Raw genomic sequence first — 127,063 nt, 5'->3', positions numbered from 1 at the left:
AATAGTTCAAAATAGAGTTTCAAATAATTAATTTGGGCAAATTACCTCAATAGAATGAACAGTTGTTAGATTTTAATGCGTCAGTAGATTAATTTGTCTCCGGAGCTCGTGGGGTGCTGTGGCGGGGTCACACCACTAGGGGGCGTGAGGCGCAGTCTGCAGACACCTGCTGCCAAACTGAAGATCAATACAATCAGGAGGAAAGAAGAAATGTCGGAGGAGGAGGGGGAAGAGGGGGAGGAGGAGGGAGGAGGAGGAGGAGGAGGGGGAGGAGGAGCGGGAGGAGGAGCGGGAGGAGCAGGAGGAGGAGGAGGAGGAGGAGGAGAGAGGAGGAAGAAAAGGGGGAGGAGGAGGAGGAGGAGGAGGAAGAGGAGGGGGAGGAAGAGGAGGAGGAGAAGGAGGGGGAGGAGGAAGAGGAGGAGGAGCAGGAGGAGGAGGAGGAGGGGGAGGAGGGGGAGAAGGAGGAGGAAGGGAGGAGGAGGAGGAGGAGGAGGAGGGGGAGAAGGAGGAGGGGAGGAGGAAGAGGAGGAAGAAAAGGGGAGGAGGAGGAAGAGGGAGGAGGTGGAGGAGGAGGAGGAGGGGGAGAAGGAGGAGGAGGAGGAGGAGGAAGAGGAGGAGGAGGAGGGGGAGAAGGTGGAGGGGGAGGAGGAAGAGGAGGAAAAAAAGGAGGAGGAGGAGGAAGAGGAGGAGGAGGAGGAGGAGGAGGAGCAGACAGGTAAAACAGGAGCCTCATTAAACATACATCATGCTGAGTAAAGTCTTTAACCTTCAAGTCGCCCATTAACTGCAGTTACGTTACATTTCCGGGCTGAAGTGGAGGAACAAGAGAGAGCCTGCATGACGGCCCTCCACCTTCCTCCACCCCTCCACCTTCCTCCACCCCCCAATACCTGCATGCATTATTCACTGCAGCACTTAGGGCTGACAGGAAGCGGCTCTGAACACCATCAGGTCAGTCTGAAGACCAAGACGACGGGACAGTGGGAGGAAGGAGGAGTTGGAGCTCAGGTTGAGGCCAGAGAGCAGCTCTCCTCCTGCTCCTTCCCCCAGCCTGTACTGGGACCGAGAAAGAGGAAGTGGAGTTTCAACCGCGATATTTAAGAACTGATCGTTGAGCTGAAATAGTCTGGTTAGAGAGAAAGTAGGAATTCAACTTGTTTATTGAAAAAGTTAAAATGTGCTTAAACATCAGTTTTGGTGTTTGTGGCGTAATAAAGATGCACAATCAAGGACTTTTATAGTCACTTTTTAGCCCAAAGTGCATGTTTATTGACCGCCAGAATAAAAGAAAGTGTCTAAATAATGACCTATGTTTTCAACTATAAAGAGTTAAACTCATGAACATCAGTCGCTACAATCCCTCTTGCTTGTAATGTTTGGTCATTTCTTTGAAATACTTCGTAAAATAAAAGTCTTTCACCACAACAGGAGGTCGAGGAATCCTGGAGGAACTGGTTATTAAAGAAGGAATTTCTGTTCCTCTCTGTTTGCTGAGTGCTTCAATAGTTTCACTTTCTCTTTTTACAGAAACACTCAATATTCACACAAACAAACCAATGAAACCAAACATGTCAACATGTTGGACAGACGGCAGTCATACCGACGCCACGCGTTCACTTCCTGTTTAAGGCTCTTGTGTTTCCTCCTTCGCATGCTGGCTGAGTGCCGCCGTCCTGCGTGTGCGTCATGTGCCGCGCTGGCGTGTTGCAGCTCTTCGGGGAGCCGCCGTGCACGGTGGCGCCACGCACGCCACCGCCGTGCACTCCACCGCCTTGCACGCCACCGCCGTGCACTCCACCGCCGTGCACTCCACCGCCTTGCACGCCACCACCGTGCACGCCACCGCCTTGCACGCCACCCCCTTGCACGCCACTGCCTTGCACGCCACCACTGTGCACGCCGCCGCCGTGCACAGAGAACAGCAGCTGTACTGGCATGTGCTGACCTGCACCCAGTATTCCTTCACACACGCACACACACACACACACACACACACACACACACACACACACACACACACACACACACACACACACACACACACACCGCCGTGCATGCCGCGCCATGCACGCCACCGCCTTGCACGCCGCACCGTGCACAGAGAATAGCAGCTATACTGGCGTGTGCTGACCTGCACCCAGTATTCCTTCACACACACACACACACACACACACACACACACACACACACACACACACACACACACACACACACACACACACACACACACACACACGCACGCACACACACACCCTTGTTTGAAGGGTAAAGATATTGGCGGAGCATCGTGGTGACGTGCCACGGAGCCGCTTGCTTTGTGGCGGCGGCCTCTGGAGTGGTGGGCGTGTCCCCGGGAGCCTCGGCGTATCCGAGCGAACATGCTAGCGGGAGGCGTGTCTGTATCCGCGGCGGTGTTGTGTGAAGGCGGCGCTGCAGACTGGAGGCCTGGGGGGGGGGGGGGTCAGGAGCTTGACTGAGCGCCAGGCCTCTTTGCGGCTGGGCTGGTCCCAGCTGGACGTGATGGCTTAGCGGGGGGGGGGGGGGGCGGACAAACAATGAGGTAAATAAGAGGGGGAGTGTGTAGCGGGGCACCCGGCCCGGCCGCTTCCTGTCTCCGCTGCCGCACGCCACCGCCCGCCTGGAAAAAACAACAAAAAAGCACCTTCCCCTCTTTGTTGCGCCTGGTTGGCCGTGCCAATACGTCCATCAGCCTCCACCCCCCCCCCCCACCCGGAGGCCCCACCCTCTTCCTGGACCCCCGGTCTTCGTCTTTCAGATCCACACACCTGCAGGCTCTCAGAACCAGGGCGGCGGGATGTGAGTGGGGTTGATTGAACTGGAGGCTGAATGTGCAGAGGGACAACATGATAAAAGACGAACACGCTTCTCAGCCTTCTCAGTGACTTGCGTCGGCCTCTCCGACACCATTTTGAAAACCTTGAACACTAAACCAGAGTCACGCTACCATATCAGCCAGGCTCAAGGTCAGTACTCCACCACGAGACTGATTTGACTTTGTACCATTTGCTCCTGTATCATAGTTTTCAGCCTGGAGACCAGATCCTTTTTGAAAACCAGTTGGTTGAACGTATTTTTGAGTTTTTGGAAAAATCACAACCTTTGTCTCTGTCGGTCATGAAGGCTGCAGACTGTGGGGGATTCATTGTGCTCCAACCCCAGAGGTGTTACAGGAGGATGGATTGATGATGATGATGATGATGGTGATGATGTCAGGGGAGACATTATTGGGTTGTAAAAAGGAAAAAAGGGTTTTTTTTGTTCTGTTTTTATTCTTCAGGACTTTTCTCATGTTTATGTTTTGGTGAAGTTGAGCTTCTTCCTGTCACTGATGTGCACCGCGGCAGCTCGTCATGTGTTTCAGTTTGGCGTCCTCATAATTCCATCACGAACTTAAAGATGAAGTACAAATAATCCAATCTCCTGTCCTGGGATGTGAAGAGTGGACATGAAAGAGAAGCGGTGCGTTTGGTGGAGGTCAAAGTTCATGATGTTTTGCTTAAAGTGGTCATATTCTGCTAAATCCACTTCCTCAAGGTTCTCCAGCAGTTCTACTCGTCTCCACACCTGGACCGACGCCCCAGAAGAAGAAAGTGTGTCCTCTCTCTCTCCTGGCTTGTTCCAGGTTTTAAAAAGTGTGTTTCTCCAAGCAGCCAATCAGAAATCAAACCCTATATAGTGTCATCAGGGGGTTCAGCTAATCACAATCAAGGTAGGCTCCTCCCCCTTTGACTCCTCCCACAATCAGGCAGCTCTGCTCTGGCACATGGCACCACGAGAGGAAGTACTTCCTCCTCTTCCCATAGATGGTCATGTGTGGGCGGAGCCAGTCCAGCTCGCACAGACACAGCAGATTCTGAATGCAGCTCCTAGGATCCAATATTCTAATGGAGGAGAATCAAGGAGGAGCTGGAAACTTTGAATACGAGGTTTCTGGAGCGACCAGGAGGAGGAGGAGGAGGAGGTGAAGATGCAGGAGGAGGTGAAGAAGGAGGAGAGGAGGAGTTTAAAAGAGACCGTCTCTGGTGATGATCCAGCGAGGAACAGCCCACAGAGACAGACCGTTTAAAAGCCAACCAAACAACACGCAGCTTCAGCGAAGTGCAGGCTGACTCAGTGCTGCTCCTCGCCGGCTGGATTAGCGACCAGCGTTTCCTCCAAACGGAGGAAAACGCTCCGGCTCCCGACTGCGACGGGCTGAAGGCGCAGGCAGGTGCACATCTGAAGCCGCATTCACTCTCCTCGCATTTCACCATTGTTGCCTGGTGGAAACTTGACTTTTAAGACAAAGAGGAACAAAAGAAGGTGCGGAGGCCTTCAGTCTGGAGAACAAACAGAGGCCAGGATTACATGTTAGAGTGGGGGGAAAAAAACAAAACGAAACGTGTTGGTTTGGATCCAGATTCACATTCCAGCATCTTTTATTCCTTTTTTTTTTTTTTTTTTTTTTTTTGCAATCAACAGGTCTGAAATGTGTGCAGGGATTTTGAATTCTTGATGCAACAGTAGCAGTGGAGGCAGACAATGCAGGCAACTTGATGCATGTGGCGCGGCAGCAATGCACCGTTAAAGTGTGTGTGTGTGTGTGCAGTCGGGCATGGAGAATGAAAGAAAAGGGTTTGAAGAGGAGAGAGAAAGGAGAGCGGGGGCCTAGACGGAGGGCAACAGACAACCAGTGGGGGGTGGGGGGGGGGGGGACACGGGTGAGGGAGTAGGGTGACTTGCAAGAGGTGACATCATCCTGCATTTGAATAATCCTGCAGGCCGAGACGTGATTGGCTAATCTTAGAGAAAGCAGAGTTCCTCTGCTATTCGCTATTCAGGCCTTTCAATTTCAGCATGGCGCTGTCTCCTGGCAGTGCTGCCTTCAAGGACACACCGTAACCTTGCGTTTCACCCCAAAGAGGCGTGATCGGAGGCTTTTTTTCTCCTCCAAACGATTTGAATGTAAGTTTTCTTATAACCACAGTATACTGATAACTGCCCCAGCACACATTAAAATCACCAAACCAGCACCATCTGTTGTTCAATCCCACCTAATGGGAATAAACTGGTCCCAGCGGAGGCTGAGCTCCTTGCGTGGCCACATTCACCAGTCCTGTGTGAGTTGGTGAAAGTGAAGCACTTTGGGGGCTGATTAAGCCTCTATTATGAGACAAATCCTTTTACCATTTACATGGTTCGTGTTTTGGCACATCCATGACGGACCAGCGTGGCAGAGCAGGTGAAACAACAGTGGGAAGACGTCTCTGTTGATACAGTGGACCTGTCAGGCAGGTATGACTAATGCTGATATTTAATAAGCAGCTATTAAGGTGCGTCACTGCCTCCAGGCGTGACTGGGATTGATCTTGCCGATGAGCAATCAACCCAATACTCTCTGACTCTCTTCATCACACTGAACTGCAGAACCTAGTCAGATGTTATAACCCATCCCTGCACAAATGGCTCTGTGACACATTAAGAGCAGAAATAAAAGTGTATCATATCATCTGAGTCTGCAGGCAACAAAAATGAAACCAAAATAAACAGAACTGACTGGACGAACATTACTTTGCATTAAAAAGGAGCAAAAAAAGACACAAAACAACCGAAATGAACCACAAACTGCAGCAGAAATCTAGATACAATGCAAACCCCCCCCCCCCCCAAAAAAAATATTGAATTGCAAAAGCTGCAAAAACAACCAAGACAATACCGATTAAATCCAGGATAAGACAAACATAATGGCCACCAAGTGACATCAAACGGTACAAATGTGCAGCCGGAGACACAGAACAAAGAAGTAACAAAGAAAAATATCAAAAAAAAGTAAAACTAATAATTGAAATGTTCTAAGTATGGTACTAGCTTTGCCTGTTCCAAAGGGGGCTATACTCTGCACCACAATGAAGACAAGATTTTAAGTATACATTTAAAGGATATTATGGCATTAATTTATACTAGTCCAGCCCGCTAGAACTAAACTGAATGAGACCATTGCAGGTCAGCCAAATAATGGAAAGAAATTTACAAATTCTATGAAGAAAATGGTAATTATAGCAATAGCGAAGCATTTTATTACATTTTATCTTGTGAAAATCTTTTTTTGGTAAATAAAAAAAACCAACTTAAATTTCCAGCAGCCCATGAAGGCAGCAGTAGCCCTCTCCTCCGCCTGTCCATCCATCCGTTCACCGGCGCGCGCGTGTGTGTGTGTGTGTGTGTGTGTGTGCGTTGAAGCGTCATCCTTTCTTCCTCCCAGTGAACGCGCATCACTCGCGTAAAAGCAGCGCTTTCAGCACGCTCAACTTTCTTCTCCGCTCGGCTCCACTCGGCTCGGTTCGGCTCCACTGGGCTCCACTCGGCTCGGTTCGGCTCCACTGGGCTCCGCTCGGCTCCTCTCGACTCGGCTCGGCTCAGTTCGGTTCGGCTCGATTCCGGCGGAGCGGCGACACTGGGCGAGGCGGGAGAATCTTCGAGCTCGCGCTGCTCCGACTGGTAAGATTCTTTTAGCTTTAGCATGCTAACCTCCCATATTAACTGTTCAGAGCTAATTAGCGTGCCTTTATTCGGCTGACCTGTTTACTCTCACTTGCCTCTGTCACTCCGGGTTTCCGTGTTTTACCCCGGGAGGAGCGAGTCGACATTAAAAAAAAAGGTGTAAAATCCGGTGTTTTCCGCCCGGCGGTGTCGCTCCCCGCCCGGGGGAGAGATGATGGGGCGGTGGCGGCAGGCTGCGTGTGGGAGCTGGAGGTCCTCACCAAACCAGACCCACGCTCACTATCCAGCCATCCTCACTGAAACCGCTCCATATTTCTCTTATCTGTTGATTTTAATCTGCTTTTCCACCTGAAACTTTCCTTTCCTCCTCCTCCTCCTCCTCCTCTCTTCCTCTCCATCCTCCATCCCCGATGCAGCCCATTGTTCTGGTCGGAGCCTAAAGTACTGCTCAGAAACCTGTCAGGGGTTGTTTTGCTGATAAATCAGCAAATGTGTGTCTCAGTTTGCATCTGAGCAGGGCAACTTTGGGGTTTATTGGCAGAGCGATCGGGGAAGCTGGATGGAGTGGAGCTGGGAGTTGCACACAGTCTGAAGCGGCCATGTAATCAGAGGTGATTAATGTCACCCCCCCCCCCCCCCCCCCACCCCTTCCTCCTCCTCCTCCTCCTCCTCCTCCAAAAGTGATCAGCTATTGTGGTGGTGGAAGAGGCTGGGGGGACCGTCGCTGCTCCTCTGGCTGGCTCGTTTTATATATATATATATATGAGTGCAGCAAGACGGATCACACTCCCCTCCTGCAGAACAATGGGGACGAGAGAACCCGGCCGGGTTCCCAGAGCCTGGCCGAGAGCATTTAATAAACTGCAAAACATGCACGCAATGGAAGCCTTTCTCCTCAGCCCACCACACGGTTCTCTCCCCTGGAGGTGGCGCGGGCGGCCACATAAATTGTCTTGAGCTTTGTGACCACAGTGGCCGAGGGTCCGGTCAGTAATGTGCGCCGATCAACCGTGATGCATCGATGTCATCCCGACTCAATAGGCGTCCCCCCGGGCAACTAAACATGAGCACTTTTAAGGCTCGGCCACGCCGGGTGCTTGGAGGCTCTCCAGGGCTCTTAAGTCAGAGGTGGGCTAAAGCCATCAGCCGCCCCCCCCCCCCCCCCCCTCCCCTCCCCTACCGCCTCCGGTGCCTGGATGAGAGAATGGCTGACTCACAGTTTCTGGTGGATGAGGCAGGGAAATGGAGGACAAACAGGCGGCCTAATGCAATCATGTGAAATTAAATTCAGCAGCCATTAAAAGCCACACTCGGTTTTTGCCAAGTTATTTAAGATGGTCTTCGGTCTTACGATCACGAGCCGGAGGAGGATGGATTACTCATTGAGGTTTTAAGTGTGTGGAGAGGATTTGTCATCTTGTATTAAATGGTCATTACAACAATGAAAGAAAGAAGAAAAAAAAAAAACAACCCCAGAGTAATTTTCTTGACATTAGGACATGGACTGTCTAATGGATGTTTTCCTTAGTGCTCTGCTCGTGTTTTTACTACAATATATCATTGAGTGTGGTGTCAGTGTGTTGAGCTGGAATGGAGGGTGTGGATGTCTACGGTGGCAGACGCCCTGAGAGCTGAGTCGCTGTCGCCACTGTCTGCAGAGGCTGCATGCCGTCATGAGTGGAGCTGCTCCTCTGCTTCAAATTACTGCATTTGTCAATTCATCAGTTGAGGGCAACTGATCCCATTTGAGGTTAATAATCCATCTGTAATTTTAACAATTCTGCATTGAAAGGGATATTGTTGTTATATATTGATTGTCAGCAAGGATTTACTTTTGTTAAAATATCCTATTTTTGAATAAAATATCCGCAAGTATGTGTTTTCTTGGTTCAGCAATTGTTTTTCATGCAAAAACAACATTTACTCATTTAGAAATGGCAAATATGTACAATTTTCTTTCCTTTTCAACTCGATATATTGCAAATTTGTCATCATTGTGGTATCAATATTGCGTCTCTCAAAATACTGAATTGCACTGAATTATCTTTTCGTGGATTCGTGTTCTGCAAGTCATCATATTTGGCCAGTCAGACGGAGCCCCGAGGCTCTTTATGTGCTCCAAGTAATCAGACAAATGGCTTCACTGCCATCATCGCAGTTCGAGCCTTTAAATCATCGGGATGTAACAGAGAAACGGCACTGAATTGATGAAATGCACATCATTGATTACTTTGCATCAGTGCTGCTCTTTACAGGCATTGACTGTTAAATGTAGAATAAATGACTCGAATGGATTAACTCTGAAGGCAACAAACAAGCTTCCCCATGAAAACTCCAGGAGGAGATGAACTCATCTCAAATGATGCTCCAGCCCACAAAAAATGTCATTTTCTTTCCTGCTTTTTTTCTCTTTGGACAAATGTATTGTCACATAAAGGATCTCAATCTGGGTCAAACACATTGTAAGCGACTCTGAAATATTTTCATTGGCATCTCTCTGTTGAGATTTGATTTTTTGGGGCTAATTTACATTTCAGTGTCTCATGTTGCCCCGAGCTGGCCTCTCGACCCCGGGCCCCGGTGCTGAGAGGGGAGATGATTGTTGCATTAATAGACCCATGTGTCAGCTCGCCCCTCGCCCCAGGACTGGTGTTGCTGGGTTTGAGACTCATAATGAACCCCCTCCCCTTCTCGCCGAACCTCTCAATAGTGACAAGGGCAAGCCTGTGCCTCTGGTCATTCAGCCTCTTTCAGCCTGAACCCGTGGCCTCTGCTCTTCTCGGCGTCATGAAAAATTACCACTACCCTCTGGAGATCTTTTTTTAATCCGTGGCAACAAGGGCACAATAGTTTCTTGTTTGGAGATTATCAGTGCGCCAGCAGAAACGGGAGGTTAGACTGAATTTCCCTCTGTATTCTGGCCGATAGGGGCTGGAGGAAGCCGCCGCAGGGACGACGCTGAATTTGCGCAGCAAAGATAACGCAGAGATAAGCTTTGCTGTAGTAGTCTTGACAGCAGCGTCCATCGGCGGTGTCGCATTTGCTAGGGCATGCAGTTGGCAACTGGCAGGCTGATTCTGAGGCTGTATTTACTAGCAGCTGCAGTAATTTGCTCTGTTCGGCCGGCCTGAATTCCTCTGGTGGGAGGATGGATATTAGACATAGTTCCCGGCTCTGTTGCTAGGCTTCAGGACCAGATTTTTCATGGCACAGTGTGTTGGTGGTGCCTTGCATTGCCGTGCAATTGTATTCTAGATATGGTAAATATTTTGTTGGGCAGTTATAGGCTCCACCGATTTGAGTAGAAAAGCCATCTCTACTTCTGCATATTACATGTTTGTACCCTCGCTGATTAGCTCAAGATGATATCATAGGCTACCCAACCAGGCCAGGGTGTTGCCATGAGTGGAATGATAGTCCTTTGTGCCACACACTTGTGCTGACATATCAATTTCCCATTTGCTTTGCCTGTTTCCATTTCCATTTGTTTACTCCTGTAATGGCCGGGGACGTTACGTGACTCGTGGGCTAAACGCTTAACGTCTGGCCTCCCGACCGGTCTGCACCAGAAAGTAGCGCAATAATGATACGTGATCAGGCTCGATGTGTGTCTTCATGGTCACTGTGGGTGTGCTAAAGAGATGTCTCTGGGGTTTTGTGGGCAGATGTTGTGGCGTTTTAAAAGCCAGATGTGTGGTTCTTAGAACGCAGCCGTTGTGTAGGTGCCAATCTGGGGAACCTGCAGGAGGTTGGATTCCATCTGCAGCGAGCCTCGATCCCGTCCCGGCAGGAGGACCTAATCCTCTTACGGACACTGCACTTGTACGCCGTGTGCGTGAGTCCGTGCAGAATCTGTAAAGAGCGCCGGAGCCTCTCGGTCATGTTTCGGCCATCCCCGTCCAGATGCCTCGGTTCTGCTCACGTCCTGCGTCCCCGTGTCTCTGTGCTCTCTATCTGGTGTCATTGATCCGGGCCGCCAGCTGGTCCGAGGCCGGCCTGATCTCATTTATCTCCAGAGGGCAGCTTGCTGCTGAGCAGACGGCCCGTTATGGGGACGGTCCAGCAGCTCTTCAAGTTACAAATTGGTACTTAGCTTCTTCTGTTGGGTTGTGCGTTACCTTGACGTTCCTTGTGTTTGTTCCCCGAAGCACCTTTTTTTTGTGTGTTTTTTTTTCCACTGTCATCTCTTAAAACCAGTGTCATGTCTGTCTCTTATCTCCCGGGGGAGGAGGCTAACAGCGTCAGAGGAACGTGCCTCCCTAATGCACTTCCTGTGGCTGTCTCTGTTTCTTTTTGTGCTTCGACCATCTGTGGAGCCGCTCGCCGCCCGCCCGCCCGCCTCACCACTTTCTCCCGTGCGATCAATATCCTCACAGTGGAGCTCTGTGCCACCCTGCTGGTCGGCCCTGCAGGCGGTGGAGCTCAGCCAGGCTGTAGTAGCTTGGCTCCGGCGGGGCCTCGTTTGGAGTCGGGGCTCTGCCTCTCCCCTTATTGTTTTGGGGGGGCTGATAGCCCCTTTAGCCCCGTCTCCCCACAGCATTGTCTAGTTTTCTGGGACATACTGAGGCCTCTGTTTCTGCTATATATATATACCTCCCTTGTTCGTTCTCATCTTTCTTCTTTGCCTCTCTGTCTCGCTATCTTTTTCCCTGTGCGCCGTTTGAGGACAGTCGAGGCCGACTGTACAAGATTAGCGTCTCTCTTTGTCCAGGGTTAACAAGCTCTGTCATGTGTTAATCTGGCCGTCCCCAGGGGGCCGAGATTCTTCGGGCCCGGCACAACCATGGGAAGGACGGGCCATGAGTGTTTGCATGTGTGCCGTTTGGAGGAAGGGGAGGAGAAACCAGCATATTTATACAATGTATGGCCTCCAGCATGAACCTGTGACGTACGCTGGTGCTCTCTCCCGTCTGTCACAAGTCCTATAAATCCCTTTTTGTGGATTTATGTAATGCACAAGAAACCTAATGGCCAAGACTGTTTTGCTTGTTTTAAATCTCCTTATGAATAATTGTTGCGTTTATTGCATTCATCTCTGGAGGCCATAGTAACGCGGGAGTTGTGAGGCTCTAAAGACTTCCCAGGATTAGTGCTAGCCTTTCTGATCACATGTTTGTGTGATCCAGGTGACTGTCACACAATCTGCTGCTTTCTATCTCCAGCTCGCCAGCAGCCAAGTGAACCAGGAGACAGAAAAACACTTGTTCTTCCTCCTCACTGGGGGTTTTGTTCTATCTCACTTTGACATATACGAGCATCACAGCAGTTCTAGAAACTGGTTGGTGGGAACGACTCTACAAGCGTTGACTTGACGGATAAAGAGAAGGCAGGTGTCTACTTGAGTAGAGACGCCATCTTTGAGAGGTAGGTCTCAACTGACGACATCAGCAGCCGCATCACAGCCAGATACCATGACGAATTGTCACTGCAGTGTTTACCCCATCTTGAGCTGTATGTTCTAGTTATTTACCGTCTTATTATATATGAATCAGTCGATGTATAGCAGGTGAGTCAAACACATTTTAGTTCAGGTCATGATGCTGTCCGGTGCAAAAAAACAGTGAAATGACCCAGTAACTTCGCCCAGAGCTGTTGCATTATGGGTGTTTCTATATCCTGACAGCATGGGTCTGAGGTTAGTTTAATAGCAATATGGTGGTTGGCTCTCATGCTGGTATCTCAGGTCAAGTCTCAGTGTTATGGCCACTCGTCTTAAGAATTGTGTTTAAAAATCAGTGTTTTCTTTGAAACGGTTACCATGTGTTTGGTTTGGTGGTCTGGACTGACACCTCTTATGGGCCTTATGTTTCAAGGTTCAAGGTTCAAGGTGTTTTATTTGTCATTTCAACAGTAAAAGCCAGGTTTCACAGTGTAATGAAATTCTTACTTTGCCGTCTACCCTGGTGCCGACATACATAAATAAATAAGTATATACACAAGAAAATAGAATAAAAATCAAATAAAAAATCTAATAAAATAACAGAGCAGTGCAAAATATTAGTTAGAAAGTGAGATGTGCATTATGTGCAATTGTACAGATTAAATGTAAACATGTTCAGAAGCTGTTCAGAAGTTTGACAACCCTTGTTGCCTCCATGTAAAGAAACGTTAAATAAAACTTCTCAAAAGTTGCTCACATTATAAATGACACTTGTTTTGTGGCTCAGTCCCCCCTCGTGGGGGCTTCCCCTGTTGCCCCCCTGTTGCCCCCCACAGTGTGTCAGGAATGCCCCAGAGAGCAGTTTGTTTGTGTGCAGGACGGAGGTAGGGTCTTGACCCCGGGTCAGGGGGCGCCATGTACCCTGGGCCCTTATCCAATCACACACGTCCATCATCTTTCGTCAATTCAGGCCATTTTAATCAGCTCCAGTCACGACTGATTCCCATGGTCTTATCCTCATTATCTGTGTCACGTCTTCATTTCAGAACCTGGATGAGTAAAACCTTCCTGGGTTCAATCTGAGATGCTGTTATTTTAAATGTCTGTATTTATTAAGGCCATCAGCATCCACTTAACCGTGGGGCGATTTCATTAATGACATGGTTTGTCAACAAGTGATCAACTGGGTGTAGTTTCTACATTATCCACTCTGATACATCAGCCTCTAACGTGTTCCATAAATCGTATTAACGGGTCAGTTTCATTGTGCAAATGTTTTTTTTTTTTACGTCACAATATTCCCTGACTGCCAAATTGACCAGTCAAACTGTTTGGAATTCAAATATCACAGAGATCATTTCAGTTGGAATGATCTGCTGTAAACGAAGCATTCAGCTGCAGCAGACTGACACAGACCATGCCACCATTTACAAAAACAAAAAATACTATATAGGCACTTATTTGCTGTTTTGGAAGTATTTTCTCATTGACCTACAGCTTTCGGGGGCAACTATCTTTGGATTACTTGTTTTAAACGACTATATAATTGCTAAAATAAACAAATGTCCTTATATTGTTGAAAGAGACTTTGAAAAACTTGAAATCTAAACGACAGCAAAAATGGTCTTGTCGGTTTCAAAGGTTTCAGAAGCTTTTATTATTCATAAGCACAGAGTCATGATCACTTGTTGGTCATTAATCTACTGTTCATCTTTCTTTTAAAAGTCCGGTGTGATGAATGAATATAAATAAATAATACATTTATCCAGCATTTTGTTCCCCTCCCATTTTGTCCTCGAACGTCTCTGCACTTCATGCCACAAATATCCATTTCAAGGATGAACAAGTGGAGCCCGTGGGTGTGAGCAGCCCTGAATGTGGCGTGGGGTTGACAGAGGCCGCCGTTGTACTTTAGCGTAGGTTGAATGGACAATCTGAGGCCCCACGCCAGCGTGTGGCGTCCTGAATCTGACATTCACCCCCCATGTCGAGAAGACGGCTGATAAACGCACATCACAACATGCTCACATTCCACTTTATTTGCTTCTGGTCACAAGTAAAGCAGCGTTGAGTCTCCAGACCACTGACATGGGCCTGCTTACCCATGAGCAACGCCGCGGTGGATTACTGAAGCAGCTGTGCAGTCGCACAGCCACAGAATGTGATACACAGGAGAGAAAAGCTAAAAGGTTACATTGACCCCCCCCCCACAGATCTGATGGACATTTTTTTAGCAGTTGGACTTTTGTTTACATGGAAATGATTGCCAGTGAAAACGCAAAACTTTTGTTGTGTTCTGGTTTCCTGCCCGGAACCACTGAAAATGCAACTTTTATAGAACAACTCCCAAGCTGGAACTTCTTGGAAATGCTTGGGCTCTGTTGCCGTGGAGACGGCAGAAACCCTACTTCCGCCAACGCACAGCTGTGGTAAATCGTTCTTCTGCACATGCTCAGTCGATGGATGACAAGAACAACCTTTCTTCCAGAGCGTCATAACTCCCAGTCAAAATTCCCCCGGGGACCTGGTACTTTTATTTTGACAGTCACCGTAATAACAATCCAACTTGGTACTTTTATTTTGACAGTCACCGTAATAACAATCCAACTTGGTGGTTTTATTTTGACAGTCACTGTAATAACAGTCCAACTTGGTGGTTTTATTTTGACAGTCACCATAATAACAATCCAACTTGGTAGTTTTATTTTGACAGTCACCATAATAACAATCCAACCTGGTGGTTTTATTTTGACAGTCACCATAATAACAATCCAACTTGGTGGTTTTAGTTTGACAGTCACCGTAATAACAATCCAACTTGGTGGTTTTATTTTGACAGTCACCATAATAACAATCCAACCTGGTGGTTTTATTTTGACAGTCACCATAATAACAATCCAACCTGGTACTTTTATTTTGACAGTCACCATAATAACAATCCAACCTGGTGGTTTTATTTTGACAGTCACCATAATAACAATCCAACCTGGTGGTTTTATTTTGACAGTCACCATAATAACAATCCAACCTGGTACTTTTATTTTGACAGTCACCATAATAACAATCCAACCTGGTGGTTTTATTTTGACAGTCACCATAATAACAATCCAACCTGGTGGTTTTATTTTGACAGTCACCATAATAACAATCCAACCTGGTGGTTTTATTTTGACAGTCACCATAATAACAATCCAACCTGGTGGTTTTATTTTGACAGTCACCATAATAACAATCCAACCTGGTGGTCTGTCCACTAGAATGTCTGTGTTCTTGTTAATGTTCAGAGCTCATTGTTCTCTGCTGCCTGTCTGTGTGGTTTCATTACAAAAACCACCAACAGCACCTACTAGTGGCCCAACATACCTCGTTTTCAGATCGTTGCCGTGCAAACCAAAAACTTTTCTGAAAGCCAGTAACGGTGCGCTTGCGACGGAGGAAGAATCTCCGTTATGGGCCGTCAGCAGGCGGAGGAAGAGGACGGTTCATCGGCTGGGTCAGAGGCCAGAACACCGCAGGTCTGTGTGTTTGTTGTTTGGCTTCATGTGGAGATAAAAGCATGTCAATTACAGGGTCAGAGGCCGCCGCCCGCTCGTTAAAAGGGCCTTTAGGGGCCCCGGGCCGAACCACCGACATCCTGTCCTCTCACTGCAGCGAGCGTCTATCCTCTTATCGGGGGCATTAGCGATATCTCGAGTAATTCTATCAAGCTCCTTCCAGTTCGTGTCGGCGTCAGACCACATCGGGCCCCACGAGCTCACTTTTCATGTTGCATCTTTTCTAGTGTCTCTCGCTCCCCGCCCCCACCAACACCACCGCCGCTTCCTTCCCCCACAATCCCTGCCTTTGACGACTATTTAGAGTAGGCCCCCGGGATAGAAGAAGGCTCCCTGAATGCCTGTGTGAAAGCAGAGTTGTCTTCCCACCACGGCGACTCAGACACGCTCTCCGACGGTTGGCGGCCTCCGATGAGGGCGCGAGCAGGGGGCACTTTGATTCGGGCCTTTGTCTGGAGGAAGACGGCAGAGTTTCTCCTTTCCGACCGACGGCCGTCGCAATGAGAAGTGAAACCCGGAGGAGGTCTGACATCAACTCAACATTTTGGCTGGATAACGCTCGCTCCGTTTTAATCTGCATAATGAATCACCGCTTCCCCCGTGGAATGGAAAATACATTCTCTTTTTACCCACAAGCTGTTTTCAGCCGTGCGCCTCCCGCTGTATTTAAAACAAGCGTGGCGGGTACACGTTTACCCCGCGTACGTACAGTACACGCAAAGAAAGGAGGTCAAAGTACCAGTTTTCTGTTAAAATATGCTGATGACCTGATTATTCAAGAACAGCATGTTTGTGTCTAGACAGTCAGAAAAAGCTCAGATCCCTCAGCAGAGCTGGATGCCTTCCAGTTATTGACAGTATCGGCCGATACAGGGTACTGTGGCTGGAATACACACACACACACACACCCACACACACGTTTGATGTGTGGGTATTAAGAAGCGATGACGCCCCAGGAGGATGACCTCACCTTGACGAGCAGGCTCACCCATCATGAGCTTACTGCTTGAGGCCTATTAAGCGTAACAACAACAACAACAACACAGGATTTGCCTGAAAGCCAACTATAAATTGTGACTGGCCAAGATGTACGAACACAAGAGAATAAGAGTTATTCATAACCAGTTCTATAGTTAAAAAACAACTCAGTGAATGCAGTTGGTTGTAGCCTGAGCCTGAACCCTGGTGATGAATGGTTCTTGTCTGGTAACCCTGGAGGGTGAGAATGGGGTGACAATAGACTGGGTCCCGGTCCTGTACGTTAAAGCACCGCCTTTGTTTTTGCGTGGCCCAGTCTGGTGTGGGTCCCCTTTGTTCTCAGACGCAGTGCAGCTCATCACCCAGGCTTGCAGAAAATTTGGAGTGGGACGCTGCTTGGCGAGCGCATGACACCGTGAAGCCGATAAACACAAAGCTAACTACAGAGGGAGGAAATTCCCATGTTTACAGCAACAGCCGTGGAGATTTACATCTACTTTTGGTTTGGATTTGTGTTTTTGCAGGATATCGAGGTTTTAGCTTTCATCTTAGTTTGATATGACAATATTGAGTCCCATTTGAAGGCTCATTTCTTCTGTGTTCACAACACGTATTTACACTTTGGGACGACGGTGCGAGCTCCGGCCCACGCCCAGCAGCCTCTCCCGTGACGCCGCTCACTTGTTTGTCTTTGTAACAGAGGAAAAAGCCGTGGTTTCTGATCCAATACGGGCTGGGACTTTTGCTTGATGCTGTTTCACAGTGGATGTTTTAATTTATTGTGGTTTTAATCGTGGCTGGCAGGTAAACATGCCAGAAAACTCCTAACGTCCAGTAACTTGTTGCAACAACCACACGTCTTGCAATTTAATTCAAAAGCCAAAAGTTTAGGTAAAATTTCAGTCTTGAAACGATTTGTTTCGATGTGCCAAATCACCATAATCTGTGTAGACCTACAATCATAGTTTGCTATATAATTATTCATGGCTACCCGTCATTTTTTGAGATTGTGAGATGTGTAATTGTGAAGCGTTTCTCCGGGGGAAAAAGCTAAAATGATGCGTTTTCTCTTGATACGTCGTGGTATAATGGGGCCTCAATTTTTTGGTTGACAAAGTAGTTACTCTGGTACTTTTCCTCTGCACACATGTGTGGCGCTCAGGCCACGGGAGGTCAGCCCAGCTGATGATGTGCAGCTGCTCTTTCTGGGGTAATTCGACCAGGAAGTGTCTTCACATTAAAACCATTTTATGCCTCAAACATTTCACACAGTGCTTTGTGCCTAAACCCCCCCCCAAAAAAAGAAAAGAAACGAAAAGCCAATATGTTTAGTAATGGACCTAATGTGGCTAACAAAGCCATCTGTCTTGAATGAAAAGACAATATATCCCAGGTCAGTGAGTACAGTTTCTCCCTTATGGCTTGAAAATGCCAGTTTGTGTGTTTGTGTGCGAGGATTTCCCACAAGCAGCCTCGGTGTTGAGAAAGTTTCAACAATGGACGACTCCTGCGGGCAAAATGACCAAAGCACAGTTAATTCTCCTCACTCGTTTCACATATCTTCACTCGAAATGGGAGGCACTGGGAGTCAAAGTTGAATAGAAATGTCTGGAGCTGAAGAACACAGTGGCACGATGCGGCGTAACGTTTGCTGATGTAATCTGACCGTAAACCTCTTAATGCAAAACCACCTTCAGCAGCTACAGTAAATCACCAGTGAACCAGAAAACATGTAAGCCCTGGTTGTTTCAGTGAAGCCGCTCAGAGAAAACCAGAGTGCTACCAGCTGTAATACTCCCAAATGTCTGTTATTGTATGAATTGTGACGGGTGGGTGTGAAAGGTTTTTGTTTTTATAGTCAGAAAAATCATTACAAAGATAAATGGAATAAAAAAACTTTTATTGCAAATGGACATCAGCCACAAGATGTTTGGAACAATAGTCAGACATGTAGAATTCTCCTGATGGCTCATTTGGCTTTAATCTAACTAAGCCTAGTAAAAACTAATGACATTAGTGGCTGTGAGATGTTTTAGTTGGGAGAGCTGCGAGAATTATACATAAGATTTTAGTGTGAAACCACTGGAGCACATTCCTCCACCCATCTTCTGTGCTTCCTCCACCCTCTGCAGCAGATCCTGACTGCAGATGCAGGGTACGGCACGTACACAACAAACAAAGTACTTTAGCATTACTTTACCACTCGAACCAAGAGGCATGATGGGAGTGATTCTTCTATAGTGTTAACCGCCAGTTGAACTGTCAGTGTTGCATAAGTGGAAGTGTATTGAAGTCGGCCAGTTGCCTCTGTCCTCTTGTTTATGGAGAGTCTAAATGAAAACGAAGAGGCGGTTCGGAGCCTGTTTATGCTCAGCACTGACGGATGGCCCTGGTGACGCAGAGCTGGCTGCAGGAGCCACCGAGCCACAGAGGAGTGCGATCTCACAGCTGTCTGGAGGCCTGCAGGAGAAAGAAATGTTCCTCCTGCCACCGACGTGCAATCCGGATTTATCACACACACACACACACACACACACACCCCAGCGCTGGAAGGTGCAGCCCGGCCAGGAAGCTCCGGTTCTCTGGAGCCAAACATAAACTGAACACCAGTGAAATGGGATTGGTCCACTTAGTTGTCGACAGGGTCAACACATAATCTGAATGGAGCTATATGTCCTTGTTCTATGTAAGGTCGAATGGACCAACCGTTGTGGTTAAACTCCTGCACACAAGCTCATACTATTGACATTTTATCAGGTTCTTCACAAAGCCGGCGGTGATCATCGGGGCTGATGATTCAGTCCAAATGCCATGGCCCAGTTCCAGTCGTGAGTCACCTGACATTTTCAGTAGGGGGAAATGAATGAGGTGCCTAAAATATCTCCTACCAAATTACAAGTCTGCTATGGCAAAAGCACTGCATTTACGTGAGCAAGCATTCGAAGTAACTTAACTTGACTGACTTTTGTGTGTTTGCACAGTCTACAGTGCAGCAGTTCTCTCAAAAACACTTGTTAAACATAGGCTTGCTCTTGTTTTTACCTCATTTCCACTGTTTATGTCGCTGTTCCAAATTGGGCGACTGGTGCCAACATTTCAGCCACGACCCAAAAGTGTTGAGTTTGTTTTTCTGCGTTTGGAGGCTGGAGTTTCATGACCGTCATTCTGTAATTGCATTTGAATGTTTTCCAAACTCCTTGAATGCTTCATATGTGGGCAATTAAAGGATACTGCTGCGAAACAATAACCTAGAATAAAGACATCCGATAATATCAGGTTATTCTGTTGATTTAGGGCAGAAGTAGAGAGAATCTCATCTGTATGCTGTTGAGTTCTCCCGTCATTTTCATGAGCCTCAATAAAACTTTAGGATTCTGCTTGATAGTCAAGAATTGGCTTTTACCAGAAAGTAGTCATTTGAAGAGTGTTGGATGACGAGGCGAAGGATTTCCTGCTGTGGTTGGTGCCACCTTCATATGTCCTTCAGCAGCACAGACATGTAAGAGAAATCAGTTGTGAGTTGATGGTATGTGGGAGCATAAAAGAGGTGGAAGATGCAGAACGTGGCCAGACGAGGCGTCACGGCAGTGGTCAAGGCAGGTTTGCGCTCTGTACTGGATTCAGTAGTCTTGTGGTTGGTCCCTCCAGTAAGCTGGAATCTGTTGAAGCCTTTTCAATGGCTCGTTTGTGAAGATTGTCTGTCATTCAGATCACGGTAGAGGTTCAGTTGCCTTTGTGCTACAACTGGATCATCTGGACCAGGGGTCAGCAACCTGTAACGCTCAAAGAGCCATTTGGTCCCGTCTCCCACTGAACACAACACCCAGAGAGACACACATTTTATTTTGACAGTCCCCCAGGAAGACCATGCCAGGAGGACACGACACACAAAACCTTCTTCACTGCTGGTTGACAACTTACAACTAATAAACTCAACTACATGAACTAAGCAACAAAAACACAATTATTAGCAACACTACAAACCTAACATAACCCCCAATTATTACATTTAAAACATGACAAACAGAAACTCCCATAATGCATTGCAGCTCTCAGCTCCTTTATTGCGACACATTATTAAAATGGAAGATAAATGTGGGAGATGTGGATTGTTAGAACCATGAGTGTGATGGTGTGTCTTTAATGTCCTGTAGTTGTTGTGTAATTCACTAGAATGTTCCGTCACTCTCAACAAGTCTGGAATGAACCTCCTGGAACTGTCGGGTTTTACTGTGAAAGGTACAGGAAGCTCCCAGCTTCAGACACCAGTTGAGCCGCTGTCATGACCTGCAGCCGCAATTCTACCTTCTTCATCCTTTATTGTTGTAATGACGTCACATCGCTGCTCGTTCACCACCCTACATTTTACCACTCTTTGTAGGGACTGCGCTCTGGGTGGCTTTGCCTCCTTACGTCCCTCTCAGGGTGGCCTTGCCTCCTTACTTCCCTCCAGGATGAACTGCAGTGGGACGGAGGCTCAAGGAGCCGCAGTGGAGGGACCAAAGAGCCGCGCTGCTGGTTTTGGGCTGCTGCTCTACCTCTGTGTATCTATTCCTCTGTTGTTTGGGATACATGGCTCCCTTTTTTCTCTCCTTCTCTTTCCCCCTCTGGTCCTACTCAGCTGCTCAGGCCATCTGTGCAAAGGCAAACAGAGAACAGAGGGATGGAGGAAGAGCGGCAGAGCCGGGGGGGGGGAGGAGGAAGGAAATCCAAGAGGGGAAAATGGTGAGGAGAGAGAAAGAAGGGCCTTTTGACACGTTGGATTTGGTTTTGGGGTGGAAGATGACCAGAGAGGGGAAGAAAGATGAAGACGTGTATGCCGGAATTGTTTCCAGGAAGTACAAAGATCATGTCTGTCCTGGTCTCGGAATAGGAGTGTGTGTGTGTGTGTGTGTGTGTGTGTGTGTGTGTGTGTGTGTGTGTGTGTGTGTGTGTGTGTGTGTGTGTGTGTGTGTGTGTGTGTGTGTGTGTGTGCGTGTGCGTGTGTAACAAGTTTAGGTCAGTGGAAACTGGGATGACTAGTGATGTCTGGATTTTAAAGTCCAACCAGCAGACGTGGGCCAATGATGAGCTCATTTTGCGTCTTGGTTTCCTCCCGTCTCTTCCCTCACCCTCGCCGTTCCCATGCTCCTCAGGCCAAGCCTCTTCCTCTGGGCCGGCCTCACTGTTTGTCCCTCCACTTAACGTCCTGCCCAGCCGGCCCCTCGCTCTGTTGGTAAACTCCAACAGGACAGTTTCCTGCTTCTTCCAGGCTCGTCAGTGGGAAATGATCCCATGAACTGCCGCTGCATTATTATGTGCTCGTAGCAGTAAGTGAAGAGACGTCCTTGCACTCGCTGTGTGAACATTAGTTCATCCGTATGTGAGACCCTGTTTACACCACATGCTTTTGCGTTTTCATTTCAGAAAAAAAGTTTGGCGCTCACACAGCAACGGGGTGTTTACACAAAGTTTCACTTGAAATCGTTGTCGTGTAAACAAACACTTGAACGGGTTCATGACGTCATTAGAGGTAAAAACAATAACATCGCAGAGAGGTGAGAGTTTAGGAAGTGCAGAGGAAGAAAGATTCACCATTGTACAAATGACTGAAGGGAAATAGAACTTCAAAACAAAACAACCGGGTGAAAGGGTGAAACTGAATTTTATTGTCTATAGCAGGTTATGTTTGAAAGATTCATAAAAGCAGGCAGAACGTCTGTACACATGAGACTAAAGACTAATATTGAGTAGCAGTCGTCCCCGGGCCGTCAGGCAGCACCAGGCTGGGTTGTGACGTGGGAATCGAGGCGTTCCTCTGGGATTTCTGAAAAACTAACGTCTAGGAACTGTGTGTTTTTAAATGCCGTCGTCGTCCACAGATGCCTAAATGAAGACCAGATTGAACAAAGTGCAGGCTAATGTCCCAATTAGCTCCATATTTAAAATGAGCACTCGAAATACTGAACTCCACCTTTGTACTCCTGGGGATGAAATGATTTAAATGATTAGTGCGCAGATAAGAACTATTTTCTCTCTGGCTTGTCGGGCTTATTGCCTGACCCAGTTAGCTCATACGTTCAAAGTCTTTTTAGGCTTGATGGACTTTTCTCATTCGCTCCATGTAGGAGGTGTGTACATTAGTGTGTGCGAAACGTTTCGCACTCCCTTAAGTGTGCTATCCCATAAAACTAGTCTTCCACACTAACGACTCTGATGCTATTTTGTACCAAGGAGGGGAAAAAAAGCCACAGCAGCAACGCTGGCCAAGTGTGTCACTGAGCTTTTTAGTTCCACAGAGGGGGCCGTTTGCTACTGCAATGCACTTGGCACTGAAATGAACGAAGGCTGTTCGTAGAATGTGTTGTTTCTGGTGTACGGCGTTTATCTAGACATTTTCTGAGCAATGTGTTTAAAACTCACCAGCACTGTTTCGTCCTAAACAATCTGAAATGCAATATTTCTATTTCTCCACACGTTTGCCTCATCCTTGTGTGCTTGAATGTTCAATCTTTGTATTTGCACTTACTGAAGCTCTGAAAAGTAGAGGCGAACGCTTTATCTGTCTACCAACATTCCTGGACCTTTATCTGCTGCTGGTCTCAACTAAAACCTGCCTTTCATGTCTGGTCTTGCTGTTGGACTGACTGTTTTGCTGTCTGTTGTCTCTCCCTCCAGACGAACCCTTGCCATCTCCAGAGAGCCTGTAGGGAAGCATCCATCCTGTGAGCTCCCCGTCAGTCAGCCCTGCCCCGCAGCGACGGACCTCTACCATTCGAGTGGAGATGAAGCCGGATGGGGTTGCCACGGCAGCGCTGGAGCCAATGGAAGCGTTGGAGTCGGAGCCTGTAAATGAGGCGGCGCCGGCCGCGGCACCGGAGCCCAACCAGGCGGCCAGTCCGGCAGAGGAGGAGGTGCCACAGAAGCCCGCGGGGGGGACGGGTCAGGAGGAGCCCGAGAAGGCCAAGGAGACCCCGGCCGCCAAGGCCGGCAACAAAACCTCGGGAGACCCCAAAGCCAAGACTGCCAACAAGCCCACGGCCAAGACAAAAGCCGGCACCGCCAACCCTGCCAGGACCACGCCAGGCTCAAAGACCAACACGCCTCAGAGCCGCCTCTCGAACGGCGTCTCCAAACCCCAGACCAACGGCGTGGCGAAGAAGTCCACGACTCCTGCGGACAAAAAGAGCACCACGACCTCGGCTCTGTCCAAAAAGCCCACGGGGACGGCCGGGGCCGCCGCCGCCGCCGCCAGGAGCACCGCGGCGAAAGTGGGTGAGAAGAAAGCCACGGGGACGGCGGCCACCGGGGCGAAGCCGACGGCCGGAACAGCGGCGGCCAAAAAGACGACGTCCACGACTGCTAATGCTGTCAAATCCAGCGCCACAGCAGCTGCTGCTAAAAAGCCCCCAGGTCGGTGAAACCAGAGCAGAATTCAGTGGACCTGGGAGGGCTCAGAGCAATGTTTACTCTAATGTGATGACATGCAGATTGCTGCTCAGAGAATGGATTTAACACGCGTATTAGACATGCCAGAGTGGCCGCTGTTAAACTATGAATGCATTTGCCCCAGATCCTTGTGACACACTCTGTGCAGGACACGTTTTCCTGACCTATATTTAACAAATACACTGCTATATATATAGATATATATATATATATGTCTTGTGCTGCAGCTGATTGCAGTGTCCTTAGTGTTATTTGCTTCTCATTTCTTCATGTTTCTCTCCCCCAGCACCCAAGACTACGTCTGGAACTTCCACCAAGCCCGGCTCCGTGGCCTCGCCGAAGCCTGATAAGACTCCTGTTTCCAAGGCGACCAGGTGAGCGCGACAGGCAGCGAAGCCGTCTCTGTGTGTTTGTCGATCGGCCAGACCGCCGTCTAGAATTGCTCCTCTCCTCTCCTCGCACATCCTCCAGGCAAACGTGTCGTTAAGTGGGCTCCTTTGACAAAGAAAGTCTCAATAATTTGCCACCAGTCTTGCTTCAGAACAGCTGCAGAAGCGGAATAAACGACTGAATACATCCGAATTGCAGGGTATAACTTCTGTACTGAGAAGCTCCAGGGAGCCGAGTCGGAGGTACAGAAGCTTCCACTTGGCCACAGGTTCAAAGAAGACGCTGTTTAAGAAGGAACACCCCGGAGGAGAAGAGGGACAATGATCCCCCACATAGAGGCGGCGCATAAGTAGGCCAGCAAGCAGCCAGTGTCAGAACAAGCCCGGGAGCAAGGCCTCGCGGGGCTTCATCACAGCAAGCGTTACCCAGCATTATTAATAAAACAAGTTTTGGGAGGGTTCGGAGAGCAGGGGGAGGCGCAGCCGACAGGAATCGGCAGAAAACAAGGGGAGGCTCTGTGTCCCTGCTCCTCTACATTGAGGATTTGTTTGCATTTCTGCATCGGCTGCTGTCGCTGTGGGATCAGATCAACATGTGTTCCTCACCTGAGTCACGCTGTGGCCTGCCGTCTGATCCTGAGGTGAGCTGGCGACGCGCCAGGACGGGAGGCTGAAGGAGGCCTTTGTCCGAGGCAGAGGAGCCTCTGGGAGATTTACTGCTGATCCATCTGGCTCTGCATGATGTGTGTTTGTTTGTTTGTTTAGTTTAGTTTAAAAAATGGCCTCCTTCCTTGCTGTTATGTCACCACGTAGTACGTCCGGCAGCACACACACACACACCGTCGAATTTGAATCAGCAAGTCAAGCAGGTTGGAACATTTGTGGCAAACTTGTTCAGAGAAAAGCAAAGAAAGAAAACAGTCACTCGCTGGGAGTCATTAGAGCTTTCTGCTGTAAGATTCACCTGTGATCCCTGAACAGAGCGAGAAGCAGAAAGGTGAAGCTCTGGACTGGGTGCTCCTCACCCTTCGGTCAGGTCAGATGGACGGAGCCATCGAAATATCAAGAGATGGTGGACAATTTTGGCTTTTTAGTCTCGACAAAAGTAGCCATCTCTACATTTTATAAGTACTGTACAAACATGACAGGTCACCAGTATAGAATTGACCTCGTCAGAAATGGAAACGTAGTTTGTCCAAAAAGCATAACTGAGCGAGCAAAGCCAAAATAGAAGCAAACCAAGGAGAATATTAGGTTTTCCAGTGAAAATGCAAAACATTGGAAGCATGTGGGTGTCGGTGTACACCACATCGGTACTCTGAGCCGCTGGAAACACAACTGTTGTCGTCTTTATTTCTTGTCTTAGTGCCGAAAAAAACAAAAAAAAACTGTAGGTAATTGGTCACAAACTCATGTACCGGTCACATTTCTGTTTTAATCCTTGATAAACTATCTTTTTAAAGGTTTGCAATGAGGAACAGAGAACAAGGTCACACTTGAGGCAGAGCGAGCAGAAAACGATCCTAATTTATCAGTTAAAGCTGAGACGTGTGCTCACATATGCCTCCTCCAACACAAACTTAGTGGCCAGCTGCTTCACTCCACCTGCCAGGAAAGGTGCTGGGCCCTCCCCTCCTCCTCCCCTCCTCCCCTCCCCCCTCCCCCTGCGCTCCATGTGCCGCGGGAGCAGTTGGATTGAGGAGATTATGCTCAGATTACAGCTTTATACAATTGGTCGGTGTGCAAACATCTGATTAAAAAGAATTATTGAAGGACACGTAGGTAATGACCAGGAGCCTTACTGTGAACTGTCCTGTTGTTTTTTTTACCGTCAAAAAGTGCAGCAGGGAGATTTTTTTAGCATTTGTTTGTTTATGTTTGTTTCCTTAGAAATGTAGAATTCAGTTCAGGGTCACGTTGGAGTTTGGCGATAATGTCATCCTTGTGCTGTAAATCTGTCGGTTAGTTCAGTGTTTTTCAACCACTGGTGTTTCCTCCAGATGTCGTCAGGTGAGCCGTGGGAAATGATCCAATTTCACATTTTTTCTAAAAAAAACATTTGCTCTCACAGTGTGTTGCAGAGTAATCATGTATAAATACTCTTCACCACTAGAGGGCAGCACAGAACTTTGCCGGTGAAATGTAAAGTGACAGACGTCAGTGTGGTTCATCTCCACCTCCTGCTACCATCTTGTATCAAAGTACTGTGTCAGTGACAGTGATGGAGAAGTTTTAGAAAAGGAAGAATGTGAACCAGGATCTCAGCTCTTCATCCATCAGGTCCAGGTTTCACACTGAGGGAGTCACTATTAAAAAAACACATTGGAAATACTTTTTTTCTGTATTTATTTGATTCCTGTTGATAAAACTTTGATGAGAAAGACTTTATATTGTTAATAGAGGCTGCAGAGTTTCACATTTTAACATTTTCGGGTGGTGGTGGTGGTGGTGGTGGTGGTGGTGGTGGTGGTGGTGGTGGTGGTGGTGGTGGTGGTGTGCCTCCAGAGTTTTTCAAACAAAAAAGTGTCTCTCGGCTCAAAAAGGTTGAAAAACACTGGGTTAGAGAGTCGCATCTGATTTGACATTTCGTCCGTAGGCTTTGGAGCGGCGTCTTCAAAGAGAAGGTAATGAGCTTGGCAACAGGTCGAATAGAACGTTTTCAGTGTGAATGTCACTTTAATGGACTTGATTTTCTATTCCATCGTTTCTCTCTGCTTTGTGAGGAGGCCACCTTTCTGCCCGCTCGCCTCTGCGCTCCGGCAGATTGTGTTTCAAAGTCTTTCTCCATTTTCTCTGTATTCCCTGCGTCTCAGGCGGCGCACACTCCCACAGGCCACACTCTCTTCCCACTGTCCAGACGAATGGGAGGTCTGTCGGTCGTCCTCCCTGCCTGATGTGCGCTGAATGCAGCCTCCACGCCGCTCGGCTGGACGGTTTTGTGTTGTGAGTTTTTGTGTTACTTTGGAGTCTGACGTGCGGCTCGGGGAAGGATTGTGCTGCAGTAGACCTACATATGAGCGAGAGAGGGAGGGAGAGAGAGAGAGAGAGAGAGAGAGAGAGAGAGCTGGTGATTGTCTCCTCTGACATCTCCTTGTACTCTTTGTAGCTGCACTTTGTTCAGTGTGTGTGTGTGTGTGTGTGTTCACGTCAGCGTTTGTCTGTGTGATCTGCTTTGACGGGCCCATAAATTTCAGCTTTAATTAGATTTTGCCCTTTTCCCTACCTCGCCCCGGTGCTTAATTCACGCTCGCTATCAGCGGAGTGGTGGAGGGCTGTGGGGCACTGGGTTCATCCAGTGTGACTCGGAGGCCCCGGCTGATTTAATTCCACCCTGTGTAGGTTCCAGTTATCAGACGAATACAAGTGCAGACTAAATGCAGGCTCACTCAGTGACATCAATCTAATTTCAGCCCACTCACAAATGTTTGTTTCTCCTCTTCAGCCAGGGGTTTGCAGGGAAATCGAATTAGGTTTCATAGCGGTGGCTGCAAGTGGCTCCTTGTTGGAAATCATCCTTTGTCTCCTCTCCTTTATTTTCCCTCCCAGTGGTTCCAGTGAGGGTGAGAGAGCGTCTTTGATGGAGATGAAGCTCTTTGTTTTCTCGCCCTGCACTTTACTTGAAAGAGCAGCGGGTCAGTGAGGGTGTCCAGTTGAAAGTGACGTGTTGCTCACGCTCCACAAGTTCCGGGTTTGTGGCGTCGGACGACGGAAATCAGTATTTTTTTGATGTGTCGGCGTGTGAAATGTCACTCCTGGCCCGGCGGCGGCACTCGTGTGGACCCTGACCCTGAGCGTGAGGGAACCAGGCTCAAATGCCAGTTGTGGAAAAACCAAAGTGCCAAAGCCACCATGTCAGTTGAGTTCCAGTCACACGTTTCTCTACACAGTGACAAGACGATACGGCTGCTCAATTAATGGACTTTTAAAGGTGATTAGGATTTTGGAATCTAACGGCGTTAAACGATGTCGAGCCGATGGACGGCAGACGGAGACTTTATTCTTCATTAACCCACACTTCTCAGTGACTCTTCTTTTCTCTCTCTCTCTCTCTCCTGCATGAGAGCGCAGCGCCACACGCTGGTGCACCAGAATACTACCGAGCGGAAACCCCGCCTCTCTACAAAATAAAGTTCCCCACTGTGGTGATCAGTTAAGGTCATAATTCGCCCAGTTATGGGGAACTTTATTTTGTAGAGAGGAAGTAGTTTTGTTGTCCCAGCGTGTGTGAAGCTTCCACAGAGGGACGAGAGGAAAAAAGCATTTGTGAGAAGTGTGTTGGAATGAAGGAGAAAGTTTCAGACTGCCGTTCATCTGCTCCACACCTCCAACAGCTTGTTTTGGAACAATTTATCAAAGTGTTTCTGTTGGAGTTTATCTACCTCTTATTGTATTTTATTTATTTCTTGTTGTCAAAACATTGAGTGCAGAACAACAGTTTATTTTTTACTACTACATTATAAGCTATTTTTATATATTTAACAGTTGTTTTTTTTAAAAACATGTTCAATAAATGCTGTTCCAAATTCAAAGACATAATCATGTAAATACCCGTGATTTCAATATTGCCCAAAATAATCCTGATTATTTTCCATAATCGAGCAGCCCTACAAGACAATTAAGTAATGTTTGTCTCTAAACAAGATATTGGTCTGAACAGTTTGCCATGTTGATTCTTCGTATTCTGCATATAAATGACATGTTATAGCACAGTATAGTACAATGTGCTGAAACTAGCTCAGCAGCAATTAAATACAATCATAAAATAACCTGAACTCCGGCAGGCTGATTGGTAAAGTGCTATCAGTGGATGTTATTAGTCCCTGTCTGCCTGTGGGAAGTTACACAAGCTTGTACCTGTTGGTCTGAGCCAAAATCCCAAACATCTGACCCACACGGTATTATATAGAATATTTATTGTACATATACAACATAGAGAAGCGCTGACTTTTCTTTGTTTTTTAACTTTGTTAAAGTTAAGTATAAAAAATTATTGCAAATGGTGATAAACAGAAATACAGAGGGGCGTCTCCAGTATGCCTGTTTTTCTTTCTCAGTCCTTCAGTCCATTTAGTTCTCGGTGTCACGTTCCTTGTAGGCGTTCCATTTCTTCCAGTCTTTCTCAAACGTTTGGCCCTTGAGTTTTAAGTAACAAGTCATCTTTTTGTCATCAGTAAAGTTTGAGACAGATATCTGTCTTCTTCCTGCACGGTTTCGTCTCGCTTTCCCAGATTTTCACTGACTTTTTGAACGTGAAATCGCCTTGAAATCATGGACTGATTAAGGAATTTCAACTCCCAAAGTCTATAATTATCTGATATTTAAAAAAAAAATGGAGGAACGTCAAAGCAGGGACTTGCCTGTTAAAGTCGTCTTTCAGTGTGAGTGAAACGTCAGCAGGTGTCTGCAGTGGAGTATAAAAGAGTCTGTACTTGCTGTCTTTATATATCTGCAGCATGCATCTTTTACAGGTGTGTTGTTTCGTCCTTCACAGTGTTTCGTCCTTCACAGTGTTTCGTCCTTCACAGTGAGCACACAAACACCTGCAGCCTGCCATGGGAAATACCCAACCCTCAAATCCTCCCTCGCTGCCCTGCATGTTCGTACTTCATGTCCCAGCTTGTGTGCATCAATATTAAGTGGCTCCTGGTTCTCCTTGCGCAGCCGCAGATGAGGATTTCCCCGTCTCCGAATGCATTGAAGCCTTCAAACTGCCCAGCACGACGGCTGACCGTACAGGCGCCATCACATGTGGAGGAACGGCGTGCAATTGCGATTCAGAGCACGCCTTCGTTTCGCCGGTGTGAGGGGGGGGGGGGGGAGGGGAGGGAGACGTGCACGTGGTCGGCGCACACGTGACGTGCGGCTGCAGCAAAGTGAAGTAAGACAAAAAAAAAAAAAAAAAAAAAAAAATGGTGGCAGTGGAGTATGGAGGCTGCATGCTTGAATAAGTGATGGCGTCCCCGCTGGGCTGCCAGAGACGTAGAGAAGAGGCCGAGCTCGGCATGCAGAGGGAGGCGGGGAAAGAGGGCACGTCTCAAACAAAGGCAAAACGCCGGCCTCCGGTGTTAGAGGACAGACAAAGGACGTCCGCTCCTCCGTGTGCGACCCGGGAAAAGGAAGTGATGTGGTTCCTGGGCGGCCAGCAGCCTCTTCTACCGCCGAGCTGTTCCCACATTAGTCACGCTCCTCTCCTCACCCGCGGTCCCCGGGGGGGTGATGCACTTTTATGGGGAGTGGATTGAACGCAGCCCTCCTCGTGATCTAACAAATTAGCGCCGGTGTAAGGTCCCCACGTGGCCGCGGCGCCGCTCAGGGCCTCCGCCCAGACACCGTCCAGCCAGGCGTCCGGCGGCGAGCAGACGACCTGCTGCTCTGGGTGTGGCCACTGACTCTCCCTCCACCGCCGGTCTGTTACTGTGCAGCTGCACAGGCAATTACTAAATGGATTTAGTGAATAATCTGGAGGGAGGAGAGGAAGGGGGGGGTTAGAGGAGGCGTGTCTCTCAACATGAGGCAATTACTGATATTTGAAACACAGAATTTCTGCTTCCTCACTGAGCTTCACCAGAATCAACAGGTTTATTAGTTGGTCTACGATGCATTTTTTATAGATTTTAAACGGTGGAGGACCAGAAGGATGTACTGCAGTGTTTCTCTGAGGAATTAACCATCATAGTTTACCCATAAAAATACAGGTGGAACATTTCATTTAGTCCACTTCTGCAGAAATCTGTGACTAAATTCAACTAAAATAAAAGTAACCATGCTTTATTCATCCCTTTTGGGGAAATTCCTTTTTTTTCTGCTCTGTTACTCGGTTGTGGAGGTGAGGCCACATGGAGTGCTCCATGGAGCTGATGGGGGTCAAAGGTCACACTCAGGGACTTACAGTGGTGACTGCCTGCTGTGGGATTTGAACCTGCAAACTCCCATTCCCAAGTCCACCACGATGAGCGTAAAGGTCCTAAACTAGGACTTCTCTGTTTTTTAGTTCACAATTCAGTTGTTCTTTCAACAGTTCATGTCAAACTGTACAATTACAAAGCTCTTGTTGTCGTTTCAGCTGGATTTTCTCCACGTTACTGAACAGGGTCTGTATTTAAAATGAGCATTTAACAGCAGCTAAAGCCCCCCCCCCCCCCCAGCGAGTCCCACCTGTCTGGCTATAAATACCTGAGTGAAGATGGAGCAGCGGAGCTTCGATCAGGCTCACTTACCAGGGCGACGGCTCTGCCTCCGTCGTTCTGCTGCTTAATTAACACGCCGTCGTCTTCAATTCACTGCTGGTCTTCAGAGGGGGGAAGATCCTCTGCAGCTGGGTCGCTCGCCGTTTGCTGCAGGGAATCCGTCTGTCCGCTTGCTCTCTCTGCTCCTGCTCACTCATTTCACCCTTTTTTTTTTTTTTTTTCCCCTCTTCTCCCCGTCTCATTATTTAAATCAGAGTCTTGTTCCAGACGAACAAAGCAGCAGCAGCAGCAGCAGCAGCAGCAGCAGGCGGCCATGTTTCTGGCCTCGAGGGAAAGCAGGAGCTGCAGTCGGACCTTTTAGCTGCACCACGTTTCTGTTCATGTTCTGGAGCCACAAGGTGCAGCTTTCTCTGCACTGCGTCCAGTTCAATGCCTGTAAGGCGACGCTAACTCCTGCAGGCTTGTCAGTCGTTGAGCTCGAGCTGAGCCTGATTACAAAATAAAATACGAACGTATTGAGTTGGTGGGAATGCAGTCTATCAAGGTCCACCCTCAGAGCATCACGTCAGAACATCAGGCTCCGTCTACGTAACGTGTTTCTCATGAAAACACAAAACTTTACATGTGTTTTGTAAGTCCGTTTACTACAAACACCACGTTTTCAACGTTTCTGCCGTTTCCGTGGAAACGGACGTCGTTTTCAAAATGTTGAACCCCCCCCCCCCCCCCGAAAAAAAAGCTACAATTTCTGCGTTTTCACTTGAAATATCGAGCAAACGGCACTTCAGTGGGTTGAACCAGTTTGTGTTTCACTGACTTGCAGCTCCTGTGAGAAAATGACTCTCATCTTCCAAATGCAAACCAGAAAGAAAAAACTGGCGTTAATTAATGATCGCTGTGATCCCGGCGGTGAAATGGAGAAAAATAGACAAAGAGTTACTGTAAAACTTTAAATAGAAAGAGGAGGCAACATATTCAGCATCTCCAAAAGCCTGATTATATAAGTGAACGTTGTGAAAAATAATTGCAATGAGGAAATAGATGCTGAGGTATACAGTTACACTTCAAATATTGGAAACTAGTACATTTAGTGAGTGACTCTCTGCTTTCATCATTTCTTAGGCACATTTAATAAACGTCTCATGTCATCCTGCGGTGTGCTCCTTTCTGTAATATTCATACAGAATGATTTTCCCCCCAGTGTTTTCCATCTTCTCTTACAAAAATGGGTCACGGCTGAGAGTTTGGTGTATTATTAAAGTTAAGTCCCACTGTCTTTCAATAGAAAGCAGATGTGTCCAATAATAGAAGCTCCTGCTTCGGGTCCAAAGCAAAGTAAACACAATATTTCCTCTGAAGCAGACAAAGAACATCACTTGTCACGAGGCTCTGGGACGTCGTCCGGCTTGGTTTTGTGAGCCTTCCTGGATTATCTGTGCTCCTTTCATCAGAGGGATTATTGAGAACCTTCTCCTCCAATATCCCATTAGCATACTTCATCACTAATGCCGCTCTCTGTCAGCGTTATCTTGTACTTCAGACTTACTCCACTGCGTTGTTTCACCGCCGTCTTTTCATTTCCTGCTTAATATCTCAACATTTTACCCACTCGGGGAATACATTAAGGTCTAATGGAAGCAAGTGGTTTATCGTGGACAAATAATTCGACTCCCCCATCAAGTCTCACTCCTCCAAATACGACATAATGTAGAATGACAGTGGTGCTTCCAGTAACAGTGTGTGGCCGGTCTTTTGTAGAAATCCTGTCAGTATATTCAGTTTACCAGACAATTACTCCTGAAACTGATGGCAATCTTAATATAAAGTTCATTTCAATTATACTTTCTGATGCAAAATGCAGTGAAATGTCCAGAAAGCTACTATAACTGTTGCATTCTGGGTGTTTTTACCCGCTGACAGTGTTGCTTTGAGGCTGATTTGCAACCCTTCATCTCAGCTCGGCTCTTGTATTTAACCAAAAATCTGTTTTTTCCTTTGAATTATTCACCATTTTCTTGGTGGTTTGGTCGGATTGGAGCGTCTTGTTTGACACGCGTAGTTTCTTTTAGCTCAAACTGTTGATTTCTGTGTGATTTTGGGCCGTTTGATGCTTTTCGACAGGTTTGGTTTCGTAGAAAAAGGCCTGTTTTAGTTCATTCACACTGTCAAGCCTTCACGTCTTTCAGTGTCCAAGCTCTTTAATTCTCTCCACCTCTTCATCAGTTTCTTTTGTCCCAGCGATAAATCCTCAGAGGGATTTTCTTTGCCACTTTCCCCATCAGCACTTCTCACCCGCTCTGATTTCCCGGTAAACACGGCCGCCGCCAGGCACTCTTAAATCAACGCGTCACCGACGACTCCGTCAGCAGTTTTGTGTTGCCAGAGGGGTTGTTGTTTTTTTTTTTCTCCTTAAAGCAATCCGGACGTGATCCAACAGTGTGATTCTCACTGACACACCTTTCGCTTTGTGAAGCAGCCGCGCCCCCTGCAGCGAGGCCGCCTCTAATCTCATTCCACCTTAACAAGCCTCCTTCCGATGCTCCTGCCAGGCCGTGAGCGGCACGCACACCTTCACCGCTCTGCTCCCCGGCTCTTCTCTTCTCAGTATTAAACTTTAACTTGGCCGTCTTCACAGTTCTTTATTTAGAAGCGGGCAGTGAGTGCAGCCGCTGTCGGGACCGCTGCATGTAGGCTGCTCCACTCAGGCTGACGCAGCCCGGCCCCTGGAGGGGGTTTCCTCCCGGGTGTGGAGCGAGAGAGACGGGACTCCGGGGAGCAGGCCGGGTCGGGACGCCTCTCCGGGGTCCGTCGTGACTCACTTCCTGCCCCCCCCCCCCCCCCCCCCCGGGGGACTTTGTGGGGAGTTTGTCAGACGAGTCGTCTCAGCCCAGACCTCTCGTCAGTGTTTGGACCAGAGGTGTCAAACACGTTTCACATTCAGCCCAGTTTCACCCCGAGTGGGCCGGGCCGGTGAAATAGTGCTGCCATTACCTTTAAATTCTAGTTTTTCTTTGTCGTGGCACAGATGATGAAAATGTATATATTTTTACAAAACCAAACAATCGCAACTGATAATGACGACGGTCTCAACAAAAGAAACCTTCTGGTGCAAAATACAGTGAGATGTCCGGAAAACGTGTAGAGCTGTTGCATTCTGGGTGTTTTTTTTTTACAAACCCACCCTGACAGCTGGGGCGTTGAGGCTGGTCTGGGAGCAGTGAGGTGCCGGGCCTCCATCTCAGCTCGGCCCTCACCGTCGTGTCGCGTCCAAAACTCTGAGGAAATTTGTTGGAACGTCTTTGAAATTCTTACAAGTTGCTTGGTTTGTGTGGTTTTGGTCCGCAGGCTTTATGTTTGCCGCCGCGAGATTAGACTTTATCATCAGCAGCTCGGCTTCACACTGAAATATCAAATCTACATTCACTACTACTGTTATGCCTTTCTCTTTGTCCACGTTGGGAATTTTTCTTTTAATTAGAATTTTAATAAATTGAAACCCAGGTCTTTTACAACTTTTTGAAAACTTCATGTTTTACATAATAAATGCCATGATGTCTTGGGGAAAAAAATGTATGAAACACCATCAATATTTATTTCCAGGGTGTTTCATATCAGATTCTACGTGACATCGGGAACAGATTCATTTGAAAATCCATTACAGACGGTGAGTTTAGTTTATTTCACTCTTAAAGTCTGACAGCCGATCGCTCTTCATTCCGAGCACGTCAGTTTGATGCGTGTTGTCTGGGGTGTTGGTGCTTTTAATCACTGTGCCAGGGAGATAAACATTGCATTATTATCCCCCGATGCAGTAATAATAATCAATTAAGTCTGGTCTATTTCTCTTCTGGGTGTTAAACAGACGGTGTGAGCTGAGCTGGCCTGGTCCTCAGGAAGACCTTACAACATGAACTTCATTTATATCTTCCTCTAAAACCAGTAAACTCTTCATCATACACCCTGCAAGAAACACACAGGTCCAGCCCAGGTCATCAAATTAGACTGTATGTGTATTTAAATCATTTCTTTTTTTCTGTTGTCATTCTTAGACCCTCTGTTATTTGTTGGTTCTGATGGTATGATCCACGTTCTTGCAGGTCTTGGTGTATACATATTGTATGTTCTCAGGGTTTTAGCATCAAAAGTTCATGCTGCCCCTTCAGAAGTCCACGTTTGAAAAAAGCCGAAAAAAAAAAAAAAAAAGCAAGTGTGGCACTCAGCAGTTTTATCATCAGGTGTAATGAAGGTTGTCAGTTTGCCCTCTCAGATTCAGAATGACTTTATTAATCCCTTGGGACGACTCCCTCAGGGAAATTCAAGTTCCAGCAGCTTTAACAGGGCAGGAGCAGCACAGAGGGAGCAAAAGAATAAAGAACGAACAAAATAGGATAAGGCTAAAAAAATAAAATACATAAGTATGTACAATATTATATAGACTCTTAAGATAAGATAAGATAAGATAAGCCTTTATTGATCACCAAGGAGAAATGTACTTGTTACTTTCTGCTCTTAAGGACTCATGAGTAGGAAAGACAAGAAATGTGCAAACAGTTAGGTAAGAATAGAGGAATCTTATATACAATGACTATCAAGAACTCTAAGGACCAAAAATATTTACAGTAGAAAGTAATAGTAAGTATATATATAAAAAAAAAAAAAAATAGGACTAAAATAAAAATAAGATAAAAATCACAGACTATAATAAAGTATAATAAGTTCTAAGGGGAGCAAAATATACAGTAAGATGAAATACAAGGAAAATAAACTATGATGGGGGGTAAAGTGTAGAATAAAGTACAATAAACATACTATAGTAAAAAATAATACCAGTGTTGGCAGAGCAGGTTCAGTCCTAACAAGTGGTCAATTAAGTGGCGTAGATGAAGTGACGTAGATAAAGTGACGTAGATGCAGGGGTTATTGCACATAGTTTAGTTGCAGGTTATTGCAGGTTACTTTACAGTCTTGTCCAGTCTAACAGCAGTGAGGATGAAGGACTTGCTCCGTCCTGCACTGAGAGCTCCTCAGCTCCTCTACAGTCCCGTGCAGTGGGTGGGTGGTGTTGTCCATGATGGAGGAGCCTTAACTACCACCCTCCTGTCGCTTCCAGAGTCCAGGGGGCAGCCCAGGACGGAGCTGGCCCTCCTGACCAGCTTCACCAAGCTTTACTAAATAGAAATAACAAAGAATAAAACTCCAAATAAAATCTAAAGTATAAAGTGACAGGTGACGTTAAAAACGCACTGTGGTTACAGACAGGGTTATGGTCTTCTGTCCTCTGACCCCCCTCCCCCCCCCCCCCCCGTTGGACCGGACCTCTCTCTGTGAACTTCTTCATTCTTTGGCTTCTGAGCTGCTGCCACAGATATTCAGGTCACAGTCTCCGCCGCCCTTGAACAATGTCTGAGTTGAGTCTTGTTTGTTTGCGCTGCCTCTTGGCGCCCTCTGGCCGCGGCGGTGACTCATGGTGGCACGTCACCGTCCTGTCACGACCACTCCGAGCCCCTCGCAGCCCCGGGGTGCGACCGGCTCGGGCACTCAAATGCTCCAGTCAGCTCCGATTAATTGTGGCTCCTTATGTTCTCTTAAGTTGTGGAATCAGTGTGGATGAAGCTCACGGGACCGTGAGGTTTCGCCCTCCAGCTCAGGGTCGTCTGACCTCCTCCGTGGTTTTTTTTTTTTTTTGATCTCCCGCAGGCCTTCCACCGGCACCACGGCGTCGACTCGCCCCGCCACGGCTTCCACTCGCCCCGCCAGCGCCAGCACTGCCAAGAGCTCCACCGCCGCAGCCAAACCTGCCGCCCCCAAAACCCCCTCCGCTGCCAAGGCTGCTGCCGCCAAACCCGCCGCCACCACCCCCTCTGCTGGTAGAGCGCCGCCATCGCAAGCACCCAGGAACGCCACGCCTGTGAAGAAAGGTGAGCGAGTTCAAACGGGTGTGAGGTCTGTGTAACGTGATAAAAACAGAACAAATAGAGAAATGGGACGAGTGCAGCTCTGCAGAATCCTGGGAAAGAAACAAAATGAAGCCTCTTGAGCCTTTGTCGCTTGAAGGTCAACTCCCACTGGTGTAATCTCAGGGCCATCGCCGATTCTTGTTGAAACAGCGACTTTGTTGTTAAGCGCCGGTTCCTTCCACATTACATCACTTCCACAATTACAACCATTGCAGGATGCCAGGTTCTCCTCGGCTCCACTCAGTTCACCCTGGTTCAGAGGCACTCGCTTCGAAATGCAGCAGCAGGGAATTTGAGGAAAGAAATCATCAGACTCACTTAAACATCAACACTATTTGTGGATTCCTCTGCTTTTCATAGGGGGACTTTTCTATTGTCGGGCCTAAAGCAGTGAAACAGTTTGTCGGTCAGACCCGTTCCATGTGAAAAGTAATCATTTTTGCAATTATGATTTGGAAAGGTTTCAGGTTTAAACATTTTGAAAATGATGTCCGTCTACACCAGTGATTCCCAACCGGGGGTACACGGACCCCTAGGGGTACGCGAGGGTATTGCAGGGGGTACGCAGAAAGATTATAAATTAGCCTACAGTATCCACACACACACACAAAAAAATTATACTATATTATATTGTATTATATCATGAATTTTAGTAAGGCCATACGTTTATTTTCCATGAGTAGCAGTTCGTCCACAGTGATTGTAACACTACAATGCACATAATATGAAAAGACTATAAAGTGGCGCGCTTTAAAAAAAAAAAAAAAAAAAGGTTCACATTCTTGCTGCGGGCGCGCACGATTCGCGAAGCTAGCTAACTCTAGCTGCATACCGACTGTAAACATGGATGCATGGCTAGGCAGGAGTAAACGTCCAGCTACCGCTACTGCTACCGTCGCCTCGGACGCAGGCACAGGGGAGCCCAGTGAAAAAAGGAATTATGAAAGACTTATGAAAGACAAGCAAGCGCAAGTGTCTCATTAAAAGGTATGTTTTTACACTCACAATCATTGTTTTATTTAAATGAGCAGTTGGATAGATAGAAAGACAAAGGGTTAAATATAAGTACACATTAAGGCGAATAATCACACACGAGAGAGGGGGTACTTTTCACATGGAAACCAGCTCAAGGGGTACACTGGTCAAAAAAGGTTGGGAACCACTGGTCTACACAGAGACATCAGAAACACTGAAAACGATGTATCTGGCCTCCAGGCCACGAGTTGGCGCTGTTGTTAGTTTTAGTACTGAAAGCACACACACACCAAACTGGATTGTTGTTACAGTGACTATCAAAATAAAATCACCAAGTTGGATTGTTATTGTGGTGACTGTCAAAATAAAGGTACCAAGTCCAGGAGAATATAGGACTGGGAGTCATGACACCAGGGAGGAACCTTTGTTCTGATTGGCTCTACTGAGCATGTGCAGAACTATAGTACTATGGACTTGAAGCACCACAGCCGTAGGAGTGTTTCAGAAAAGTTGCATTTTTCTCCATTTCCATGGAGCCGGAGTTGAAGTGGTTTCAAAAACGTATTTTCGGTGGCTCTGAGCACCGTTAATGTGTGAATAGACCCAGAAACACAAAGAAAGCTTTCCGTTGTTTGGTTAAAACGTTGTCGTGTAACTGGGTCCTGAGTGTTTAGGTGAAGCTGTGCAGTTTTCCAAGATAAGCCACTGAGAGATTTACTGTGTTTGTCGGTACACGACGCTTTACTGTTTAATTCTTTTGTATATGGTCACTTTGTCTGAGCCGATCTTTTCCTTTGTTTTCCTAGATGTTACCAAACCGGCTGCCAGAAAGCCTGCAGACTCCCCCCTCTCCCGACCTTCCTCCACAACAAAGGGGGCAAAGCCTGAGACCCCCAAGTCGGCCTCAAAAGCAGAAGTCTCTGCCAAAAAGCCTCCCAGTAAGCCTGCAGACACGAAAACAGCCAACCGCTCCAAACCACAGGAGAGTAAGGCCCCGGCCTCCAAGACCCCCGTCTCCAAAGCAAAGGCCTCCAGCCCCAAGAAGACTGTGGGAAGCAGCACCCCGACTCCCGTCAAACGGGGGCCAAAAGGTGCAGCGCCCGAGGAGGTAGCTGCCGTAGTGGCTACCGCCGCTGCTATCGCTAGCGCGGCCGCCGTCGTTGCCGGAGCAGGAGAACCAGAACTTCCTGCAGAAGGAGCTGTGAGGACCTCTGCTCCCTCCGTGGAAGCAGCACCAGAACCCGTCCTTCCTCCTGTCCAGCCGACTCCAGAACCCCCAAGAGAACCAACTCCAGAACCCCCAAGAGAACCAACTCCAGTACCCCCGCGAGAGCCGACTCCAGAACCCCCGCGAGAGCCGACTCCAGAACCCCCGCGAGAGCCGACTCCAGAACCTATGAGGGTACCAACACCAGAACCCCCACGAGTACCGACTCCAGAACCTATGAGGGTACCAACACCAGAACCCCCACGAGTACCGACTCCAGAACCTATGAGGGTACCAACACCAGAACCCCCACGAGAACCGACCCCGGAACCCCCACGAGAACCGACACCGGAACCTATGAGAGTACCAACACCAGAACTCCCACGAGAACTGACACCGGAACCCCCACGGGAACCGACTCCAGAACCTATGAGAGTACCGACTCCAGAACCCGTTAGAGAAATGTCTCCAGATCCTGGTGTAGAGGTTCTGTCTGAAGCATCAGCGGAGTCAGACCAAGAACCTGAAGCGGTTCCTCAACCACCGTCTCTGGTTCAGATGTCGGCCCACATGGATCCATTCAGATTCGAGACATCGGTTCCTTCCCTGGGAACCACGGTGATGTCCCCTCCGTGTTCTCCTCCTGGCCTGGCTTCACCCGTCAGAGAGCCGGAGAGCGCCCCCTGTCTGCTGGACATGCAGGCCCAGTCCAACCTCTGGGACAGGAACCAGGCCGTGGATCCTTCTAATCCAGTCGACACCCTTCAGTACCAGGAAGAACAGGAAAGGGACATTTACCAACATTTTGGGGGAGTGGAGAGGAGGGGGGAGGAGGAGGAGGAGGAGGAGGAGGAGGAGGAGAACCTGTTAATGCCTACCTGCACAGTTCCAGTGGCCTTTGATATTATGGCGCAACCCAACTTTGTGGGTACCTCGGCCCTGGAGGACTTCAGCCCCAGAGGAATGATTTCCCCTCGTGATCAGGAGGAGGCGGTGGAAAAGGCCGATCAGGAGATCAATGAAGATGATGAGGAGGAGGACGACGAAGATGAGGAGCAGAGGAGACTGGGTCATCAGCCTTCGTCCCTGATCACTGACATGAGCACGTCTCAGCCCTCTGAGGAGTTCCAGGTCCGGTCCTCGGCGGGGTGGCACGGAGACGACTTCCTGTCGGGCATGGACTCCGAGGACGTGAGCAGCTGCACCAGCAGCCGCCAGCAGGGGGTGTCCGACCTCAGCAGCGCCCAGCACACCGCCATCTTGGAGGGCACGCAGAGCTCCGACGCCCTGGTGGACACCAGCCTGCGCGGCTCCGAGGGAGACGGGAACTTCATGGGCTCTCCCAACGTGGAGACGCTCGCCAACGAGGAGGAGGACGACGAGGACGACGAGCGCGTGGATGACATGGACTTGAGTTCGGAGAGAGTGGAGGAGCCTCACAAGGCGTACCAGGGGCACGAGGACGAGGACGAGGACGTAGAGATGCGGAGTGAAGGCGTGACGGAGAGCTGCGGGAACGCGGATGAAGACGACTTCAACGAGGGGGAGCGTTTAGACAACCTCAACCGCGCCGCCCCCCCCGCTGCCGCCGTCTCCTGGGGCCAGGCCAACCCCTTCGCTGACACCTGGGCTCAACCGGCCCCGCGGCTCTCCGGATCCTCCCCCAGTCCCGTGTCCGACCACGGCGCCGCCGAATCAGAGACGCCCACTCAGTGTCTGGCTCAGGCGTATTTGGACAGTGGCGCCCCGTCCTTCGCCCCGTCCTTCGCCCTGCCGTCCGAGCAGCACCTGCAGGACCGCCGGTCGCCTCAGGAGGAGGTGAAGGAGGAGGGTCGCGGCGCGGCGCCGGCCGCCCACAGCAGCAGCGAGACGAGCACGCCGGAGGACCTCCGAGACTACGACAGCAGCTCGGGCGTGGAGTCGCGCTCCGACAAGCAGCAGACGCCGGTGCCGGCTTCAGTCCAGCCCGACCTGGAGCAGGACCTCGGGATCCACCTGGAGAAAGGTGACGGAGAAGAGGAGGAGGCGGAGACCCTCCCCGCCGACGAGGTCCCGGGAACGGGACCCCCGACCGCGCCGGCGTCCGCCCCGTCGTCCCCCTCCACCTCCGGAGACGAGGCCAGCGACACCGAGGGCGAGATGCAGATCAACGACCCCGACGCCCCCATGACGATGATGATGATGATGGACGAGAGCGCCGGCTTCGACAGCCCCCCGCCCACCCGCGACCTGCCGGCTCTGGAGGAGGACGAGGAGGCCGGCGACGCCCCGACCGGCGAGGAGGACGGAGGCGGGGCCACGCCCCAGTCTGCCAACTCGGTGGCGTCCTACGGCTTCGACTGCACCACGTCCAACTCCAACGCCCACTCCATGGCGGAGAGCTGCGGGAAGAGTCCCGGGATCTTCTCCCTGGAGAACGAGGAGCAGCTCCCGGAGGAGGCCAAGGACCCCTCCCTGATCAAGGAGCTGACGCTGCCGTCGGCCGCCGCCACCACCGCCGCCGCCCACGCAGACGACCTGCTGGGCAGACCGGTGGACCTGATGCCCCTGGGACTCCCGGGGGACCGCCACGCCGGCCAGGGCGACCAGCTCTACATGCTGGGGGGGAAGATGGCGGCGGAGCAGCTGGAGGAGGCGGAGCCGGAGGGGCAGCAGCGCGGAGACGACAGCCAGCCGCCATACTACTCCACCATATGTGATAAGACTGATAGTTTTCTGGCAGGTAACGTATAAAGTCTCTCGTCTCCCCCCCCCGAATGCACCTTTTCCCCCGCACCCCTCCCCCTCTACCTGTTGTTTGTTTTCTCTCCGGTTGGGTTAGACGGCTTAGAAGGAAAAAAAGAAAAAAAGGAGAGTGAGATTGTAGGAAAAAGATTAAAAAAAAAAAAAAAAAAATGACTGTAGCAATTTTTAAATGAAGCCTCTCTCTTTCATACTGTTCTGATGGTTGTGAGTGTTTGGCTTCAACTCCTTTATGTACAATAGCTACTACCATTTTCTAGTAGAATGTTCTTTTTAAGTAACACTGCATATTCTGTAGCCCCTGACGGGGTATTGACTGATTGGTCCAATGTGACTGAGCCTTTAAAGCCGAAAAAGACAAAAAAAAGCAAAACAACCCACACAGATGGAATGAAATGGACTCATTGTGTATTTATCCCACTGTTTGTACCGAACAAAATGTCAATGATCTCTTTTTGGTTTTTTTTTTCTTTTTGTATTTGCTTATTTGGATTGTTTTTGTTTGTTTCTGTTAAAACATGGTGGTCCCCCCCCCCCCCCCCCCCCCCCCCCTCCACGCTCAGCAGCACCATAGCAGTAGTCACATGCTCCTCTTCACAGTCCGTCTTCTTCTTTTAAGACTTGTAGCTTCAGCGGTAAAGGCTAGGTATTAACACGGGTGGCGGTGGGCGTGGCAGTCTTAGATTGCAGCTGGTGACGTTCTTTAAATGTGTGCTTCAAGAGGTTTCTGCGCTGTGTGCATAGGTTGTGAAGGTATATAAACGTGCAGTCACGTACAGTATGTGTTTCCAGGCGTTTGGTTTAAACAGTGGCGAAGCTTTCAAAGCCTCAGTTCGCTGATCCTTTGTGTTCCAGGAGACTATGATTTAGGGGTCCTGTTCAAGTACCCCGATACGACTTTAAAAAAAAAAAAAAAAGTGTCATCGATGCGTCCCGACTATTATTTGTGATGAGACTCTGCATAATCCTCCATCGCTGTCACAGTTTGAAACCTTTTCATAGTGGTTTACTCTTTCAACGGTATATTGCATGTTTAACTAACAAAGACTGTACTACCTGACATTTGAAGCCGTTCTACACTAGACATGTTCGTCAATGAATGGTTGGCACTAGGTTATCTTTCAAAGTTCCATTAAAACATCATTGCAAGGCATTTTGTTCCTGTTTCTTATTTCCCCTGCGGGTCCAGCATGAGCCGACCGTCCCTCTGTCCCCGTCGCTGTGTGTCTCCGTCTGTCGCTGTCTGTCCCCCGGCGCTTCCCTCCGCCGTGGGAACGGCTGGCAAACAGGAAGTGACGCGACGTGTGTCGTTCCATTTCTCAAATGGAATTTTGGTGTGAGAAAGGTTTCCCATACCCAGCATGCTCTCTGCCCGGCCGTCGGTCGGGAGCTTGACAAGTATTTCACCGCGAGGTCTCCACACTCAGACGTTCTCCGCGGTGCTGTAGCGTCGCACCCCAACGTGAACGTTCACACAAAGACAAAAAAGCTCACAAAAGTCCACGTCGGTCACCAGGTTGTCCTTCGTCTTGAAGGGTTTCACGGTCAAGCTCTCCAGACGTTCTCAGATCAGTCGTCCTGAGCCACGGCGGTCAAACACCTTCAGTCTGATCTCCTCTCGGTGAATTCAAACCACCAGAACCTCCATAAAACATGTCCATGTCTTCACAAAACCAAATGTCTGACGTTCCCTGTCCTCGCGTTCTAACGGAGACAGGGGGAGAACGTCTGCTTCCCGAACCGGCCGTGTGAGCTTCCCCCCCCCCCGTCATACCCGGTTCTCCTCTGCTCCGCCTCTTCTCTTCCTGCTTGCTGAAACCCCAGAAGAAATCAGACTCTCCCTCCACTCCTCCATACCTGCAGCGTCTTCCTGAGCCGCGTCCTCACAGTGAAGCCAACATGTCCACCGCGGCCATGTCTTGGCTTCATTTCATGAGTGTTCCACCTCGTTTACGTGTCCAAGTGAAAACGCAGACGGTCCGTTGTGTTTCTGGGAGACACTGAAAACGCTGCGGCCACGCATGCCAACCACGGCCGCAGTAAACCGTTCTTCTGCACGCGCTCAGTAGCTGGACAATAACAATAACGGTCACCATAACGACAATCCAACATGGCCGTCTTGTTCCACTGCAAAAACCAACAGCGGCACCCCCTAGGGGTCCGACGTGCTCACTACGCCGTTTTCAGTGTTTCTGCAGTCTCCATGTAAAAACGCACATCGTTTTCAAGATGTTAGACTTTCCCGAAAAGGGAAAAGTAAAAGCGTTTGTCACTTGCAAGGTCTTGCAGACGAGGCGTGGAAGTGAAATGCCTCCGTCTTTATGTCCACCGTGTCTCTTCGTGACGAGTCCGTGCAGAACCTCCAGGTCTGGTCCGTCTACCGATGTCAAGTGTTGCTCGTTTTATGATTTTATGTCATAAAGTGTCTCGTTCTTTTTGTCCGATCTGTCTTTGTCTCTGACTTCCTGCTGTCCTGCGCCGAGCGCTGTCCTCTGTCCTGCATGGTCAACGTCCTTTCCAGGGGAATAAAGCAGGAGACAATAGATGTTTTTTTTTTTTTAAAAACCAATTCAACTTCTGAGAGAAAACGTGTGGCACCTGACGGTGTGTCTCTGTGTGCCGGCCGTACATCCTGTGTCCCGGGTGTCCCGGGTGTCCCTTTCATTTGGAAGCCCCGTCTCTCTTTGGTTCCACCTTTGCGTTGTGGTCCTCCTCCCCTCCCGTCGTACCACCTGCTGTGTTTGATGCATGCGTCTCTAACGGAGGCACCAAGTGATGTTGACTGTCTCACAGGAGACACCAAGACTCCAGATGAGGGTCGCGGGTGGCAAACCCGCTCACGGCAAGACAACCAGAACCAGAACCAGAACCAGAACCTCCCAGCCAGCGCCGCCCCCATAGCCAACGGCCACTACCTGGCGCTGGTCCCGGGCAACAGGAGGCCCATCGACCCCAGCCTGGCGGCGCACTTCGCCCACATGGCGGCGCCTCCTCCTCCTCCTCCTCCTCCTCCTCCTCCTCTGGGGGCGGAGCCCGGCGGCGAGCAGCTGAGGAGGCTGGAGCAGCACCAGGAGAAGCTGCGGGAGTTGGAGCAGGAGCGTCAGAAGAGGCAGTGGCTGGAGGAGGAGCGTCTGCGGCTGGAGCAGCAGAAGCAGCTGGAGCAGCAGCGGCGGGAGCTCCTCCAGTTGCAGCTGCAGCAGCAGCAGCAGGAGCACCGCCGCCGCCGCCAGGTGCTGCAGTGGCAGCTGGAGCTGGAGCAGCAGTACCGCATGCAGCAGCAGCAGCAGCAGCGCCGCAGCCCCACCGGGGTGCTGCTGTCCCCGTCCTCCGGGCTCTGCACCATCTACGAGGCCATGGAGACCAGCGACGAGGAGGACGACTGCAGGGCCCCGCGCAACCGCAACGGCCCGGCCAGGAGGACGCCGTCCCCCCGGGACCCCCAGAGGCCGCCGCTGCGCCCGCCGCCCCCCCGGGACCTGGACTGGAACCGGAGGGTGGACATGGTGCAGCAGCTCATCAACCAGACCCTGATGCTGTCCGGAGACGGCGGCGGCTGCGGCCCCCTGCTGCTCCTCCCGGTGGGGGCGGGGGGAACCCTGAGCCCGCTGGAGAGCAGCATGTGGCCCGGCCTGCTGCCGCACTTCAGCCCCCCCGCCGCCGCCGCCACCGTCACCTCCGTCAGCAGCTACTCCCCCGACAGCCGGGGCAGCTCTCCGTCCGGGGACTGGACCGTGGTGGAGGTGGAGACTCAGCACTGAGCCCCGGAAGAGCGTCTCCATGACGACTCCAGCAATACAGTTACTGGATTTAGTTACTTATTTTGTTTCTGGAAGGCGGCACTTCTCCAGCTCACCAGTCCTTGAATTCTTATTTATTTTTTATTTATTTATTTATTTTTTATAAATAATCTGTAAGGCTGCAGTTTTCTAGCTCACCATTCCTTGAATTCTTATTTTTTATTTATTTATTTATTAATTATAAATAATCTGTAAGGCTGCACTTTTCCAGCTCACGTTCCTTGAATTCTTATTTATTTATTCATTTATTTATTTTTATAAATAGTCTGTAAGGCTGCAGTTTTCCAACTGACCGTTCCATGAAATACTAATTGATTTATTTATCTCATTAATTAATTAATTAATTAATTTATCATCTGTAAGGCTGGGCTTTTCTATCTGACAATTCCTTGAATCCTTATTTAAGTTTTTTTAATATATATTTGTATTTATTTATTCAATATAAACAAAGCATATAAAGATGTCATATAGAATCACACCTGTTTCAATTGATAGTCAACTTAATAGAAATATTACCTGCACTTCTACACATAAGTTCTACGTAAAGATAAATCTGACGTCATTTCTATATTGATTTGAATACACGCCACACGTACACTTTGTTTATCCCAGAGGGAAACTCTTTCTTTGAATGGAAACAAGAGGCTTTATTAATCCCGTAAACGTTTGAATTAATAGTTAATGACTATAATTGTGTACTTTTGATATATTTAGTGAATTACCTTGTTTAACATCAGTCATTAGTATGTAGTTTCAATCCTTTACTGTCGTTTCACAGCCAGTCTTTACATTTACAAGGTGAATTTTCACTCTTTTCATGTGTCTGTTTTTCCATATTTGCATTATTGGAGTGAAAACTACTTCTTGTCCTTTTCTCCTCTGTCACTTCTCCAGTGTGACACAATGTGAGGAATTATGTTCCTTCCAGTAGAAGTAGAGTCAGTTTCTCTTCTTCCTCTTCCTCCTCTTCTTCTTCTTCTTCCTCCTCTGATGGAGCTTCAGCTGCTTTTACTGTTTAGTTCCTCCAGGTAAGTGTTGCTGTGAGGTCACTGGCCCGTCAGGGATGGAGGGAGGATGGAGGGAGGATGGATAGAGGGAGAAGAAGGCCTCCTTGTTCAGTGTGGGTGGGGGGGGGAGGGGGGGGGGGGGGTTGTTGTTGTCGTCGGGGTCACATTCCTAAGCTGTAGCCTCATTTCCCGGGAGTCTCATGAAGTCATGATGAGACAAAGACCCCCCAGGAAGAGGAGGGATGGAGCTCTCTCTCTCGCTCTCTCTTTCTCTGTCTCATTTCTTCAGAGATTTATTCAGACAGTGAGGATGTTTGTCTCTCGCCTCGCCTTTAAATTCACCTCCATTAATGTTGATTTCCTTTAGTGTCTGAAGACCAAAATCACCTGTTTGTCTTTGTTGCTGCTTGTGAGCAGAATGTTCACCAGACCACAGCGCCCCCTGCTGGCTGCACGAGGGAGGCACTGCAGAAACCACGTGTTCCCTTTATTATGTCCCGAACGACCAGTGGCGTTATTGAGTGTTCCTCCTCTTCCGGTCAGGAGCCAGTCGACGCTCATCAGCAGTACTAACGGCCGTAAGTCTAGAAACGTTTTCATTAAACCGTTCTATAAGTGTTTTTGACACATTTAAAGGGACAGAACGCAATTTTCTTTCCCCAATAAGCACTCAGTGTATTGATGGACTCTTGGTGTTGAAGTTCGAAGTTTAACATCGACACCACAGTGTTCAATACATTTTAATTCAGAGCACAAAATGAGCTATTTTATCTTCAAATGGTTCCATAATAACCTTTATATTTAAACTTTACCGCTTCACATCAGCGATCTGCTTTGATTTTTTTATTTCATACAAGCTTAAAACTAATCACTAATAACTTTATCTAAAACTAAACGATATTGGGATACAAACATTGAAAAGCCAAAAAAAACAACAACAATAAAACTATTAAACCACACATTTTATTCATATTTTAATCAGAACGTTTGTTGTGGAAACACAATCTAAACTAAAATTAGTTTAAAACAAGGTTGTGAAATGATTTAACTGACAGCAAATAAATATACGTAAAATCAATTTAGTTCAAGGTTTTAATTAGTTTTTAATAATCTTTCTTCTAATTTACGTCGGGGTTTTTGTTAACAAGTCATTTAAAGATAAACTTGAATAGACATTGTATAGAGTGAATCTATCATATCAGTATTTATATCAGCCTCCACTATGCACTGCTAATGCTACTAAAATGCACAATTTTCTATTTATCATGAGAAAAAGAGGATCCTGGATTCCTGTGAGGAGTAGAGAGTGAGAGCAGAATCTAGTTTTCTAAACGCTTTGTACTTCAACCAGACTATGCATGTTGTATGAGATTATATCTGTGCTGCTACTTTATCAAACCAGAGAGAATTTTTAATAGTTTATCACGACGAGTCACGCATGTGTTTATAAGGTGAACCTGTACCAAGTGTTTTCATAAAGTCTCCAGTGCCTCCAGATCCTTTATCGGTGTCACGTTTTATAGAATCAAGCCGACGTCGGTGAAATATTGCAGTTTGTGGCGTGTCGGCGGAGTTCCAGTGTCTCGTCACTTTGATCTGTGAACCTTTGCTGCTTTCAGTGTCTAATAAAGTCCTTTGAACTCGCGTCGTTTCTCTCTTGACTTGAAGCTTTTCCTTTGACGGTACGAGATGTTCAGTTGTAGTAATGCCACGCTTGTGCGTCAGGGGGCAGCGTTCAGTCGTTTTTAAAAGTTTCCTGAGGTTTCCCCCCCCCCCCCCCCCCCCCCCAAGAGTTTCATGACGTCGTTGCTCCACTGAAGTGTCCCGTCTTGAAGACGGATTCTCCACGCCACCATGTGGTACAAAGTGGTATTACACCACTGGTTGTTTCCCAAATAAGCCGCAGCGGTTTGATCAAACCGAGGGTCACCAAAGGTCACTGCTTCCTCCAGACCGTCCAGCTGTGTCCAGTCATTCATCCACAGATGAACTGTGGGGCTACTTTTTCAACTTAAAGCGTCGAGATTCAATCATTTCCACCCGAAGTCCAGGATGAATTGTGGCGATCTGCCACAGCTGAGCAGTAATTAGAATCGTCGTGTTCACATGTGCTTGAATGAACCTCTTCCTCGAGTCTCTGGAAAAACTTGAGTTTTGCCGTTTGAACGTATTTTTGGGGGTTTGTTGTTTCTTTTGTTTTTGTCGTCGTTACAGAAAGTGAAACGAAAAGACTGAAGTTTGACCGAAACCACATCTTTCACGCAAAACGTTTGCGACGTTCCGCTTTATGGGTGAAATTTCATGATGAACTCGAACCTTTCCAGGTGACCTTCACGTGACCTTTCAAGGTTTCAGGGCTTTCTAGCAAGAGGAGCTGCTCAAATAAAAGTCCTGGGTCGTTCTAGTTCAGTGTTTTTCAACCACTGGTGTTTCCTCCAGATGTCGTCAGGTGAGCCGTGGGAAATTATCACATTTCAAATTTTTTCTAAAAAAAAACATTTGCTCTCACAGTGTGTTGCAGAGTAATCATGTATAAATACTCTTCACCACTAGAGGGCAGCACAGAACTTTGCCGGTGAAATGTAAAGTGACAGACGTCAGTGTGGTTCATCTCCACCTCCTGCTACCATCTTGTATCAAAGTACTGTGTCAGTGACAGTGATGGAGAAGTTTTAGAAAAGGAAGAATGTGAACCAGGATCTCAGCTCTTCATCCATCAGGTCCAGGTTTCACACTGAGGGAGTCACTATTAAAAAAACACTTTGGGAAATACTTTTTTTCTGTATTTATTTGATTCCTGTTGATAAAACTTTGATGAGAAAGACTTTATATTGTTAATAGAGGCTGCAGAGTTTCACATTTTAACAATTTTGGGTGGTGGTGGTGGTGGTGGTGGTGGTGGTGTGCCTCCAGAGTTTTCCAAAGAAAAAAGTGTGCCTTGGCTCAAAAAAGGTTGAAAAACACTGATTTAGAGAGCATATTTAAACATTGGTGCTCATGATGGCGTTCTCATTCTGACCTCATGACAAACCCTCGTCACATCAGTCTCACATGTTCCACACTGTGGAAGGAAAGTCATGAACGCACAGGGAGAACATGCAAACTTCCACCTGGGAATTCAACTACCACACGGGGGAGAGCAGTGGATTGATTCACCAGGAAATCCTGGAGGAAGATTCAACTGGAAAACCGCTTTTAATGATTCTTCCAGCAACATGTGATCAACAGGTCTGGTGAGCAGGACACACACACACACACACACACACACACACACACACACACACACACGCACGCACACGCACACGCACACACATCCATTTCTGCGCCTTTTGCCGCTGCGTCAAGTCGCCATACAAACCGGTAGAGAGAGGACGTGCGAGCCTTCAGAATAAAAGCACATCTATTTTAATTATTAAAAAAATTTAACTGTTCAGTTTAACAAGAAAATATTCTCCAGTCTCACTAATGATATTTGTATTATTTTAATCTTATTAAAACCTTCTCTACATCACCTGCTCATGTTCAGGGAGCCACAGCAGTGAACTGTCAGCTGTGGGAATCGAACCTGGAACTCCTCATCCTAAATCTGCTTCTCTTGCCTCAAAGTAAACGCTGCCACTTAAAACACTGGACCTTTACATAATTCAAAATAAACGGCTTCATGATTATAAAGTTAGAGGTCAAATTAAGGGTCAAAGGTCAAAATTGTCCATTTTAAAACATTTTCATGGCATTATTATTAGTAGTAGTATTATTAGTATTAGTATTATTATCATTAAAGGTTAAGACTAGATACGTTTAAACTTCCTTCTCCTTTTTAAACATGGAACGACAGAAAATATTTTATTCTTTCTTTTTTGTAGTTTTGGGAAGGTTTTTATATTTTTTTTCCCCCCAATTTTTTTCTTTCCATTGTTTTATGCTCCTATGTTTTCTGTGTTGTGTTTTCTGATTCACATGTTCAAAATAAAAAAAAGTATCAGGACAAATAAGAAAACATATAGAATAAAATAGAAAATAGACATTGCGCTGCACAGAATGGATAAATAGAATAGAACGAGTCAGAAGAAAGAAATATCTAATGAAATATTAAGATGTTCAACAGTGATTCATATGAAAACAGAACAATGGATTGACATATATTAACATTTATTATTCAAGTCGTCTCATGCAGCTGCAGCTACAGTGTGAACTCTAAATAAAGTGCAAATTATCTGACATACACATTTATTTGGGAAAAATAATGAAGAAACTGGTGGAATTATTGGATTTTAGGAGGATTATAACATTTTGGTTGTGATGCTGGGATCATAAGTTGGATACTATTTTACAGAGAATCAGATAAACTTCAAAGGAAAAATAATTTTCTATTTTTTTTTTTTAAAGGAAATTTCTTAAGAGGAGCAGAGACGTCACAACACAGACATTATCCAATGACATCGATTTAAGATTTAAGAAGTGATGCTGCCATATGTTGATTTTTGTTATTATCAATATATTGTCATTCATACATACACACCATAGGTGTTGACAAGAATTAACTTTTTCACCAAGTTCTTGTATACGCCTACGGTGTGCATGTCTAAAATAAAAAAATAAAAAATTATAATATATAATAATCTAATAATAATAACAACAACAACAACAACAATAATAATAATTATTATTATTTTTAATGATAATATTTTAATACTACTACTACTACTACTACTACTACTACTACTACTAATAATAATAATAATAATAATTATTATTATTATTGGCTTTCAGTGTTATTTTATAGTGAAGTTGCAGCAGCGGAAGTGTCCCCCCCCCTCGTCCAGTCTCTCTCTCTCTCTCTCTCTCTCTCTCTCTCCCTCCCTCTCTGCAGAGCGCAGCGGGGGGTGAACACAGCACGCGCTCATCCCGGTGCTCTGTCCGGTGAAGGGCGGCCGGTGTCAGCCTCCTCCTCCCCGCTGCCGGAGCGCCGGAGCCCCGGAGCAGCGTGATGCGGAGCTCCGTCCTGCCTGCAGGAGGTGAAGGTCTCCTCCTCTCACCTCCTCCTCCTCCTCCTCCTCCTCTTCCTCCTCGCAGCGCTGCACCTTCACCGGGACCGGTCGCCCTCGTTTCACGTGTTTAAGCTCCGCAGCGGCTCGGCGGCGCTTCCCGCCATGACCCGGCCGCAGTGAGGAGAGTCCGGCCGGCTAGAGGTCACCTGCTCGGCGTGGCGGCGGAGGAGGAAGATGGCCAACAACCACGAGCTACAGGTGAACCGCTGCTCCTGCACGAGACCGGAACCCAGGAGGTGCTGCTTCCTTTAGACCCAGTCTGGGTCTTTAACTGGTCTGGTCTGGTTTAACTGGTCTGGTCTGGTTTAACTGGTCTGGATCTAGTTTAAAGAGTGTGGTCTGGTTTAACTGGTCTGGTCTGGTTTAACTGGTCTGGTCTGTTTATCTAGTCTGGTCTGGTTTAAAGAGTGTGGTCTGGTTTAACTGGTCTGGTCTGGTTTAACTGGTCTGGTCTGTTTATCTAGTCTGGTCTGGTTTAAAGAGTGTGGTCTGGTTTAACTGGTCTGGTCTGGTTTAAAGAGTCTGGTCTGGTTTAACTAGTCTGGTCTGTTTAACTAGTCTGGTCTGGTTTAACTAGTCTGGTCTGGTTTAAAGGGTCTGGTCTGGTTTAACTGGTCTGGTCTGGTTTAACTAGTCTGGTCTGGTTTAAAGAGTCTGGTCTGGTTTAACTAGTCTGGCCTGGTTTAACTAGTCTGGTCTGTTTAACTAGTCTGGTCTAGTTTAAAGAGTGTGGTCTGGTTTAACTAGTCTGGTCTAGTTTAACTAGTCTGGTCTGTTTAACTAGTCTGGTCTGGTTTAAAGAGTGTGGTCTGGTTTAACTAGTCTGGTCTGGTTTAAAGAGTCTGGTCTGGTTTAACGGGTCTGGTCTGGTTTAACGGGTCTGGTCTGATTTAACTGGTCTGGTTTAACTAGTCGGGTCTGGTTTAGAGTCTGGTCTAGTTTAACTCGTCTGGTCTGGTTTAAAGAGTCTGGTCTGGTTTAACGGGTCTGGTCTGGTTTGACTGGTCTAGTCTGGTTTAACTGGTCTGGTTTAACTAGTCTGGTCTGGTTTAACTAGTCTGGTCTGGTTTAACTCATCTGGTCTGGTTTAACTGGTCTGGTCTGGTTTAACTGGTCTAGTCTGGTTTAACTGGTCTGGTTTCACTAGTCTGGCTAGTTCAAACAGTCTGGTCTGGTTTAACTAGTCTGGTCTGGTTTAACTAGTCTGAGTAGCCCATACAACTTTGATATCTACTCTTCAGACCAGATATCAGTCTTCCTCTCCACCTCTTCCTCTCCACCTCTTCCTCTCCACCTCTTCCTCTCCACCTCTTCCTCTCTACTTCCTCTCCACCTCTTCCTCTCCACCTCTTCCTCTCTACTTCCTCTCCACCTCTTCCTCTCCACCTCTTCCTCTCCACCTCTTCCTCTCCACCTCTTCCATCTAGTCATTAGATATTTTCCACGTTTTATTTTCTGCTTCTTCTGATTAGCGCGGTTAACTTTGTTTGTTTACGACCCAGAATATGTTGCACTCCGTCCCACCCTCTCCCCCATGGCCCCGCCTCTCAACTTGTATCCCCGCCTCTCAACCTGTAACCCCGCCTCCTGTCTGTGATGTCACTGAACAACCACAACATGGTGGACGAGCTGCTGCAGGCGGCGCTGCAGGAAGAGCAGATGTTGGATTTGTCCCTCAGTTTTTATTGTGTCTCTGCAGCAGCGCTTCATCGCCCCCACAGGCCGGCCTGGGTACTACATCATTGTCAGTGGTTTTCATGGCGTCAGGTGGACGCAGACGTCTCCCGTGTGGACGAGGAACTTTTTAACAACAAAGGCGAGAAACACGGTGGTTTTGTCTCGTGGGGCCGGAGACTAAAGCTGAACCTTTGACCTGCAGAGACGTTCAGTGTCAAACACACATGGAGGGTGAAACTGCTGCTGCATTCGTCCTTGTCTTCCTCCTCGTCTTCGTCCTCCTCATCCTCCTCTTCCTTGTCCTCCTTCTTCTCCTCTCCACCCTCCTTGTTCTTTTCATCCTTCTTGTCCTCTTCTTTCTACATGTCCTTTGTCGTCCTCTTCATGTCTGTCCTGGAGGAGGTTCGTCCTCCCCGTCCTCCTCATGTCTGTCCTGGAGGAGGTTCGTCCTCCCCGTCCTCCTCATGTCTGTCCTGGAGGAGGTTCGTCCTCCCCGTCCTCCTCATGTCTGTCCTGGAGGAGGTTCGTCCTCCCCGTCTTCTTAATGTCTGTCCTGGAGGAGGTTCGTCCTCCCCGTCCTCCTCATGTCTGTCCTGGAGGAGGTTCGTCCTCCCTGTCTTCTTAATGTCTGTCCTGGAGGAGGTTCGTCCTCCCCGTCCTCCTCATGTCTGTCCTGGAGGAGGTTCATCCTCCCCGTCCTCCTCATGTCTGTCCTGGAGGAGAGTTGTCCTCCCCGTCCTCCTCATGTCTGTCCTGGAGGAGGTTCGTCCTCCCCATCTTCTTAATGTCTGTCCTGGAGGAGGTTTGTCCTCCCCGTCCTCTTAATGTCTGTCCTGGAGGAGGTTCGTCCTCCCTGTCTTCTTAATGTCTGTCCTGGAGGAGGTTCGTCCTCCCCGTCCTCTTAATGTCTGTCCTGGAGGAGACTTGTCCTCCCCGTCCTCCTCATGTCTGTCCTGGAGGAGACTTGTCCTCCCTGTCCTCCTCATGTCTGTCCTGGAGGAGAGTTGTCCTCCCCATCCTCCTCATGTCTGTCCTGGAGGAGACTTGTCCTCCCCGTCCTCCTCATGTCTGTCCTGGAGGAGACTTGTCCTCCCCGTCCTCCTCATGTCTGTCCTGGAGGAGACTTGTCCTGCCGCCGTGCTGAAGCTGCTCATGAATAGTTAATGATCTGGTTTCCTGTTGTGATGACCTGTAAGAGGCTGCTGGCTGCTGATGGAGCGGTCCGGCCTGGGTTCTGCAGGCGGAGCTCTAATAGCATCCCAGGGCTTTGAAATGCTCCGTCAGTTACCAGAAAAGTTGGCACGGAGTGTGAACTATAAATAAAAACAGAGTGGGGATTCTCCGAACTATGAATTTATTTTGAAAATGCAGAAACTCAGTTTTTACATTTTTACATTTCAGTTCCTTTTTTTCTTTTGACCCGGGTCCCTGAGTGGGGAAAATCTACAACGTGGCCTCGGCACTTTGAGGCGTGGACGCTAAAGACGCACGTCTGTGGTAACCTAGCAACCACGACAATGGCGGACTCCACGCTCCAGGTGGCGCTGCTGACGCCAGCAGGAGGAGGAGCATAGACCTAAAGAAGTCGGAGTTACAGAGAAGTCCATGAGTGAAGTCTACTTCTATATTTCTATGTTTTCTGCGTCTTCCGTGTGTTTGTGGTGAGTCACAGCGCCCCTCAAGGCCTGGCATGTGTACTGCATGCCCCAAGGCATCGTGGTCATAGTGACGTGTGGGCAGAGTTTCTCTTGACAATGCCGGGGTGAAAAAAGAGGGCGGGTGTGGGCGGGGCCTGAGTGTTTTCCGCCGGGCAGCGCCGCTGGCTGGAGGCCCGCTGGCGTCTCGCCTCGCCGGCGAGCGTCTCCAGCTGTGATGGATAATAGGATCAGGAGGCTTCCCTCTGTCTCAGCCATCCACTCAGACACACGTCCATCCACCCCCACCCAACACCCCCACCCAACACCCCCACCCCCACCCCCGACTCAATCCAGGATTACACTGAGTAAGAAAAATAAAAAACATCCGTCTGTCTCTTGGACGATGACAAGCTCAGAGCTGTGTGTGTGTGTGTGTGTGTGTGTGTGTGTGTGTGTCTGTCTGTGTATGTGTGTGTGTGTGTGTGTGTGTGTGTGTGTGTGTGTGTGTGTGTGTGTGTGTGTGCCAGCTGTTGGCGTTCAGTCACCAACACACACACAAAGTGTAAAACCTACGTTGTTCCAGATGTAACTTAAAGAAAAATTCCTAAAATGAGGTTTTGTCGCCACAGAAACTTTGTTCACAATAAAATCATTAGGAAGGATTGTTCAGGGTTTCAGGCAGTCGGGTTGATGGTTCCAGATGTTTCTCCTCACTGCTCCGTCAGACAGTGATGTTAGAGCATCTTCCTCCTCTAACATCAGATTATAGAGCATCTTCCTCCTCTAACATCTAGATTATAGAGCATCTTCCTCCTCTAACACCAGATTATAGAGCATCTTCCTCCTCTAACATCAGATTATAGAGCATCGTCCTCCTCTAACACCAGATTATAGAGCATCTTCCTCCTCTAACACCAGATTATAGAGCATCTTCCTCCTCTAACACCAGATTATAGAGCATCTTCCTCCTCTAACACCAGATTATAGAGCATCTTCCTCCTCTAACATCAGATTATAGAGCATCTTCCTCCTCTAACACCAGATTATAGAGCATCTTCCTCCTTTAACACCAGATTATAGAGCACCTTCCTCCTCTAACACCAGATTATAGAGCATCTTCCTCCTCTAACATCAGATTATAGAGCATCTTCCTCCTCTAACACCAGATTATAGAGCATCTTCCTCCTCTAACATCAGATTATAGAGGTTCTCCCTCCTCTAACATCAGATTATAGAGCATCTTCCTCCTCTAACACCAGATTATAGAGCATCTTCCCCCTCTTACACCAGATTATAGAGCATCTTCCTCCTCTAACACCAGATTATAGAGCATCTTCCTCCTCTAACATCAGATTATAGAGCATCTTCCTCCTCTAACACCAGATTATAGAGCATCTTCCTCCTCTAACACCAGATTATAGAGCATTTTCCTCCTCTAACACCAGATTATAGAGAATTTTCCTCCTCTAACACCAGATTATGGAGCACCTTCCTCCCACATTTGACTAATGTATTTAGTATAAATGAACCAAAATGTGTTTATTTTCCACCACCAGCTTCTGTTTGTCAATAAATTGCTCAGAATATTAAAAACCACCATCAGATTATAATTTGTGTTTGACTCCTCTGGATCCACGTTGTTCCACTCGTTTGTTACGTTGCTCTTCCCTCCTCATTCTTCATCCATGCAGCCATGAAGCTAAACTGTGTTTAATCCCGTTGCTGCATCATGAACCTGCTGCTGGAATCTTCCTGGAGGTGAACGGCAGCCCAGCGCTTTGCCCCCAATCAAGTGTGTGTGTGTGTGTGTGTGCTCGGCTTGTTGTCCTGATCAACAGCATCAGTGTGTGTGTGTGTATTTGGGGGGGTGCTCGGGGAGGGGTGGGGGGTGGGGGGTGGGGGTTGGATGACCTGGGGGGGTGATAATCGTGTGCATTATAGCATGATGCTCTTATCCTGCTTGGCCAGAATGATTTTTAATCTTCTGTCCATGATGGCCTGGATGCCTCTGTTCCCATCACTGGAGGTGGAGGTGATGATGAAGAGGTGGAGGTGGAGGTGAATATGAAGGGTGGAGGTGATGTTGAAGAGGTGAAGGTGATGTTGAAGAGATGAAGGTGATGATGAAGGGTGGAGGTGAAGATGAAGAGGTGGAGGTGATGAAGAATGGTTTCCTGTGACGAAGGTCATCAATCACTAAAGGATCTCTGGAGCTGAACGACGTCCAGTTGTGGAGTCTGACAATCGTAGGAATTGGTTCAACACCGAGACCAGTACCAGTACCTGTACCTGTACCTGTACCTGTACAAGTACCTGTACCTGTGCCAGTACCAGTACCTGTACCTGTACCTGTACCTGTACCTGTATCTGGTCCGATACTGACTCCGTGCAGCATCGGAACAGATACAGGTTCTGCTACATGCTATATGCTAATGGCATTTGTAGCTCACACAGCAGTGATGCTACATGATAATGTGTTTTGTAGCTCACACAGCAGCGATGCTACATGCTAATGTGTTTTGTAGCTCACACAGCAGCGCTGCTACATGCTAATGTGTTTCATAGCTCACACAGCAGCGATGCTACATGCTAATGTGTTTCATAGCTCACACAGCAGCGATGCTACATGCTATATGCTAATAGGTTTGTAGCTCACACAGCAGCGATGCTACATGCTAATGTGTTTCGTAGCTCACACAGCAGCAATGCTATATGCTAATGAATTTTGTAGCTCACACAGCAGCAATGCTACATGCTATATGCTAGTGGATTTTGTAGCTCACACAGCAGCGATGCTACATGCTAATGTGTTTTGTAGCTCACACAGCAGCGATGCTACATGCTAATGTGTTTTGTAGCTCACACAGCAGCGATGCTATATGCTAATGAGTTTTGTAGCTCACACAGCAGCGATGCTACATGCTACACATAAAGTGTGACGGATACACTAATTAGAAGTTGTTGAAGTTATTAGAAGTTTTTGACTTTAAGAATTATAAATTGTAAAATGTCTGACTTTAAAAAATAGTAACTTTTAGTGTTTTTAACCTAAAGAATTTTAAGTTTCAAAATTAATTTTAACTTTAAGAATTATAAATGATACTATTTCTGTTATTATAAGGCTTTGAATTTAATATTTTTTATATATCTTTCAATTAAGAATTTTTAAAATGTATATACGTATTTTAGATTTTAATAATAAAGAAGTTTTTAGTACATGCTTTTGACTTCAAGAATGCATTTCAAGTTCCTAAAAATACTTAATTACATATATATGTGTTCCACCTAACCACCATAAAATGGATGAAAAACCTTAATAAAAAAAATACTTTTATATACTATATACTTTATTTTTGACTTGAAGAATTTTACATTTGAATGTTTTTGACCTTGGAAATAAACTGTGTGCGCGACAAACGATCACACACACACACACACACACACACACACACACACACACACACACACACACACACACACACACACACACACATCTTAATCCCCGCAGATGTTTGACATCTGGACATCCGTCCCTCATTACAGAACATCTCGGTCTGGACTCGTCCCAGAGAGCCGGGACGGCGACCGGATCAGAACCTGATCCTTCATGTTGCTTCAGAGTTCAGGACGATTATGAAACATTCATGAGGAAACACGACGCTGTAAAATCTGGTTGTAAACATGAAAATATTCAAAATAAAATACAAAGAACTGAGAGAATAAAATAGTTCAACTTTCAGTGAATTTATTTCAGTTTTATTTAGAGTGAATGAAAGACACACAAAACCAGTTTGTGGTTTTTATCCTCATATATTCATATTTATTCCTTTTTTCTTTTCCCTTCCGCCAGTGAACACATGAATCATGACTGCTTCAGACTGTAGAGCCTCAGTAGAGAGTGAATCTCTGATTCAGCTCCACTGTTGTTGGTCGGCAACTCTGCAGGTGGAGGTGCAGGTGGAGCAACGTGCTTTTCAAAACTGCAAAGAGCAGATTTGGCAGCGTTTCCCTGGAATATGAGGGATTTTTCTGGATTAACGGGCAGCACGCGTGGTCCAAGGTGCACTCGGTAAGCCGTTCGAGTTGTGACGAGATGCGGGAACAGTTTGGAATCTGGATTTGTTTTCTCTTGAAACAACAGTGGGGGGAAAATAAAGGTTAGGTCATAAAACACTATTACTTTGAAATCTTTCATGCACTTTACATACGCTGGGCCCCTCTCAAAATAATAATAATAAAAATAAAACATATTTCAAGGTACGTTGACCTTAAAATAAGTGAAAAAAATCTGCCATTAGAACAAGTGAAAATTGTCTTGGTAAGATTTCTTGAAATAAAACATGATATTTAGCATATTGAGATCATAGAATTAGCAGGAAAATCTTTTTTTTTAATGTTACCGGTAGTTTTGAAGCTTTCTGTCTTATAATAAGACACAAATGCTGAAAAAATTATACTTTTTCACTGGTGTGTGTGTGTGAGCTGGTGGAGGTGTGCAGCAGGTGGAGGTGTGCAGAGGTGGAGGTGTGCAGCGGGTGGAGGTGTACAGAGGGTGGAGGTGTGTAGCAGGTGGAGGTGTGAGCAGGTGGAGGTGTGCAGTGGGTGGAGGTGTGCAGTGGGTGGAGGTGTGCAGAGGGTGGAGGTGTGTAGCAGGCGGAGGTGTGCAGTGGGTGGAGGTGTGTAGCAGGTGGAGGTGTGCAGAGGGTGGAGGTGTGTAGCAGGTGGAGGTGTGCAGTGGGTGGAGGTGTGTAGCAGGTGGAGGTGTGCAGAGGGTGGAGGTGTGTAGCAGGTGGAGGTGTGCAGAGGGTGGAGGTGTGCAGCAGGTGGAGGTGTGTAGCAGGTGGAGGTGTGCAGAGGGTGGAGGTGTGCAGAGGGTGGAGGTGTGTAGCAGGTGGAGGTGTGCAGAGGGTGAAGGTGTGTAGCAGGTGGAGGTGTGAGCAGGTGGAGGTATGCAGTGGGTGGAGGTGTGTCTCAGGTGGAGGTGTGAGCAGGTGGAGGTGTGCAGTGGGTGGAGGTGTGAGCAGGTGGAGGTGTGCAGTGGGTGGAGGTGTGAGCAGGTGGAGGTGTGCAGAGGGTGGAGGTGTGAGCAGGTGGAGGTGTGCAGAGGGTGGAGGTGTGAGCAGGTGGAGGTGTGCAGAGGGTGGAGGTGTGTGACTTTAAGAGCCGTCTGTATGGAGTGACGTGGGTTCAGTTCCTGATAATGTGGTCTCGCTGCAGTTTTTGTCACAGAGGCGATGAGCGAGAAACGTTCCTGCTTCACTTCTCCAGCTGAAGCAGTGAGGAGAGGTCAGCCTCACTTGTGACGGTGGTGGGTGGAGGAGGGGGGTGATGGATGCATGGGGGCTGCCGTCTCCGCCGCCGCCTGTCCAGGACGCTCCGCTCACCTCCGGCGCTGCAGCGGCTCGGTAAGGAGGCGGCCTGTCGACCTTTGGCTCTGTGCTGTTTCACTTCCTGTTTAACTTGTGAGTAACGGAGCTGAGGAGGCCTCTGGTACCAGAGGGTCACTGACCCCCCCCCACCACCACCCTCCACCCCCCCCAGGGGTGTGAGGGGGGGGAAGTGTCGACTCAGCTTCAGCACTGACTGAATCGAGATTCAGTGAAATCTCCAGAGCAGAGCAGCAAGTGCTGAAGGCTTCTTGTACTTTATGTCCATGCAGTGTTTGTCACAGGATCCGGCCTCTCTGCAGTGGGAGGGGGGGGGGTCACTCGGACCCCATGGGGGGGTCCGCCAACACGCTGCCTCAGCAGAACCTCTGCTTTAATGTTGAGCCCATTGATCTGCAGAACAGGAAGCTCAAACGGTCCTCATGGTCAAATCTGTCTTCTGCACCTGAAGACAAACATCTTCTGTCTTCCTCGTGTTGTTACAATGCATCTGCGTCTAGAAAGCATGTAGTACACATGCCAGGCCGATAGGTGTCGCTGTAGCGCTGCCAACAAAAACACAAGAAAAAGGAGATTGAAAAATGAAATCCTCATATTCCATAAACCCAGCCTGTGTCCTTCTTAAAGCGACGAGCAGCAGCAGCTCCTGCAGCGCCACCTGGAGGAGGCAGTGGCCATGTTGTTGTTCAGTGATGTCACTGAGGGAGGCGGGGTTATCGGTCGAGAGGCGGGGCCATGACATCATCGTTTTCAGCTACCGTGGGTCTCATCTGTCCACACGTCAAAGCCGAGGTGATATTTTCAGATTTCTATACTCTGGAACATGTTATTTATTTTATTTATTTTTTAACTGCATTTTCAGGTCCCTGGAATGCAGCGTCGTAACCATGGTTACGAGGTTGTCGTGTTTTACAGGACAACAGACACACAACAAGACCTCGTTTACACAACGTTTCCAGTGAAAACTCAAAACACTGCAGGGCAACACACTGTGGGGCAACACACTGTGGGGCAACACACTGCGGGGCAACACACTGCGGGGCAACACACTGCGGGGCAAAACACTGCGGGGCAAAACACTGCGGGGCAAAACACTACGGGGCAACACACTGCGGGGCAAAACACTGCGGGGCAAAACACTGCGGGGCAAAACACTACGGGGCAACACACTGCGGGGCAAAACACTGCGGGGCAAAACACTGCGGGGCAAAACACTGCAGGGCAAAACACTGCGGGGCAAAACACTGCGGGGCAAAACACTGCAGGGCAAAACACTGTGGGGCAAAACACTGCGGGGCAACACACTGTGGGGCAAAACACTGCGGGGCAAAACACTGCGGGGCAACACACTGCGGGGCAACACACTGTGGGGCAAAACACTGCGGGGCAAAACACTGCGGGGCAAAACACTGGGCGTGACGACTGAGAGCTTCAGTGTCACATCAGCTCACATTGAAATGAGGAAGTCGATCATTAAGCTCAGATTTATGCTGAAATCCTGCAGAACATCTGGCTGAACGACTGTAATGCTGCATTTAGAGGAAACAGTCCAACCTGTCACTCAACCTGCTCACACTGCACTGATTGGTTGAGGAGTGGAAGGGGGCGGGGCCTGGGCAATCAAGCTGACTCAACCAGGAGGCCAGAGTGTTTTCTAATAGATCGAGTTTTAAACACTGTCTGGAGCGACAGGAACCTCATCGCCGCTCCTGATTGGCTGAACAACACGTCTGGGCCTGGAGACGCATTTAATCCTCTTTGGTCACGAAAACTGATGCAGATATATGCAGATACGCTACAGGTGCACACTCGGACACACACACACACACACACACACACACACACACACACACACACACACACACACACACACACACACACAGTCCGTCACCACAGTGAGTCTCTGAGCTTCACAGCCCAGCAGCAGGAAGCAGAGGGACTGTGAGAGCTCTCACTTACAAAACCACCCCACTGTGTGTGTGTGTGTGTGTGTGTGTGTGTGTGTGTGTGTGTGTGTGTGTGTGTGTGTGTGTGTGTGTGTGTGTGTGTGTGTGTGTGTGTGTGTGTGTGTGTGTGTGTAAAGTGCACGACGCCTCGCTCTCTATCTGCCAGAGAGCAGAACAGGAAGCAGTGAGGTGGGGCTCTCTCTCTCTCTCTCTCTCTCTCTCTCTCTCTCTCTCTCTGCTGTCCTCTCTCTTCCTCCACCTCACTCCCTCACTCCAGACTTAGCGTGACTTTTTGATTCCTGGCGGGAGCGACGTCCCGGCTTCCTGAGTGGAGCAGGAATCCGCCGCCCGCGTTGCCTGGTTGGCGTCGGTGTGTGATAGTGTGTGTGTGTGTGTGTGTGTGTGTGGCGAGGAAGGCCTGGGCGTGAAGCCAGCCAGAGGCCAGGGATGTCCAGCGAGGACCTGCCGGGCGACCCCCCGGGCGACCCGCCGGGCGACGCTCTGCTCGACGGCCCGGCGGCCGAGCAGAGCGAGACGGAGAGCTGGGTAGGCCTCGCCGCTCTCCTTCCAGCCGTCAGGGCGGCTCTTCTCTTTTCTGCCTTCCTCCTTCACTTCCTGTAAAAACATCTGCCCGTCGGGGGCCCCGGTGCCGCCCGGTTTTGTCGCCCTGCTCCGCCGTCCAGAGGCTCCTTGTTGGGGAAACACCAGGGTTTAAGTTGCATTGTTGTTCAACGCAACTGCGTCACGACACAAACGCTCCCTTCCTGTCGCCGCCGGCGTTTCTCTGGCTTCCCTCTTTCTCTTCTGCCTCCAAACCTCACGTTTGATCAGATCATCAAAAACCGTGTCGATCGACCTCAATGTAGTGCTTCAACGATTGTTACAAGTTACTTCTCTGAAGTTACTGAAGTAGTTAGTCACTTGGGAGAGTGACTGTAAAATGTCTTCCTCACTTGGTCTGGTCTTAATGATGTGGCTGAATGAGGAAGATGCTCTAATCTGGGTAATCTGACATCTTTAATGTGTGTGTGTGTGTGTGTGTGTGTGTGTGTGTGTGTGTGTGTGTTTCATCATAATTTCATCAATTTAATGTTTTTATTTAATTAATCAACCTCTTTCATTCACATAATGATGTTTTCCAAAGCCACTGTAATAATCTTGTTTTCTCCACATTTCTATAATAATAATAATGATGATGCATTTTATTAGTATTGCACTTTAGATTTGTAAATCTGTAAATCTCGAAATGATTAAAACCACAATTGAAGCTAAAATCAATGTAAAACACAATAAATATCAACAAGAGCTGCAAATGAGGAACATTCCTCTTCCCTCCCGGTGGAATCAACAGTCTGGAGCCGTTAGTCACACCAGGAACGTTCCCTGACTCTTTCCCATTTCAGAAGCTCCAGTCAGGGAATTAGTGGCTTTTTCTTCAAAGCAAAAGGAGAAAAGAAATCAATACATTTGTTGATTGAACCTGCCGCCGCGCTGGTTTGTGAAACACGTCCAGTTTTCCAGAGTGATGAAATGTTGCTGCTCAGCTGGATTACCGCTTGAATGAAACGAGTCACCGGACGGACACATGGAGGACGAAGACGTAGTAGTGAGACCTGCAGAGCCTGGCGGCAGCACGGTGCGGTGGAGGGTCTGCAGTACGGTGCGGTGGAGGGTCTGCAGCACGGAGGGGTGGAGGGTCTGCAGTACGGTGCGGTGGAGGATCTGCAGTACGGTGCGGTGGAGGGTCTGCAGCACGGTGCGGTGGAGGGTCTGCAGTACGGAGGGGTGGAGGGTCTGCAGTACGGTGCGGTGGAGGATCTGCAGTACGGTGCGGTGGAGGGTCTGCAGTACGGAGGGGTGGAGGGTCTGCAGTACGGTGCAGTGGAGGGTCTGCAGTACGGAGGGGTGGAGGGTCTGCAGTACGGAGGGGTGGAGGGTCTGCAGTACGGTGCGGTGGAGGGTCTGCAGTACGGTGCGGTGGAGGGTCTGCAGTACGGAGGGGTGGAGGGTCTGCAGTACGGTGCGGTGGAGGATCTGCAGCCTGACGCACGGTGCGGTGGAGGGTCTGCAGTACGGTGCGGTGGAGGGTCTGCAGTACGGAGGGGTGGAGGGTCTGCAGTACGGAGGGGTGGAGGGTCTGCAGTACGGTGCGGTGGAGGGTCTGCAGTACGGTGCGGTGGAGGGTCTGCAGTACGGAGGGGTGGAGGGTCTGCAGTACGGTGCGGTGGAGGATCTGCAGCCTGACGCACGGTGCGGTGGAGGGTCTGCAGTACGGTGCGGTGGAGGGTCTGCAGTACGGAGGGGTGGAGGGTCTGCAGCCTGCATCACGGTGCGGTGGAGGGTCTGCAGTACGGAGGGGTGGAGGGTCTGCAGCCTGACGCACGGTGCGGTGGAGGGTCTGCAGGACTGTGCGGTGGAGGGTCTGCAGGACTGTGCAGTGGGGTTCAGACCCTGGACCCCATACAGCGCCACACTGTGGCAGCACGCTGCTCCTACACTTTTTATAATCAGTGAGGCGTTGCTGAACCTTCTATAAATATAATATTCAAGCAGAAGCTTCTCTGTTAAGCTTAGATTAGCCTGCTAGTGCCACTTCAGGAAAGAGTTTGATCAGTGACCCATAAACTCAGCTAATGTAAGTTGTTTACATTCACCTGGAAGAGGATGTTTATAGAAGGTTCAGCAATGCATCTCTAATTATAAAGTGTAAAACTATTGATATGTACTTACAGCATGTGGTGGGAATTGGATCATTGTTGCACCCCGTCTCCATTGTCACATCGCTCCATGAGCCTGGGGTAGAGCGCCACCTGGTGGCTGGCAGTTGTTAACTAGTGAGGCGCAGGGCAGGATGCAGGAGCCTGTTAGACTGAGCTCAGGGCAGCAAAACCCACTTTGAATCCTTCAGACGGCAGAAGTGTTGCAAAAGTCACATCTAAAAAAACAGCCGATTGTGAAACTCAGCGACTCGTAACTGGTGAGTGTCTGTTTTCAGCACTTGTACTGGAATGTGGAGACTTTTCACTTTCAGGTTCACACTGACACTCTTTTACACACTGACAACTCTTACTTCTGACAACCTGAGGTACAGACACACTCTGAGGTACAGACAGACAATCTGAGGTAGAGACAGACAATCTGAGGTACAGACAGACAGATTGAGGTAGAGACAGACAGATTGAGGTACAGACAGACAGATGGAGGTACAGACAGACAATCTGAGGTACAGACAGACACTCTGAGGTACAGACAGACAGATTGAGGTACAGACAGACAATCTGAGGTACAGACAGACACTCTGAGGTACAGACAGACACTCTGAGGTACAGACAGACCGATTGAGGTATAGACAGACAGATTGACATACAGACAGACAATCTGAGGTAGAGACAGACAGATTGAGGTACAGACAGACAATCTGAGGTACAGACAGACAGATTGAGGTAGAGACAGACAGATTGACATACAGACAGACAATCTGAGGTACAGACAGACAGATGGAGGTACAGACAGACAATCTGAGGTACAGACAGACACTCTGAGGTACAGACAGACAGATTGAGGTACAGACAGACAATCTGAGGTACAGACAGACACTCTGAGGTACAGACAGACACTCTGAGGTACAGACAGACCGATTGAGGTATAGACAGACAGATTGACATACAGACAGACAATCTGAGGTAGAGACAGACAGATTGAGGTACAGACAGACAATCTGAGGTACAGACAGACAGATTGAGGTAGAGACAGACAGATTGACATACAGACAGACAATCTGAGGTACAGACAGACAGATGGAGGTACAGACAGACAATCTGAGGTACAGACAGACACTCTGAGGTACAGACAGACACTCTGAGGTACAGACAGACCGATTGAGGTATAGACAGACAGATTGACATACAGACAGACAATCTGAGGTAGAGACAGACAGATTGAGGTACAGACAGACAATCTGAGGTACAGACAGACAGATTGAGGTAGAGACAGACAGATTGACATACAGACAGACAATCTGAGGTACAGACAGACAGATTGAGGTAGAGACAGACAGATTGAGGTACAGACAGACAATCTGAGGTACAGACAGACACTCTGAGGTACAGACAGACCGATTGAGGTATAGACAGACAGATTGACGTACAGACAGACAATCTGAGGTACAGACACATTGAGGTACAGACAGACAGATTGACGTACAGACAGACAATCTGAGGTAGAGACAGACAGATTGAGGTACAGACAGACAATCTGAGGTACAGACAGACACTCTGAGGTACAGACAGACACTCTGAGGTACAGACAGACAATCTGAGGTACAGACAGACACTCTGAGGTACAGACAGACAGATTGAGGTACAGACAGACAATCTGAGGTACAGACAGACAGATGGAGGTACAGACAGACAATCTGAGGTACAGACAGACACTCTGAGGTACAGACAGACAGATTGAGGTACAGACAGACAATCTGAGGTACAGACAGACACTCTGAGGTACAGACAGACAATCTGAGGTACAGACAGACAATCTGAGGTACAGACAGACACTCTGAGGTACAGACAGACAATCTGAGGTACAGACAGACAGATTGAGGTACAGACAGACAATCTGAGGTACAGACAGACAGATTGAGGTACAGACAGACAATCTGAGGTACAGACAGACAGATTGAGGTACAGACAGACAGATTGAGGTACAGACAGACAACCTGAGGTACAGACAGACAACTCTCCATATGCATAGACAAATAGTTTTAGCTACAATAATCCCCCCATATAAACTCAGCAGATAATATTTGTTTTGGGAATGTTTATCACTTAATCAATAGAGGAAACTGTATATTTCTGCTTGTTCATAGTTTCCCTGATGGGACATGCTGGGACATACTGGGACATCCTGGGACATGCTGGGACATACTGGGACCTGCTGGGACATGCTGGGATTCAGAGCTTCACTAGACTGTTACCATTGAACTAAAGTCCTGTTTAGTAGAAGAGGATGAACCTTAATAGTCAGTCAGTTGTGTGCAGGTCAGTACAGGCAACACGGGGTTAAAACAAAGTCCTGAATCCACCATCAACCTGCCGTCACAGTACTTTTTCACTAAATGTAGCTGGAAAGTGATCAGTGATCGTTCATATCATGATCTTTCTTAAAATTGACTGCGAGAGTTCAGAAAGTGTGAGAAGTTCTTTGTCTCACGTTGATTTTCTCTGTCGATATTCTGAGTGAGTCAAACGGTGACTCTGACTTTTCTTCCTCCAGCTTGTTGAATAATTGAGTGTAACACATCTTCCCGCTGCGTGTGCTTCCCTGCGACCCCGTCCAGGACCTGATTGATTTCCCTCGCCGTTTAATGCCGTTATAATCTGCTGTAATCTGGTTAGTGTCGATCAGCAGGAGAGCTGAAGCACTCACCTCTTTACACCTAGTGAAATGAAAATTCGACCTCCAAAACACTCTCGTGTCTCTTCTAGGATCATTTTTATGCTAACTGGCTGAAGGGTAAAATGTTAAAACACGGCAATCTGTGAGAAAATAGCCCATAAACAGGTATTTCCTCTGCTGGGCGGAGCTTCTGACAATAATAGAGTGACATCACGAGTTGTGCACACGCCCAAGTTGTGTTTACATTATGGAGGATCAGAGTTTTGACCACGAAGAGGCTGAATTTAACCATATTTCATCATCATCATCATTTCAAACCCAGTGATTGATGAAGAAGACACAGAAGGTGGTTCTTTCATTCGTCCTCGTCTCCTCGCCTCAGCAGCCGCCAGTTTTCACCTTTGAGGCTTTGAGGCTCCTGACTTTTGGCAGAACGACCGGCTTCCTGGATCCAACATGTCGAAGCGCTTTTCTGACTGCGCGGAATCACTGGAGACGAGTCCAGGTATTACTGGATCGTCTACTAGCCGCCCGAGCTAGCGGCTCCTGCTAGCGGCTAGCCGCTCCCGCCACCCGTACTCCTTTTCTCCTCTCTCGGTCTCTTCCAGACTCAATCTTTCCTCAAGGCTCATAAAACCCCGACTATAACTTCAAAACACTGTAAAAACTTGGATATTTAATAGGAAACAAGCCGATATAAACACAACAGATGGAGATCTGCACAACTCGTGATGTCACGCCCACGAAGAAGGATTCCCCCGACTTCCTCGGCTGGAGATTCAAAATTCAAATAACTTTGTTATGCGACAACAGTGGAGGGGCAGAGTTGGAGGAACCTTACAAGTAGTAGCCCAACTATCGTTTTCTGCAAAGTAAAATGGTAAATGGTCTAGATTTATATAGCGCCTTCTAACCACACTGAGTGCAGTCCCAAAGCGCTTCACATATCAGTCATTCACCCATTCACGCTCACATTCACACACCAATGGGACAGAGCTGCCATGCAAGGCGCTAGTCGACCACTGGGAGCAATTTAGGGTTCAGTGTCTTGCCCAAGGACACTTCGACACATAGACCAGTGTAGACTGGGATCGAACCTCCGACCTCTCACTCCGAAAGACGACCACTCTACCACCTGAGCCACGGTCGCCCGGGCCCAGTGAAATGTGTTACATTTCACTGGGACTTTAAGCTTTAGGCTTTCTCGCTGTCGCCGCCTCCTCCTGGCAGCCTCCACATGTTGGCCCGCCGCGGCTCGACACGCAGCAGTGATGCGATCATCCTCCACGTCGTAGCTCCTCTTCCTCACTTCCCCCCCCCCCTCACATTTTTGTGTGTTTGTCCCTCTCGCTGCTCAGACGGATCCCGCCGGGCTCTCGGTGCTCCAGCAGCTCGGCCTGGACCACAACTCGGACTTCTCGGACTCCGGCGTGCAGCAGCTGCTGGACGAGCACCGCGAGAGGATCCGCCGGGAGATCCGCAAGGAGCTGAAGATCAAGGAGGGCGCGGAGAACCTGCGGCGGGCCACCACCGACAAGAGGAACGCCCAGCAGGTGGACTCGCAGCTCCGCAGCTCCAAGCGCAAGCTGGAGTTCCTGCAGGCCCAGCTGCAGGAGCTGGACGCTCACATCGTGGTCAAAGGCCCCGACGACAACAGAGGTACGAGGGGGAAACCTGCTCTCACCGTCACAGGGCTGCAAGGATTTGCTGGGTTTTTTTTGTTTTTTTTACATCTTTAAAGTCATTAAATGTGTGGTGAAACTTGAGTTCCATCAAAGTATGCAATGAACCGGCGACTCAACAAGTCAGAAGCACCAAAATCTTTAAACAAAATGACCCAAAACATCAAAGTGATTAAAACTGAGGTGCAACTGAGGGCCGAGAGAAAGAGCACATTCTTTAGAATTAAAATAAAAAATGTAATTCTTTCAGAAAACGACTCTCTCGTGTTGTTTAGTAGAAAACTATCATTCAGACACAAACGAACCGGGAAAATAACCTGGAAACCAAAAGCTCTTCAAGCTTCTGGTGGCAGAGCAGTGGGAAATGTCCAGGAAGCTTCAGTGGGAAGTTAAACTGATGAATATTTGTATGTTGTCTTTGCATCGATGCAGAATCGTCCACGTCTGTGTTGTGGTGCGTCGTAGAAACGATTAAATTCAAACGTTCGTCTGTTAAACATCAGTAAAATGTCAAATTGATTAAATATATTACCAGATAACATCGACAAAACTTACTTCACCTTGTGTGGCTTCAATGGTCTTGTTTGGATTGTAAAAATCATGTGCGTGTGGAACTGAGGGGGCGTGGCTTCAGTAGTAAAGGGGGCGTGGCCTCACTGAGCCTGCAGTAAGCGGCCGACATCTTCAACTGTCCTCATTTTAGTCGGGATTGTTCTGCAATACATTTCACCTCAACTATATTAAACTTTCCTATTAAGAAACAAACTTTAAGTACATTGAATTTATTCAAAATTCTTCTCATAAATGTTCGTTTATCCCATGGAAAGTTTTCAACTTGGAAAATTCCTTGAATTTTGTTGCCCTGTTAAATTAGCATACAAAACAAATCAAAAGCGATTATAGATAAATTGGCTGCGATTCAGCAGATCTGGTTCATGTATCACATTTCCATTTGAGACGAAATATTCAGATTCACGTTAATTACAGAGGTCAAAGGTCAAAGTGACCTGGACCAGAGGTCTGCAGCCTCCATCAAGCTTCACTCAGTCATCTGGAAACTCACATTTTATCTTCATTTTACCTTATTTGCACACCACAGTCATTTTAAAACTGATTTTCAATTGATTTTTGTCAATTAGTGTACAAAATTAGGGCATTTTCTCTTTTACGTTTGTCTGCATTTGATAATTGTAACGATTGTATGATGTTGGACATGTTCAATCAGTTTGAAATGTTTTCAATCTGAAGGTGTGACGTGTGCTGCTGACCTGTTGTCCTGATCAACCTTGGAAAGGAGATCTCAAGCTCAAGTTGTTGTTTTTTTCCTGGTTATATAAAGGTTAAATAAAATAAAATAAAATATCTTGGCTAAATGGGCTTTAATTAAAGGCACAACAACTAATATGGGAAAAATAGAATAAAAACCCCACAGGAAATGGGGATAATGGCTGAAGAAAGCCCTCAAATGAGTTGGATTTGTAAAAGAAAAAAGCTTAAAAATGAAAAGAAAAAGAAAACCACTCACAAGACTGATGTAAAAAGGCATAAATGGTTGAATAAAGGAAAAGTGAAACTGTTAAAACCAGCTGAAAATGTTCACCGTTCTGAATTCTGATTGGAACTTCAGAAATACAACATAAGATACAGTTTCTATTCGTTGAGCAAGATTATATTGAAGCTTTAGTTTCTCGAGGTTCGACGTGTTTTGCGGCTCCACTTCAACTTGATTTCGGTGTAAAATCACAGAAACAAGTGTTTTAGCCTTGGAGGTGTCGGAACCCTGATCTCTGTGTTTCAGTCACTCTCTGCGTCTGAATAAATCTCAGTGTGACGTCGTCAGTTCTCCCAGAAATCAAACATCTCCTTCAAACTGGCTCCAGATTCCACCAAGTCTCCGGGGTCGCTCGGTCCGACGTCGGCCAATCAGCGCCGCATCGCCGCCCTGGAGCGCCAGCTGAACATTGAGCTGAAGGTCAAGCAGGGAGCGGAGAACATGATCCCCATCTACGCCAACGGAGGAACCAAGGTACGTCACGGCGGCGGGCAGGGGGGGGGGTTCTCTATAATATTGGTAAAATGCAGTTTTTTCTTTGCATTTCCTTTTTGTTTGTTTTAATTTTTGTCATGTTCATGTGTAAAATGAGTCTGTTTTAATTTATTTCTATTAGTGCATGAGGGTGAATCTTCACTCGATCACTTTAATAAAGCTGCCGGCCTGCGTGCAGTTCCAGTCCTCGCCATTGAAGTGTGGGGGCGCTAGACTTAAACGTCACTTAAAGGCCTAGTGAAATGTAAAACAATACTTTGCAAAAAACGATAGTTGGGCTACTATTTATAAGGTTCCTCCGACTCTGCCCCACCACTGTTGTCGCATAACAAAGTGATTTGGATTTTGAATCTCCAGCCGAGGAAGTCGGGGGAATCCTTCTTCGTGGGCGTGACGTCACGAGTTGTGCAGATCTCCATCTGTTGTGTTTATTTCGGCTTGTTTCCTCTTAAATATCCAAGTTTTAACAGTGTTTTGAAGTTATAGTCGGGGTTTTATGAGCCTGGAAGAGACTGAGAGAGGAGAAAAGGAGCACGGGCGGCCGAAAGGAGCACAAGCTGCTCGCTCGGGCGGCTAGTAGACAATCAAGTAATACCTGGACTCATCTCCAGTGATTCCGCGCAGTCAGAAAAGCTCTTCGACATGTTGGGTCCAGGAAGCCGGTCGTTCTGCCAAAAGTCAGGAGCCTCAAAGGTGAAAACTGGCGGCTGCTGAGGCGAGGAGACGAGGACGAATGGAGGACGAAGCGTCTTCTGCTTCCTCAAACATGTTCCAGACGGGGTCACCGATGGCAGAACCACCTTCTGTGTCTTCTTCATCAATCACTGGGTTTGAAATGATGATGATGATGAAATATGGTTCAATTCAGCCTCTTCGTGGTCAAAACTCTGATCCTCCATAATGTAAACACAACTTGGGCGTGTGCACAACTCGTGATGTCACTCTGTTATTGTCAGAAGCTCCGCCCAGCAGAGGAAATACCTGTTTATGGGCTATTTTCTCACAGATTGCCGTGTTTTAACATTTTACCCTTCAGCCAGTTAGCATGAAAATGATCCTAGAAGAGACACCAGAGTGTTTTGGAGGTCGAAGTTTCATTTCACTAGGACTTTAAATCAGCCAGTCGCTCAATTTCAAACAAGGTAAATGTGTGATTTCCTAATAATGAAAACAATGTGTGGGACTGTGAGGAGCAGCAGCAGGAGCTGGTCCAGGTGGTGCTGCTGTGTGGAGGTGAAGTCTATAAACTGCAGTATTAATATTCAGTACTGTGGAGCACATGATGGCACTGAGGACCGGGTCTCTGCCAGGCTGGACCTGTTTAGATCATTCTGGTGGTCGTGTGTGTTTGGGGTCACTTATTGGTTTGTTGATGTCTGTTCAAGTATTTCAGAGGTTATTTTGTGCATGATAATGTGGATTTGATTCACAGTGGAGTCGCATTTTTTTTTTTTTCCATTAATCAATCGAATTTTCTTTGTATAGCCCTTTACAATAACCCAGTGGAACCCACAGTGCTTTACAACAAAGCTATAAAAACAATACATTAAGAAACAAATACAAGAATAATACATAAAAACAGTAAATAAAACACAGGTCTGACTGGTGGAGGAGTGACGGTGCTGCAGGTTGGTGAAGCTTCCAGAAATTCATAACAACAGAGCAGACAGAATAAACACTCTGCCCTAGACTGAGTTAAAAGCCAAGCTAAAAAAATGGGTTTTCAGCTTTGATTTAAAAACATTCATACGACTTCCAGACAAGACGTCCTGGACATTCATACGAACAAGCTTTGATTGTGGGTGAAGCCAGGTCAGCAGTATAATGGACGCGTGTCGAGTCACGGCCGGTCTGCTGAACCTCCGCAGGACAAGAAGCTCCTCCAGACGGCGCAGCAGATGCTGCAGGACAGCAAGACCAAGATCGACATCATCCGCATGCAGGTCCGGAAGGCCATGCAGGCGACGGAGCAGTCGGACGACCAGCAAAGTACCTTCCTTGTTTTCCTCCCAGCTCCTCTTTCATCTCTTTCATCCCACCTGTCACTCTCTCCGGCCACAAACACTGAATATTTCATGATGCCGCCACACATGGATCAATGTTTGCTTCTGAACTTCACGGCGTGGTCTTCCAGGCACACACACACACACACACACACACACACACACACACACACACACACACACACACACACACACACACACACACACACACACACACACACACACACACACACACACACACACATTAAAGCCCTCTCACTCTCAGGTTAGAGCCTTATTGATGTTCCTGCTTCTCCTTCATGTTGCCCAGCAGCTAAAAGCCACGGCCCATTTAACCCAGGTTAGGGAGGTAGGAAGGAAGGAAGGAAGGAAGGAAGGTAGGAAGGAAGGAAGGAAGGAAGGAAGGCAGCGAGACTGAAAGGATTGAGAGAGAGATCATGGCAGAGGCGAGAGAGAGAGAGAGTCCCAGATGAAAGCAGGGAGGATGAAACAAAGCTCTAGAAAGGACAGTGGGTCGATGGAGCTCTGATATCGAACCGATTTCCCCTTTTTATCTCCTTTTTATGTTTTTTTTTATCGCTTTAACTCAATGACCTCATGAAACTTTAGTTTTTATTTAGCTTGTGGTTTCCAGTGTCGTCTAACAAAAGCCGTAGAGGTTTCCTCTGGAGAAGCTTTCAAGGCCACGTTTACACGACAAGGAACACAAGTGTTTCTGCACAATTCTCTACTGGAGAACATTGAAGAACAAAGGGAAGGGTTCCAGCTTCTCTTCTCCTGCTGTACTGTGTACGAGTAGAAACACAGCAGGATTACTGTAAACCAGTGGCAGGCCTTGCATTTCCTACTAATCCTTCAGTGGCGTCCTACACATCATAATTCCCCTTAATGCCATCATTACTAATCCATGATATCGATTTAAACGCTCCACATACATAACAGGACGTTGCATCACTGACGTCCAATTCACGCGGTTCAACAAGGTTCCTGCTTCGGCCTCGGGTGAACCTCAAACATCCGTGTGGTCATGAGACGAAGCGTTTTATTCCCACCATCCTTCGCGAGGGGTGTGCTGATGGTGTTCGTGTTCCAGGCAAGCCGGACCTGTGTGGGGTGGAGCTTCGCGTGGAGGAGCTGTGGCATCACTACCGCGTGGAGCACGCCATGGCCGAGGGCGCCAAGAACATGCTGCGCCTGCTGGGAGCCGGGAAGGTCCAGGATAAGAAAGCCATGGCTGAGGTCAGAGTCCTCCAAAGTCCTCCTCTTCTCCTCCTTCACCTCCTGCTCCTCCTTCACCTCCTCCTCCATCTTCACCTCCTCCTCCTCCTTCACCTCCTGCTCCTCCTTCACCTCCTCCTCCTCCTTCACCTCCTGCTCCTCCTTCACCTCCTCCTCCTTCTTCACCTCCTGCTCCTCCTTCACCTCCTCCACCTCCTCCTCCTTCTTCACCTCCTGCTCCTCCTTCACCTCCTCCACCTCCTCCTCCTTCTTCACCTCCTGCTCCTCCTTCACCTCCTCCACCTCCTCCTCCTTCTTCACCTCCTGCTCCTCCTTCACCTCCTCCTCCTCCTTCACCTCCTGCTCCTCCTTCACCTCCTCCTCCATCTTCACCTCCTCCTCCTCCTCCTTCACCTCCACCTCCTCCTCCTCCATCTTCACCTCCTCCTCCTTCACCTCCTCCTCCTCCTTCACCTCCTGCTCCTCCTTCACCTCCTGCTCCTCCTTCACCTCCTGCTCCTCCTTCACCACCTCCTCCATCTTCACCTCCTCCTCCTCCTTCACCTCCTCCTCCTTCTTCACCTCCTCCATCTTCACCTCCTCCATCTTCACCTCCTCCTCCTTCACCTCCTGCTCCTCCTTCACCTCCTGCTCCTCCTTCACCACCTCCTCCATCTTCACCTCCTCCTCCTTCTTCACCTCCTCCATCTTCACCTCCTCCATCTTCACCTCCTCCATCTTCACCTCCTCCTCCTTCACCTCCTGCTCCTCCTTCACCTCCTCCTCCATCTTCACCTCCTCCTCCTCCTTCACCTCCTGCTCCTCCTTCACCACCTCCTCCATCTTCACCTCCTCCTCCTTCTTCACCTCCTCCATCTTCACCTCCTCCATCTTCACCTCCTCCATCTTCACCTCCTCCTCCTTCACCTCCTGCTCCTCCTTCACCTCCTCCTCCATCTTCACCTCCTCCTCCTCCTTCACCTCCTCCTCCTCCTTCACCTCCTCCTCCTCCTCCATCTCCTCCTCCATCTTCACCTCCTCCTCCTTCTTCACCTCCTCCATCTTCAGCTCCTCCTCCTCCTTCACCTCCTCCTCCTTCTTCACTTCCTCCATCTTCACCTCCTCCTCCTCCTTTACCTCCACCTCCTTCTCCTTCTTCACCTCCTCCTCCATCTTCACCTCCTCCTCCATCTTCACCTCCTCCTCCATCTTCACCTCCTCCTCCTTCTTCACCTCCTCCTCCATCTTCAACTCCTCCTCCTTCTTCACCTCCTCCTCCATCTTCACCTCCTCCTTTTTCACCTCCTCCTCCATCTTCACCTCCTCCTTCACCTCCTCCTTCTTTTTCACCTCCTCCTCCAGCTTCACCTCCTCCTCCTTCTTCACCTCCTCCTCCTCCTTCACCTCCTCCTCCATCTTCACCTCCTCCTCCTAGTCGCTCCAGAAACCTCGTATTCAAAGTTTCCAGCTCCTCCTTGATTCTCCTCCATTAGAATATTAGATCCTAGGAGCTGCATTCAGAATCTGCTGTGTCTGTGTGAGCTGGACTGGCTCCGCCCACACATGACCATCTACGGGAAGAGGAGGAAGTACTTCCACTCGTGGTGCCATGTGCCAGAGCAGAGCTGCCTGATTGTGGGAGGAGTCAAAGGGGGAGGAGCCTACCTTGATTGTGATTGGCTGAACCCACGATGACACTATATAGGGTTTGATTTCTGATTGGCTGCTTGGAGCAACACACTTTTTAAAACCTGGAACAAGAAGAGAGAGAGAGGACACTCTTTCTTCTTCTGGGGCGTCGGTCCAGGTGTGGAGACGAGTAGAACTGCTGGAGAACCTTGAGGAAGTAGATTTAGCAGAATATGACACTTTAAGAACTTTGGTTATTTTTAATAAACGTAATGAGCCTGATTGGCTGCAACATTAATGAAACATCTTATTTGTCTTCCCGAGCAGAGTCACCAAACAATTGACTAAACATGCAGAATGAAAAATCAAGAACAGAACTAAAGAAGTGGAATAGTTGGACGTAAATGAATCAACAGATGATTTTGTTTGTTTTTTTAATGTGCAGCTTCATTTTATTTGATCTAATTTTGCTTTAGATATTCTCAGTAGAGTGTGGTGGTGTTTCAATTAGGGCCAACAGTAATAAAGTCATGCAAGTCTCTTGCACTACTGTCATGCATACCTGCTTGTCTGTCTGTGTGCACGATTGTACAGGAAACACCACTTTACTGTCAAAAACTGCACCAAATGCCAACAGCAGCACCAATCTAATCCAGAGAAAGTAAAAAAAACAAAACAAAAAACACCCACCCTGCAGTAAAATGCTGACAAAGCCTTTGTAGGTCTGAGTTTAGCTCGTCTATTTCTGGTGTCGCGCTTCTTCTACTCACAATTTCTACTTCTTCTGCAAACAGACGTCTTGAAAAAGGTCCTGAAGCAGGTCTGTGATCGTATCATGGATCTTGATGTTCAATCAGCCTCCGTCACTCCAGAGCAGCAGATAATAACAGAGTCGCCACCACCTGCCCATGAGCCAAGCAGTCAAGCTCATTTCAATGACGACACCCAGACCAGCACTGGAACCTCTGCCGGTCCTGAGGCGGTCCGTCAGTAACACATCAGTCTCTGATTGGCTGATGATGCTGTCACTCTAGTTTTTAACCCAATAGCAGCGTCCAGCTTCCTTCAGAGGTTAGCAATGCTTTCCTCTGCTAGTCCCGGCAGAAAGGAGCTGTGATGCGTTTAGAGGACATGGGAGATTTGAGCTCCACACACTAGAACCAGTCGCCTTCCGGATAAAGTTGCTAAAGTCAGTAATTGATCCCCGACACAGATTTCAGAATCACTTTTTAATTATTAAAAAAAAGAAAAATCCTTTCTGACACTGCACACCACTGGATATTCTAACCTGTGGTGGTTTTTTACTGCAACAAACATCACCACTGAGGTCGACGTTATAACAGATGAACAGTTTTTTGTGGAACACTAGCACTTCGGTGAAGTAAAACTCCATCAGGTCAGTGAGCCCTGTGCGCTGTCTTGCAGGCCCAGTGCGGTCTGAGCGAGTCGTCGCAGCGTCTGGACCTGCTGCGCTGCGCCCTGGAGCAGCGGCTGCTGGAGCTGCCCGAGGATCACCCCAAGGCCTGCCTCATCAAGGAGGAGCTGGTGCTGGCGTCCTCCTCGGCGTTCAGCTCCCGCCACAGCACGCCGTACGTCCACAACCAGTACAGCACGCTGAGCAAGCCCTCGCCGCTCACAGGTACCCGCCCGCTCCACACGGTCATGTCGCGGAGGGAAACCCCCCCGGGGTGACGCCACCTCTCCCTCTCAGGCACGCTGCAGGTTCGCCTCCTGGGCTGCGTGGGGCTGCTGGAGGCGGTTCCGGGTCGCAGCCGGGGGGCGCCGGTGGTCCTGCCGTCCTTCTGCCCCGGAGACGGACGTCCCTCGTTCAAGCTGAGCGGCCTGTACAGCCGCAGCACCAGCAGCATGAGCCTCAAGGTCCCCGGCAAGAGCGACGAGCTCTCCTGTAAGCCAGCAAGACGCTCACAACTAGCTGATTTATCAGAGTCAGAATTTCTTTAGTGTCATTGTAACAGGTACAACGAAATTGCATAGAAAGTTTTGGGGAAAGAAGGACAACATGAGGTGAGGAGAGGAGGGAACAAAAGGCAGATGACAGACTGTGCTCTAAGGAGACAGTCTGTAATTGGGGGAAAAAACCACCTCAGGCACATTTAGCATCAACACAGACAGGTTACAACATATTTCTCCAGACAGCACTTGGGATATGTGGAGGCTAGTTTTGCAGCCCGCCGCTAGGAGGAGATGTTTCGGCGCACAGCCCGTCGGGCGCGCAGCCATAGACTACGCCCACAGCCATAGACTCCGCCCACAGACATAGACTCCGCCCACAGCCATAGACTCCGCCCACAGACATAGACTCCGCCCACAGCCTCGTAGACGTTCAAGAGTCGTACTCTTGAGTTCGTTTATCACATTTATCATTGTTATTCCAGAGATTCACCAACAAACACTTAAGCTGCAGTGTTGCTTTGAAAAGAAGCAGTTATTTTCCACTGCTGGAACGGTTTCCTTCAGGTCTGCATTTAAGATGGTGATCGTTTTTTTAGGTGTTGTTTTTTTTTTAACCCCTTCATGGCCGTCCTCCTCGAGGTAGTTTTGCTCAGCAGGGATTCCAGAAGCTCTCATATCCGTCACTGCAGTGCTCCCTCGTCTGCTGCGGGGTTATGTTCTAAAAAAAATTACCCGCAATAAGCGAAATCTGCAAAGTCGCTAACTTTTCCTTTTTTGCAAGTATTCTATATGTTTGAAGGCTGTAAAAGCCCTCAACACACACGTCACACATCCCCACAAACTAGAAGATCTCGGCTTTAATTCCATGTCGCAGCACAAGGATGTCGGTGACGAGCTCTGGGTTTCTATAGCAAAACCAAAAAAATCAACTGAGACAAGGTGGTTCTTCAGAGGTTAAAGGAAACGAGTTCGCAAAAAATTGTCTTGTCATATTTTGGATGTGAGTTAAAGTTTGGTGTTTCTATGGTTGGATTGAGACGTCAGCTCCACGTTTACTGTGACCAGTAAAGACATCAAGCGCCGTGTGGCTCCATGTGGCACTAAAGGAAATAGATAGAATTTTTAAAAATCCAGATGTACAAAATTTGACCTCTAAAACATTTGAGCAAATGCGATTGTTAATAAACGACTGTCATCCTATATTTGGACAAATATGGCACATTGAAAGTCTGCCACTTCATTCTGGTTGGTTTGGTTGAGTTTTACGTCAGTCTTAGCCCCGCCCCCTCTGGTTTTATTGGTTGAAGCGACACGTTACAGCCAATCCTAAATCAGTACTGCTCTACTTCCCTCCCCTCCTCGTGTTTGCCGGTGCTTCAGAGTCCATGAGCAAAAACAAAACCCGATAAACGGGGTGAGAGGAAGCATCTGTGTTTCACGCTAGTTCAGCATGTCCAGCCCTGCAATACCACTTTGTACCACAAGGTGGGACAGTGAGACACCCCAGGACATTATTGGTCCAGCAAAAGAAGGGAAAGAAAAACAAACAAAACCTAAAACAATAAAGGCAAACCAGTGTGTGTGTGCGCGCGTGCATGTGTGCATGCGTGTGTGTGTGTGTGTGTGCGTGTGTGTGTGTGTGTGTGTGTGTGTTCCAGCTGAAGTGAGTGCGGTGCTGAAGCTGGAGAACAGTGTGGTTGGTCAGACGGGATGGAGGCCGGTCGGAGAGCAGGCCTGGGACCAGACCTTCACCGTGGAGCTGGAGAGAGTACGACACACACACACACACACACACACACACACACACACACACACTGGAGCTCAGAAAGATCAGATTAGAAAGAAGACAATTTAGAAAACTTTACAGAATTTTTTTTTTTCTTTCAAGAAAGACAATAGTTTTAAATTCTTAAAAAAATTAAATCAGTAGCTGCATAAGATTTTTAACGATATTTCAATGTGAAGTTTCTTTTACTTTTTGCTTTTATTGGTCTTAAATTAGAACTGATCTAAATCTAATTCATAAATATAGATTGTCAAACACATTCGGGGGCCATGATCAGCCCAATCAGCAAATACTTCCATAATAACCTTTAAATCTAAATGTTTTCTCTGTTGTGACGCAGAGTAAACAGAATAACAATGACAAGCAAACAATCACTGCTGAAAAATGACTATATTCTCAACATGAAGCCAATTTTAAATGAAACCTTGTGATGCAACAAGCAGTGAAAGTGTGGTGGCCGTTCCATTTTGTGGTGTGGTTTGTTTACAAAGAGCAGTGGAGCAGATGTGCAGAGGGTGTACAGAGGCTGACAGATGTTGCTGGTTGCTTCAGTCCAGGGAGATGGAGATCGGCCTGCACTGGAGGGACTTCCGCTCACTGTGTGCCCTCAAGTACCTGAAGCTGGAGGACTTCCTGGACAACCAGAGACACCGAGTCCAGCTGGAGCTGGAGCCACAGGGGCTGCTGCTGGCAGAGGTGCTGCACACACACACACACACACACACACACACACACACACACACACACACACACACACACACACACACACACACACACACACACACACACACACACTACATGTACTCACCCACACACACAGACACACACACACACACTACATGTACTCACACACACACACAGACACACACACTCACACGCACACACTACACGTACACACACACACACGCACACTCATACTACACGTACTCACACACATACACACACTCATTCTCACACTACACACGAAGGCAAGCACGCACACACACACTCACTCACTCACTCACGCACGCACACACACACGCTCATATAAACACACACACACACACACACACTCACACTACACGTACTCACACGCACACACAGACACACACACTCACACGCACACACTACACGTACACACACACACACGCACACTCATACTACACGTACTCACACATATACACACACTCATTCTCACACTACACACGAAGGCAAGCACGCACACACACATGCTCATATAAACACACACACACACACTCACACTACACACACTCTCTCTCTCTCACACACCCACACACACACACACACACACACACACACACACTCTGAGCCCGTACCTGTGTGTTCCAGGTGACCTTCTTCAACCCGGTGATTGAGCGAGGCCGCGGGCTCCAGAGGCAGAAGAAAGTCTTTTCTAAACAACACGGTGCGTTTTAAGAAATTAATGAGAGCTACACTCTGTAGAGCACAGAGCTACACTGGGTAGAGTGCAGAGCTAGACTCTGTAGAATGCAGAGCTACACTCTGTAGAGTGCAGAGCTAGACTCTGTAGAGCGCAGAGCTACACTGGGTAGAGTGCAGAGCTAGACTCTGTAGAGTGCAGAGCTACACTCTGTAGAGCACAGAGCTACGCTTGGTTGAGCGCAGAGCTACACTCGGTAGAGCGCAGACTTTCACCAACCCCGCATTTGTTTGTGGTACCGAGTTAGCATCGCTAGCGTGATAGCCGTTAGCTCGTATCAATGCTAACTAGCCTGTCAGGTAGCTACGTCACTGTGAAACACTGAGAAGGGAGCGTCTCCATGGCAACAGACGCTGATCTCCTTTGATCTCCTTTGATCTCCATGAGGAGTCTCTCTCATCAACTTTGTGTGGGACAGTTTTTTCGCTGTTTTCTGGGATTTATTTGGAAACAGTTAAACGTTGACATCCTCAAATGTAATGGATAGATGATGACAAATAATCACTGAAGATTTCATGAAATTTGGGTTAATAGCTTTTTTGAAAAGGTGTTAAAATACATACAAACCAATAAATAAATAAATGATCTCATATAGAAACATCTCAGGTACGTTTGAGATGAGCTGCTGTCGCCACCACCGCTGCTGCTTTACTGCTCCACTGTTCTACTTCTGCTGCCGCTGCTCTGCTGCACATGAAGCGTTAATGACTGCTGGTATTCGGTGGAACAGGGATTATAAACTTTGCATGAAGTGCAGCCTGGGGTCATGGAACAGCTCAGCTGCTGCACTTTAAAGCTGCAGGACACATACTTCCAAATTAAAACATCGATTTAATTGATCAATTAATAACATTTTAATTTTGAAATGATTTCACCCTGAATCATTGTGAATAATCACATTGATATAATGACGTTTTATTTGGGTTTTTTTTTTGTACAGTTATAAGAAATTGTTTCCCCAAATATGTCATTTTAATCATATGAAGTCCAGTTTAAGTCGTCATCTTCTGTATTCATGAAATCAGAGCTGCTGAATGTGTTGGTGTTTGTCAACGATCCTCCATGTTTGTGTCTCCAGGCAAGGCCTTCCTGCGAGCGCGGCAGATGAACGTGGACATCGCCACCTGGGTCCGCCTGCTGAGGAACGCCATCCCCACAGGGGGCAACACGCCCACTTTCTCCAGCAACACGCTCACGCCCAGCGCAGGGTAGGAGACACGGGACATGTATAGCTGTGAAAACTGTAACGTCTACAGCAGCTTCCTCCTCTAACATCAGATTATAGAGCACCTTCCTCCTCTAATCCAGATTATAGAGCATGTTCCTCCTCTAACATCAGATTATAGAGCATCTTCCTCCTCTAATCCAGATTATAGAGCATCTTCCTCCTCTAACATCAGATTATAGAACATCTTCCTCTTATAACATCAGATTATAGAGCATCTTCTTCCTCTAACATCAGATTATAGAGCATCTTCCTCCTCTAACATCAGATTATAGAGCACCTTCATCCTCTAGTCCAGATTATAGAGCACCCCCATCCTCTAATCCAGATTATAGAGCATCTTCCTCCTCTAACATCAGATTATAGAGCACCTTCCTCCTCTAACATCAGATTATAGAGCACCTTCATCCTCTAATCCAGATTATAGAGCATCTTCCTCCTCTAACATCAGATTATAGAGCATCTTCCTCCTCCAACATCAGATTATAGAGCACCTTCATCCTCTAATCCAGATTATAGAGCATCTTCCTCTAACATCAGATTATAGAGCACCTTCCTCCTCTAACATCAGATTATAGAGCACATTCATCCTCTAATCCAGATTATAGAGCATCTTCCTCCTCTAACATCAGATTATAGAGCATCGTCCTCCTATAGATCAGATTTTGTGCTTTTAGAAACATCAAACCATTTTTTTTCTCTTTTTGTTCCCCAGAGAAATCTCGGTGGAGAAACTGACCCTGGAGAGCGACTCTGCTGGGAGAGCGGAGGTCAGGAGGGACGTGGTTGACGCTCCGGCCGCCTTGGTGAGTGAGAGAGAGAGAGAGAGAGAGAGAGAAAGAGAGAGAGAGTCAGGTTGCCTTCCTGTACCACTTCCTACCTGCAGCCCTGGAAACGCTGCTGCCGTCATGAAATGTGAAACGGGCGACCTGATCTGAGGGCGATGGCTTGGAGGCGGAGCTTTACTATGATCAAGTCCAAATCCCTGAGATTCTCTCCGTCCGCAGAGGGGAGACGTCACTCTGGGTGTCTTTACTCCTGCAGGGACCAGACGGTCTGCAGTTCAAGGGATCATTCATCAAGAGGAACACATTTCATATCAGTTCTCAGTCGCTCCAATCCTGCAGTCAATTTGCAGACAATTTTCTCCTGAAGTGTCACCCAGTGTGTGTGTGTGTGTGTGTGTGTGTGTGTGTGTGTGTGTGTGAAGAGGGCACTGGCAGATGGTATTTCAAGATTAATTACTGGACGAATTAGCAGTGTGTGGGGGGGGGGGACCAGTAGGGGGTGGAGCGCCACACGCTGTCCTACCGTCCTGATGTCAGCAGTCGTTTCACTTCCTCTTTGTCCATTTCCTCTCGCCGCTTCCTCAGGAGCAGACGCTGGTCACTGAGCCCCCGCCCACGCCGGACGGGCCGGCCCAGGAGCAGCCCCCCAGGTCAACCTCCACCAACTCTTTACGCAGGTACACACACACACACACACACACCTGAGTGCATCGTATGTGCAATATGGCCTCACAGTGTGACTCCAGGAACAATCTGTTTCCTGTTCTTAAAGCCTGGCAGGAACGCTGAGTCGTCACTTTTTGATTATATGTGTACAATTGCACACAATGCACATCTCACTTTCTAACTAATATTTTGCATGGCTCTGTTATTTTATTTTATTTTATTTTATATTTTATTTTTATTCTATTTTCTTGTGTATATACTTATTTATTTATGTTTGTCGGCACCAGGGTAGACGGCAAAGTAAGAATTTCATTACACTGCGAAATTCAACCCAACCCAAAAAAATAACCCCACCTGTGTTGGAGTTGCTCAACGACATGTTGTGTAGAAATGTTTTACATATGGTGTGTGTGTCTGTGTGTGTGTGTTCCAGGCCCAGCAGGGGGCCGCTCGTCCTGCAGGACTTCAAGCTAATAGCCGTTCTGGGTCGGGGACACTTTGGAAAGGTACCTGCTCTCTCTCTCTCTCTCTCTCCTCTGCTGCTGCTCTTGGGGCGCCGCCGTGTCGTTTCACATTAACACATTCATTTTGAGCCATTTTTAGTCTCCGTGTCTGCAAGTCACAGCGCCCCCTAAGGTGCTGGCATATGTACTACATAGTTCATAAGTGACGTGGGTGGATTTTATTTTTTGAATTGAGAATGCCGAGGAGAAAAAAAGAGTGTTTTGACTCGTGTGGGTGAAGTTTAAAGCCCCATTTACACCACAAGTATTTCAAGAGAAAATACAAAACTTTTGCGACGTCCATTTGTTTGAAAATGCTGCAACTCCGTCTCCATGGAAAAGGGCAAAAATATACATTTTTGCAAACTGCTTCCAAGGTGGAACAAATTGAGCACGCTCCCACTCCGTCTCCATGGAAGTGGGAGCCTCGGGAGAAACCTTTTAAAATTGCTTTGAATCTGTCTCCATGGAAGAAAACACAACTTTTTGAAAATGCTCTCATCTCTGTCGCCACAGAAATAGACAAAAATACCTACTTTTGGGAGAAAATGCACATTTTTGAAAATGATGTGACTCCGTCTCCATAGAAGCGGGCAAAAATGTAACTTTCTGAAAACTGCTCCCAGGGTGGAATGTTTTAAGCATGCTCTCACTCTGTCGCCATGGAAATTAAGGGGGGAAAGCAACTTTTTGGAAAATGCTTCCACTCCATCTCCTTGAAAGAGTGGGAAAAAATGTACATTTTTGAAAACTGCTTCCAAGGTGGAACATTTTGAACACTGTCTCCATGGAAATGGAGTGGGGACTTTTTGAAAACACTGCAATTCCATCTTCATGGAAACGGATCAATGTGCAACGTTTTGAACACACTGCACCCCCATCACCATGGAAACCGATGGAAAAAAATTACTTTTTGAAAATGCCCGACTCTGTTTCCATGGAAATGAGCAAAAATGCTACTTTTTTTCAAACTTTTCTGAAATAAAATGTATATTTTCACTTCAAATGTTGTGATGTAAATAGTTTCCAAGTCGACACCTTCTGCAGATTCTTGTACTCACTTCTTTTAACCGACTCTTGAAAATCCTCATTTCTGACTTTATAGCACTTTTTCCTTTATTCATCAGATTAAAGGTTTTTTCTTTTTCTTTTGGTGATGAATTGACTCCATCATCAGGCAGTGGGAGACGTATTGAGTTTTTTAACGACAGAACAGAGACTTGTCATTGTGGAGCCACAAAACGTTGCTGGAGTTTCCAAGAGAAAAGATTTTCCGGTTGATATTAGATTAACAGAAGAATTCAATGCAAAAACACCACAGGCGAGAAATCGTGTGGCGTGAAAAGAGAAGAGCTGCCAGACACAGAAACATCCTCAACATTTGACGCTGTTGTTACGAGGCCACGCGGGGAAAAATGAGCAAATACCTCGAGCTGAAGAAATCTGCATATTTTAGGCCACGGCGAGTTGAGATGTGTTTTGGTGTTTTGTTAATGTTCTGAATCAAATCACACTGAAATAAGAGGTTTGAATCAGAATCAGTCTGAGAACGTTGAACGAGGTGTGTGTTGGACTGTCCAGGTGTTGCTTTCGGAGTACAGAAGGACGGGCAGCCTGTACGCCATCAAAGCCCTGAAGAAAGGCGACATCGTGGCGAGGGACGAAGTGGAGAGGTTGGATTTTGTCTTTTAGCCACGACTCTGTTGCAGGACGAGCGTCGGCTCACCTCCACCCCCCCCCACACACACACACACACTCTCTGTCTCCACTCCAGCCTCATGTGTGAGAAGCGGATCTTTGAGACGGTCAACGGCTCGCACCACCCCTTCTTGGTCAACCTGTTTGCGTGTTTCCAGACGCCGGAACACGTGTGCTTCGTCATGGAGTACACGGCCGGCGGCGACCTCATGATGCACATCCACGCCGACGTGTTCTCCGAGCCCCGGGCCGTGTGAGTCTCCACTCTGTGTGTCTTGTTGACCATCCTGCTGCAGGACACTTCCTGCAGGACGCTTCAGGAGCCAGCGTCCCGCAGGGAATGTCCTGCAGGAAGCGTCCTGCAGGTGGCGACCTCATGCAGCATCCCGCAGAAAGCGTCCTGCAGTGGCTTCCTGCAAGACGCCGCTACAGGACACTGCTGCAGGACGCCGCTGCAGGGAGCTCCAGGACACCACTGCAGCACGCCGCTGCAGCATGGCTGCGTGTTGAATTGTGCGTGTGTCCGTCTCTCTGTGCTCCAGGTTCTACTCCGCCTGCGTGGTTCTCGGCCTGCAGTTCCTCCATGACCATAAGATCGTGTACAGGTGAGGACGCAGGTGGTTTCTACCTTCCACTCCTCTGAGGATAGAAATGTGTGTTTCTAAGTGTTTCAGGCCTCATGTATCAAGAACCATTTTCTTAAAACAGCCTCCTCGACCTTTGACCTTTCCTGACTGCGCAAAAGAGCCACTCGTCTCCACTAATTTCACCAAGTTCAACTTGAGTGGAGCCGCAAGACTTTTGTTTGATAATTTTGTCTTATAAAAAGTTGCATTAATTGAGTTTTATACCACCAATTGATCGTGGAACTTATTTTATGACGACTGGAGCAGTGGACAACCTAAACTTGAAGTTTTAGTTTTTTTTTTATTTTTTTGCTATATTACTTGATTTATTTGACCTTTTTTTGCTTCCTTATTAACTTTTGTACTGATTTAACTTCTTTTTTTCTTTCTCTTTTTAAATGTAGCTATTTTAGGACGTCTCCATTTAAGAAATCTAGAAACTAAAAATTGAATTCTGACACCTTGAGCTACGTATCTATATTTCAGTCATGAGAGGCCTCCAGGACTTGTGCTACATGAACGTCCAATCACAGAGCAGATTGAACCTCTGGTTTGTAACAGAGCTTCTCTGTTCTCAATGAGGAAGTGCCACATACTGAACATGGAAGTTATCTTGTGAAAAAGGCAGAAGCATTCACTCTCTGCTCTTATTTATTTGTACTATCCAAACAAACCCGGTCATGAAATGTCACAAAGATGTTAAAAACTTCCAAGGAAAGAGGCATTTTCAGAAATGTGCGCAAAATTGAAGTTGTTAGTAAATTTGACTTCAATTTGATGATGTCGTGTACGGAATAGATGTATTTTATCCACTTTTAGTTTCATTGTGTTTTATTGTGTTTCATTCATGTGATAATTGTCGTTTTCCTGCTCAGAGATCTCAAGTTGGACAACTTGCTGCTGGACACGGAGGGATTCGTGAAGATCGCAGATTTTGGCCTTTGTAAAGAAGGTCAGTTTAACCTTCACACATTCAGACACAAGCAGAAAAATATCAATAAAGTACCAGTAATACTTTAAAAGTAACAATAAAGCACCAGCAAAAGTAAAAAGTATCAATAAAGTACCAGTAATACTTTAAAAGTATCAATAAAGTACCAGTAAAAGTAAAAAGTATCAATAAAGTGGCAGTAATAGTAGAAAGGGATCAATCAGGCAGCAGTAAAGGTTAAATGGAGCGGTGGAGCCCGGCACTGCCACCACCACCTCTCCACCCCGGCAGGACAGTAAAGGCCCCAGCCGCCGAGCCCCCCCCCCCCCCCCCCAGGACCATCATTTTAATTGTTGCTATCATAAGTGATATAGGAAGTGTCCTCCCTTGAGTGAGGTCCTCTTCTATTGTTTTAATAAGGGGGGTGTAGTTTAAGTGCACCAAGTCTGACAGTTTGACTGAGATGTTAATCAAAATTACATTTTCGACAGGCAAAGATGTCTTTCCTACTAAAAAATCCTTGTTTTTCCTCATCTATACTATTCTATATTGCACGGCAACGTAATTTAATAAAATTATTCATTAAAAATGAATGAATTTGCTATAGGCTGTTATTACCGTGTTGCCGCTTTGGCTCCATACTGTGTCTGCATGGTGAAACAGACCTGGTGATAATAAGGCGGCTGTCTTTAATCACTTAGCCACTCACCCACACTGTCTCTAAGATTTAGCAGTTCAATAATTACCATTTTAAGTCATAAACCCTTATTTGAGCCCAACTGACGTATTAAGCATTTCAAGGACATAATTATTTGGTCGTATTCTCGCGAGACAACCTGAAGCTGTTTTTATACTGAGATAATGTTGTGTAAGACGGGGACGGATCACCAGCGAGCAAGAAAAATGTCAGTCAAAAGCAGTGAAAGTTAACGTTTCTAGTGAAGGGAGGACGTTCAACGAAGAGTGGAAAGAAAAGTGTGCATTCATCCTACATGACTCTACAAATTCCAAGCCAGTCTGTCTCATCTGCTATGAGGTCATTGCAGTTTGTAAGGAATATAACAGGGGTCGGCAACCTCTAACGCTCAAAGAGCCATTTGGTCCCGTCTCCCACTGAACACAACACCCAGAGAGACACACATTTTATTTTGACAGTCCCCCAGGAAGACCATGCCAGGAGGACACGACACACAAAACCTTCTTCACTGCTGGTTGACAACTTACAACTAATAAACTAAACTACATGAACTAAGCAACAAAAACAATTATTAGCAACACTACAAACCTAACATAACCCCCAATTACTACATTTAAAACCCCACAAACAGAAGCTCCCATAATGCATTGCAGCTCTCAGCTCCTTTATTGTGACACATTATTAAAATGGCAGATAAATGTGGGAGATGTGGATTGTTAGAACCATGAGTGTGATGGTGTGTCTTTAATGTCCTGTAGTTGTTGTGGAATTCACTAGAATGTTCCGTCACTCTCAACAAGTCTGTAATGAACCTCCTGGAACTGTCGGCGCTCCGCAGCGCTTTGCCTTGCCTCCCATACCACCCCGCTCCGGGATGAACTGCAGGGGGACCGAGGCTCTAGGAGCCGCAGTGGAGGGACCAAAGAGTCGCATGGCTCCGGAGCCCCGGGTTGCCGACCCCTGGTCTAGATAGAGCTGCTCAGGTGTAATCTCACAACCAGTTGGAAAATCACTGTAAATAATATATGTAGCACTAACAAGGGTATTGTATGTTGCCCCCCACCCATCCCCCTACCTCCCACACTCTCTCTCTCTTTCCTCTCAATCTTCTCTCTCCTCTCTCTCTTTGAGCGCCCCCCTCCCCCGGTCGTGTACGGTAGCCATGCCAGCATGGGAAGACTCTTTGTCTCTTCCTGTTGCAAGAGCAAAAACTGTTCTGACATCGGAAGGCTCCCAATCACTTATTGTCTGACCATGCTGCTGAACAGGACAAGGGACAAAGGAAAAAAAAGATGTAATCTTGGAAAAGCCAAACTTAATTGCTGATTCCTGTCCTAGGATCATTCGGATATCATTCAAGCTCTCTCACCGAACAAACAGGGAAAAAGTTCACCAGAACAATGTGACATCATTGGCAGGTACAAGCCCCGCCCCAGACACACCTGGTAGCTTGGACAGACGTCATCTACAACGGCAATTACATTTTTTTCAAGTGGAGAATGTACCTTTCTGAGAGAGTAGCTTCTGAAGCACTCCTGCGCCGAATCTGGTGCTTTTATCACTAAATGGAAGATTGTCTTAAGAATCTGCTCCAGGAGAAAGGTGGTTTAGTTTTTAACCAGCGTTGTGGGGGACCCAGAGCACCGGAGAAGACCCACATTATTGACTTGTTATGGATTAATTTTTTTCTGAACAGTCTTATCTGGATGTCTTTGCCCCGGCAGAGAGTAGAAATGACCACAGCAACCTCCTCCTCTTTTGGGGACTTCTTACTTACCTGGAACCATCCGGGCCAGAAACCCTCTTCTTTTTTTTCCACTTGGGGCGACCGTGGCTCAGGTGGTAGAGTGGTCGTCTTTCGGAGTGAGAGGTCAGAGGTTCGATCCCAGTCTACACCGGTCTATGTGTCGAAGTGTCCTTGGGCAAGACACTGAACCCTAAATTGCTCCCAGTGGTTCATTAGCGCCTTGCATGGCAGCTCTGTCCCATTGGTGTGTGAATGTGAGCGTGAATGGGTGAGTGAGCTGATATGTAAAGCGCTTTGGGACTGCACTCAGTGTGGTTAGAAGGCGCTATATAAATCCAGACCATTTACCATTTACCATTTACTTCCTTCTCTCTCACTTTCTATGCCAGCTGCATGTGTTCCTTGTTCCGCTCGTCCCACTCTCTTTTGCTGTCTTGGTGTTCTTCGACCTCTGAAAACTTCTTGGCCTCTTCCAGTCTCCCTGGCCTTCTTCTCTCTGATGCCATTGTTCGTCACTTCGCCTCGAAGACTCGCCTCCAGAAGCCTCTTTTCTTCTTTTTCTTGGCCTGGAGTTCCTCCTCAAGCCTGGTCTTCTCATGCTGCAGGGTCTCCTTCTCATGTTGCATGATCTCCTTCTCACGCTGCAGGATCTCCTTCTCATGCTGCAGGGTCTCCTTCTCATGTTGCATGATCTCCTTCTCACGCTGCAGGGTCTCCTTCTCATGCTGCATGATCTCCTTCTCACACTGCAGGATCTCCTTCTCATGCTGCAGGGTCTCCATCTCATGCTGCATGGTCTCATTCTCATTCTGCAGGGACTCCTTCTCACGCTCTAGGGTCTCCTTCTGATACTGCAGGGTTTCCTTTGCAGGCTGTAGGATATCCATCGCATGCGTCAGTGTCCTGTTATGCAGAAGGTACTCATGCCTCAGGTTAATCTTCTCATGCCACAGGGTCATCTTCTCATTCCGCAGAATGTCCTGATGCCGCCGGGTCTCCTCATGCTGCAGGGCCTCCATCTCATGCTGCAGGGTCTCCATATTATTCTCCATGGCTTTCTTCTCAAACTGCAGGGTTTCCTTCTCAAACTGCAGGTTTTCCATCTCAAACTGCAGGAATCCCTTCTCATGCCGCAGACTTTCCTTCTCAAACTGCATGAGCTCCTTCCTAAACTGCAGGGTCTCCATCTCATTCTGTAGGGCCTCCTTCTCTTTCTTCAGGATCTCCTTCTCCTGCAGCAGGTTGCCTTTCTCATGCTGCAGGGTCCTGATGTTATTGTTGAGCATGTGCCTCCTATGCTGCACATACTCCATCTCATGCTGCAGGCTCTCCTTATCATGCTGCAGGCTCTCCTTATCATGCTGCAGGCTCTCCATCTCATGCTGCAGGGTCTCCTTCTCATGCTGCAGGGTATTGTAGTTTGTGTGGAGGGCCTCCTTCTCATGCATCAGCGTCTCCTTCTCGTGCTGCAGGGTCTCCTTCTCATGCTGCAGGGTCTCTTTCTCATGCTGCAGGGTATTGTAGTTTGTGTGGAGGGTCTCCTTCTCATGCATCAGCGTCTCCTTCTCGTGCTGCAGGGACTCCTTCTCATGCTGCAGGGTCTCCTTCTCATGCTGCAGGGTCTCTTTCTCATGCTGCAGGGTATTGTAGTTTGTGTGGAGGGTCTCCTTCTCATGCACCAGCGTCTCCTTCTCGTGCTGCAGGGACTCCTTCTCATGCTGCAGGGTCTCCTTCTCATGCTGCAGGGTCTCTTTCTCATGCTGCAGGGTATTGTAGTCTGTTTGGAGGGTCTCCTTCTCATGCACCAGCGTCTCCTTCTCGTGCTGCAGGGACTCCTTCTCGTGCTGCAGGGTCTCCTTCTCACGCTGCAGGGTCTCTTTCTCATGCTGCAGGGTATTGTAGTTTGTGTGGAGGGTCTCCTTCTCATGCACCAGCGTCTCCTTCTCGTGCTGCAGGGACTCCTTCTCATGCTGCAGGGTCTCCTTCTCATGCTGCAGGGTCTCTTTCTCATGCTGCAGGGTATTGTAGTTTGTGTGGAGGGTCTCCTTCTCATGCACCAGCGTCTCCTTCTCATGCTGCAGGGACTCCTTCTCATGCTGCAGGGTCTCTTTCTCATGCTGCAGGGTATTGTAGTTTGTGTGGAGGGTCTCCTTCTCATGCACCAGCGTCTCCTTCTCGTGCTGCAGGGACTCCTTCTCATGCTGCAGGGTCTCCTTCTCATGCTGCAGGGTCTCTTTCTCATGCTGCAGGGTATTGTAGTCTGTTTGGAGGGTCTCCTTCTCATGCACCAGCGTCTCCTTCTCGTGCTGCAGGGACTCCTTCTCGTGCTGCAGGGTCTCCTTCTCACGCTGCAGGGTCTCTTTCTCATGCTGCAGGGTATTGTAGTTTGTGTGGAGGGTCTCCTTCTCATGCACCAGCGTCTCCTTCTCGTGCTGCAGGGACTCCTTCTCATGCTGCAGGGTCTCCTTCTCATGCTGCAGGGTCTCTTTCTCATGCTGCAGGGTATTGTAGTTTGTGTGGAGGGTCTCCTTCTCATGCACCAGCGTCTCCTTCTCATGCTGCAGGGACTCCTTCTCATGCTGCAGGGTCTCTTTCTCATGCTGCAGGGTATTGTAGTTTGTGTGGAGGGTCTCCTTCTCATGCACCAGCGTCTCCTTCTCGTGCTGCAGGGACTCCTTCTCGTGCTGCAGGGTCTCCTTCTCATGCTGCAGGGTCTCTTTCTCATGCTGCAGGGTATTGTAGTTTGTGTGGAGGGTCTCCTTCTCATGCACCAGCGTCTCCTTCTCGTGCTGCAGGGACTCCTTCTCATGCTGCAGGGTCTCCTTCTCATGCTGCAGGGTCTCTTTCTCATGCTGCAGGGTATTGTAGTCTGTGTGGAGGGTCTCCTTCTCATGCAGCAGCGTCTCCTCGTGCTGCAGGGTCTCCTTCTCATTCTGCAGGGTCTCTTTCTCATGCTGCAGGGTATTGTAGTCTGTGTGGCGGGTCTCCTTCTCATGTACCAGTGTCTCCTTCTCATGCTGCCGGGTCTCCTTCTCATGCTGAAGGGTCTCCTTCTCATGCTGCAGTATCTTGTCCTCATGCTGCAGGGTCTTGTTCTCATGCAGCAGGATTTCCCTCTCATTCTGCAGGGTCTCCTTCTCATTCTGCGGGGTCTCCTTCTCATTCTGCAGGGCGTCCTTCTCATTCTGCAGGATGTCCTTCTCATGCAGCAGCCTGACCAACTCCTCCACCACCTCCCGGTGCCTCTCCTCCAGAGCTTTGAGCTTCACTGTCCTCATGTCCTCATCTTTCTGGAGGTCCTGGTGTGTTTCTTCAGCCAGCCATACATAGGCAAGCTGGAGCTTCGCAGAGTGACACTCATTTTCCTTCTGCAGTTCAGTAAGGGCTTCTTCACTGCCGACGAGCTGCTCCATCAGCTGTATGACTTCTTGTTCCAAGTCTCTCTTTGTTGTTTGAGGCGCCTGGCTGTCTGACGAGGCTGCGGCCTCCTTCTGTCCTTTCTGTCCAGCAATCATCTGTAGATCCCCCACTCTGGATTGTTTCATCTTGAGCTCCATTTCAATTTGTAGTAATTTCAGGCTGGTCAAAGTATTTTTCAGCTGGAATATTTCCTGACGTTCCTTCTTCAATTCCCTGATAAAACAGTGCAGCGTCGTCATCATCATCTCATGAGCAATGTTGGGCTTAGGAGGGCCCTGGTTAAAATGCTCTCTGCATTTTTCAGTCATCTTTCTCAAATGGTTTAAGAATAAGCTATCAAAGTTGTTGCTACTGAAATGTTTGTGATGATCTGATATGTGGCCTCTTCTCACATGAAAGGCACAAAGTTCAGTTGCTGACATCACGTGATGTAGGCAACTTTCATCTTAAGATCAAAGCCATTAGATCAAAGTAACACCCAGAGGGAGACCCTGCAGCATAGGAAGCACATGCTGTGCATTTACTTCTGACCCTGCTGGATGAGAAGGAGACCCTTGTAGGGATTTCTTACCTCATAAGGATCACTGGCTATAAGGATGTTTGGCTATAGATAATGATTAATAATTATCAAAGATAGTTATTAATTAATTGTGCCTGCCTCTTTAAGAGGCGTCGCACAATTATTACAATCCTGGGAAAACGCCGTTTTTTTTTTATTATTCCGCTTCTTCTTCCGCCGCTTTTACGGATCCCTACTAGTCCCACACCGTTTGGCGTACATACACAATGATCTATCGAAACGTGCGCAATTATCGGGATCGGTGCGGATCTATTCAGATTTTGGATATCGCAAACGGTTTCCGAACAAAACGTAAAAAACGGTGACAATTTCTCTCATAGACTTGAATGGAATTCCAGAAAAAAATTCACACAAAATCACACTTTTTCCACGCCACATCACGTCGCCAAATTTTCAGCTACAGACGTCATGTTACTCTTAAAATGTTTCCGCACTTGTCCTCTATTCACATATGTCCTCGGATCTTTCATAAGTTTCACCAATTTTAAACTGTGAGCCTTCAAATGTCATCAAGTTTTCCCTCCTTTTTCCAGTTTTGTATGGGTGTGTATTGGAGAGGTTAGAGTGAGGAGATTTCCGTTAGAGTGAGAGAAACTGCCGTTTTACAAAAAAAAAAATGCTTTTATCTCGTCGCCACGGCCACATTTCTTCGTCTTTCTCAACATATTATACATCAAAATGTAGCTACAGGCCTTGTGCTTCTCACGAGGGGACACTTTTGTCTCAGAGAGACACGGTTCTCCCTCGAGGGGACTTAATTGACAGGGAGTGCAGGGTTTTCTGTAACCCGCTCCTATGTATTTTGGGGAGACGTTTTCTCCCTAAATCCCAAAAGTTCAGCCAAGTCCTCATGGGAGACAGAACCTCGTGAGGACACGAAAACCACACCGTACGTCCTTCAACTTCTCCCGACACCCACGCTGAAGGAATTTTTCACCCAAGTGTCACGGTTCTCCAACTATAAGCAGTTGTTCGGGACCTGCGTTTGTGCTTTTTTGCTCATGTGGGTGACTCAGCAAACTCCATTTCACACAAGCTGCACCTAATCAGGCTGACATCACAGACTCAAGCAGCAAATCTGCCTGGCAACACACACAGCTCCTCTGATTGGCTGGACCAGTAGCATGATGGTTGATCACACAGTGCTCACACACATACAGTATCTTTAGCCCCGTTTCCACCGCACAAAAAGTACCGGCCTAGACCGGTCTAAACCGCTCCGGTTCGCGTGTCACGACAGGAATGTGGTCCAGACCGCTCCAGACCGCTCCAAAGGCGACCGCTTTTCCGCTACCCTTCCGTTGGGGTGCCGGGGACCATGGAACGGGTCTGAGTTTGAGGAGCTGTCTGCTGATTGGTCAGTGATTTACTACACGCCCTCAATATGTTAATGTGCTGGCTGAATCCTCTGCTGTCAGTGTGGTCAGCTGTGCTCTGGTTGTTTTTATTTTCCTTTTATTTTCTTTGCTGCTCAACTTTAGTGTTTGTTGTGAAAGAGCGACTTGAGGCAGGGGGAGACCGGGGCTCGGGACTTTGCATCGCGTTGGAGCTTTCTGTTTGCAGCATAGCGCTCCCCGTGGCGTGGATGCGCGTCCGGGACACGGGAGTCTGGAGCTCTCGTCTCCGGTGATGATCGTGCTCCGGCAGCTCCGCTTTCCAGAGGCGGCCAGCGTTCTGTTCAGCCGCGGTCCGTGGCGCTATATCGCGGGGACGGACCGCGGAAGCGATGAAAAGGAGCTCGGAGCTCGGCGCCTCCGTGTTCCGACGCTGAGCTGCCGGACCGCAATCAGGGCCGGAGTGGAGAGCCTCCTGCGTTTGAGCAGAAAGCTCAAACTCCTGTGTCTGTGCCTCAGCCAACCGGGGGGAACGCTCCGGCCACTTGCCCCACACCCGAGTCGCCGGCAAGTGACCGGAGCGCTCGCTCTCTCACAACAAACACGGAAGTTGCGCTGCAGCTCGGCCGCTGCAAAAAATAACAGAACAAAGTGGAGAATTTAAACAACAACAGAGGATTCATAAGATCTACATCTGACGACTTTCTTTTCTGTTATAATGTCACATTTCTGCGGAGCTCATAAGCCCCGCCCACTTTTAACGCTCCTCTCTGCAGTGGGAACGCGACCCAAAATTTCGGTCGGGGTCTCTATTCCGTACCGCTCCGTACCGCTCCGCTCCGTCCCGGCACTTGTGTGCGGTGGAACCGGGGCTTTAGGCAGCATACTTTTCAATGCATTTTAAGGTTGATGCTAATGCCTTAGCATCAACACTTGTTAGCATGCCCATTAGCATGCTAAAAAGTTTGTTCAATTGAGCTGAAATTTGGAGGGTGGCCTCATGGGGGGGCTGCGATCACGGCACACTAGCGAGTTGGCTTAGCATGTCAGAATGTGACGTAACTCCAGATTCAAGGTCAGCCACACCTGGGAGGTAACCTCTGCGCTTTTCAGGCAAATCGCAAGTGTTAGCATCGCATGCTAACAAGTTTGTTCAAATGAGCTGAAATTTGGAGGGTGGCCTCGTGGTGGCGCTGCGATTGAGAATCACTAACTAATGATATGGTTTCCACATACTTAAATCACTGTTAGCTGTTAGCATCGCATGCTAAAAAGTTTGTTCAAATGAGCTGAAATTTAGAGTGTAGCCTCGTGCTAGCGCTGCGATCGAGAATCACTAGCTAATGACATGGTTTCCATGTACTTTTTACCCCGCCGCGGCCTCGCTCGGCAGCAGGGGGCGGCAGGTGGCAGGCACAATAAAATTTCCACGGGAATTTTCTGGTAATGTTGTTGAAATTTAATCTGATCTGTATCAGAAACCTCGGAGCACCACCTGTCTTAACAGGAAATGATAGCCAATTCAGTTATAGCAGTCTCATAAGATATACTAAACAGTTAATCAGGAATTTGAATTAATAGTTAAATTAATTACAATCTCTATAATTAACAATAAAGCTTTTAGGATTTTGGAGTTCTTGACACAGAAGAGATCAACATTTCATTCACCTTTGTGCTCATTAATAACACAACAAGCATGATTCCAAAAATTATATTTATTTACAATGAAAACAAATAAACACAGATTCTAACTACCTATATACAGCTTGGTGTGCGTGCGTGTGTGCGTGGAGGGAGTGTGTGTGTGTGTGAGATGTGTGATGGACCTACAAAACAAGATGGCGGATCACAAGAAACTACATTCAAAAGGAGGTTATCAGACAACAGGAAGTCTGTCCTGGGTCTCCACCATGTGCTGGAGAACAATGGAACATGGAAGCTAGTCTTTAGCATCTGCTTCCTGTGTGTCTCTGCTAAAGGACCATTTCTAGAATGAGTTTATGTGAATGAGACTTGTTTTGTAAAACGTCAGGAGTCGTCAGATGGTGCTCGGTTACGGTGTGATGTTGTCTTTGATGTGATATGTGTAGGATTGTGAGTTAACAAGTTAGTAAAGCAAAGATTAGCATGCAGACCCTGTGTCTGTGGCAGAGCTAATGTTGGTTTACAGGTTGATAACGGTGCCTAATATCATTATCTATAGAACTCAATCACTGTAATAGAACCAACACATCTTCATGAAAGTTAAACAGTTCTATCATAGCATCAGGTTTAACTAATCTCAGGTAAAGCCCAGTTGTTACCACTTCCTTGAAGGAGTTCAGTTGTTGTCCTGCTGGAGGGAAGCTGGTGTCTTCTCCTGTAGTTAGCACCTCCTGCTAACTGTGGTTGCTGGTTCTGTAGGCTGAGGAGAAGAAGATGGAGTTGGTGATTCAGGAATCCTTCTTTGCAGCTCCTGGTTGTCCCTTTTGTCCAGACTGAGGAGCTGGTCGCTCAGGTCTCTGATGGTTTTCCTGCTGGTTGAGGAAAACACAAAGAAGTTCTGTTCAGCAGTCATCAGGCTACTTCTGAAGGCAGTTGGTTGCACTCAGAGAAAAGGGGGCTGAATACTTTTGCACGCTGCATTTTTCAGTTTTTTACTTGTGAAAATTTTTTTAAAGTCATGTATAATTTTCTTTGTACTTCACAATTGTGTGACACCTTGTGTTGGTCTTTCACATAAAATTCCAATAAAATATATGTATGTTTGTGGCGTGTAACGTGACAAAATGTGGAAAAGTTCATCCATCCATCCATTGGCTACCGCTTTATCCGGGGCCGGGTCGCGGAGGCAGCAGTCCGAGCAGAGTTGCCCAGACTTCCCTCGCCCCAGACACTTCCTCCAGCTCCTCCGGTGGCACCCCAAGGCGTTCCCAGGCCAGCCGAGAGACATAGTCCCTCCAGCGTGTCCTGGGTCTGCCCCGAGGCCTCCTACCGGAGGGACATGCCCGGAACACCTCCCTGGGGAGGCGTCCGGGGGGCATCCGAAATAGATGCCCGAGCCACCTCAGCTGGCTCCTCTCGATGTGGAGGAGCAGTGGCTCTACTCCGAGCTCCTCCCTGGTGACTGAGCTCCTCCCCCTATCTCTAAGGGTGACTGAGCTCCTCACCCTATCTCTAAGGGTGACTGAGCTCCTCCCCCTATCTCTAAGGGTGACTGAGCTCCTCACCCTATCTCTAAGGGTGACTGAGCTCCTCACCCTATCTCTAAGGGTACGCCCAGCCACCCTACGGAGGAAGCTCATTTCAGCCGCTTGTATCCGGGATCTCGTTCTTTCGGTCATGACCCATAGTTCATGACCATAGGTGAGGGTAGGAACGAAGATCGACCGGTAAATCGAGAGCTTCGCTTTTTGGCTCAGCTCCTTCTTCACCACGACGGACCGATACAACGTCCGCATGACTGCAGACGCTGCACCGATCCGCCTGTCGATCTCACGCTCCATCTTTCCCCCACTCGTGAACAAGACCCCAAGATACTGAAACTCCTCCACTTGGGACAAGGGCACTCCACCGACCTGGAGGGGGCAAGCCACCTTTTTCCGGTCGAGAACCGTGGCCTCGGATTTAGAGGAATTTAGATTGGAAAAGTTTAGATTGGAAAAGTTCAAGGGGTATGAATACTTTTGCAAGCCACTGTATATACATATCTACACGTTATGAATGTGTTTAGAAGAAAATGGCAGAATTCACTTCACACGGACTTAAATGTGCAGTGAACTTTTCTGGTGCTTGGTGGAGAAACTGGGAGTTTGGGACAAAGTGTCTGGGACGAACTGGGACGAAGGTTTTTATAATGTAACACACACACAGCTTACACACTCACTTACCAACATCAAGTTTTTCTTTTTATCCTCTTCTTGTTTTTCTTTTCTTTTCTTTTCATGTTCCCCGAGAGATTTGTCCACTTCATGTTTTCGGTGCTGCAGCTGAGTTTTCGGTGCTCTTCCAAATGCTTTTGATGAAGGGGGGTATTCAAAGGTCTCGTTCCCTGGGAGCTGAGAGCATGTGGGAAGTCAAGTCTTCTGAGCAGAAGGAAGGGGGGGGGGTGAGTGCATGGGGCTGCAGTGGCAACAGGACCCCCTGCTGGGTGTGGAGCTCAGGCAGGTTCCTAAGTCAGACTTCACATCATGATTGTGTATCATGATGTGTGAAGATTGTTCTTCATTAGAAATAAACCAACTTGCTGTGGTCTTGTGAGATCCCAACAGTCTCAGTTTCTCAGTTTCTCCCCCTCCTCCTCATGAGTCTCATGTGTCTCCTCCTCCTCCTCTCATTCTCAGGGATGGGTTTTGGGGATCGGACCAGCACCTTCTGTGGGACCCCAGAGTTTTTGGCGCCAGAGGTTTTGACCGACACGTCGTACACTAGAGCCGTGGACTGGTGGGGCCTCGGCGTGCTCGTCTATGAGATGCTGGTGGGAGAGGTGAGAGAACATGAAACTATCTATCCATCCATCCATCCATCCATCCATCCATCCATCCATCCATCCATCCATCCATCCATCTCCGAGCCTCCGCCACTCTTCAGTGACGAACAACCACTTATATCTGTGTGTGTGTGTGTGTGTGTGTGTGTGTGTGTGTGTGTGTGTGTGTGTGTGTGTGTGTGTGTGTGTGTGTGTGTGTGTGTGTGTGTGCGTGTGTGCGTGTGTGCGTGTGTGCGTGTGTGTGTGTCAGTCTCCATTCCCAGGCGACGATGAGGAGGAGGTCTTCGACAGCATTGTGAACGACGAAGTGCGCTACCCGCGCTTCCTCTCCACCGAGGCCATCGGCATCATGAGACGGGTGAACCTTTCTCCTGGATTACAGTTACTTTTAGATGCTCTATAATCTGATGTTAGAGAAAATGCTGTATAATCTCGATTAGAGGAGGAAGATGCTCTATAGTCTCGATTAGAGGAGGAAGATGCTCAATAATCAGATGTTAGAGGAGGAAGATGCTCTATAATCTGGATTAGAGGAGGAAGATGCTCTATAATCTGATGTTAGAGGAGGAAGATGCTCTGTAATCTGATGTTAGAGGGGGAAGATGCTCTATAATCTGATGTTAGAGCAGGAAGATGCTCTATAATATAATGTCAGAGGAGGAAGATGCTCTATAATCCAATGTTAGAGGAGGAAGATGCTCTATAATCTCATGTTAGAGCAGGAAGATGCTCAATAATCAGATGTTAGAGGAGGAAGATGCTCTATAATCTGATGTTAGAGGAGGAAGATGCTCTGTAATCTGATGTTAGAGGAGGAAGATGCTCTATAATCTGATGTTAGAGCAGGAAGATGCTCTATAATCTGATGTTAGAGGAGGAAGGTGCTCTATAATCTGGATTAGAGGAGGAAGCTGCTCTATAATCTGATGTTAGAGGAGGCCGATGCTCTATAATCTGGATTAGAGCAGGAAGATGCTCTATAATCTGATGTCAGAGGACGAAGATGCTCTATAATCTGGGTGTTAGAGGAGGAAGATGCTCTATAATCTGATGTTAGAGGAGGAAGATGCTCTATAATCTGGTGTTAGAGGAGGAAGATGCTCTATAATCTGATGTTAGAGGAGGAAGATGCTCTATAATCTGTAGCATTCTGTTCCCATTTGCGATGTCGGCTCTCAGTGTCTCTTTGCTTCCAGCTGCTGAGGAGAAACCCTGATCGGCGTCTCGGCTCTGGAGAGAAAGATGCAGAGGAGGTGAAGAAGCAGCCGTTCTTCAGGGTGAGTGTGAGCGTGGAGAAGCTTCTGCCCGCCAGAGTTGCTGTCGACTAACAGGAAGTGTTGTTCAGGCCACGGACTGGGAGGCTCTGCTGCAGAGGAACGCCCCGCCGCCATTCGTCCCCACCGTCGCCGGCCGGGAGGACGTCAGCAACTTCGACACGGAGTTCACCGCCGAGGCGCCGACGCTCACGCCGCCCCGTGAGCGCCGCACGCTCTCCCGCAAAGAGCAGGACCACTTCAAGGACTTCGACTACGTTTCTGACCTCTGCTAGTGTGGAGCCGCCGCCGCTGGTGGGGGGGGGGGGGGGGGGGGGGGGCACCACAGGACCGTCTGGGATCGCGTGTCACGAACATATGCGGTGCCACACATCTGCTGACCCATAAACGACGTGGAGTGGCTTTTCAGGGAGGAAGGGGGAGGCGGATCTGTGGCGATCACCAGAGATAATCCAGATTACATGAGCGGCTGGAGGACGAGATGATGGATGCAGCTGTTGGAAAAGCTCCGGGAGCCTCCGGGCCGCGGCGCCGTGAGGATTCCCGACAGGAAGGCCTTCGTCTCTTTTCCCGTCCCTCCGTCCCACTCTTGTGTTCGGCGTCGCCAGCCTCCATCACGCACCGCCTGGCTGTGACCACTGGGGGGCGCCAGACGAAAGGGGAAGCTGCCTCTGCGGATCACGTTGGGGTTTCTTTGCTTGAATCACAGGACAATTCCTCCTTTGTCTTCTTTCTCTACGTACGACACATTTTTTTTAAATTTCAATTGTTTTACATTGGCAGAAAGCTTTTTACTTGCTTTTGTGATTTACTGTTGTTGTTTTTGTGATTTTCCCTCCGTCTGTTTGCTCCTCTGTCACACGCTGGTGAAATGTGTTGGAACTGTGACTCAGTAAAGGTGTGAATCGAGCACACAGGGTGATTCCTCCGTCTTTGTTTACCTCGACTCAAGGTGCTTGAATGTACGAATTAATGAAACGCACACAAAGGCCCCGTTTACCCCGAAATGACAAACTTCCATTACAATTCCACGGCGGTGCTCAGAACAACTTAAAACGCAATTGTGTGAAAGCCACTCCTGAGGTGCAGCTTTTCGAAATGACTTTGACTCCGTCTCCATGGAAACCCTGCTGCTGGTCCTGGTAACTCGTAGTCCTGCACATGCTCAGTAGATCCACGGGCAGTTTCCTCGGTCGTGAATTGTAGTTTTTTTCTTGGTTTTCTGGATCATGAAGCGCAGCGGCTTTGTTTGTTTTTTCCTTTTCCCATTTTTCAGCAGAACTTCCAGATAAAAACAGTCAAATATTACTCTTATTCTATGAAATCATATGTTTGAACCTTCACTGGGTCACGGTGACAGAGACAGTTTGATTAGTTCTTCCAACTCAGATGATCTTATGCAACAAACGAGTCGGAAAAAAATGTCAACTCATCAACTCATCAATGTAAACTCATCAGCTTGGATGTTTGGATTAATGAAAAAATACATTCTTGGAATTATTAGTGGGAATGAACTGGGACAGAGTTATTCAGCCAATCAGGCCACACAGAGGGCTTTTCCAGCAGAAAGAGCCAGGTTGTAGTTCAGGACCAGGTCTTAAATGAGCAGCACTAAAGAACTGGTTCTTCTTCCACCGTTAACGGAGCCAAATGAGAGTCGCGTCATGGCGTCACTCCAAAACGTGATCCGTCACTGATCTGACTGATCAGCACTGACGGCTCCTAGAAGAACCAGGAGACGGACTGTGTCCATGGTCTGGTCCGGGTCCATCTAGTCCTGAACCTCGGACTGAGACCAGAGACACAAAACATCGAGTTCCTCGTCGCTCTACTGCTGTTTGTTCACATCCGTCTCCGTCCGGAGCCCCGAGTGGCCAGAGAGGAATAAGAATGACGTGAATGAGCTCGGGGCTTATTTTTCACCATTTGGACATTCCATGGTGAATCTCTGCTCCTTTCACTGGATTTCTGAAAGTAACTCCAGAGATAACTCCAGTGATAAGTCCAGAGATAACTCCAGTGATAACTCCAGAGATAACTCAAGAGGTAACTCCAGAGGTAACTCTAGAGATAACTCCAGTGATAACTCCAGAGGTAACTCCAGTGATCACTCCAGGATAACTCCAGAGGTAACTCCAGTGATAACTACAGAGGTAACTACAGAGATAACTCCAGATGTATCTCCAGAGGTAACTCCAGTGATCACCCCAGGATAACTCCAGAGGTAACTCCAGTGATAACTCCAGAGGTAACTACAGTGATAACTCCAGATGTATCTCCAGAGATAACTCCAGAGGTAACTCCAGTGATAACTCCAGAGATTACTCCAGAGGTAACTCCAGTGATAACTCCAGAGAAAACTCCAGAGGTAACTCCAGTGATCACTCCAGGATAACTCCAGAGATAACTCCAGAGATTACTCCAGAGGTAACTCCAGTGATAACTCCAGGATAACTCCAGAGGTAACTCCAGTGATAACTCCAGAGGTAACTCCAGAAGTAACTCCAGAGGTAACTCCAGTGATAACTCCAGAGATTACTCCAGAGGTAACTCCAGTGATAACTCCAGAGAAAACTCCAGAGGTAACTCCAGTGATCACTCCAGGATAACTCCAGAGATAACTCCAGAGGTAACTCCAGAGATAACTCCAGAGGTAACTCCAGAGATAACTCCAGAGGTAACTCCAGAGATAACTCCAGTGACAACTCCAGTGATAACTCCAGAGGTAACTCCAGAGGTAACTCCAGCGGTAACTCCAGTGATAACTCCAGAGATAACTCCAGAGGTTACTCCAGAGGTAACTCCAGAGGAGACTCCAGAGATAACTCCAGAGGTAACTCCAATGATAACTCCAGAGGTAACTCTAGAGGTAACTCCAGAGGTAACGCCAGAGATAACTACAGTGATAACTCCAGAGGTAACTCCCGTGATAACTCCAGAGGTAACTCCAGAGATAACACCAGAGATAACTCCAGTGATAACTCCAGTGATAACTCCAGAGGTAACTCAAGAAATAACTCCAGAGGTAGCTCCAGCGGTAAATCCAGAGATAACTCCAGAGGTAACTCCAGAGGTAACTCCAGTGATAACTCCAGAGGTAACTCCAGACGTAACTCCAGTGATAACTCCAGAGATAACTCCAGAGATAACTCCAGAGGTAACTCCAGAGATAACTCCAGAGGTAACTCCAGAGATAACTCCAGAGATAACTCCAGAGGTAACTCCAGAGGTAACTCCAGAGATAACTCCAGAGATAACTCCAGTGATAACTCCAGAGGTAACTCCAGAGATTACTGCAGAGGTAGCTCCAGCGGTAAATCCAGAGATAACTCCAGAGGTAACTCCAGAGGTAACTCCAGTGATAACTCCAGAGGTAACTCCAGACGTAACTCCAGTGATAACTCCAGAGATAACTCCAGAGATAACTCCAGAGGTAACTCCAGAGATTACTGCAGAGATAACTCCAGAGGTAACTCCAGAGATAACTCCAGAGGTAACTCCAGAGGTAACTCCAGAGATAACTCCAGAGATAACTCCAGAGGTAACTCCAGAGATAACTCCAGAGGTAACTCCAGAGGTAACTCCAGAGATAACTCCAGTGACAACTCCAGTGATAACTCCAGAGGTAACTCCAGAGATTACTGCAGAGGTAGCTCCAGCGGTAAATCCAGAGATAACTCCAGAGGTAACTCCAGAGATAACTCCAGAGGTAACTCCAGACGTAACTCCAGTGATAACTCCAGTGATAACTCCAGAGATAACTCCAGTGATAACTCCAGAGATAACTCCAGAGATAACTCCAGAGGTAACTCCAGATGTAAGCCACACTGAGTTTTAAAAAAACCAACCTCAAATCTCCGAACAAAAAAAATAAGTATAAAATAATATGAGTTAAAATGGATAAAAGAGCCACAACGGCTTGATGTTTTGGATGAATTGAGTAAAATTTGTTATTTTTTCATTTATGTAATTGTTCATTTATTTGTTTCACAAAAAAACAAGAGAAACATTTAGTTTTTCCTTAAATAATTACTTGAACAATTTATGTTCAACATTTATGTTAATCCCCCCCCACCTCCTCCTCAAACCCCCCCAGGAACCCTCTCTCCTCCTAATGGTCCTCCTCAGGGCCTGGACCTCCCTCTCCTCCCCCCTCCCTCCCTCTCACTCCTCCTTCCTGTTGCCTTCTAAGTTCCCAAAGTCTTTTATTCCTCTTCTCGCCATCCCTCTCTCCACTCTGTCACACCATCCCACAGGCCCTCCCATTGCCCCTCTGGATCGTGTCCTCACAGCCCCTCCTCTCCCCCACTATTGCCCCCCTTCCTCTCCCCTCTCTTGCCCCCTCCTCTCCCCCTCTCCTGCTCCACGCGCCCCCGCTGGATGAGAGCGCAGGACGCGTCTGTTCCTCTTTCCCCGAGGAATGGTGTGTGTGTGTGTGTGTGTGTGTGTGTGTGTGTGTGTGTGTGTGTGTGTGTGTGTGTGTGTGTGTGTGTGTGTGTGTGTGTGTGTGTGTGGTGGTAATGGCGGGGGTGGGGGGGGTTGTTACTCAGTCTGGATCCACAGCTGGACCACTGCAGTCCTCTCGTGCGTCCGCAGCGCTGCGCCCTGCAGGTGAGTCCCGCTGCGTCCGACACGTTAACAAAATCTCATTAATGAGAAAAGAAAAGAAAAACCCAGCGACTTAACAGACTAGTGATTGATACTTGAAGGAAAATCCCTTTGACCAACAGTTTACCGTCTGAGAGGCTTCTTTTTCTTCTCAAATAGTCTCGTCTTGGACAACTAATAACAAACTACTTTGAAAACTCTCAATTCAATCATTGATAGAACAAAAATTACTCTTTTCTATTAAAAAAAAAAAAAAAACTAAACATATGAAAGTAAGTTAAAATCTGACTGTAGGAATTGAGAATAAATGTTCTTGTATGTATATGTCACAATCATATTTGGGTTTTTCAGGGTATTTTTTTTAAATTGGACATAAACATTTTTCTAAGTTGATAAAAAAAAATTACTGTACTTTTATGTATTTTATTCCCACCAAGTTCTCAAAACTGTATCTTAAAATTAACATGTGTAATTTGGACCACAAAGAAAAATGAGCATCACATATTGAAATTTGGAAAAGAACCATAATATATCCTCACATGAGATGTGATGGATTAATCAAATGTGTAGTTCTGGCTTTATTATTTCACTATATTGATAAAAATACAGTTTTCTATATGTTGTGTTGAATAGTTCCTCCAGACGCCCTGTGGCTTTACTGTATGAACTGTACTGATGTATTTCTGTATATTTCTACACATTTTTATGTATTTCTGTGCGTTTATATGTGTTTCTATGTATTTATGGCTGTGTCTATATATTTCTATGTATTTCTATGTATATCCATGTATTTCTGTGTATTACTATGTGTTTCTATGTATTTCTGTGTATTTCTATGTATTTCTGTGTATTTATATGTGTTTCTATGTATTTCTGTGTATTTCTATGTGTTTCTATTTATTTCTTTGTATTTCTATGTGTTTCTATGCATTCCAATGTATTTCTGTGTATGTCTGTGGTTTACCAGGGTCAAAGGTCTCGTGATGCGTTCACTGTCTCCAATTGGCCAAAGTGTTTTCAGTCTCTTGTTGCTGTGGACGACCTGGACAGGTGAGACTGACCGGAAACCCAGAGAAGTATGAGGAGACAGTTTTACTGGAAGTGTCGCAGTGAAACTGAAAATATTTGCTCCTGGGAAGTTTTTCCAGCCGCAGATTCCGAACATCAGGTTTCTTTAGACGCAATGGAAGATCTCCTCCTTCTTCTTCTTCTTCTTCTTCTTCTTCTTCTTCTTCTTCTTCTTCTTCTTGTTCCTCTTCTTCCTCTTCTTCTGAAAGTGCAGGTGTGACGTGTTGCGTCGCTCCTCAGGTGCAGACCTGCGCTGCTCCGCCCCGGGTCACCCGGGGTCACGACACCCGGTTGAGGCTCTGCTGGAGCGCTTCCAGGCCGGGCCGGGCTGCGCCGCTCTGGAACCCGGGGGGACGGAAACTCACGTGGTGGCGCTGGGAAGAGTGAGCAACAGCCCTGAGAACGAGGTGAACGAGGAAGAGAGAAAGATCTGAACGTGTCCTTAACATGTGGGGAGTCACTTCTGTTTCATCCAGGGGCCACAGACAAACATCCAGACATTTAAAGTCCCAGTGAAATGTAACACACTACTTTGCAGAAAACGATAGTTGGGGTTCTACTTGTAAGGTTCCTCCGACTCTGCCCCTCCACTGTTGTCGCATAACAAAGTTATTTGAATTTTGAATCTCCAGCCGAGGAAGTCGGGGGAATCCTTCTTCGTGGACGTGACGTCAGGAGTTGTGCAGATCTCCATCTGTTGTGTTTATATCGGCTTGTTTCCTCTTAAATATCCAAGTTTAACAGTGTTTTGAAGTTATAGTCTGCGTTTTATGAGCCTTGACGAAAGATTGAGCCTGGAAGAGACCAGAGAGGAGGAAAGGAGCACGGGTGGCTAGCGGGAGCCGCTAGCTTGGGCGGCTAGTAGACGATCAAGTAATACCTGGACTCATCTCCGGTGATTCCGCGCAGTCAGAAAAGCTCTTGGACGTGTTGGATCCAGGAAGCCGGTCGTTCTGCCAAAAGTCAGGAGCCTCAAAGCCTCAAAGGTGAAAAGGAGGACGAATGGAGGACGAAGCGTCTTCTGCTTCCTCAAACATGTTCCAGACGGGGTCACCGATGGCAGAACCACCTTCTGTGTCTTCTTCATCAATCACTGGGTTTGAAATGATGATGATGATGAAATATGGTTAAATTCAGCCTCTTCGTGGTCAAAACTCTGATCCTCCATAATGTAAACACAACTAGGGCGTGTGCACAACTCGTGATGTCACTCTATTATTGTCAGAAGCTCCGCTCAGCAGAGGAAATACCTGTTTATGGGCTACTTTCTCACAGATTGCCGTGTTTTAACATTTTACCCTTCAGCCAGTTAGCATAAAAATGATCCTAGAAGTGACTCCAGAGTGTTTTGGATCTCGAATCTTCATTTCACTAGGACTTTAATTGTGAATTATTGTATGAAAACACATAATTTTCAAGTAGATTTTATTCCAGGTTTATGGAATGAGTCCCAACATGACATTTCCAACAGTTGGACAACATAGAGAGACTGAGCAGATATTTCTATTGACTACTGGGTATTTATTCTACCTCCCATACTGGAAAACAAATCAGACTAAAAGAGGAAATAGACAGAAGCTAAAGCTAACGATGAAAACACACATTACATAATGTATAACGTGAAACCTGCCAAAACCTGCCGTTTGAACTGTATCCAAGCCAATAATATCACGTAATAGTGAAAGAAATCTAAATGTAATAGAAAGATAATGCTCCAGAACAGTGTTTTTCAACCTTTTTGAGCCGAGACACTTTTTTCTTTGGAAAACTCTGGAGTCGCTCCACCACCACCACCCGAAAATGTTAAAATGTGAAACTCTGCAGCCTCTATTAACAATATAAAGTCATTCTCATCAAAGTTTTATCAACAGGAATCAAATAAATACAGAAAAAAAGTATTTCCCAATGTGTTTTTTTAATAGTGACTCCCTCAGTGTGAAACCTGGACCTGATGGATGAAGAGCTGAGATCCTGGTTCACATTCTTCCTTTTCTAAAACTTCTCCATCACTGTCACTGACACAGTACTTTGATACAAGATGGTAGCAGGAGGTGGAGATGAACCACACTGACGTCTGTCACTTTACATTTCACCGGCAAAGTTCTGTGCTGCCCTCTAGTGGTGAAGAGTATTTATACATGATTACTCTGCAACACACTGTGAGAGCAAATGTTTTTTTTAGAAAAAATGTGAAATTGGATCATTTCCCACGGCTCACCTGACGATCTGGAGGAAACACCAGTGGTTGAAAAAAATCATTAATTTCCACTAAATGCAACTGGTTTTTATTGTACCAATGGCAAATCAGCACATCATTTCATTACATGTATGATGGACAGAATAATTACATCGTTGGTTTCATTACATTTAAAATGGATAAAATTAGTACATTATTCGCCGTATTACATGTTAAAATGAAGCAGCGCTCAGGTTGTCTCAGACCTTCCTCTCGTTTGCAGGTGACGGTGAGTCTGAAGCCTCTGGCTCCGCCCCCGGCTCCGCCCCCGGCTCGTCTCCGGGTCGTCCGCCTGCTGCTGAGCTCCAAACTGCCAGTCACCTGGAGGCTGCAGGCGGAGGACCTGCCGCCCCGCCTCCCGCTGCAGGTGGAGGTCGGTCAGAGGTCACGAGGTGTCACCTGCCCTCCACCTGGACGAGGGGTCACCTGACTGCGTGTTGTTTTCCTCCTCCAGGTGTCGTTAAACTCCAGCGTCCGGTCGGCCGGCCTCAGAGTGACCGTCCACACGCTGCCTTCACTGCCGATTCGTCCTCGAGCGCTTCACCGCTGGGCCGCGAGGAACCACGGCGGCCTGTCGTCCATGACGCACTCTGCACACGGCAACCATGTCTACATCCGCCTGGGCCAGGGTGAGACACACCCCTCCCCCGTCCAGATTATAGAGCATCTTCCTCCTCTAACACCCAGATTATAGAGCATCTTCCTCCTCTAACATCAGATTATAGAGCATCTTCCTTCTCTAACACCCAGATTATAGAGCATCTTCCTCCTCTAACATCAGATTATAGAGCATCTTCCTCCTCTAACGCCCAGATTATAGAGCATCTTCCTCCTCTAACATCAGATTATAGAGCATCTTCCTCCTCTAACACCCAGATTATAGAGCATCTCCCTCCTCTAACATCAGATTATAGAGCATCTTCCTCCTCTAACACCCAGATTATAGAGCATATTCCTCCTCTAACATCAGATTATAGAGCCTCTTCCTCCTCTAACATCAGATTATAGAGCATCTTCCTCCGCTAACACCCAGATTATAGAGCATATTGCCCCTCTAGCACCCAGATTATAGAGTATCTTCCTCCTCTAACATCAGATTATAGAGTATCTTCCTCCTCTAACACCCAGATTATAGAGCATCTCCCTCCTCTAACATCAGATTATAGAGCATCGTCCTCCTATAGCACCCAGATTATAGAGCACCTTCCTCCTCTAACATCAGATTATAGAGCATCTTCCTTCTCTAACACCCAGATTATAGAGCATCTTCCCCCTCTAACATCAGATTATAGAGCATCTTCCTCATATAACACCCAGATTATAGAGCATCTTCCTCCTCTAACATCAGATTATAGAGCATCTTCCTCCTCTAACACCCAGATTATAGAGCATCTCCCTCCTCTAACATCAGATTATAGAGCATCTTCCTCCTCTAACACCCAGATTATAGAGCATCTTCCTCCTCTAACATCAGATTATAGAGCATCTTCCTCCGCTAACACCCAGATTATAGAGCATATTGCCCCTCTAACACCCAGATTATAGAGCATCTTCCTCCTCTAACACCCAGATTATAGAGCATCTCCCTCCTCTAACATCAGATTATAGAGCATCTTCCTCCTATAGCACCCAGATTATAGAGCATCTTCCCCCTCTAGCACCCAGATTATAGAGCATCTTCCTCCTCTAACATCAGATTATAGAGCATCTTCCTCCTCTAACATCAGATTATAGATCACCTTCCTCCTTTAACACCAGATTATAGAGCATATTCCTCCTCTAACATCAGGTTATAGAGCATCTTCCTCCTCTAACCTCCAGATTATAGAGCATCTTCCTCCTCTAACACCCAGATTATAGAGCATATTCCCCCTCTATCACCCAGACTATAGAGCATCTTCCTCCTCTAACACCAGATAATAGAGCATCTTCCTCCTCTAATCCAGATTATAGAGCATCTTCGTCCTCTAAAGTCAGATTATGGAGCATCTTCCTCCTCTGAAGTCAGATTATAGAGCATCTTCCCCTGTTGGTTCTCTTCACAGACCCGACCCAGCCGGCCGTCTGCCAGCTCCAGTCCCTGTTCGTCTCTCAGAACTACATAGTCTCAGACGTGCAGCGTCAGGAGGTCCAGGGCTGCGCCCGCCTCACGGCGCCGGTCCGGTCCGGTCCTGAAGTCCACATCCTCAAGCTGCACTCGGCGGGTTCTGGACTCTGCGGGTGAGAACATGAACCTCCCCCCCCCCCCCCCCCCCCCCTCCACCCAGGCGGATCGGACGGCCTGACGTCGGTCCCGCCGCCTCCAGCTCTCTGCAGGTGGAGGTGGTCGTCTCCCTCCTGCCGCCGCCGGGGAGCGCCGAGGCCCGTCGGGTGGTTCTGGTCCTGAGCAGCTCGGCGCCGGTGAACTGGGCCGTCGTGGCGCGAGGAGTCCGGGGTCACGTCACGGTTCACGTAAGGGGCGGAGTCTCTGCTCAGTGTCCGACTGCCGCCGTGTCACCGCGTCACCGGGTCTTTCTCTTCAGTCTTCAAACAGTGTTTCCCCGCCGCACCCTGCCGAGCCCGGCCTGACCCTGACCAGCACCCTGACCTCTGACCTCGCCACCCTGCCCGACCTTCTCCTCTGGGCTCGCGAGAGCGGCTTCGGCCACGTGACCTCGTACACCGAGGCCGACCTGGCCAATCGCTTCCTGATCCGGCTGTCTGGAGGCGGCGGAGGTCAGAAGCTGTAACACGTAGTCTCCTTCGGGCTCCGCCTACAACTCAATTCAATTCAACTTTATTTATCGAGCACCAAATACGACACCGTCGTCTCCCGGTGCTTTTTACAGAGAAAAACCCAACAAATTCCACCAACACGTTTCGAGCAAAAACCACCTTTACCAGTTTTTGTTTCAGAAAATGTTCACCTTTACACTTCAGCGGGTGAACCCTAGTAATGGTGCATGTGGGGCCGCTAGTGGGCGCTGTTGTTTGTTTTCATAATGAAGCCACACATGTTAAACTCCAGCTACACTCGGTAGAGCGCAGAACTTTACCAACTCCACATTTGGATTAAATTAGCATCGCTAGCATGATAGCCGTTAGCTCATATCGATGCTAACTAGCCTGTCAGGTAGCTAGCTCCATGACTGTGAAACACTGAGCAGGGAGCGTCTCCACGGCAACAGATGCTGATCTCCTTTGAGCTCCATGAGGGGCCTCCCATCTGTTTTGTATAGAATATGTTTTGCAGGTTTCTGGGATTAGGGTTAGGGTTAGGGTTAGTTGGTTTATTTGGAAACGGTTAAACGTTAACGTCATAAAACCTAATGGATTGATCCTTGAAGACGTCATGCAATTCAGTTTAATCATTTTTTTGCAAAAAGTTGGTCAAAAACATACAAACCAATAATTAAATAAATGCAGACGAAAGCAGATCTTTCAATGGAGACATTAATAAGTCCAGTTCAGGGTTGTCTGTGCCGAGCAGTGTGTGTTTTATTTTTTCAAATCAGTTGAAAGCCTTTTTTTCTTTGGTTTTTTTGTTGTTGTTTTTTAAGAAAAAAAAATCAGTTGAAAGCATTTCCGTTGAGGATTTCTTTGTTTTTATTGATCCATACAGAGGAGGGGTCGTGGAGTCCCTCCGCCCCAGCACCGCCCCGGGTGGAGGAGCGCCAGCTGAGACAGTGGCTGAGTGGTGGAGGCGGCGAGCGAGCGGGTCGAGAGAGCTTCACTGTGAACTGTGAGGACGGACGGCTCGGCGTGGTTGTGGAGCAGCACTTCCTGCAGGTCTTTAGATACAAGCATGAAAACATCAAATCAATCCATCAGACTTTGTTCCTGCAGCACAAAAACATGGATTACATTTAAAAACAGCTGGAGCAAGAAAGGTCAATTTTTCAGAGACCGTTTAATCATAAATTAGGAATTCCAAAAATCGATCACACCATCATCCAGCTGGGACATTACTAGTTGGGAACATCCCATTTCCCAGTTCACAGGATTCACTTGACAATAATAAAAAAAGCAACATGGCCACCTCCTGCAGAGACGCTTTATTGTTGTTGTTGTCGAATTCACTTAAGTGGTTTCAGCAAGTGTCAAAGTTTATCAAACAATGATTGAGGACAATAAAACACAAGATACAGTTAAATAACCTGTTTCTGCAGATGTGCTTATCTTAACTTTAACACTTTAAAATTATTTTGAAGCATTTTTTAAAAGTTGTTGTGGGTTTTTTTAGACAGACACCTCCATTGGCCATTTCAATATCATATAAACTGATAAAAAAAAAGTGCAGAATATGATCAAATCATTTAAATTGAAGTGCAGAGACGTACGATGAGGTGCTATGAGGCCATTTGTTGTTGTTTGTTGTATGTTTCACCAAGGTTGAGACGCCGTTTAAAGGGAATTATTCTCCCCAATGTGATGATCTGTTTCGTCTCCTCCTCCAGACTTTGCCCATCCCGGTGTCGGCGGTGACTCTGAGCGACTCGTCCTGCCAGGCTCAGTCCAACGGGAGTCATTTCCTGTTAGTGTTCCCAGTCATTTCCTGCGGGACGGAGGGTCTGCTGCTCCGACAGCCCCGAGGGGTGCAGTACAAAAACACGGTCAGACAAGCATCTCGGACAGAAAATTCTAAATATCTTTTCAGATTCTTTTTTTTGTCTTTCATCGTTGATATGGAGTCTAACGGAAAAACCGTCCCCAAGCCAATGTCATGAGGAAAATAAAAGGGAATGTTTTAAGAGAGAAAAGTGTAGAAACGATGTGATCCCAGCTCATAAAATCAGAATCATGTTGTGCACAATCAACCCTTGAGAGAGTAAAATGGACGTTTCCCCACTGGGACTCATGACCCGGGTCACCACGACCAGAGCAATGCAGCATTAACAGCCTAAAAATGAAACCTGCTGAACAAGCAAATTGTTGCAAGAGATGGGAAGTGGAGGGGAGGGTGATTAAAAACCGTCAGGCAGGAGCACTCAGGGGGACACGTGCTGAAACACTGAGCAACGGACCGCACTTTGTTGTAAAATTATAACAAGCTGCTTTTCATGTCAGGTCACTAGACCTCAGGCATCACGTCCAAAAACAAACAACATGATGAAGTTCTGCCTCCTGATATCAGCTGCAGAAGCGTTTCAGTGAATGAAATACACAAAATCATGTTATTGTCCTGTTTATTACACGTTTTCAGAAAAATTTCACATTTTGAAAAAGATGTTGAAACGCTGAAAATGATGTAGTAAGTATACCAGGTCACAAGGGGGTGCTGTTGTTTGTTTTTGTAATGAAACCATGGAGAGAACAATCCGCTCTAAACATTAAAGGGTCATATTATGGAAAGAAATCCACTTCCTCAAGGTTCTCCAGCAGTTCTACTCGTCTCCACACCTGGACCGACGCCCCAGAAGAAGAAAGAGTGTCCTCTCTCTCTCCTGGCTTGTTCCAGGTTTTAAAAAGTGTGTTGCTCCAAGCAGCCAATCAGAAATCAAACCCTATATAGTGTCATCGGGGGTTCAGCCAATCACAATCAAGGTAGGCTCCTCCCCCTTTGACTCCTCCCACAATCAGGCAGCTCTGCTCTGGCACATGGCACCACGAGAGGAAGTACTTCCTCCTCTTCCCATAGATGGTCATGTGTGGGCGGAGCCAGTCCAGCTCACACAGACACAGCAGATTCTGAATGCAGCTCCTAGGATCCAATATTCTAAGGAGGAGAATCAAGGAGGAGCTGGAAACTTTGAATACGAGGTTTCTGGAGCGACCAGGTGGAGGAGGTGAAGAAGGAGGAGGAGGAGGTGAAGAAGGAGGAGGAGGAGGAGGTGAACTGGAGGTCATGACATCACGGAGGAAACTTTTTCCTGATTGGCTCGACTGAGCATGAGCAGTAGCAAAGTCTCTGCTGTCACATGGAGACGAAACACAAGCCTTTCCAGAGGGTTTTGTTTTCCTCTGTTTCCATGATGACATTTCAGAAAAGTTTCACCTTGTGAGTCATTCTCAAAAAATTGCAATTCTAATAAAGTTTTCCAAATAAAGTCACAATGAAAATTGTGCATTTTCACTTGAAACTTGAAAATTTAAAAAATAATAATTTCTTATGTGATTATTCAAACACGTCTGAAGCTGCTTTCAGGAGTCAGGACTTCCTGTTGTGTAATTTAATCACAATGATGGTCTTTTTTGGAGATTTATTTTGAAAACGTTGCGATCAGGCCTTTACTGGAAGCTTTAGCTTCGCTGTAGTTTGCTGAGTCAGTTGAGCGTCACCACGACTATTTAAATCTAGAACTGCTAAATCTTTGTTCCTGTTGTTTCCGTCTGTAGAGAGTTTTCATGGCAGTTCTTCAACGCTTCCTCCTCTCTGGACAGGTTTTACTCTGGACAGACACTCTTCACAATCAGACAGAGAAGTCCGACACTCCGCTCAGCATTCACGTAAGAAATTAGCCTGCGCGTCTGTTTCATGTTTTGATTATCAGATCAAGGGTTTTTTTATTTTTTTATTTAAACGTTCTTTTCCTTCTCAGTTTAGCTGTTTCGTGCCGCTCCCGCCACCCGCCGCCCGCCCAGCTGAGGTCCAGGATCCCAGAAACTCTTCTCAGGTCGGACTCGTCTCCTGGAAACCAGAAGGTCCGCGATTCAACCCAGGATTGACTGACTTCCCAAAGCCCCGACTCAGATCTGGACCGGTCCTTGTCCTGAAGCTTTCCAGCTCCGAGAGCGACGAGGAGACTCGGGTCGGCCCCTGTGTCGTCACCGCGGAGCGTCGCGTCCACGTCCAGGTCCGTGTCTCAATCTTCTTCCTTCGAAGCCAAGAGCAGAACAGAATCACTCATCTGTGTCGGAATGCAGATTTCAGCGCGAGCTGCAGCCACTCGCTCTGTGCTGGTGAAGTCTTGCATCGTCTCTCCTTCGTCGGACCCCAAGAAGTCTCCGTACTGGGCTGTGATCGGCGGCGGCTGCTCCTCGGACCCGTCGCTGGCCCTCAGTGGGGAAGGGCAGGAGGCTGAAGGTGAACCGGAGGAGGAAAGGCCACACGTTTCTCACTCGGCTGAAAGAAGCACCGGAGCAGAAGAGGAGGTCTCTCCTCTAAGATTCAGCTTCGTCCTGCGGCCGGTTTATAACGAGCCCATGCAGTTCCTCCACTGCAGCCTCCAGCTGTGTGCTTCTGGTCCCGTCCAGGGGAAGGTCCAGAAGGATACCGTGGCGCGTGACTGCCGGGACGGATTACGTATCCCTCCGCTTGTGTCCGGATCGCACTGGGATCAGGTAATCTCATGGCTCGGACACACTCAGGTTTTGTCACAGGCTGTCCTGAGCCTCGGAGGCTGCAGGTGACGCCTGGTGCATCTGTGACTCATCACTTTTTACTTAGTGGACCTGGTTCCCTACAGGGTGCTGACAAGCACATCTAACGTACAGACGTGTGTCTTCTTTCTTCTCATCGCAGTGTGAGATCAGAAACCTCTCCAGACCCATGGTGGTCACCCAGTCCATCAGCTCACTGGCGTCCAGAATACAAACTCCAGCTGGACAGAGAACAAAGAGGCTGAGTGTGAATCCAGTGGGCGGTCCGGAGCCGGACCACGGTAGTCCCCAGTGCTTGAGAGAAATCTCTCATCCAACCTATTGGTCCTTGTGGGCAGGTGAGCTGGGGGTTCCACCCGTCTTCTAGCTCATGTTCCTCTGTTTGCAGGCTCTGGGGTTCGGACCGGGCCGTTCATGGCCGTCGTCTTCGCAGCCTTCGTGCTGGGCGTCGGCCTGATGGGAGGCTTGTGGTGCATCTATGACTATACAGGTATGCAGCTCCACCCTGTGTTGTACAAGTCACTGACACTTAAAGCTCCTCCACCGGAATCTACCCTAGAAAAATGTCAAATGTGAGATCCAGTTTTAGTTGTTGATGATCGTCTATAATATGTTGTCAAAACCTTTCTGAAGGGAATTCATCATCACACTGAAACAAACACGTGTTTCCAGGATTTAGATTTCATGGAAAATCGTCAGGTTTATTGACATCTTAACGTGAAACACAGGACGTCCAGAAGATCCCAGAGGCTCGGCGTCACCAGACCCCGTCTGTCCACTGGATCTCTGCACATCTGGATCCTCTGAGGAAAAACCCTCAGCCGTCACTTTCACCACATTCACTCTTTCCTCGTGGCTTCAAGACTCTTTCTTTGACAAAGTCTGGAGCTTTTTACAATGTTGATGTTCTGCCACATTTCATATCCCACAATCCCTTGGGGCAGGTTTCCCAAGATGGCGTCAGTCAGGAAACATCAACATTTTGATGATTTGTCTGGAAACTTCTGGACTTTGTTGTGAAGGATTTGATACAAGAGAGGAAATGAGAGGAGGAGGTCTGGTTTGAGATTGTTCTGGTGGAGGAACTTTAACTCCTGATTTCTTTTCTTTACATTTAAAATGCTACTGTGAGTTGATTCTCCTCATGGGGGCACCCCGATTTTCAAGTGAAAACACAAACCACTGGAATCATACGAAGGTCCGCGTTCTCCCATCGTTGATGTTTAGAACTTAATGTTCTCTGCAGCATGTGGGTGTGGCTTCATTACAAAAATAGCCAACAGCACCCACTAGTGGCCAAACACGGATACCACATTTTCAGTGTTTCTGTCATTTCTGCATTAAAAAAATGATGTTTTCACTTGAAACACTGAAGCATAAATGAGACCTTAGGCAGGCAGAACCGTATTGTTTGATTCCTGGCTGGAAACTTTCTGTGTGGAGTTTAAAATGGATTTAAGTGCAGGACAAAAGATGACGAGGTAGAGGTGTCATCATTAAATTCTTCTTCTACTGGGCAAAGCTGTTTATTCCAAATCAACAGAACTGCCCGTCCAGATTGTGTGGTCACGTCACAGCAGCTGCCAGTCCAACACAAACATGGATGTAATTCAAATGAGTGTATTTTCTTTGTAAGGGAGACGCTGCGTGTCTTTTCAAGAAGGTCATCTAACGGAGCAGACTCACCTGAGAAACAACACCTGGAGCCCATCGGCCCTGTCGCATCAGCCCACCAGCTCGGTGTAGAGGTGAGACCGGAGGCCCTTTAAACGATATAACGGTCTTATAATGAAGAGTTTTCCTCTCAGTGGAATGTGCGTGAAATGAGCTGCAGCTGCAGTTTCACACTGGTTTCATCACTGACGCCTGAGCAGCTGCAGATCAGAACAGTTCTGGACAGACGTCTTCTTCTGTCTCCTCCTCAGGATTTCCTGCAAATCTGAGAGCCGAGAAGTGTGTGTGTGTGTGTGTGTGTGTGTGTGTGTGTGTGTGTGTGTGTGTGTGTGTGTGTGTGTGTGTGTGTGTGTGTGTGTGTGTGTGTGTGTGTGTGTGTGTGTGTGTGTGTGTGTGTGTCTGTGTCTGTGTGTGTGTGATGCCACGAGAACCCAGAAGAGGCTGAACTGAAACAATTCAGAGTGAAACGCCGGCTGGAGCGGCGCCGGCTTTTCAGAAAAACTAATATTTCCCCTCTATGTTTACAAAAGCAAATTCTTCATTTCCAGGGACCCACATATCCACCTGGTTCAAGGGCTGCTATGAGCAGCCAGCCCTGTAGGGGGCAGTGTAACAAGAAGCACGAAGCCACGACGGCCAATCACAATCCTGGAAAAAAAAAGCACAATGTCACGAATTGTGCCGTAAATCTGCATCTTAAGATGTGAATGGAGACGCTGAGTTTTTCTGAATCTCCACCGTTGCTGCATTTATGTGTAAATGCAGGAAACAGAGAAATGCCATAGTTTAGTAAAAACCTGACCTGAGCTCCTTGTTTTCTCTCCTCGTGACTCGGCGTGTTGTGAAGAAGCCAAACGTCACTTTGTTTGGCGCAGTAATAAATGCTTTTGGCCTCTTGGGTGCAGCAGAGTGAACTCTTCAATCGTCTCTCTCTCTCTCTTTTTTTTTTTTTTTAAATGAAAGTTTCTACATAAAAAGTCAAAAACAGACACAAGCATCTCCACTTTAACTATCAGAACCAATCAGCAGCTTGTTTTTCTTCTTTACCTTCGACAACCTTCGAAAGGAGGGAGAGAAAGATCAAGTTTCATTTATCATTTCGTTTCATTTCATTTTTTATTTTTTTTTATGTCTGTATCAAACCAACTTTTTGCAAAAACTGTTGACCTAAACTGCCTGACATTTTTTTAAAGATTGTTTTGTCATCATCCAAGGACCAATCGATCAGAATTTCTTTTCAAACAAGTATTTTTGTTTGGTCAGTTTAAATCTGATTGATGTCAAATCAATCCCCTTTCCTTTGGTGTAGTGACGTCATCACCCTGGTTACTGGTTGGGGGTCAAAGGTCGGGGGGGGTCACAAAGAAATAGTAAAATATGTGAACATCAGTAACAACATGAATACATGCAAACGACCAGGACACATGATGGGAGCAGTAGTGGATCAATAACCTTATAATCCACTGGTTTCCATGGTGACAAAGTGGCGTTGGCGAAGGTCTGCGCTCTACCGAGTGTAGCTCTATAGTCTAAATGTATTTTTCACCAGTTCATAAACTGTAGGAACTTTCTTTATTGACTTGTCCTTCATAACATCTCAGGACCTTTTAGGTGATTTCATCTGCTGTGCTGAGCACGTCTGACTTGATAAATATTTTTTATTATTTATAAAACTTCACCTGGATTCAGTCATTTCCTGTGTTTTGGATCCGTTAGTGAATCGTTTCCTGTCAGTCAATCTTACCAACAACAGGAGTTTTCAAACATTCCGGCCTCTCTGAAACTGTTATTGCTTGTCTGCTGTAATTTATGTTTAATCCTCTTTTTAGGACTGGAAGCATTGTGTGTTTACTGCCTTTGTTTTTAATCCGTTCATCAGACTGACTTGTAGTTTTTATATGATGGATTCAAACCATGGCTCCTCACTAACACACTGGACCACGAGGGGGAGACACTTGAACATGTTTTTACTCGCCACACTGTCAAACTGCTTGTTGTGTGACTGACTCGTTAAATATTTACTTAAAAAAAAAATGTCTAACTATCCTGAGAGCTGAGAGTTCAATGTCAATGTATTTAAGTGGTGTAATAAAATGCTTAAATTGTTTTCTCCCTTAATCCACAAACACTTGAGCTTAATTTCTTACCCTAATTCCAGAGTGTATGGCTGCTTATTTATAAATACAATGTATGAGGTCCATGACAAATCATCAGTGATTAAAGAAATAAAGTTCAAGCTCGCAGCTTCACTGTGCAGATGATTAGAACTACTGATCATTGCCTCGCAGAAATGTTCAATAACAGAATAAACTGAGTTCCATTTTAAATTATTCCTTGATAGCATGCTTCGTTTTTAATTGACAACTAATTCAATTCAATTTTGAAAAAATAAATAAATAAATCTAGTAATCTTAAAGCACCTGCTCTAACGGCCTGGAATCTGTGTCATGTTACATTTCCTGGTCTCCATATGCTGTCTGAACTTACAAACTGTAGATGTTGAGGTTTCAGTGGTGGTAGAAGTTTTAAAAGAAGAAATAAAGTGAAATGTGACGTGAGTGGATCACAGCTGCAGCTTCCTTTGTCCACTGTCAATCTGCAGATTTCTGATCTCCTGTTATCTTGATATTCTGACTGCATCTCTGGTTCCAGCCTCTTTGACTTCCCGTCCCCGTGTCTGATTGCCGCTCTGATGTGTTTCACCTGCGTCTGATGGTGTGATTGTCTTCACCTGGTGGCTCCTGGTTGTCACTTCCCTCCTGCGTCTCAGAGTTCCTTTCTGCCGTCGCTGCTCTAGATAGATTGAATGAAGTGATATATCTTCTATCTTCCTCCACTGATCTTCAGGTGTTTGGAGTTTTAGTTTGTTTTTCTTGGTCGGGATCGAGCTTCAGGCAGACCAGAGACACTTGCTCTCAGACACACGTGCATCAGCAAATGATCTCTGGAAGTTGATCTTAATGTTCTTGAAAACACACATTCTGGAGAAAAATAGGATTTGTGTGTGCTTTTTTTATATATAGAGTAGAGAGCTTTATTCCTCCCCGGGGGAAACACACACACACACATATTTTACACATACATATATATATATATATATAAATTCATAAAAATTCCCCTCTCGCCCTCCGCAGGCGGTCACCTGTTTTTCTGTTCCAAGCTCGGGTCCTCTACCAGAGGTCTGGGAGCTTGAGGGTCCTGGTCCTCTACCAGAGGCCTGGGAGCTTGAGGGTCCTGCTCAGTATCTTTGCTGTTCCAAGTACTGCACTTTTCTGGACTGAGATGTCCGAGGTTGTTCCAGGGATCTGCTGGAGCCACTCCTCCAGTTTGGGGGTTACTGCCCCGAGTGCTCTACTGTCACCTTCACCTTCCAAGCCCTCTCCAGCTCCTCTCTGAGCCCTTGGTACTTCTCAAGTTTCTCATGTTCCTTCTTTCTGATGTTCCCATCACTTGGTATTGCTACATCCACCACCACGGCTTTCCTCTGCCCTTTATCAACCACCACGATGTCTGGTTGGTTCTCCATTACCATCCTGTCTGTCTGTATCTGGAAGTCCCACAGGATCTTCAACGGTCATTCTCCACCACCTTTGGGGGTGTCTCCCACTGTGACCTTGGGGTTTCCAGACCATACTCCGTACAGATGTTTCGGTACACTATGCCCGCCACTTGGTTATGGCGTTCCATGTATGCTCTCCCAGCCAGCATCTTGCACCCTGCAGTTATGTGCTGGATTGTCTCAGGTGCCTCTTTGCACAGTCTACACCTTGGGTCTTGTCTGGTGTGGTAGATCTGGGCTTCTATGGCTCTGGTGCTCAGAGCCTGCTCCTGTGCAGCCAGGATGAGGGCCTCTGTGCTGTCCTGTAGGCCAGCCCTCTCTAGCCATTGGTAGGACTTCTTGAGATCAGCCACTTCAGTTAAGTTCCGGTGGTACATCCCATGTAGGGGCTTGTCCTCCCATGATGGTCCCTCTTCCAGCACCTCTTCATCTCGCCATTGTCTGAGACTTTCGTTGAGTATGTCATCCGTTGGAGCCCTGTCCTTGATGTACGTATGGCGCTTGGATGTTTCATCCTGGATAGTGGCTCTCACGCTCACTAGTCCTCTGCCTATATATATATATATATATATATATATATATATATATATATATATATATATATATATTAAGATCAGCTATCATAATTTCCCAAACCAACTGGTATGCTTGAGGTGACGAGAGTCTAAACATGTGACCCAGAGTCAATCAAACTGCACTTTAACTGCAAGGCATTCATCCGACCACCAGAGGCGCCCTTTAGTCAGGTGATCAGCATTAACTACACAGATGTAGCAATGTGTCCACATTAAAGGTAATTTCTAGTCTTTGACTAGTTATACTGATCATTATATGAACTCACCGACTATATTTGTGAGTTCCAGCTTCAAGTGAAGAAATGTTTTCTGCCTTTGACAATGTTTATAATTTGATAATAATCCATAATAATCCAGTGTGATCTTTGAAAAAAAACTGTCTTCTGTGGCTCCGTGCACCGCTGAACCCCGAGACAACCAAAGTTTAGAGTTTTCACTTGCAAACGTCGTGTAAACAAAGTGAACTGGTTCTGTACATAATGTTATTACCTACTTGTCCGACGCTTTAAGATGAGTTTGACAGACCTGATTTAAACTAAGTCACTCCACTTTATTACAATACAACTTACATTGTGTCACTTTCCAGGAGTAGTTTAAATGTTTGTTTTTTCAAAACTTTGACAGCTATATACAAACGCGGTCAGGGTTGAGTGTAGCAGTGTGCGTAGCCGCACGGTGCCTGCTGGTGGCGCTGCAGCTCGGCCCGGCGCTGGAAGCAGTGCTGGCAGCGGGGGCAGCTGAAGGGCCGGTAGCTGCTGTGCTTGCGGCTGTGGGTGATCAGGTTGGAGCTCTGGCTGAATCCCTTCCCGCACACCTTGCACACGTGTGGCTTCTCACCTGCGAGTCAGACCACAGGTTGCAGGAGTACCACGGGACCACACACACACACACACACACCCAGCGGAGTCCACCCACCTGTGTGTATGAAGGTGTGTTTCTTCATGTCCGACTTCTGGTGGAACCTCTTGCCGCAGTACTGGCAGGGGTAGGGCCGGGTGTCGGAGTGGATGAGGAGGTGCGTGGACAGGGTGGACGAGCGCTTGAAGACCTTCCCGCACACCTTGCAGCCGAAGCTTCGCTCCTGGAGACACACGGCGAGACTCTTTACGCCGGCGCCGGCGGCCACTCGGCCCCGGCGGCCGTCGCTGGACTGTACCTTGGCTCTGCCGAAGCCGCTCGCCGCTCTGAAGCCAAAGGGAAGGTGGGACGTGTCGGCGACTGCCGGAGACCAGAGCCAGGGGACGGAGGGCGTCTGACAGCCGCGAGGCGGCGGCGGCACTTCTGACAGAGACTGGAGCAGACCGGGGCTCAAGTCAGAACAAACGTTTTGCATTTACAATGCAACGCTTTAAAAACAAGTTCTCAGGTCGGACCACTAGTTGGTGCTGTTGCTTGTTTTTTCCCCGTAATGGAGCCGGACACGTGGCACCTCAGGCCACGTTTACACGGACCCGCATGTCCACCTGGTTCGGAGCTGCAATGAGCAGCCAGACCTGCAGGGGGCAGTGGAGCGAGAAGCATGAAGCCACGATAGCCAATCACACGACGTCACGAATTGTAACGTCAATCTGCGCCTCCCACCTTTAGATGCAACCAGAGAGACACGTCGCTGGTTTATCTGTCAATAAAAGGCTTCAACGTAGAGAAATGTCACCCTTTTTTTTTTTCAAACAACCAGGTACGTGTAAACGTGGCCTCTGTCTTTCTGTTGACGTTATGAAATTATAGCAGGACCTTCACACAGTTGGAAACAATTAGTGCATCACTTTATGATGCATCACTTTACCCAAATGGACATTACAATTCAACCGTTCAGTTACTGTCTAGTTATTCTATTTCATGCCCATACTTTGTCACTTTACTGTCTATATGATTATATGGTGTATATATTCAAAACATTTTAAATTGTTATTTTTAATATTATTGTTACATGCCTTTTTGCACTGTGGGTCCGAGAGGACTGAAATTTCATCTGCGCTGTATGTCATGCATATCAGCACACTTGACAATAAAGCTGACTTTGACTTGACTTATAAAAACGTGCTGGACTTTCTGCAGTTTTCATTGCTTTGGAACATATTTATGAACTAGAAAGTTTGCATTTCCTGAAGAGCGTGAGAGGTGTGAAAGTTGGAGCTGAATAAAGCTCAGCTGTAAAGGAAGGAAGTGACCAGAGGCTGGTGTCACTTTAATTTGAAAGGATCTTGCCGGTGTTTGCGGAGTTTCCCAGAAGCTCGTCCCACCTTCTCGCAGAGCGGACAGGAGCGGTCCGGAGACTTGAGGTCGGTGTGAGTGGTGTGGTTCAGCAGCAGGAAGACCAGCTGCTCCAGCTGCTGCTCCCTGGCAGACGCCTGGCGTCTGGCCGCAGGCCACAGCCCGGCCAGAGGGGGCGCTGTCACTCCCTGCCGGGGGGCTTCTGGGGGGAATGTGACAGGAAGGAATTCACTGAAATAATTCATTGCAAATGAAAAAAAAAACAAACCTGTTAATTTCAGAGCATCGTCTTAACTAATCCTCTAAAATATCTTTAAAAAATAGTCCAATAACGTCTCAAAAGCTGAGAAACAATTTTACAGTTGTCTGATTCTCCTTCAACTATTTACAGAGTTCGAATTACGGGGGAGCTAAGGGGAGCTGGGCTCCCCTGAAAGGGACCTGAGCTCCCCTGAAAGCCTAATTTGAAAAATTTAGGGGGAGCTCTAAAAACATGCGGCATACCTATTCTACAAACTTGAGAGGTCTGATCGGAAAATAGGGCTCCCCCGAAAGCCACGTTGTAATTCGAACCCTGACTATTTAGTTTAAGGAAAAATGGAACCCACATTCTCAGATCTGCAGCTCATCCCACAAATGCACTGGGGGAAATGCAACTCTGCTGAAACGCTACTGGTCATGTGACCACGGCCTGAGTTCCCAGTTCCTCTGCACATGCTCAGTAGAGCCAATCAGAGCAAAGCTTCCTCTGTGGTGTCAGGACTCCCAGTCCTTATTCTCCTGGACTTGGTACTTTATTTTGACAGTCACCGTAATAACAATCCAACTTGGTGGTTTTATTTTGACAGCCACCATAATAACAATCCGAAATGGTGGTTTGTTCACTAGAATGTCCGTGTTCTCCTATTGTTCATGTTTAGAACTCTGTGTGTGTGTGTGTGTGTGTGTGTGTGTGTGTGTGTGTGTGTGTGTGCGTGTGCGTGTGCGTGTGTGTGTGTGTGTGTGTGTGTGTGTGTGTGTGTGTGAGTTCAGTACTAGAACTAACAACAGCGCCTGCTAGAGGCTCAACATAAAAACTCCATCGTTTTCAGCATTTTTGTCGTTTCCATGAAAACTGACATAATTTTGAAAACGTTTCTGTGTAAACATGAAACTGTCTAATTGATCTGGCGACCAGCTAATACCAACAAACAAACAATCCACCAAAACCAAGTCATGACGCTATAATTGTTGTGACAAAAAGTTTTAAAATTTGCTTTATTATTATTATTATTATTTTTAAACTTTTTTAATTTCCATACCTGAGGGCCAAAGGTCATTTGGAGGGTCTCTGTGGGGGGGGTCTTCAGCTGGGAGGTCTTTCCCCCCTGATGGCACAGCCTGCGGCCCGTTAGCAGGTTGGCGGAGTGGCGGCTCCTCGGCGGCAGCGGTGGCGGCGGCGGCGGCGGCGGCAGCGGCGGCGGCGGCTCGGCGTCCGGCCGACTGCGTCCGTTTGGCCCTGACAAGGAAGGAGCGCGGCATGGCGGGGGGCTGGGCGGGTGGCCGGGTGGGGCCGAGTGGGGAGCCAGGCGGGGGGGCCGAGTGGGGGGCCGGGCTGGGCCGGGCGAGGCCGGGTGGGGGGCTGGGCGGGAAGCCGGGCGGGGCTGGGTGGGGTCCGGGTGGGGTCCGGATGGGGCCGGGCGGGGGTCCGGGTGGGGCAGGACGGGGGTCCGGGTGGCGCAGGAGCAGGGAAGAGAGACGCTCCCTGCAGGTCCTGAGTTCCCCCCGAAGTGTGACGCTGCAGACGCTCGGCTGCACCTGCCTTCAGTTGCGGCGCCAGACGCTTGAGGTTTCCTCAGCGAGCTCCGCAGACACCTGCAGCAGCGCCACGGGGCTTCCTCTCAGGACAACCCTGAGCCAGGAGTGTTTGAATCCACGGCAGCAGAGTCCTGGTACTCACTTCAAATTAGAGTGAACAATTCA

At 47.7% G+C, this 127,063-nt stretch overlaps 3 protein-coding genes across 4 annotated transcripts; all 3 read left to right on the top strand.

Annotated features, from left to right (window-relative positions):
- The first annotated feature begins 6,281 nt into the window (after positions 1-6,281).
- On the top strand, positions 6,282-43,451 carry prr36b (proline rich 36b). The gene is made up of 5 exons (XM_080511224.1): positions 6,282-6,498; positions 23,071-23,805; positions 24,128-24,215; positions 37,115-37,335; positions 39,156-43,451. The coding sequence occupies exons 2-5, from the start codon at positions 23,178-23,180 to the stop codon at positions 42,287-42,289; spliced, it is 4,071 nt and encodes a 1,356-aa protein (XP_080367350.1). The 5' UTR covers positions 6,282-6,498; positions 23,071-23,177; the 3' UTR covers positions 42,290-43,451.
- An 8,759-nt stretch (positions 43,452-52,210) lies between these two features.
- On the top strand, positions 52,211-102,778 carry pkn1b (protein kinase N1b). Of its 2 annotated transcripts, XM_080511225.1 has the most exons (22): positions 63,088-63,343; positions 69,550-69,850; positions 71,754-71,899; positions 73,789-73,909; positions 75,017-75,162; positions 78,196-78,409; positions 78,482-78,676; positions 80,343-80,452; positions 81,023-81,166; positions 81,800-81,875; positions 82,990-83,119; positions 83,852-83,942; positions 84,510-84,601; positions 85,024-85,096; positions 86,675-86,766; positions 86,868-87,044; positions 87,334-87,396; positions 88,293-88,369; positions 100,449-100,591; positions 100,845-100,952; positions 101,791-101,871; positions 101,940-102,778. In XM_080511225.1, the coding sequence occupies exons 1-22, from the start codon at positions 63,245-63,247 to the stop codon at positions 102,141-102,143; spliced, it is 2,883 nt and encodes a 960-aa protein (XP_080367351.1). In that variant the 5' UTR covers positions 63,088-63,244; the 3' UTR covers positions 102,144-102,778. The 2 variants fall into 2 exon arrangements, with proteins under 2 accessions (XP_080367352.1, XP_080367351.1); XM_080511226.1 differs by lacking the exons at positions 63,088-63,343; positions 69,550-69,850; positions 71,754-71,899 and adding an exon at positions 52,211-52,348.
- Positions 102,779-106,388: 3,610 nt separating this feature from the next.
- Positions 106,389-119,354, top strand: engl (endoglin, like; the record flags this gene model as incomplete). Its single annotated transcript, XM_080511069.1, has 16 exons — positions 106,389-106,479; positions 107,785-107,951; positions 110,004-110,153; positions 110,235-110,409; positions 111,826-112,000; positions 112,087-112,231; positions 112,303-112,495; positions 113,382-113,548; positions 114,217-114,372; positions 116,141-116,206; positions 116,299-116,373; positions 116,476-116,553; positions 116,624-117,040; positions 117,222-117,360; positions 117,468-117,569; positions 119,302-119,354. The coding sequence occupies 16 exons, from the start codon at positions 106,389-106,391 to the stop codon at positions 119,352-119,354; spliced, it is 2,349 nt and encodes a 782-aa protein (XP_080367195.1).
- Between the last annotated feature and the right edge of the window lie 7,709 nt (positions 119,355-127,063).

This window comes from Blennius ocellaris, assembly GCF_963422515.1.
Source record: "Blennius ocellaris genome assembly, chromosome: 16".
In the NCBI taxonomy this organism is placed as follows: domain Eukaryota; kingdom Metazoa; phylum Chordata; class Actinopteri; order Blenniiformes; family Blenniidae; genus Blennius; species Blennius ocellaris.
Note: the sequence above shows the minus strand (reverse complement) of the source record. Positions and strands in the feature narration are given on the sequence as shown.

Excerpts from the sequence above, each read along its gene's own strand:
- prr36b (XM_080511224.1), top strand. The coding sequence starts at position 23,178 with ATGAAGCCGGATGGGGTTGCCACGGCAGCGCTGGAGCCAATGGAAGCG. Across the intron at positions 23,806-24,127 it reads TGCTGCTAAAAAGCCCCCAG|CACCCAAGACTACGTCTGGA; the intron begins GTCGGTGAAACC and ends TCTCTCCCCCAG. Across the intron at positions 37,336-39,155 it reads CGCCACGCCTGTGAAGAAAG|ATGTTACCAAACCGGCTGCC; the intron begins GTGAGCGAGTTC and ends TTGTTTTCCTAG.
- pkn1b (XM_080511225.1), top strand. The coding sequence starts at position 63,245 with ATGTCCAGCGAGGACCTGCCGGGCGACCCCCCGGGCGACCCGCCGGGC. Across the intron at positions 87,397-88,292 it reads GACCATAAGATCGTGTACAG|AGATCTCAAGTTGGACAACT; the intron begins GTGAGGACGCAG and ends TTTCCTGCTCAG. Across the intron at positions 100,953-101,790 it reads CCATCGGCATCATGAGACGG|CTGCTGAGGAGAAACCCTGA; the intron begins GTGAACCTTTCT and ends CTTTGCTTCCAG.